The sequence below is a fragment of the Vicugna pacos genome, chromosome 19 (assembly GCF_048564905.1).
Source record: "Vicugna pacos chromosome 19, VicPac4, whole genome shotgun sequence".
NCBI lineage: Eukaryota > Metazoa > Chordata > Mammalia > Artiodactyla > Camelidae > Vicugna > Vicugna pacos.
This window is the reverse complement of record NC_133005.1, coordinates 35,788,455-35,910,350: the sequence shown is the minus strand read 5'-3', so window position 1 is coordinate 35,910,350 and position 121,896 is coordinate 35,788,455. Positions and strand designations below refer to the sequence as shown.

The 121,896-nt window shown below is 50.7% G+C and overlaps 2 long non-coding RNA genes across 7 annotated transcripts; both read left to right on the top strand.

The window, feature by feature from the left end:
• The first annotated feature begins 603 nt into the window (after positions 1-603).
• LOC116284327 (uncharacterized) lies at positions 604-11,431 on the top strand. 3 transcript variants are annotated; one of them, XR_012061790.1, is made up of 4 exons: positions 604-673; positions 1,109-1,231; positions 2,697-2,931; positions 11,156-11,431. It is a non-coding gene; the product is annotated as an uncharacterized lncRNA (long non-coding RNA). The 3 variants fall into 3 exon arrangements; XR_012061791.1 differs by having other exon boundaries at positions 2,697-2,941; XR_012061792.1 differs by lacking the exon at positions 11,156-11,431 and adding an exon at positions 4,481-4,974.
• Positions 11,432-25,828: 14,397 nt separating this feature from the next.
• LOC140687451 (uncharacterized) lies at positions 25,829-70,312 on the top strand. 4 transcript variants are annotated; one of them, XR_012061787.1, is made up of 7 exons: positions 25,829-26,001; positions 29,341-29,435; positions 30,754-30,819; positions 37,007-37,544; positions 66,832-66,994; positions 67,456-67,933; positions 68,088-70,312. It is a non-coding gene; the product is annotated as an uncharacterized lncRNA (long non-coding RNA). The 4 variants fall into 4 exon arrangements; XR_012061788.1 differs by lacking the exon at positions 68,088-70,312 and adding an exon at positions 30,461-30,610 and having other exon boundaries at positions 67,456-67,629; XR_012061786.1 differs by lacking the exon at positions 68,088-70,312 and having other exon boundaries at positions 25,829-25,931; positions 67,456-67,629.
• The last annotated feature ends 51,584 nt before the right edge of the window (positions 70,313-121,896 follow it).

The following is a 121,896-nucleotide window of genomic DNA, read 5'->3' as shown; positions in this document are numbered from 1 at the left end:
GAGCCCTGGGGCTACGACTGTGTGACGCCAGTAGGCTGGGGAAGAGGCGGACCTCATCCCTAATGGTAACGGGAATAATAAGTGACACTGTTCTACACACTTGATGGGTGTTGTCTACGTCTTCCCAGTAACTCCCTGGGCCGTTACCCCGTGATAGGGACCGTCAGAGCCAGGGGTACTAACTCATGTACCTGGACCTCATGCTGCTGAGACCGCAGCCCACACGGGGGTCACCTCCCCACTGCCCTCCCTCGTGCATTCTGTCTGGGGGACCCCAGTTCAGCCCAGGTGGTGAATTGTGGGATCAGAGCTGTCTTCACGGGTGTGTGACCCATGTGATTTCACAGGGATCTGTGCTCAGAAGATTCCGTGATTGGCTTAAGCTCTGCTGCCCCGGACTACAAGTTCTTAATTTTTGAACAAGGGGCTCGGCATTATTATTGTGCACTGGGAACCACGAATTAAGAAGGTGGTCTCGCAGGAGGATACAAGCCAATCGTAGGGTCCCGCCCCTTTGCCTGGGATTGGTGGACGTTTACCCACGTCTGACCAATGAGACGCAAGCGTTGTGCGGTGGGGCTGCTGGGAAAGCCTTTTCTCCCGGAAAGAGGCGGCTCTGAGGAACTGTTCCCCCTGTGCCTGTGCCTTCCTGCTTTGGGTTCTGGCTACTTGGGTACTTCTTTCCACGTCTGCTGCTAACTCCCTAATCTAGATAATCATCTTTTGCCTAGAATATTCCGGTCTCTTCACTGGTCTCCCTGCCCCACACTCACCACCCCCCCCCCCCCCCGCCTCACCTGCAGCCAGAAGGAGCCTATTAAATCTAAGTCAGGCCATGCCCCTCCTCACTCAGACCCTCCAGGAACTTCCCACCTTACTCTGAGTAGAAGCCCAGGACCCCTTCCCCTATAAGGCCCTGCTTGATCCCTGCCCCACCCCCTCTCCGACCTCCTGCCCTTGTTCTCTGCTCCTCACTCACTCTGTTCCAGCCACCTTGGCCTCACTGTTCCTCAGACTCACCAGACAACTGTCTCAGGGCCTATGCACGAGCTGTTCCCTGTGCTGGGATTGTTCTTCCCCAAGGAATCCTCATGGTTCCCTCCCCTAGTCCTTCAGGTCTCTGTTTGTGAGTCAGGGAGAGCCGGAGTGGGAGCCTGGGCTGGGACCCTGATGACTCAGCGGAGCCCCTTCCAGCCATGGTCCTCCTGCTCCAGGATTCTCATTGAGAGAGGTAAGGAAGTGCCAGGTGTTGGCACCTTCACCAGTGTCATCTCCCATTACTGCGGCTGAAATCCTCTCACGGGGACAGTGGCTGGAATTTGCACCCAGGGTTCCAGCTGGGGTATGAGGGGGTGGGGGTAGTTGGAGGCAGGACCTCGGCTCCTGTCCCCGAATTACTGCAGTGGCATTCAGCTCTTCCACCTTCCTGCCCAGAAGTCCTGAGGGGTCCAATCCATGATTCAGTCCCCTCCTGGGCGAGCCTTACCCAGCCTTTGCCAGCATGTGGGGAGGGCACTGCCCTGTACTGCTGTTTCCCTTCCAGCACTTTTCAGGCCCAGGTTCCTGGTGCAGAACTGTCGCAGCATCCCCACCATGTGACCCCTCCATGTGACCCCTCCCTGCTGCCCTGGGTTTGGCCTCCAGATCTTTCCAGATCCTTGCTGTTACATCGCTCTCTGTCTAATCAAAGGCAATCCATCCTCCCTCTGGCCCAGCTGAGGGACGTGTGCATCACAGTGCACAAGGGCCAGCGGGTAACCGGGAGCTGCCCGCAGTTACCTATCTGTGCTTCGTCAGCGCCCTCCTTGAGCTGTGGGGGTAACAAATGGGGGTGTTTCAGACACCATAACAGGAGGGGATGTTCCAGGAACAGGAACACTACAGGCCGCAGGCTGAAGGAGGGCCAGCCCTGTGGGGGCCACACAGATGTGCCACACTCCTTCCTGGCTTTTGGCCCAAACAGCTCTTAAGAAAGGAACATGGGGATGACCCTGGCAGGTGGGACTTGTTTCCATGGTGTGTGGCTGACATCGGAGGGTGATAGAGCTACAGGCTGCTGGGGACCAGCCCGTCAGGAGAGGGGAGGAAGCTCGGGTGCAGGTGACAGGGCTGCCTCTCCATCCATCGTGCCACCTGCTGTCAGGGAGCTGGCGGGAGTCCTGACTGCTGTCGCCTACTGGGGCATGGGAAGGGCTGCCAAGCCTGTGTCCTAGCAGTGGCCAAGCCAGACCAGGGTCCTGTTTGCAGAGCCTCAGCTGTAAAAAAGGGGCCGGAACCACCTGCCTCCCTCACCCATGAACCTCTCCTCTGTTCCAGTTGAGTCCAACTCAGTATCTGACCCTGTCTAATGGTGGAGGCCCAGAATGTCTGACCCTGCCTGATGGGCACTAAAGGAAATTAAGACTCCCTCCTCCCGATTAATAGAGGAACAGCATCCCTGTATCCGTCTGGGACTGAGAGTCAATGTGCTGTGCAGTGTTAATTGAACACCTACTATGTGCTGGATACTGTTCATGTGTGCACGTCAATTCCCTGATTCCTCCCAGCAGCCCTGCGAGGAGCACTGTGATGACCACCCTCCCGTTGTTGTGGAGATGGCGGAGGGGATGGAGGGGTTCACTCAGGGTTACAAGGTCAGGAGCATTAGAGCAGGGAGTTTGGGCACATGGCGTCTGATACCAGGTTCTCGCTCCCAGTCTCCAGGCTGGCCCACCGTTCCTGGAGTGAGAGACGCTGTTGCTGAGCCCAGGGCCTGTCAGAGATCGGAGCCCCAGGATGATTCCCTCTGGGGAAGGGGCGCTCCTGGTATAGAAAAAATGAAGACATGGCAGAACAGGGTTGTGAAGACCACGGGCTGAAGAAATGAAGCTTCCGTGATGCTGTTCACAGAATGAGAACTACATTGATTAAAAGCAACCACACTAATTCCAGGTGTGCTCAGGTAGGAGGGCGGGGTGGAGGGACAGGTGGAGACGTGGGCTGGGGTTGCTCATGCATTGATTTAGTGCATGAGCTTTGTGGCTGGACTTCCTGGGTTCAAATTCCTGGGTGAGTGACTTGACTTTTGGTGCCTCAGTCTCCCCATCTGTAGCACGGGCTCACAGCAGCGTGTTCCTCACGGGACGGGTGTGGGGCTTAGTCGTGTGAGCACAGGTAAGGCCTGTGATCAGCACCAGGTCACAGGAACTGCCCAGGAAGCTGTCATGGTTATTTCACTGCACGGCCTGCACTTTCTCTTCAACTCAAGACACAGCCTCATTTGGAGGCAACTCCAAAAGTCTAAGATTCAGGCCTTTTGTGAAGGTGAAGTCCAGGCCTGGGATAAGCTCAGGCCATGGGGGCAGATTGCATCCATTTATTTTACAAAGAGATGTGTTTATCTGCACTTTCCACCTGAATACTCCAGGGAAACGTTTGTGCGACGCTGCTCCCAAAATAACCGGTGAATTCATTTGAAGAGCTAATTAGGCAGAATCAATGAGATTTACTCAAAAGAGAGGTCCGGTCCAGACGAAGAGGCATGGAGGGGAGAGGATGAACACCACTGGGCTGAATGCAAAGTGGGTGAAGGGTTGTGCTGACCACACAGCCCTCTGCCCATGGGTGTCCCCTCCCTCCAACCACCAGGACCTGTAGGATTCAAGCCTGTGCCACCTCTGACACTAGCATTCCTGGCGGGCACCCTCAGGGTTGGATCTGGTAGAGGGCATAGAACACACAGCACCTGGGCACCTGCACCCCACGTCCTGCCCCAGCCCTCACATCACCTCCAGTGCCCCACAGTGACTTCAGCAAGAACCAGAAATGAGGAGTTGGATGGGCCTTGGTTCAGATCCCGGCTCTGCCACTTACTGGCTGTGTGGTCCTCGGTATATGCATGAGCACTTGCGGCCTTAGTTTCCTCATCTGCGAAATGGGAATAAATCAAAGCACTTCCCCCCCAGGGCTATTGTGAGGCTGGAAGAAGTCACGTTAAAGTGCATAGCTAATCCCTGCCACACCATCACTACTCAGTGCATGCGGGCTGTTACTGTTATTTCCTCCTTTGTAAAATGGAGAAGAAGAATTACTAGGACCATATTTATCCTGTATATTATATACCTTATATGACCGAGCACAGTGCCTGCACCATTTGGAGGGCTTAGTGAATAGGGGTGGTTCTTCTCCTGGGGGATGGATCAGTCTGAACACCCTGGTACATAAGTGGGTGGAGTTATGCTGCATAACAAACAGCCTCCCAAGCTAAGAGGCCTGAACCATAGAGGCTGATTTCTTGCTCAAACTGCAGGTCCCCAGAGGGCTGTGGGGCTGGGAGCTGTGCTCAGAGTCTCCTCCTTGTGACCCAGAGTGAAGAGGCAGCTGCCCTCTCTGATGTCACCACAGCCTTAGCAGGAAGAAGACGAGCTTGGGGAAGGCGGGGTGTCTCGCCCTGGAGGTTAAGTGTCCCAGCCTGTGGGCGACATGTTCACTGTGCCCACAGCTCATTGGCCAGAACGAATCGCATGGCCCATGGCCGCAGGGGACCAGGAGATGCAGCCCTGCGGGTGCCCGAGGGTGGACACCATCAGTGACTTCCGGAGGTTCCCCGGAAGATAGACCTCAGCAACTGCCTGCCAGTACATGGTGAGCGGTAGCCATTGGGGTGGGGATCCGAGTGGAGGTGAAGGGAGGGGTGGCCCCACCTCCTCCTTCATGACTCAGGTTCAGTAACGGATGCCTCAGTGGAGAACAATGTGGCCTGTAGCTAATTCTCCTCCCTCAGATCTCCACTCCTGGGTAATCCCTGTAATAGCAGAAAACTAACCTTGTGAGGAGGTAAAAACAGGATTTGTTTGATTCTGCAGGAATCGTGCTTCTGTCTACATTTCAATTCCCAAAGAGAAAGTTTGTTGCAGAAAGGACTTCTGTCTTAATGACAGCCATAAATAAATAGTAGTCTCACTCACAGATGTTGAGTGTGTGACTCTCACAAGCCTTCCAGGCTCACACAAACCTCCCCATCAGCGCCCCTGGCCCTCAGAGACCCAATTAAACAAACACAGGGTCCGCCCGAGAGCAAACGTGGGACAGGAGCCCCGTGTAGAAGGTGGTTCTTACGACTCCTCACTTAGGAGAGTGAACTCTCGTCTCCACTCTGCACGCTGGGGACGCCAGCTTAGGTGCTAGAATTAGTGCAGAGACAGTTCAGCCTGACTGATTGCCCGGGTGCTCCTGCCTGGGCCGGGCAGGGCTCCCACATTTCAGGCCCCCCCATAGAGGTGGAGATGAGGGGGGTTCATCCTGGCCTCTTGCGTCATCCTCTGTATTTGGCTTCCCCTCCACCTGTCGTCACCCATTCCTCATGCCAGGCTCTCTGGGCACAAGGGGCCATTCTCAGGGGCCCACCTTGATGTGGGAGAGGGGCCTGTTCCATTAGGTAGGTCTTAGCGCCTCCACCTGGGGCCTCCGTGACCACTTTGTCGGAGGAAGCCCCTGCCTCCTGTGGAGTCTCTTCCTGTTCTGTCACCCTGTAGTCTTTTCTTCATGGGCTTTATCAAATCTGTGATCCTACTCATGTGATTATTGATCATCTCCCCCATGAAAGCCAGCTCCATGGGGTCAGGACTACGGCTAGTCCAAGGCTGGGGCTCCAGGACGTCGCACAGTATAGAACATAGAGTATACTTAATACGTTTTCACTAAGTGAGGGAGTGTAGGAATCAATGGATGGATGGATGGATGAAAACTTCCCCTGGGACTGTAAGTAGGTGCAGCTCAAAACTCACCTGTGTCATGTCCTGTCTCTGTCCAAGCTTGCCACGTCTGAGAACTAACGAAGAACTCATTGGTGCTAATAAATATGTATTAGTTCTTTTAATATGAGATGTGCATATTTTAATGAGGAATGTCTAAAGACTCAGGTTTTTCATCTGGGGAAGTGACCCCAATAATGAGAATGCAAAGTGATGGTGATGAGGAGATGTGGGTATTTAGGGCACGGAGGGCTGGAAGGATGTGTCACATCACAGAATTGAGAAGGCCTCCTGGGTGCGGTGTAGGGTGGCGGGGGTGGGGTGCTCCGTAGTGGAACCCAGCACAGGACCAGAGTGAGATCCCAGCTCAGCCTCTGCCCAAATATCTGACTTCCTTGGCCTCAGCGTTCCTATCTGTAAATGGGGATCGTAACCCACCCCTGACAGGGGTATCAGGAAAGGAATTCTGTCCTTTGTGAATCAGTCTCTGCTCACCAGATAGAAGAGGTTATGGTAATGAGCAGGAGTGGCTCTACCTGTCACAGATGGAATATTTTTGGTTTCAAGAAACAGAAAACTCTCTGCTCTTTTTGATGATGGCCTTGTTGACAGGTGTGAGATGATGTCTCATTGTGATTTTGATTTGCATTTCCCTGATATTAGTGATGTTGAGCAGCTTTTTATGTTCCTGTTGGCTATCTGCATTTCCTGTTGTGGAAAAATGTCTGTTCCATTCTTCTGCCCGTATTTTAAATGGACTAGTTGGTTGGTTGGTTGCTTTTTAACTGAAGTACAGTTGATTTAAAATGTTGCCTTAGTTTCTGGTGTACAGCACGGATAGACTTGGAGGGCATTGTGCTAAGTGAAATAAGTCAGAGAGAGACAAATACTGTAAGATATTCACTTACATGTGGAGTCTAAAAAAATACAACAAACTGGTGCATATAACAGAAAAGCAACAGACTCACAGATGTAGAGAAGGAACTAGCGGTGACCAGTGGGGAAAGGGAAGGGGGAGGGGGAGGGGCAAGATGGAGGTAGAGGATGAGGAGATACAAACTTCAGGTATAAGATAAGCTACAAGGACATATTTTACAACATGGGGAACATGGCCAATACTTTACAATAACTATAAATGGACTATAACCTTTAAAAATTGTGAATCACTTTTTGTATAGCTGTAACATATAATATTGTACATCAACTACACTTCAATTTTTATAGTATGATACTGTAAAATAAATACATTAATAAATTTTAAAAGTAAAAAATTAATAATTCCTTAACATTATTAAATATTGGGTCAGTACTCAAAAGAAAAAAAAGAAACAGAAAACTCTCAAACAAGTAGCTAAATGATAACGGCTATTTATCTATTACTTTATAAGCCAAGGAGTCCAGGGGGTACTCAGGGCAGCTCTGGATTTGGCTAGTTCAGGGGCGGTGTCTCAAGGACCCAGGTTATTTCCAGCTTCCGGCTGTGCTGTCTTCCTTTCTTTGGCTAGATTCTCAGGCTTCCCCACCCCCGCCGCTCACCTAACCCCGATCGTTGTAGGAAGGTCCCACGTCTCCAGGTGTCACAGCCTCATGCAACAGCGCCCAGAAGCAGAAAGAGAAGACAAAGGTGCTTCTTCTTATTGCTTCTTTATAAGACTCAAAACGTTTCCCAGGAGCCTCCCCCCTACTCCCTGGCAGATCTTTTCTCGTGTTACTTCAGTGAAAATTGCACCCTGGGCTTATTTCTAGACCAGCTGTTGGCAGAAGAAATGGACTGATCATGACTGGCTGGTGGTTTTCCACCAGGGGCACACCCCCCCACGACATGTTGGAAATGGGGCTGTTCTGGCTTGTCTGAGTGACCGGTGACATTGCTGGCATTCTGGAGGGCAGGCTCAGAATGCTGGGTGTCCTACAGTGTGGGGGACAGTCTACACAGAACAGACTGGCGGTTCACATGTGTCAAGAGCCATCTTTATCATCTTGGCCTAGAACCCCTGTCAACTTTATAGCCAAACAAAATACTTCTACGAGATTTTAATGCATGCTGAATATGCTGTTTATATTCAAGTATCTTTTTCATTTTCCACCCCTGTTGTGGGGTGACTCCTGATCTTAGTTCTCTCACATCCAGATGTTGGCCAGGATCTAACTATTCATTATGTCTTTTCGTGTGTCTGCGCCTGCTCATTTGCATACTGAAATATGATTTGTTTTATTACAAATTATTTTCCTTTTATTTCTCCTTTATAACCCACTTAGAGCATTATAATGGGTTTTTAAGTACCTGCGATGCGGCAGGTTAATTATTTATGACTTTCATTTCGGGGCAGTAGAAAAGTCATCAAGTACATTTCTTCTTTGGAAAGGTCACTGGGTCTGATGAGATTGAGAACCACTGGCTTGACTCCATCAAGATTCACATCCTGGAGCTGGGAGGGGAGTCTGTGTTCTGAAATACGCGGCTTCCTGCCACATCAGAGTGGAGCTGAGGTTGTAGCCAGGAGTGGCTGTTTGCTTGGCACCCATGATGGCAAACATATGGCCCAGGCACAGCTCTGTGGCTGCCACTGAGTCACAGACGATGTCTAGGAGGGAGCTCCATGGAGGGGCCTCAGGGTGCTCAGGAGGCCACAGAGGCAGGGCTGGGTTTGCTTTTGGCCCTGAGACCTGGCAATAGAAACCTTGCCCCACCCCCGCCCCGGTTGGCCTGCAGCTCTTGGTCATAGAACTGCGTCAGTTTACACCTGGGAGAGAACTTGCTGGTGGAAATGAAAGATTGGTTTGTCTCTGAGCACAACCCTGAGGGCAGGAAAGGTGACACCAATACCCAGCAGAGATGAATGATTCTGGAAAAGGCCTCTGGAGGCTGTCCTCTCGCATGCATTTGCTCAGCCCACCAGCTTACGTTCACTGAGGCTCTGTTAGGTACCAGGAACTGTGTTCTCGGATATGAAGGTTTGGGAGGCATCGACCCAAGCCTGCCCTTAGGAGCTTCCCATCAGCAAGAGGGAGGACTTCTGAGAAGATGGATAGTTGGGGGTTCTGTTTAAATGAGATTTAACTTAGAGGAAAAGGCTAAGTTTTGATGGTTGCTTTATGACAGATTAAAAATAAAATAGAATATCAAATGCTTGACTCCCTTAAAATGTTACTGACATCCAAAAAGTATTTCTTGTGCACCTACTGAGTGCCTGCCCTTGTAGTGAGCACAAACATTGAGAAAAAGGAACAGGGCCCAGGTAGAAGCAGGTAGAAGTAAGCAGAAGCAGCCTTCTTCCCAGGTCTTCCTACCAGGTTGTTACAAGTTGTCCTTGCAAGGACCTGCCTGCTCCCCTTGGGCCCCACCCTAACCACACTTGCTGCTGCTAAACTAGGGTCAGATGTCAGCATGTTCCAGGTGCTCAAGCACAAAACCTTGCCTGCGAGGAAACAGCTTAGGCGCCAAAGTGATTGTAAGATCTGGCTGTTTACATTGGCAGACACCTGGGGAGTATGTCTAGGAATTGATTATGAGACTGTTAGACTGAAGGGGACAGCATATCACATTGGATCAAGGGAAAATTTTGATACGGGTACACTTAGCAGGCGTTCTGAATTTAGTGGTTAGCTCACGAAGCTGGAAGTGGCTCTGCTTATTTTATTGGTGACAAACCTTGGTCTCAATGGTGGCCCTCACTTAATGAGGTTGGGATGACAGAATGTGCCTTGTGTCATATAAAGGAAGGAATGCAAAGACTTAGGGATACAGGGATGCTGGAGTGGTTTTATCATGAATGGCATGCACAGCCACTCCCACTGCCCACTGCATGCCCCCACCGTGTCTGGCGGACTCATCGTTCGCTAAGGCATTAAGGAATCCAACAGTGATGGGGCACCTTGAAAGTCTCCGTGTGGCTGTTCTCAGTAGGCTGGTGTAATGGAGATGCCAGAGGGAGGAAGCAAAGGGGAGAGGTCGGTAGGGATGAGGACAAATGACGGCATTTATCCCCCAAACACGAGATGGGCACACTTGCCATATTCTCCAGAAGTGCTGATCAGAATGTCCCAGGAAATCTATTCTTGGCTTATTCATCACGGTGTCCTTAGAAATGAAATAGATGGGGAGTGAACCAAAATATTATTTGGACTATGTAAGAGAAAAAGATATGGTGGCCAGAGACCACTACAATGGAGTCATGAACTCCTGTCTAATATTTTTTTTGAGAGATCAGGTAATAAATTGAATTTTGACCCAAATTCAAATCACAGTGGACCCAGTAGTCCTGCAGAGCCTCCCTATGCCATTTCCCAAGCTTCTTGGCCACTAGAAAGACTCATGGAGTAAAGTCCACTATGGTAATAATACCCAAGCGAAACCCTTTGGTAATTTCCTTCCTAACCAGCGTAGCATTTTGGGGTGAGTTGCAGAGATTAGTGCCAGCCTCAAAGACTTGGAAGGTGCAGGGCTGGGGAACCCAATCACGCCTCCATGTCATCTGCCTGCTTGGCCTGTGCAGAGGCAGGTGGTCCTTGGAGAGGGACTGTGGATCACTGTAACCCCGACCAGGTGGTGACCCGGTTGCCGCTGCCGTCTTATCTTCATTTGAGTGGATCAGCAGACCCCCTGACCTATGCAGCTGTTGACCTGGCAGATGCTTTAATTTTTCTAGATCAATTTTCAAGGACTGTAAGAAGCAGTTGGCGTTTATCACTCAGAGCCAACAGTGCACATTCAGTCTCGCCTCCAATTTATCGCCAGCTTTCCTGCTTTTTGTCACAATATCATCTTCAGAGATTCTTGATCATCTTTTCATTGTGCCAAACATCATGCTGCTGCACTACGTTGTTGGCATTCTGCTGTTTGGACCCAGTGAGCAACAGAACCCGGCACCCCCATGGCTGGCAGCTGCTGGAGACCGGATCTGCATGGATTTATGGCTCTGATTGGCTCTGATGACCTTGGCCAGCGTGTGTGAGGGCTGTTCTTACCCACGCTCACTGTCAGTCTTGGGTCTGATGTGTTGTCTGGCTAATGTTGCAGTCCCTGTCTGTTGCAGGCCCAGAGCACTCACTTCCCCGACCTTATCACTGTCTGAGCTTCCCCTGCCAGCAAGCCTCTTCCCTGCAGTGTCTTCTCCAAGCATCCTGAGGTCAGGGGCCTTGTCCCTCTTGGTCTCTGCTGCTTCCCCAGAACATAGACCAGCGCCTGGCACAGAGAAGGTGCCCAACAAAGATTCCATTCAGAGCTGCATTTAACCCTCAACCACCTCTTTTGGTGTGTTGCGTTATCCCCAATGCCAGGTGAGGAAACTGGGGCTAAGTAACCTGCCTGATGTCACAAAGCAATTGGGCCCAGTGAAGCACAGCTGGGCTTCAAAGCCAGCTCTCATACTGTGCTCTTGCTGCAACCCTGAGCATCCCCCTTTTCCTGTCTTATCTTCCAGAGGCCTTTCTGAGGCCAGATTGCCTCCAGTTCACGGAGGTCCAGTCCTGCCCCAGACAACACAGGAGTTTGCCCAAGACAGAAGTCCACTGTCCTTTTCATTTTGATAATTGAATGAAGGCCGTACATCCAGCAATATGTGTGTGGTCAGCTGTCCTGTTTTTTCCCCTAAGAAGCAGATTTATAGGCATCCACACTCAGGGATGATTATTCCCCAATAGCTTATAGTATCAGGGCTCCTTTATTTCCCCCCAATAAATCTAATTTATATGGACTGGCAGATTAAGCAGTGCATTTCCTGGCGTAGGAAGGCCAGTGAATCATTCACAGTGCTTTCAGAAACTTGAGATAAAGGTTTTGCATAATGCAAATCAGGAAGAGAAGATATTTGCTCTGCCCCACTGTGGATGCAATTAGAGCAATGAACACCTGGAGAAATTCATTTTCCGGGGACAGAGAAAGGTCTGCTTGGTATGCAAAAGAGCAGAGTTATTTGCAACACAGGAGCCTGGAAGTCGGTTAGCAAAGCACCCAGTGACTGTTTGATTTGCAGCTTTAAGTAATTTAAGGATGAATAAAACATTGAATAAATTTTCAAAGAACTGTTGTCAGACAGCATAAGATCTGAGCATTTGAGAGAGGACAAAAAGAAAGTCTGCACCTGCTATATCCTAGCTCCAGGCCCTGGAGAAACTGCATTTGGTTTTGAATCCTTTCTGCCACCTGGAATTTTCTCCTACCAACTTTATGCCTCTCCTAATCCCATCAGTCCCAACTCAAGTCCCCTCTTCCAGGAAGTCCTCTCTGCTTACCCCAGCTCCTTTGCCTGACCTCCAGTTCACTCATTCATTTGGCAGGTTTTTAATGACCATCTACCATGGGCCAGGCACTCACTGTTCTAAGAGCATGGGATAGATGAGCCAATAAAATAGGCAAAAATCCCTGCCCTCTTAGAGCTGATATTCTCACGGGGAGTGAGAGACAATAAACAAAATAGAGAAGTTACAGTTATATTAGAAGATGCTAAGTGCTATGGAGAAAGGAAAGCCGAAGTGAGGGTGGGAGGACGGGAAATGCCGGGAGTCGGGGATGCTTTGCAGTTTTAGACAAGGTGGTGGGAGAGGGCCTGAGATGGTGACAGTTACGCAGACACCTGCAGGAGGTGAGACGTGAGGCTGTCTGGGGAAGAGTGTTCCTGGGCAGTCCTGAGGCAGGAGTGAGTGATGGGGAGGGAGAACAGTGGGTGATGAGTTCGGACAAAGAGCAAGGCCGAGGTCATATAAAGCCCTTCATCCATTCATTCATTTACTTAATCTATTCATTCATCCAGCACATACTTTTGTAGCCTTTGTGCCAGGACTTGCTGTTCCAGATCCAGGAAATCCACTGGTAGACATGACAGGCAAGGTCCCTGCTCTCCAGGGGCTCATTCTCATGGGAAAATAGAGAATAAGCAAAGAAACAAGGTAATTTCAGAGAGTGTGAAGGAGAGGGACAAGCTAGAGAAGGCAGACGGGGAAAGCCCATCTCCATCGGTTTCCGGGAGAGCTCGGACCCGAGAGGACACACCAGTGACCGCGACCTCTGGGCCAGGCTGTGCCAGGAGCTCCCGACGCCATCACATTAATCCTCCCAGTTCCTTTGAGTGGGACTGTCGTCATCCTCACCTGCAGATTCGGGGGCCCCCATAGCACTTGTTGGATGAATGAATGATGGAATGAGTGAATGCATGCACAGTGGAGTGACCGCCCTTCTCGGCTGTCCCGGGTCTTGTGAGGGCACAGAGGAGAGGCTTGTGATGTGCTGGGGTGGGAGTCCCTCCCTGAGGGGCTGTTTCTGGTCCAGCAGCAGTGCCTGCTCTGCTCGTCACTATGTGGGGGGCCTGGGGGTCCCTTTAAAGTGGGAGGCCCGGCTCACACTCACAGGCCCTGGCCGTCCAGCCCACTGGCTGTTCCCATCCTGTGGCCTCAGGAGGTGGGGCTGGGGTGGGGGTGAGGGAGAGGCAGAAGACAGATGCGATGTTTCTGGCTGGAGGATGGACAGGGCTCGGGGGACCGAGGCCACAGGAGGGAGAAGCATGGAGCAGAGGCCGTTTGTCCAGGGGCCACTCCAGGCACCTGGCATGGACGTGGCCTAGGGTCCTCACTGCCCGGCCAGGCCGGCTTGGTGGACATCTGCCTGGCTGTCTCCCCCATTTTCATGTGAAAGGCAGGCGGGACATGACACGGGGACTGAGACCACCATCTGCTCCTGGGAGTACACTGTACTGAGAGCCCCCTGTCCCCCCACAAGAGCAGGGGTCAGGATGGCAGGGAGGGGGTGGGAAGGGGATGGGGAGGGGGTGGGAAGCCAACAGAAGGTGCTTTCAGGGCCGCTCACGCCCAGGGTGGCTCTGAGGGGCAGGGTCTCTCAGGGCCACTGTCACCAGCTGTGCCCACTGGTTCTGGGCTCAGCCCAGCTCAGATGTCCCCTCCCTGCTCAGGCCAGGCTGTGTCCATGCAATGGGCACTCAGCCCTTCTCAGTGGGCACCACGGAGCCAGGATCTGAGCCAGCTCCCTCTGGGTCCAGGGTCTGCCCACCAGGCCATTCTGCCTCAATCACCTGGCGGCCAGAGTTGGGGACAGTCCCCAGGACGCACCTGCTGAGTGACCAGGAAGCTGCCCCCCTTCAAGGTTCTCCCCAGCACTGACCTGGCCCGGACACCAGGACACTCCAGCCAGGGGCGGCCCAGGTCAAGGGCACAGGGTGGAGCTCTCCCAGGAAGTGAGCAGGAGGGGACAGTCCTGTCCTCTGCCAGTGCTGCTGCAAACCTGCATCTCCAGGAAGGAAGGGTCTGCGGTCCCTCCTTCTGCAGGGACTCAGAGCTGGGGCGGGCTCTCCGCTGGCTTCAGAAGCCCCTGGGTCAGGAAGCCCTGACCCTCTGCCTCACTGCGGACGCCTCTCTGAGCCTGAGCTGGTCTGACAGCACTGACCTCAGAGTGATCACTTTTCCCTGTTTCAGCTGCACCGTGGCCTGTGGTCCCAGCTGGAGGGGCTGGAGGTCGGGGGAGGAGGCAGGCTGCGGGGAGCATGTGTTGCCCACATGGTGCAGAACCCGCGGGAAGAGCTACAGGGATTTGACTGGGGACTGGGCAGGAGGGTCACCTGGACACACGCTCTCGGCCTTCAGACGTGGCAGAGGAGGGGACTGATCTCGCTGGGCCCCAGCAGGGCAGCCCATGTGGTCCCGACATGCGGGGAGGTGAACGGAAAGGCCAGCCCGGCCCCTCCTGCACAGCTGTCTTCATCTTCCTCCCTCCGCACCGGCCCGAGCTCACTCAGAGGGAGTGCACAGGTCTTCTGTTTGTAATTAAAAAGTGATTTAATTATCTGCTGAAAATGAGGCTCCAGCATTAATACTGAAATGAGTACTAGTGTGCTCCACGACGCCTTTCCTCCCTGCTTGTTAGAAAACGGGAGCAAGGAGGGAGAGGAGGCCCCAAGGGGAAGCATGAGGGTCCTCAGTTCCTTCCTTGGCAGCTGCCACAGCCTCCCCAGAGCTGGAGAGGGGGGTGACCCAGCCCAGGACACCCCCGGAGGGAGGGCGCAGGCAGAGGGAGGGGACCCCCGGGGGCTGCGGTCTCAGCAGCATGAGACCCAGGACCTGCGAGTTACTGTGTCTGGGCCTCCAGGCATTTGTCAGTCACAGCGAGGAAACCGCCGCTCCTATTAATTACTTATAATAAAGATTAAAAGGTAAGAAGGCCAGCTTTGGGGGCCAAGATGGTGGCGGAGCAGAACCTCGGGTCTTGACTCCCCTGGGGTCCTCTTCCCGTGCCACTGCCAGCCCACCTGCCTCCTACAGGAGCCCCCCAGGGATGCTCCCCTGGCCCTAGTGACCAGTGCTCCCCTGGAGCAGAGGGTCACAGAGGTCTTGCAGGAAGCCCGGGCAGTTCAAGGCTCCCATCGACCTGTACTCTGATCAATACTCTGTCAGCTGAGGCTTCCCGGCAGGAGACTGGTTCCCAGAACTGGGCACTTAGACAAGGGCTGTGATGGGCAGGGACACTGGGGACCTGGCTTCCTGGATGCCCTGGCAGGTGGGTGGACACAGGCCTCTGAAGGTGGCCCTGACAAGGGCCTCATCAGTCACAACCGGAGGGTCCCGGGATCTGCAGGCCAATGAGGGCAGGACCACAGGGCCCGCGGCCGAGCAGGTCCTTCCCCGGTGGGTCCCCGCTGGGCAGGGCCGCTTAGTTAAGATGCTGTCCATCCTGATTTACCTGTCGTCAGAGTGTTGAACACCCTCCACCCCTCGCACAGCCCTGGACTGGGTTTGCCCCGGGCTGCCCAGCTGTGACCCCCGCAGTGGGCGCTCGGTTAACATGATTGAGTTGGCGGTGAGGCCTGTCAGGTGCATCATGGGCCCTAACAGCTGCCGGGGCGCCTTTTCCAGGGCCTCCGAGGAATTTCCGTCTCCTTGTCCTCTCCTCCTCACTCTGCCCCTCCCCCTCCCTCCCTGATCAGGCACAACTGACACTTGAGCCCCCAGAGGTCAGGGATTAAGGAGTCTGGGCAGACACAGGCCTGGGCTGAGGAATTACCTCGCAGCTGTTGGGCCCCGGGCTAGGGGTGGGGAGGGTGGGGTCGTCCCAGCCCCCAGTCTTGGGGCGGCAGCGGTGGCGGGAGTTGGGGAGGGAGTGTGGCCTGCAGACCCCTCGCTGGGACCTGCTACCCAGAGGCCGTGTGTGTTCACCACTGGGCTGGTGGGGATGCAGGGAAGAAACAGAGCCTGTCGCCACCCCCAGTGACATTCCAGTCCCACAGGTATGAGCACAAGTCAGGCTGTGGGTTGCATGCAGGTCCCTATAGCTGGGTGACCACCCTGCCCCTGCCCCGGCCTCCACCCACCCGGGGCCCTGCTCGGGGCTGGTGCAATTCCAGGGGCTGTCAGGTGACAACGTGTAAAGGGGGCAGGTATCTATCTGGCTCCAGTCCTTTGCTCCTTGGCTCTCACAGCCCACCACTGACTCCCCTTTTCTCGCACATTCCACATTCTGTCCAACAGTAAGTCATGCGGCCCCCTTTCTGAATATGCCCTGACTTCATTCTCTTCACGCCTCCCTCACTGCTGCCGCCTGCGTCCGCGCCACTTTATCTCCCTCTAAATATTACTGTCATTGAGCCCTTAATATGGACCAGGGGCTGCGTCTCGCTCTCACCTCGTAACAGACCAAGGGCAGAGGCAGCCTCTGCTGCTCCCTCTGCACCGGGGCTCCCGGCAGGAGAGAAGGACCAGGACGCCCGGTTGTTTCTAAGCGCCCGCTGGGTACCGGGCAGTTAATACCCAGCGACTCCCTCCCCACTGCAGGGTCGATGTGTCCATTACCCCCATTTCACAGACCAGCACCCTGAGGCCCGGAGGGGGAGGCGGCCTGCCCCAGGTCACACGGCTAGTGAGAGACAGAGGGAGGCCACACCCTCCGGTGTGTGCTAAATCCTGGCTCTGCCCACATTTCCACCCAGCGTTTCCTCCAGGTTTGAGTGGGACAAAGATCCTGCAAGGCCAGGCTTGTCCCCAAGGGGCTGTTGGCTCAGAGAAGGTTGTGGTGAGACTGTGAGGGCCCTCCACCCTCATAACTCCAGACAGTGATGAGAATGAAGGGCCCTCCCCGCACTGCCCCCACCCTAGCCCCATTCCTCGAGTCGCTGTTGGAGTTTCAGTACCTCAACGGATATTGGTGGGGAAGGGCCAGGGACCTTCATCTCTTATCATTTGCCTCTCCTCACCTCCACAGTTCCCCTCTAGGCCTCTGAATGTTGAAATTAGTGCTACACATTCTTGCAATAGGCCAGGTGTTTCTTTTTCTTGGTCTTTGGGTTGCAAGTGGCAGAACCCAAATCAGGCTGGAATAAATAAATAAGAACAAAGAAACAAAAAAATGCCTGGCTCACTTTAATTTTTATTGACATGATGGCTTCAGGCATGGCTCAATCCAGGAGCTTCAGCAATGTCATTAAGACGCCATCTCTCTCCATCTGTCAGCCCTGCTTTCCTCTGTGTTGTTGGCATTCTCAGACAGGCTCTTCCAGGTGAGGAGGACTGAGGGAGGGGAGGGAGGGGAAGGTTTGGGCAAGAGAAACAGGGGCTTCCCTTCAGCCACATGGACCCAGGGTCAGAACAGACGTCAGGGGAGATGTTGAGTTGGCATCTGGAGCTTAGCACCTAGAGCCATAAGACATGTCTGAGCTGGAGGCAGATGTCTAGGCGTGCATGGGCTGATCTGTTTCCTTCAATGTCACCTCCTCAGGGACACCTGCCATAACCCTCTTGTCCTCACTGGGTGCCCCTGTTTTCCCCATTGATCCCTAGAGGATCACACTGTTTATCGTCTTCATCACAGCAGTGTCGTTATAATATTATCTTACTTGGTTATTCGTGCACTTGGGTGTTGTCCATCTCTTCCATAAGACTATAATTTCATGAGGACAGCCACCTTGACTGCCGTGTTAATCTGCTGACTCACAAGTGTGCTGCACAGCCCCAGGCACATAGTAGGTGCTCGGTAGATACTACGTGAATACATAAGGGAATAGTGAATACACAGCTCTGTGTCAACGTACACACTCATGCTTCACCCCATCTGTTTGCACACACATACACATCTCTAACACATTCGTGGCCCATAGCCATTCACTCATTCAGCAGTGTATGTGGAGTGGGTGCTTCAAAACTGATGCACAAACTGATGACGTAACTGTTAACACAGGCATCCACACAATACACATAGGGGCCTAAACACTCAGGCACAGCATGGAAGAGACTGTTCCTCCAACCTAGTTGTCCCTTCCTTCCTTAGAGAAGAAGGAATTTAGCTGGCACATAGCTGCCCAAAATCATGACTGCATTTCTCAGCTTCCCTTACAGTTGGTTGTGACTATGTAATTATGTCATTGCTAGTGGAATGAGAGCAGAAGTACCAAGTCTAATTTCCAGAAAGTGTCTTAACGGAAGAGGAACACATATTTTTGTACCTTCTTTGTCACTGCTGACTTAGAATGTGGATGTGATGGCTGGAACTCAAGCAGCCGTCTTGGATCATAAGATGGAAGCCATGTGTTGTGGTTGACAGCGTAATAATACAGAAGGAGCCTGAATCCTTGACCAGAGGGAACCCCTCCCATCAGCCCTGGCTGCTTCTGGGCTTTTGTTACCAGAGAGGGAAACAATCTTGTGTTCCACCTAAGGCACTTTTAAAATGGGCTTATTGTTACTTGCAGTTGAATGTACTGCTGATTTACACACACACACACGCACGCACGCACGCACGTGCGCGTGCACACCCCCCCCCCAGTCTCTTTTCCTCTCTGGGCAAATCACTGGGAGGACCCATTCTGTCCAATGACATTACCCGGATCCCTGGAGGAGGCTGCATCCTGACCCTACTCTCTACCAGTGCCCACTCCCAAGTCCCACTGACAACCATGCACCTGGAACAAGATACTCATCTAGACTCTCCCTCCTCTGGGCAAAAAGCGTCATCATCTCCCAGTGGATTTATGCTCTGGCCTTTCATTTCTCTACTCTGAGAGCATCTGGGGAAGATTTATGGAAGAAATAACAGAGTGAAACCTGAATTCCTTAGAGCTCGGGGCTGTCAACCACAGAATCTACAGAGGGAAGGAAATTTTCCCATGATGACAGCTGTCACATGGATGTCATAGATTCCCTTGGGAAGCTCTGCCCCCAGATCCTCTGTCTCCTGAGGTCCCACTTGCCCTTTAAGGCCCAGCCCAATTAGGCCTCTTGCCTGAAGTCTGATCTGTGGTTCCTAGTTCATGGGAATGGGTCTACTCTGAGCCTGGAGACAGCCCTGCTGGCCCACTCACTGGGGGTTTATTTCCACTTCAGTGTCCTCCCTCTTTCCCAGGCCCTGACCTTGGATTCTGCCTCCTCCTGGGGTCATCAGAATGCTACTCACACCCCGCAAGGGCCCAACATTCTTCTTGGGGGTTGTTTTCCTAACCAAGGGCTTAGCATCAAACAAGGCTTGGACAGGACCAGGTTATGTTACAACAGACCAGAAAAGCAAAGCTATAACTTTGAACCTCCGTAAATATTTAGAAGTAATGAAATTATACTCCTGGTTTTATAAAGATGGTCGTAAATCAGGAGTCCATGTTGATTATATGTGGGTCCTCCAGTGTAATATAAGTGTGTACATCATACATTATAAATGTACCTCTCCAGGCCCATAAATTTGATGTAAAACTAACATATGAGCTATAACAGGCATTAAACATTTCATTAACACTAGCTTTGCATATATTCCTAGAATTTAAGATGTCTATTTTGGAATAATTTGGGTGGCCCAAGACCATGATAAATGGCTGATGTGGGAAGGTGTGTGAGTTTAGCAAGTGGGAGGGGGGTCCTGTTGTTGACCTTGGAATGTTGATTTGGAAAAATAGCTTGCAGCTCCCCTCCTTTCCTTCTTACTGGCAAGCTCATGTGTGACTCCGCCTGGGAGATGGGAGGTGAGTAACAAATATGGAGGACCTACTGTGTGCTGTGTTCTCAACTTTAGTTATAACATTTGCTTATGAAGCCATTTGTCCATGAAGAAACATGGAGGTCCCCACTCACTTTAGAGTGTTGTAATCTTTGCACTTAACAGAAGATTTTTTTGATTGAAAGGATATAAACCCAATTTCAAACTGACATAATCCAAAATGGGAAGTGACTGGCCCAGTGATGGGAAAGTCCAGGGGTTTCAGGAGGGGCTGGATCCAGGAGCTTGAATGTGACTATAAAGTATTTGTCTCCATCTCACATCCTTCATTCCCTGGAAGGCTCTTCTCTCACAGTGATAGAGATTGTCGCCACTGACTCTAGCATGCTATCCCACCAGCTTTGCAACCCCTGTGGAAAGTTACTTTCCCCGTTTTGAGAGTTCTAGCAATATCCCAGGCTGACTTTTACTGGACTATAGTGAAAACCACTCACTGCCTAAAGAATTGGCTGCTTTGATTGGCCAGGCTTAGGTCACATGCCCATCTTTGAGGAGGAGTGGGAGTCATCTCCTCCCAAAACACATGGACCAAGTGTGGGGGATGAGCTATCCATTTGGTTTCCAGCAATAGAAACTGAATTTGATTAACTCAGGCAAAATGGGAATTTACTGGCTACAAAAAGGGTATTAGATGATCAGTGTTGGCTGAGAAATATACTTAGAACAGGTGGAAATCAGGAGTGTTTCAGAATAACCCTGCAGCAGGAATTTCCTAAGTGGGTGACCTTGAACTCAATACACAGTGAAATGAACCCAGTAAATATTTCTTGTTTGAATGAATGAAGAATTAATGAAAAGAAGGGGGCTTAAGAACTGCTTAGACAAAACCACAGATAGCTGCTTTATCTTTGCTTCCCCAGTGCTTTCCCCATCACTTGTTTTGGACTGTTTTGCAGGATGCAACCCTGGTAATGACCTCCAACTTCCTCATGCCCGCTACTCTCTTGGCTTCCAAGATCCCAATGTCAGGATTTTCCTCCTTTCTCTCTCGCTGTCTCCCTCCTCCTAGCCCCCAACGTCAGCATGTCCCAGGATTCTGCCTCCTCCTCCCCCTCCCCACTGGCTTCCATGGGCAGCTCTCTTTGTTCACAGCTTCAAGTGTCACCTCATTTCTGGTCCTACCATCTCTCTCAAATTCTAATCTTAGGTTTCTCCAAACTCAGATTCAGATCCTGTTTAGTAGGCACCTACTATTTGCTGAATCCTCTTCTAAGCACATACAATGTCTCATTTAATTTCCACGGCAACCCAGAGATGATGTCAGTTCTTGAGCGCGTTTTACAGATGGGCGACAGGAGACTCAGAGAGGTAAAGGGCCTTGTCTAAGGCTGCTCTGCCAGGTGGTCACAGATCCAGGATTCAAACCCCAAGCCTACAATTTTCGCCCTGCTTTAGTACTTCCAACTAAGTCATCTGAGACTTAACTCTTCATCTAACTGCCTTAAGATGACCAAACCAGTTGATGAGGTGTCAGGATCAAGATTTGGGCACCTTCTTCATTGCCTCCCTTTGTCTCCCATGTCTAAGCAAACACCTGGTCCTTCTGTGTCAGTTCTCATGGGCCCCTTCTTCCTTCAATCAATCAATCAATCAATCAATCAATCAAGTTTTATGACTGTGTTGGTATGAAGATGAATATATTCCAGGATGGATTATATTCACTTTTTCTTCATGATTTTCAAAGAAATTAAAATGTTTTTATGGAGTCCTGAGAGTATCATGAACTATAGGCACTGCTCCCACTGTGCCTTGTTCATCTCCGCACTGGCCCAGGACAAGAGCTGACCTTCCACCTGCAGCCCATCCCGAACACGCTGGCAGAGCAATCCTGCAGGGCTCACCTGATGTAGGTGCCTGTCAAGCATCTATCCCTCCTCTGTCTTCTGGTGGTAGAGACCCAGGTTTCCTTTGGAGAATCTGCTCTCCCCACTCTCAGGCTGATTCTACTCTGACTCCAGGCGAGGGCACATAACTGAGGTCTAGCCAATCAAAATAGTGCATTCTCCCTGCCTCGGTGACTGGCTTGGGAGGTGGGGCTCCTGGAAGCAGCTGGAAAGAGGCAGTCCCTTTCCTTGAGGGTGTGAGGGAGGCCGGGAGCTTCCTGTAGCACTGCCTAGGGTGGGCTTGTGGGGAATAAAGTCAAGAGAATGGAAGGTAGAGCCAAAAGGAGTGGGGGAGAGAGAGAGAGAAAGAAGAAGGAAGAGGAGGAGGGGGAGGAGGAAGGAGAAAGAGAGAAGAGGACGAAGAGCAGATTTGTTGGTGTCATTGGGACACCTGGATCCAGCCATGCCTGAAACAGTGATATTCTTGGCCTCTTCAATGCCATAAGCCAACATTTTACCCCTTTTGCTTAGGGTTTCTGTGACCTGTAACTCAATGGCAACATACTTCCTAACACATAGCTCCCCACACCCCAGATGCCCCTTCATTTAGACCCTGCTCTGACCTCACAGGATCAGCAGGATCAGCAGGATCAAGCCCCAGCTTTCCATCTTGGTACTTGGGCTCCTCACAGCCAGACCCATCCTCCTTTATCTCTGACCGAGCTTGAAAAAAACAGTGGAAAAGAAACAACACAGATGTCCTTCATGGATGAACAGTTAACCAAACTCTAGCATATATACCATGGAGTATGACTCAGCCATTAAGACAGAATGAATTACTGATATGTGCAACAGCCCTGCTGGATCTCAGGACCATTATGGTGAATGAAAAAGACAATTGCAAAATGTTACAAATTGTGTGATTCCATTACATAACATTCTTGAAATGACAAAACGATAGAGATGGAGAATACATTAGTGGTTGCCAGACGATACAAACATGACAGGGTTAGGAATGGAGTGGGTGTGACTATAAAGGAACAGCACAAGGGACTTCCTTTATCATGAAGGGACCATCCTGCAGCTTGATGGCTGTGGTGCATACATGAGCCTTTACTTGCGATAAAATTGCACAGGACTATATGCACATGTGCTTGCTTGCATGCACACACACACACATACACACACTAGTGCATGTAAACAATGATTAAACTGAATAAGGTCTGTGGTCCTGTTAACAGTACTGTACCAAGATCAGTTCCCCAGCTCTGATATGGAATTACAGCAATATAAGATGTCACCATGGGGGAATTATGGGAAGGGGACACAAGACTCTATGTAACATTATTTGCAGCTTCCCATGAGTCTATAATTACTTTAGAATTAAACATTGAAAAATTCCAATGAAATATGACTACTTCCCATCCTTCAGCCATTCCCGCCCCTTTCCAAGATCGTGGTCCCTATTCTTGAGTTTATGCCTCCTGGGAAACCCTTACCACCCCCTTGTATGCATTCCCCCCAAAAGATGTTTAACTTTGTGTTTTAAAGTATGGGCATTGGTTTGGGTGACAACAATCCTGATTTTTCTGAGACTCAAAGGGTTTCTGGAATGTGGGACTTTGTGTTTTCAAGCTGGGACAGTCCTGGGCAAGCTGGGATGAATTAATCACTCTAGCTTTGTGTAAGTCAGTTGGACCAGGGTTTAAGTCCCAATTCTGCTGCTTACGAGCTGTGTGACCTTGTGAAAAATACTAGATGCTGCTGTTCTTCAGTTCCCTCATCTATAAACTGGAAATAATAAGACTCTGCTGAATAGGATTGTCCTTAGGAGTCAATGAGGTCATACACGTGAATGCTGACACAGGACCTGGCATGTAATATGTGCTCATTAAATCAGAAGCCTTCATTACTTCTTGGCTACTCAGCAGACAGAGCCCTCCTCTGCCCCTCAGGGAGCGCCCCCAGTGCCCTGGGCTCTGCTCAATCTCCCGGGGCAGACACCCTATGCTGCATCAATAGTTAAAACACATGAACATACACACTGGGACTTAATAAAACACATTGTTACACAAATTTATTTTATGTAATAAAACATATACAGCACTTGAAAATACAATTCTCTGGCCCATAAATTTGACCTACAACTTGCATATGAGCTGGAACAGACATCAAACATTTCATTAACATTTGTTTGTTTGCCCTCTTAGAACTTAGAACAAGGTCTGGTGACACCTGTCACTTTCGGCCGAGTGATCTAGTTCCCTATAGACATGTCTGTCACTCCCCTCCACCAACCCCAGCTTTGATCTGCATTCCTGGAATCTGGCATTTATCCCAGTTTCCTCTCCAGTCAACTCTGACCCTGACAAGGTGCTTTCCATCTGCTCAGGACTCAGGGGAGTCACCTATTTGATAAATATTTTTGGAGCATTTGCTGTTTTTCATACCCACCCCATTCCCCAGACCAGAATGTACCTCCACAAGGCAGGGTTTTTGTCTGTCTGGTTTACTGCTGTATCCCCAGGGCCTAGACTGTGGCTGGTGCCCAAGAGATGTTCAACAGATGTTTGTGGATTGAATTGTGAAGGAGATAAACAGCAGTGATATTGGCCTGCAGGGGGATAAAGGGGAAGTCACATCTGAGCTTGCAACATGCAAAATAAGAAAGAGCCAACAGGAAAAGATGTGGGAAACAGCAAGTGCAAAGGGCCTGGGGCAGGATTGAACTTGATGAGTTGGAGGAACAACAAGGAGGTTGGTGTGGCTGCATCAGAGTGAGCCAGAGGGAGACAGGAGGAAGATGAATCTGACAGGTGGCCAGATCATGCAGGGCTTTGGAGGCCATGCTGAGGAGTTTAGATTTTATTCTAAGAGCAATGGGGAGCCATTGACGTTTTCAGAGCAGAGGGTGACATGATTCAATTTATATTTCTAAAGCTCACTCTTGACTGCAGTGTGTTGAATGAATAGGGGCTGAGTGGAAGCCAGAACACCAGGGAGGAGGCTGTTATAATTACCCAGGAAGGCCAGGATGGGTGATGGGCTCAGCCCAGGGATGCAGTGGTGGTGGAGAAACGTGGGTGGACTGAGGACACGCTCTGGAGATAGACTGGGGATTCCAGCTTGGTTGAGAAGGGATTTGGCAACAGCGAGGTGTGACTTTGCCTGGAAATTCTCTTGGTTCCTGAACATATTTCCCTTGGGAACTTGCGGGGGAATGAGATACAATTTTAATAGTACCTTCAAATCCCCACTTCCTCCAAGAGGCTCCAGGGGTCTTAACTCTTGGGCTTTCCTGCTGGGCTTCATGCTTCTAAGGTTGTTCTTTATTCTGAGTTCCCATAAAGCTCATGTTTAGTTTTGCTAATTGATATAAATGACTTGCCTTTGCTGTTGTACGTCAGTGCTGTGCACTTTCATATTAATTGATTTGAAAGAGGAAAATTAAGTGCTTCAATTTACCATCTTTCCAGATGACAAAATGGGAAAGAAGAAATTTACTCAGCTGAAAGAGAGGAGCTATGAGACCTGAAATTTCCTTTGGAGGGGGAGACAGAGGCTGCCCTGGGGAAGGGTCTGAACTCCTTAAAGAAGTAACCCCAGGGGAGAGGAGGGATGGTGGGGATGAGGACAGAGCCCACCAGCACCTCCAGCAGCCCTTCTTATACATGAAGAGTTTAAAAAAGTTAAAGTGCTTTTCAAGGACTGGATTTCCTTTAACTACACAGCTGCTCTGCCTGTGGGTCAGACAGACAGGTGTGCAGCCATTGTCAGTGACAGGAAGCCCAATGCCCACATATGTGAGTGAAAAAGGAATGTATGGATGGACTCATAGAACTGAAAAGGCCCGAGGATGGTGCTAGCCTCAGGTAGGGCTGGATCCAGGAGCTCTAGTCAGTTTCGTCCCCGCTCTTCCTGCTGGAGGAAGATGCCACTTTCAGTGCAGCAACTCTGGAAGGAAGATGTTCTCTTCCTGGTGGTGTCACTGACTGTCCTGAGTCCATTCCCAATGAGGGTCCTTCTGCCTGGTGTCGTTGAGCCAACAAGACCGAGGTTGGTTCAGAAGCAAAGGAAAGCTTTATTCTTTGATCAAAGAATCCAGAGGTGTGAGCTCCGCCTCTAGAGCACATGCTCTCCCCCACCCGCCACAGGCTGTGGGCGGGGCTGCTCTGGGGGATCTCTAGGCGGGACGGGGAGGGGGGTGGAGTTCTCGCGGGGCTGGCGCAGCCGTGCTGCCCGAGGCTCCTGGTCGCAGTGCCGGGCGCAGCGCCTCTGCACACGGCCCGCCGCCGCCATCTTGGATTGAGTGTCGCTCCCGGCTTCTGCACACGGACCCTCCCCACCCCCACAGCTGAGGTGCCATCGCTGACACTTCCCACCAGGACTCCAGCCTTCCAGGTGAGAGCCCTGTGCACGCGGCAGCCTGTGAGCAAGTGCAACCAGACTAAGAACAAAGGAAAGGAAGAAGGTTAGACCTTGTTTTATTACCAGAGTCTGTTTTTATTTCTTGGGAATTGTTAACGGGCTTTGCTGGTAACAGTGGCACCTGCGGAGTTCTCAGGAGCCACCTGATTGGACCAACCTGGTCACATGCCCATCTCTGACCAAACGCTGGGGTCAAGCTGGTGGTGTTTGCTCCTGGCAGGGCTAGCCCCAAGGACCTTGGTGTCAGTTAGAAAAGGTGCCCCTTTCTCTTGGGAGAAGCAGCTGTGGTCCAGGACACAGGCTGGGGGGGGGGGGGCAGGAATTTCAGCCCCTTCTGCAGGTACAGCCTGCCCAGGTGTAGCCGGGGTCCTGGATGTGCCGACTGCCAGGCCTGGATCACAGACCCCACATGCAGTGGGTGTGGGGCTCCCCAACTCATAGCTCATGAGCCCAGAGTGCAGGACAGAGATTCCCCAAAGGACAGTTGGGGTGCTGTGCCCAGAAGGGACAGTTCATTCCTTTGTTAATATATTTCTATAAAGCACCCACTGCGTGCCGGGGCTGTGCAGTGAAGACAGTGGACTGAGATCCCTGCCCTCATGGAACTTCCAGCCTCGTTTGGGGGATGAGACAAAACAGAAATCCACGAATGTATTAGTTACACATAATCACGACCACAGCGCTGTGGAGACAAGAAAGCAGGACAGGGGGACGGGTGTGCAGTGTCAGAGGCAGCCGTGAACGGCCTCACTGACAAGGTGATGCTTGAGTGAAAACTACAGGAGGTGATTCACATGGATGCTCAGGAAAGAGAGCTCCCGGAAGAAGAAAAAGGCAGTGCAAAGGCCCTGAGGTGGCAGGTTGCAGGGCAGCGGGGTGGGGCCAGTAGACTAGGCCTTATGGGTCCTTTTGAAGACATTGGGTTTTTACTATGAGTGAGGTGGAGCCACTGCAGAGTTTGAGCCGAGGAGGGGCGGGACCTGACTTAGATTCTGGGAGGTGACTGCCCTGCAGGTGGTAAAGGGACCGTACACCCTCCCTGATCTCCTGGAGCCCCTGATCCAGGCCAGGGTGGGCACGGGGACTGACCTGGATAAATGAGCACAGAATCTATTTTTCAAGGGGTCACGTGCCCTGTGTACCTCTCCTCCCCCTCCCAGTCACATTCTGCTCTCCAGGAAGCTGCCTCTGACTCTCCTTGTCTAGAGCCACTGACTGGGCCTGGCAGAGCAGCTGGGCAGGACCCGTGTGGTCCATGGAAGGAGGGCTGTGAGCTGGGTGCTCAGCTCCCCATGGTCCTCTGAGCCCGGGCCATCCTGGGGGTGGGGGAGGGACTCAGCACTGCCCTGTCTTCCTGGAAAAGCCCCTCAGCCTGCCTGGTCCCCAGCCCTCCTGAAGCAGCACCCCCTTCCATGGGTCTGCCTGGTCCCACCACTTAGATGTCCCCAGGGCAAACTCTGGGCTCTAATAGTTGGGATTCTTCTGGTTGCAAGTGACAAATTCAATTCCAACAGGCTTAAGTGAAAAAAGAAAATTTACCGTCTCAGGTAATTAAAAGTCAGGGGTGTTGGGCTTCTGACCCAGCCGGATCCAGGGACTCCCACAACTTAATTGTGACCCGGTCTGTCTCCATGTCTGGGCTCTGCTTTCCCCGGGGTTGGCTTCACTCCCAAGCTGTCTCTGTGGGGTGACGAAGATGACCACCAGCAGCTCCGGCAGCCGCGTAGCACAGAGAGAGTCTCTTCCCGCCAAATCCAGCAAGGGCCCCAGGGCAGGCCCTTGTTGCCTGTTTGGGGTCACACGTCCATCCCACAGCCGGTCAGAGCATCCAGGAGGGTGGATGAGGCGGCTTGGTCACGCCTGGGTCACATATGCCCACGCTGGTGCTGGGAACTGGGGTCGCCGTGCCCAGTCCACACAGCGGCTCAGTGTGAGGGAGGCCTGGTCCACAGTGGGAAATCAAAGGTGGTCAGGGATGGACACACAGACACAGAAATCATGGAAGTCACTGTGGTTCCTTACCTCAGAGCAGGAGAGGGAGTCTGGGAGGTAGGAGTGTGGGGAGGGAGGAGGGGAGGGAGTGAGGGGCTAGGAGGGCACTGGCTTCCCTCAGAGCTCCTCCTGCGATCCCGCCAACACGCCTGGGTGCAGATCCGCACCTCTTCCCCAAATGACATTCCTGCCCGAGCACATGCCCATAGGGATGCTGTGGATACACACGTGTGAACCTGTACTCACATTTGTACACAGCCATGCAGCCATGCGTGTGTGCGCACACATGCAGAGCATTTTCCTACCAGCTCACACACACTTGTGGACACCCTGTCTGTAACAGCTGTGTGCACAACGCCCTACTGTGTACATCCACTCTCACATATGGGGCACTGAATCACTGATTCTGAGCCCAGACCATTTGGATCCAGATCCCAGCACCAAACTGTGTGATTTGGGTCATCTGACTTAAAGCCTCTTCCTCGTTTTCCTTAACCCTAAGAACCTATCTCAAAGCTGTTGTATTACGTGAGTTAATATGTGGAAAGTGCTTAGAAGAATGTCTCACAAACAGTAGGCACTTTACAAACACTAGTCATAATCACAGTCCCACGCACATGTCCACACACTCACTTCCACACACGTGCCCCCTGTGAGCACCTGCCTGCACGCATCTGCACTTCCCACACCTGCACCGACACCAGCCCAGGCAGTACACACACGGAGATGCATGTTCACATGTGTACAAAATGGCAAGCCCAGACTGCACACTTGCACCTGTGCACATTACTCATGCAGATCAGAACCCACACGTGCACACGTGCACCCATGTGGACATGCACTCCCATGCACACCCAATGCCATGTGCACAAACATGCATGTCCCCATGCACATGTATGCCACATGCATTATACACGTGTCCACATGCATACATATACCCATGCATACATGCATACCATAATCTGTGTCCCTCATGCACACATGTATTCATGAGCACTATACCCCCACAAGCACACACACATCCCTCCTCTCTGCACAAGGTCAACGCCTTCCTCCCCTCCCTCTCAGATTCAACACAATGTGCTGTATGTCTGCGTCTCACTAGGAGCCTCACCAGAGGGAGGTCACCATACTGAAAATATCAAGTGTATGTATCCCATGACCTAGCTAGTCCAACCTCTGCCACAGTTTATCCTGGGGAAAATTTTACCCACGTGGACATGGAAATATGAGAATGCTCATTGCAGCCATGCTCATAATAGCAAAAAATTGCAATTGACCTAAATATCCCTCAACAGAAGAACGACTAAACAAATACGGTTTTCTCCAAACGAAGAATACTGTACTGTGATTTAACAGAATTTTTAGATCTTTTTTTTTACTATCATAGAAACATCTTCAAGATATGACGTTGAGTGAAAGTGAGTTGAAGAATGAAAACAAGTTGAAGAATAACACAGTTTGATACCGTTTGCATGAAATAAGGTAAAGTATGTCCTTTTTATGTGCTCATATTTATATGGGAAAGTATATGAAAAAGTATCTAGAAAGATGCATTCAACAATCACAGTGGTTACTTCCAAGGAGGGGGACCACAGTTGGATAAGAGACATTTGTCCTAAAGAATCAACAAAATAACTGACAAGAAGTGATAAGTGAATTTAGAAAGATCACAGGATAGAAGATCAATAGAAAAAAAATCAATTTAGATTCTATATACCAGCAGTGAACAATTGGGAAATGAAAATTTAAAATGCCGTTTGCAATAGCATCAGAAAACATTAAAAAAAAAAAGCCTAGGGGATATATTTAACCAAATAGACACAAGACCTGTGTTCTAAAAACTACAAACCATTACCAGTAGAAATTAAACATTGAAATAAATGGGAGGATATACTGGTTTCTTGGATCAGAAGACTCAATATTATCATTAAGACAGCAGTTCTCCCCAAGCCGATCTACAGATTCAGTGAAATCCCAACCAAATTCGAGGAGGCATTTTTAGAAACGGATGCGCTGATTATACAATTTAAATGAAAACAAAGGGCCTGGATTAGTCTAAACTTTTTTAAAATAACAAAGTTTGAGGACTTACCGTATCTGATTCCAAGACTTATTATAAAGTGACAGTAATCAAGGTAGGGTGGTATTGGTACAAGGAAAGAGACACAGATCAGTGGGATGGGGGACAGACTCCACAAATACACCACTCGTATATACTCAGTGGATGTTCAACAGAGGTGCCCAGGTAATTCGATGGGGAAGAGAAAATCTTTTTGACGAATGAATATTTATATGGAAAAAACGAACTTCACCCCCTTACTCATCCCATATAAAAATTAACTTCAAATGGATTGAAACTCTGGGAGAAAACGTAGGTGGAACTCTGTGAGATACTGAGGGAAGCAAATAATCCACAGCCAGGACATGTTCAGCACTAGCAATTACAAAAGAAAAAAGATAAATTGTGCTTCGTAAACATTGAAAACGCCTGCCTTCTCCTCCCCCAGATATTTTTGAGAAAGGACCTGCGGTGCACAGGTTGCAAAGGCTGTTTCTCTCCCTATGCCCTTGCTCATGTCCGGCCACCCTCTCCTGCAACCACAGCCCTCCCTGGGCTCCTTGTCAGCTTCCTCCCTCGAGTCTTCAGGCCTGGGGAGGTAATGGCTTCCCTCTGCTGCTAATCTTCGGGGCCCTCACCATCCATTCGTGGTTTCCTTAACCTGCTGTCACCTTGTAAACACTCTCTCTATTCCACCCTCCTCAACTTCCGTCTTGAGATTTGCCGTCTGTTTCCTGCTAGGACCCAGCCTGGGGCCGAGGCAGTGGCAGCTGCTGGTAGGAGGCTTGTCTGGAGACACAGCCACAGGTAAGCCAGCGGAGGGAAGTTGAACTTCATACACGGTGGAGACAGAGCAAGGGTCAAAGGAAAGGTTGCCCCTGGGAGTGTTGCCCCCCACTAACCCATCTGGGGTTAATCACGTGGAATAATGATACTAAGGAAACTCAGATAACTGGAATGGACAGAAATGGGGGCTTCTCCATCATATGGGCTTCTGCAGGTCACCTCTTTGTGCTCTGCATCGTTGTTAGAACGAGAATTTTCTAAGTTTGTTTTCGGCCCTCTGTTTCAAGGGGAGGTTGTCTAGTCCTTGGACTACCACAGATGGACTTCTCCCTATCAAGGGCTTACTACTCCATGTCTAGGTTGACAATTTGCTCTGTAGGACAGTTCTTCTCTTTGTCTAGCCTGTGGCTCACATGCTGCAGTGTGATGACTTCCCACTTATTCAGGCTTCGAGAGAATCAAAATGAGCTTTTTCAAAGGGAATCAGAAATTTCCTTCCTTATGACAGTTTTTGACATGTCAGGACAACAGGATTTTTCTTATTGTATATCTTTTTTTCCTTTCTTTGTATTCATTCTTTTAACATCCATGGTGAATTCAGAACCAAAGTCACACATTTTGGAAATGTTAGGTTAACCATAGATGTGCCTTGGCTGCAGGGCTTTTCACAACTTAACATGCTAATGTTCTAAAGAGGAAATTAGAGGGTGCAGCTTTTCCTGGACCCACAGACCAGGGAAACTTTCTCTAGCAGAGCTTTACATGGAGCTAACACCACATGGAACATCCTTGGAAACAAACTGATAGACCCCAGCTCAGTTACTGCATAAACGGAGAAATTGAGATTTGGGACCACGTGACTTGCTACAGTAGGGTTTGCAAAGCAGCTTAATCCCTTTAAATAAAGCAATAGGACAATGACCTGCAAGTAGCATATAGTAACTATTAGTTCCTTCCCTTTTCGTGTCTTTTTCTTGGAGCCTCAGTTTTATCACCTGTCAAATGGGAGCACTAATACTTTTTCTACAGTATCTGTCATGAGACTTTTGGTTATAAATGATGGAAAAACCAACTTAAAATGCTTGCATGAAGGAAACTTACTGGATCATATAAAGCTCAGCTTAATCTCAATACTGCCAGTGTCATCTGGACTCTTTATCTCCATACTGATTTTATGCTAAGGCAGACCTTGCCCTGGGAGCAGCAGGGATGACCCCCAGCAGCCCTGGGCTGATACCCTCCTAGCTTAGCCACCCTAGCAGATGGAAGGCACCTCATTCCCAACATCACTGAAAAGTCCTGGGTCTAACTGCATCTGGGTCACATCCTGAGCTAGTCGCCACAGTCTGGAGAATGGGGTGCTCTGGTTGCTCAGATCTTGATCACATGATTAACATTGACCCAGCTCCCAGGAGTTGCTCATTGACAACAAATAGGTTGCTTAGCAACCAGTTCCTGTCTCTTTTCTGCCATTCAGGACTGGCAAAACCCCGCCAGGGTCCTGATTATTGAATGTTAGCGCTTAGCATCCTTTTTTTTTTTAACTTTATTTTTCATTGAATTTAATGAATGTTAGGACAATGTTAGGTCCAGGTGTGCAGCAAAGCGATTTGTTTCTTAGCCATGGCATTTCCTTGGAGAAAAGGCAAGATGGCAGAGTGATTAAAATAGACAGTGAAGTTCAACGAGCTATGGTTGAAATGCCGACGGTGGCATTTACTCACTGGATTAAATTACTTAATCTCCATGTGACTCAGTTTCCTTGCCTATAAAATGTGGCTGGTAATGCTGTGCGCCTCTTGGGTTGTGAGGGTTAAATGAAGTGATTCATGTAGATGGCTTAGAACAACGCTCACCTGCTGTGGGGGTCAGGGCTCGCTAAAAGTGGGCTAAATGTTAGCAAGTCTGTTGGAGGAGGTGGCATTCATGGCAACCACCAGACCCACTTCATCATGTCCAGTCTACCCCTGGTCTCCCAGGGACCACCCTGCAGCCAGGGGTGTTTCGGTCTGTGTTATCTCTCCAGCCCTTAGTGATCTGGTCAGGTACAGTGCTTGGCACATAGTAGGTGCTCAGTAAATATTTGTTACCTGCAGAATCCAGGGCATCTCGGGTAGAGTCAACCTTTTGCCTGCTCTTCACAAACCAGGAGTCAGTGCGGAGAACTCGTCCTCCCTGAATCTCCAGAGATTGCCTTAGAAACAAAAAGAGCAAAAGCTGGCCGCCGTTGACCTGTCAGACCCTCTTCCATGAGCGCAGGGGAAGCCACCACCTGGTGGATGATCCCTTGCTACAGTCAGCAGCTCCAAATGCTATGTTGGCAAAAGGCAAGCTGCCTGCAAAACCGTTTCTAATTTTTGTCGGACATAAAACCAGGTCTTGAGCACTTACGTTTCCATCCTACTCATTTCAGAGACAATTAGCTGTCGGGTGCCTTTGCCTGGAAGCTCCCTTGCACATCTACTTGTTGGATGCACTCATCCCTGTCCAAATAAGCCAGCAGAAGATTTATGTCAACTCACTATTAAAGTACAATTTTAACAATCCTTTTAAATGACAGTAGCATCTACGCGTAACTAACACTGTATGTTAAGCCTCCCCCAGGGACAGCAACCTGCTTCATTAAAACAGCCGTTAATGAAGAGGCTCTATAAATCAGCAGCTTTTACACAAAAACGCACGATCTAAACTCTTTCTGCAGCTCCACCCTGCTGCTGACAGACAGCTCAGAGGGGAGGTGAGCACCTGGAAGACGTTGCCATGAAGGGCAAAAGAAGCCAGTTTTAAGTATTTTGAGTGAAGCCAGGCCAGCCAACCGAAACTTATTTTCTCCAGCAGTAGCCTCAGGACACATAGAGGAAAACAGACCTAATGTCTTTTCCGTGATCAAACCTTCCTACCGCACTGGGCAGGGCGTGAGGTCACCCTGACACCTCTCTGTGACTTTCAGAGTCACAGAGGTGGGGCCTCCGCAGGCCAGTGGAACTTGGACTCCAGTGCCCAAACACCAGCCTGCCAGCAGCTCAGCGTTTACCGAGATGGACCTTTGCGACGTCTTGGTCCACACTCCTAACCATAGCGTCAGAGAGGCTGAGGTCCAAGAGGGAAAATGTCTTGGCCAACGCTGTAAAATTGCCCAGGGCAAAGTCCAGGTGAGAACTGAGCAGTCCTTATGCTGCTCTCCTGAGGGACTCCTGCTTCCCTTAGTTCACGGGCTGCCCCCCCCGCAAGGAAAGGGGGCACAGTGCACTGCCCATCAGCAAGTGTTCTTTTGTTCTCAGATGTCACTGGGATGCTGCAAAATCAAGAGACCGTAGATGGATGGCTGTGTTGCGAGGACCCTGAGTGGGGTAATTCTCTCCTCAAGGTGAAGGCCATACTCATCTGAGTGTCCCCTTGGGCCTGGGAGAGCCCTGCACCCAGAGAGGCTCACCACAGCCTTGTCTGGATTGAATGAAACCAGTGACAGGAAAGCCACGCCTCCCTGACCAAAGGTCTCATTGTCCACGCTTTCTTCCCTTTCTTAACCTCCTAGTGGCAAAAGCTTAAGGTCTCCAAGTGTCACCCCAAAATAAGGATTTTCATAATCAATTTTAAAATCTGGTGACAATCCGGCCACTTGTTGACCAATAAGCTTATAGACAGTTTCCTCTGAGGTTTCCATACTTCTAAGTGACAGCTCAGGGAGACACGACCACTTCGTGGAGGGAAAGGCAAAGGCATTCAAGGTTTACAATCCACAGAAAGCCACCTTCCAAACAGGAAGCAGGACAAGTTCCTCTCTTTGCTGTGTCTTGGCACCAGTCCTCCCAACCAGACCCTAATTAGGATGGACGGCTGTTCTCCACCCTGGGACTGGAAGGAAGCCTGGGATTATCTCAGCCAAGAAATCTCCAACGCTGAGAAATGTCAGAGCCACCACACGGATGAGCAGAAAAGAAATGATAGGTTTTTCAGGAGCCCCTTGTGCCTTGGCTGTGGCCACTATGAGATAAGGTGCTGGGCTTTGGGAATGCGCAGCGTTGATCTGGTTCCATTTGGAGGTTCAGAAGACTCATCCCCCCGCCTTCTCACCCCTCACCTTCTGCAAGGTACTCAGCTACCTTCCTAACCCTAACCCCTGGGGAGAAGTCCCGACCCCTTTGTAGAAGGAAAGACTTTCAGGCATGGATCTAAGTGTGGTGAGTTACCAGGCTGGGGCTGATGGATGCCGCAGACTGTGAGGGATCCTAAGACCCCATCTACTCTCTGGAACTTATCTTCAGAAACGCTTGCTTAAGGGTGCAAAGAAACATGTATACAGATATTTCCAGCATTATTATTATTATTATTTGTAACAGTGAAAAATAACCTTTCAAATTGGAACAACTCAATAGCCTTTACCAGGAGACTGGTTAAATAGTTCAGTGGTTAAAAACATGGGCTGTCGGTTCAAATCTTGGCTTTATTACGTACTGGCTGTGTGACCTGGAATAAGTTTCTGAAATTCTCTGTGCCTCAGTTTCTCCATCTTTATAATGGGGAGGAGAAAAATCAGTATATTTTAAAGCTTTCCTGGTTTTCTTTGCTCAGCTCTGCATTCCCCGTTAGATTTTCTTAAGCCAGGACATTCTGTTGATTTTCAAGAGCCACTGACGCAAAATTACAATCAGAGCCTAATTTTAAGCTTATTGGAACCACAGATCCTACAGCAAATGTTTATTGCTTCCGAGAGAGAAGAGGCAGTGCTCAGCCATCAACCTGGTGGTTCAGGTTAAAAGATCAGTGTTGCCCTTGCTCTTCTCTTTGCCTCAGTCCCCACCTCCTGCCCTCCAGATACAGATGGAGTCTGTACGATGGTGCTTCTCACTCCTGCCCTGCACGCCCCAGTCCACGCTTCGTTAGCTCCCCTGATAATGACACTGGCTTCCTGTGTGGGCTCCCTGCTTCCACCCTTGTCCCTGTAGTCTGTTCTTCACATGTGGCTGCAGATGCTGTTGGAACCTATGTCAGCACACGTCCCTCCGCCTTGGAGCCCCCTCTCCCACTGTCATCCATTTTAGAATAAAATCTAAATGAATGAAAATAAATAAAAAAATAAATCTCTGACTAGAATAAAATCCTCACCATGGCCTTGTTCAGTCTTTCCAGATTGTCCATCTACAGCAGCCTCCCTGCCACTATCACCATCTGACATCCTTCCCTCCCTTTATTTCCTATTTAGCACTTTTTCTCTTTGAAATTATCACATGTATTCATTTTGTACTGTGATTAACTGTCTTCTCCACTCTTGTAAGATTGTGTCTGTCTTATTCACTTCTGTAGCCCCAGGCCCTGGAATATTGCCTGGCAAAGGAAGTACTCAAAGGATATTTGTTGGAAACATGATTTGGTCTTAACGTCTCTTCTGCTTAAAGCTTTGGGGACAACTAAGTACAATTTTACATGAGGAAAAGGATGAGATGCTATCCTTGTGAATCCAACTGCAATTCCCATGTCTGGGTCTAAATCCACTTACCGGCCTGCTGTGCGTGTCGATACAAGTCTTCTTGCCCCAGGAGCCCGAGGCCCAGCATCGCAGCTCTAGGGAGATGCAGCCTGAGACGTGTGCACAGTCTCCCCGAGAGTCTTCTGCCTCTGTTTCCTCATTTGTCAAAAACAGACATAGAAATGGCCCTGTGTCCTTGAAGAGACTTTCCAGCTCTAGGGGTGTGCGACTGATGCTCAGGTCAAGAGGGCTGGGAGCTGCCACTCGCATCGTCTGCCCTGGGCCAGGTGGGATGGAGCCAGGGAGATGGTCACCGTGAGTCCTGTCCCTGATGCCTTGGTGCCGGTGTGGCACCTCTCGGAGCACCCACAGGCGTTAATGATCTGTCAGCTGGGTTTCTCTGGATCAGCCTCGTTTCCTGCTCTGTGAGCAGTGGCTAGAGAGAAACTGGAGAATTATTCCATCAAATGGAGCCATCACTGGGCTGGTTTTGAAGGAAATCCCTCAGCTCCTTCTTCTGGCCTGGGGCCAGTGTTCTCTCCAGATGCTGAGGAAATCGTTGAAAGGATATGAGACAAATAGATATATTATAAAGCAATTATAGTAAAATGTTAATGGTGGAATGGAGGTGGTGGGTATAAGGTGTTCAGTGTAAAATTTGTTTAAAAATTTTCAAAATAAAATGTCAAGGAAAAGTGACATAACAGTTTCTGGTCCCTTAAATTCTGTTTTTCTTTTTAGTAAGACTTAAAGTGGCTGAACCAGAAGCATGTCCAGGGCACAGCTGATCTGACATCTCATCCACAGCACAGACAGACACCTCTCCTGGTCCCTATTCCCCGTTCATGGTCACACCACTCCTTCTGTCTGTCTTCTCACGGACCTTGGCAGCTGTCTCTGAAAACACCTCATTAGTATGGAGTTCTCAGAAACATCACTCTTGCTTCTGGATTCTTCTGCTGAACCTGCAAATAGGAGCTGGTCTCTGGGTGGTGGAGGAGCCCCAGCCCTACATGGAGAAACCCTCAGGACCTCACTCTTGTCTAGCCAGAAAGACCTCGATTCCCTCTGAGGATCCCCAGGTCGAACAAGAGGAGTGAAGAGGAATTTGACAAGAGGAAAAGTGTCCAGAGACAGAGCAAGGGAGCTAGTTGGATGTGAAAACTTCCATGAGAGACATGAAGAAAGGAAACTGTGGTATTGGGAAGGGGTGTGTGGAGACCCCACCGTGTGCTGCAGCCAGAGACCGTGTAACAGAGGCGAGGACCCTTCCAGGGAGGTGAGTGAGCCCCACCACTGTGTCTTCACCTTGCAATTATTTATCGATGGCCAGTTATGTGCCAGGCAGAGCACTGGGCACTGGGAAGAGCAGGTTCCTGCCCAGGTGACCACTGCCACTTTTCTTCCTTGAAATTCATTTCTCCACCCAACAGCCAGGGTGAGCCAGTTAAAATCCCACCTGACCTCAGGGCCTTTGCACTTGCTGTTCTCTGTGCCTGGACTGCTCTTCCTCAAGTTGTCTGCATGGCTCTCCCCCCTTCCCTCCTTCAGGTCTCAGACGTCACCTTCTCAGTAAGACCCTCCTTGGCTGCTCTATTTAAAATTGCAGCCTCCCTCCCATCCTTGCCTACTCCCTGTCCTCCTTGCCAGCACTTACCACTGCCCCACAAGATACACATTTTATGTGGTTATGGATCTGACCTCATGAGAATTTCTGTCTCAGAGGCATCGTGTGGGCTTTGTTCATGGCTACATCCCCAGCATTAAAATACTGCCTGGCATACAGGAGGTGCTCATGTATGTTTATTGAATAAGAAAAAAAAGTACCTTCCCTCTGTTTTAAAGTATAGTGTATTAATAGAACGTTTGAGGCCAACAGATCAGCAAATCGGTGTCAGTGCAGAGGGAGTTTGTTACAGTTCCCAAGAGAAGCCCGCCACACACAGGGGGCCATGCGAGGAAATGCCTGGTGGGGCAGGGGCAGAGGCAGAGGGAGGGGGGAACTGTGGCCAAGGGCCTCATTGTGGTTTCTGTGGGCAGGAGTGGAGAAAGCGGGGCAAGCAGGCTTAGGACTGTCTAGTTTGAATGGTTTCAGTGGGCTCTGGGCACAGGGCTGTCTCTGGTCATCTGATACCTGGCCCTGGGGTGACTAGGGCAGCTGGATAGTGGTCTGGAGTGTGAGCGCCTGAAAAAGGAGGTGGCTGGGGTATGGGCTCTAGATTGGTTGGTTTGTAGTTGAAAAGTACACTCACAGGCAAGCTGTTGACTATCTCTAGGAACTGGTATCCCCGGGAGGGGCAGTCTCCCCAGAGTCAGCAAGGCCCCAGAAAACAGAAAATAAAAGACAGTCAGTTCACCCTTCTGCTGATAGCACTCCAGTGGTGCTCTGGGCACACGGCTTCTCTCTTATTCTCAGTGTATTACATTTCTGAAGGATGGACGAAGGGCCCAAGCTAAGCCAATCAGCAATATTCCATTGCTATAGCTCAGCACTAACTCAGAGACAGACATGTGGCCCAGATCCAGCCAATGAGACGGAAGTACTCAGGCCGAGAAGAGGATGGGGGATGAGGCAGCTGGGCTGCTGGAGGCTAAACCAAGCGTGATCATCCTATTTCCCTTTGTCAGTGATGGTTAACGGCTGGGTGTGTAATTCAGGCCAAATAAAATGCAGGGTGTCTAGTTATATTTGAATTGCAGATAAACAATGAATAGTTTTTTTAGTATAAGTATTCCCAACTTAAATTCAGGACAGACTGTATGTTTCTTTGCTTAATTTGGCAACGCCATATATAACCCACTCTGGGCCAAAAAGACATAAGGGGATGTCTAAGAGGGTGTGGGAGGGTCAGCTGGCAGCTGGGTTCCATGGAGGACTTTGACCTTGCTTAAGAGAGAGACGTCGAAGAGTCTGCCATTTATTTCTTCCCCGTGTGAGGATGTGACGTCTGGAACTGTGCAGTCATCTTGAAACCATTATGCATTGAGTTTGAGGACACGACAAGGATGTTTGAGCCGAAGGACAGGAGGGTCCCTTAATTTCAACATTGTACTTCCAAACTCAGACCCAGAAATGCCCCTGCTCTTATTTTTATGCGAGATAATTAAATGTTTCTCTTACTTAAGCCAGCAGTTCTCAATCTTGGTCGCACATTAGAAGAACTTGGGGGAGCTTCAAAATAATGCTGATGCCAATGCCATACTCCACAGCAGTTGAGTCAGAATTTCTGAGTATAGGATTCGGGCGTTGGGGGCGGGGTTTAAAAGCTCCTCAGGTGGTTGTAATGTCCAGCCCCTGGCTACTGAGAAAGTGTGGTCCCTGGACTAGAAGCGTGGGCTTCACGTGGGAGGCTGTCATAGCCATGAACCTAGACCTGATGCATTAGAAGCTGCTGTTTAACAAGGAACCCTGGTGATTTGTATGCACATTTAAAGTTTGGAAAGCACTGGCTTAAACCACTGTTAGTTATTTTCTCCTTGCCGCTGAACAAATCCTGATTTCCAATCAAACAGTCAGGACTCCAAGGCACTAAGAATGCCAGCCCATCAAGGCAGGGTTCCCAGGGAGTGTGGTACCTCCAGCTTTGTTGTTTTCTCCTCAGGGTTGCTTTGGCTAATCAGCGTCCTTTGTGGTTCCAGGTTCACTTTAGAATTTTTTGTCCAATTTCTGTGAAATTTGTCCTTGGGAGTTTGATAGGAATTTTACTGAATCTGCAGATTGCTTTAGGTAATAGGTACACATTAACAATGTTATTTCTTCTGACCCATGAGCACGGAATATCTTTCCACTTATTTGTGGAAAAAATCTTTCAAAAATGTCTTAGAGTTTCCAGGTCTTTCACCTCCTTGGTTAAACTTATTCCTAGGTATTTTGTTCTTTCTGTTGTGATTGTAAATGGGATTGTTTTCTTAATTTATCTTTCTGATGGTTAGTAGTATGCTGAAAGGCAACAGATTTCAGTATATTAATCTTATGTCCAGCAACTTTATTGTATTAATTTATTATTTTTAATAGTTTTTTTGGTGGAGTCTTTGGGGTTTTCTATATATAAAGTCATGTCATCTATAAATTGTGACAGTGTCCCTTCTTCCTTTCCCATCATAAGTGAGTGTTGAATCTCGCCAGATGTTTTTTCTGCATCTATTGAGATGATCATATGGTTTTTATCCTTCATTTTGTTAATATGATATGTCACATTGATTGGTTAGCAGATGTCAAACCATCCTTGAATCTCTGGAATAATTCCCACTTGATCATGGTGTATGATCCTTTTAATGTATTGTTGTATTTGGTTTGCTGATCTTTTGTTAAGGATTTTTACATCTATGTTTATCTGAAATTTTCTTTTTGTGTGTGTTGTTTTTGTCTGGTTTTGTTAGTGGGGTGATGTTGGCCTCATAAAATGATTTAGAAAGCATTCCCTTCCCTTCATTTTTTGGGAACAACATGAGAAGGACAGGTGTTAAATCTTCCTTGAATGTTTGGTAGAATTCACGTGTGAAACCATCTGGCCCAGGACTTTTGTTTTTTGGGAGACTTGATTACCGTTTCGATCTCTGTATTAGTGATTGATCTAGTCAGATTTTCTGTTACTTCATGATTCAGTATTGGAAGGTTGCATGGTTCTAAGACTGTCCATTTTTTCTGGGTTGTCCAATTTGTTGGCATATAGCTGTTCATGGTAGTCTCTTACAATCCTTGGTATTTCTGCAGTGTCTGTTGTTTTTTCTCCTCTTTTGTTTCTGGTTTTATTTATCAGAGTCTCTCTCTTTTTTTTCTTAGTGAGTCTAGCTAAAGGTTCATCAATTTTGTTTATGTTTTCTAAGAAACGACTCTTAGTTTCATTGATCCTTTCAGTCCCTTTAGTCTCTATTTCATTTATTTCCACTCTGATATTTATTATTTCCTTCCTTCTGCTGACTTTGGGATTCATTCCTTCTTCTTTTTCTGTTTCCTTTAGGTGTAAGTTTAGATTGTTTGTTTGAGATTTTTCTTGTTTCCCGAGGTCCTCCTGTGTTGCTTGAAACTTGCCCCTCAGCACCACTCTTGCTGCATCCTATACTTTTGGTATGTCATGTTTTCATTTCCACTTGTCTTTGTGTAATTTTCACTTTCTCCTTTGAGTCCTGAGCTGACCCAGTAGCTGTTCAGCAGCACATTGTTCTGTGTCCACACGTCTGTGATTTTTCCAGCTTTCCTCTTGAAGCTGACTTCTAGCTTCATTTCATTGTGATTGGAAAAGATGCTCAATATGACTTCAGCCTTCTGAAATGTACTGAGACTTGTTTTGTGTTCCGACATATGGCCTATCCTTGGGAAAGTTCTGTGTGCGCTTAGGAAGAATGTGTTTTTTTGCTGCATTTGGATGGAATGTCCTGTACAAATCTATCAGCTCCATCTGGTCTAATGTTCCATTGAAGGCCACTCTTCCCTTGTTTCCTTTCTGTCTGGATGATCTATCCATCGATGTGAGTGAGCTATTAGAGTCCCCTGCTGTTACTGGGTTGCTATCAGTTTCTCCCTTCAGGTCTGTTAATAACTGTTGTATGGATGTTGGTGGTCCTCTATTGGGTACATATGTATTAACTGTTATGTCTTCTTGATGAACTGTCCCCTTTATCATTATATACTGTCTATTTTGATTTCTTGTTACCTTTTTTTGGCTTGAAGTATATTTTGTCTGATGAGAGTAAGGCTATACCTACTTTCTTTTGGCTGCTATTTGCATGACGTATCATTTTCCATCCCTTCACTTTGAACCTGTGTTTGTCTCTAGGGCTGAGGGGGGTCTGCTGGAGGCAGCACATAGTTGGGTCTTGTTTTTAAATCCAGCCAGCCACTCTGTGTCTTTTGATTGGTGAATTCAACCCATTTACATTTACAGTGATTATTGATAAATAAAGCCTTGGTATGCCACTTTATCTTTTGTCTTCTGGTTGCTTTATCTCTCCATTGTTTCTTTTCTCCTACGTTTCTGTCTGCATTTTGGTTGGGTGGCTTTCTATGATGTTTTTTTCTCATCTTCCTTTTTTTTTATGTTTTGTGTCTCTAAATTTATGTTCTATGGTTACTGTGAGGTTTGTGTAAAATGTCTTGTAGATGAAACAGTCCTTTCTCTGCTGACAGCTTCTTATCTTCACGTACCTATTCAAGTTCCATCCTTTTCCTCTTCCTCTTTTTTTTTTTTTTGTTGTTGTCTCAAATTGTTCCTTTTTAATAGTGTGAGTTTGTGGCCAAATTAAAGTAGCTATGGTTATTTTGTTCTGCCTCCCCCCCCCCATAACCTTTATGCTATAATAAAGTGTTCAAAACCCTATTCCGATACAGAGTTGCAATTTCCTGATTCTGTCTATTTATCACTTTACTCAAAGTTTTGTGTACTTTTGCCTTTTTGTTTCAGGTAGAAGAGCTTCCTTCAATATTTCTTGTAAGGCAGGTCAAGTGTTAATGAACTTCAGCTTTTGTTTGTCTGGGAAAGTCTTTATTTCTTCTTCATATCTGAGTGATAACTTTGCCGGATGGAGTATTTTTGGGTGACAGTTTTTAATCTTTCAGTGTTTTGAGAATGTCATTCCACTCCGTGCTGGCCTGTAGAGTTCCTGCTGAGAAATCTGCTGATGGCCTAACGGTGTCTTTTGTCTTTTTTGTAGGTTACCATTCTTTTTTCCCTGGCTGCCTTTAAAATTCTTTGTCATTGACTTTTGACAATCTTAATATAATGTGTCTTGGAGAAGATCTTTTTGCATTGAGGTAATTAGGTGTTCTTTTTGCTTCATGGACTTGTGTCTCCAGTTCCTTCCCCAGGCTCAGGAAGTTCTCAGCTCTTATCTCTTTACATAAACTCTCTGCTCTCTTCCCTCTCTCTTCTCCTTCTGGGATACCCATCACCCTAATGTTCTTCCTAAAAGAGTTAGATAATTCTCAGAGAATTTCCTCTTAAAATTTTTTTTCTTTCCTCTTCTGCTCGTATCATTTCTAGATTTCTATCCTTAAGCTCCTAAGTCTCTTCCATATGGCCTGCTCTGTTTCCAATGCTGTGTAATGCTTTCTTTATCTCAGTTACTGAATTCTTCAGCTTCACAGTTTCTGTTTGGTTCTTTTTTAGGGTTTCAAGCTCTTTGGCAAATACTTTGGTAAAGTCTTCCTTCTGTTCATTAATTTTATTCCTGAGCTTTTTGAACTGCCTTTTGAGTTTTCTTGCAGCTCGGTGAATTTCTCCACAACAGCTATTTTGAATTCTCTGTTAGTTAGAGCGCAGTATTCTGTGCCTTTAAGTTTGGTTTCTAGAGAATCATCATCTTCTTTTTGTGGTGCGTTGTTACTGTGGCTTCTCATGGTGCTGGATGAGGTGCTCCTCTGCTGGCGCATTTGAAGTGGTGGGCACCTTTCTGCTTGTGTCTAAGCTGCTTCTGGTTATATTCGCGAGTCAGCACTTCCCTCCTCCACCATCTCTGCCAGAGGCGTCATTCCGTACCCTTGTGCCCTTGTTACTGCTTCTTGCAACTCTGGGGTTGTTGGTGCCTTGCTGCTGCCAGTGTTGCTGGTGTGGCCGTCCAGGGCACTGGGATGGCGGGCTTTTTCCTCCTGTCCCAAGTCGCGGGGGACTTGGCCGCTGCGGGAGGAGGGGAGGGTGGGGGAAAGCCGGGGTCACACAGGAGACTCTCCATGTCCGGTGTTGTGAGGTTTGCGGGGTTGGAGGCTGGAGTCACGGGCACCTCAGCGGGTGGAGGGATGGGTCCCCTGTGGTCGTGGGGGCTTCTGTGGCTGGGAGGCTGGCGTTGTATATGCTGCCCACCCTGCTGCTCCCAGGCTCTCTGGGGCAGCAGGCTCCGCTGCTGTGGCCAGAGGGCTGGAATCGCAGGCACCACCTCCACTGTTACCCTGGTTCGTTGGGCAGAGGCACCTTTGTTGTGGTGTGGATGTTTTACTGGTTGGAGAATGAAGGGGAGAGACAAAAGTAACCACCATGTTTCTGATGTCACTCCTGAAACTTAACGTTCTGGGAAAACTGCCTTATCTGGCAGCCCTACTCCTCCCTCCTTCCTCCTCCTTCTGTCATTAATGTTCCAGGAAAACTCACAGATCCAAAAAAAGAAAACCAAAACAAAGCAGCAAATATACCCAAAGCTTAAACCTCACACCCACCGCTCAGCTGTGGCATGTCTATAAACTCAGCCTGAAGAAGGAAGACCTGTCACGTGCAAAAGCCCAGCATGCCGTCGTCAGCCAGGCCCTCCTGCCAGCGTGGCCCTTCGAGCTGCTTGGCACTAAACTTCACGCCCAGACAGGCTGCTGTGATGGCTTTTCTCTCCTTTATGACAAGCCACAGGGTCGGGGATCTGCCAGTATATCCTCCTCACCACCCTTCCTGTGTGTAGTGAATGGCTTTAACTTAATTAAACCCTCCCGTAGTTCTATAGTGTTGGGTGGAATTATAGTAAGAAATCCCCTTCACCATCAATTACAAGGTAGACAAATCTGGAAAGAGACACTGGCTGTCCTCCAGGGAGAGCCCACCCTCCCTGCGTCTCTGTCCCCCAGAGAACCCGCTCATGAGCAGCCTCCCTTCTCTGCCCCAAAGGGAGGGCGGGGGGTGGCACTGTGTGAAAGACGACAGGGGACAGATGGAGGGGTGCATGGGCGGGTGTCCCGACATGCACAGATGTGCAAATACCCAGCTTCAGGCGTAAGCTGAATCTTATGAGCAAGCTGACACTCAGAGAGGTAAAAGGTCTTGTCTGAGGTCCCCAGGGTGGCAAGAAGGGTTTGGACCCAGATGAAGCTGTGCCTGGCTTTGGGACACAAAGCCTTCCCACTGTGCTTGGGATTTTTCTAACCGGGCCCTCAGAGGCCATGGAGGTACCTCAAGGGCATGGAGGTTGGCCAGGGAGACCCAGGGGTAGGATATGACCTCTAACTGCTTTTTATGCCGGGTCATAGATAAGATTTCATTGGGAGAAAAGTGTGTGAGTGTATATGTGGAAGGGGTGGGGGGAGTAGGGTTGTTAGATAAAATATAAGAATCCCAGTTAAATTCAAATTTCAGATAAACAACAGATAATGGTTTAGTATAACTGTGTCTCATGTAATACTTGGTACATTCTTATACCAAAAATTGTTGTTTATTTGAAATACAGTTTTCCCCCCTAAGTCTGGCAGCCTTTGTATGTGTATGTATAGGGGCAAAAAAGCTTTGAAAACCACTGTGTCACCACCACACACTGCCTTCCTTCAGGCCTCAAGTTCCTGAGGGCCTCACATCCCCAGGCTGGGCTCTGCCCACGGTTTGCTGTTCCATCCCTTTCTCCTCATCCAGGAAACACAATAAAAGAGGCAGGACTAGTAGACTCACCACGGAAGTGGGGCCGGGCACGGGGCTGAGTTGGTGTCCTTTGATCCCACCATGCTTGCCCCACTGTTGCAGTTCAGAGACCGAACAGGGTGATGCCTGAGCTTTGCTCCTTTTCTTTTGTTAGGGAGAAGGTGGCGGATCTCTTTTGTGAGTGCCACTGTGTGTTCCTGTGTGTGCGTGCATGCGTGTGTATGTGAGTATAGGTGTGTCTGTGCGCCTGTGCAAGCACGGGTGTGTTCACTGCAGGCAGGTGCTGTGGATCAGGCTTCAGGTCAGGATTTAACTCAGCGGCTCAGACACTCACTGGGTCAGAGGGTCTGCAAAGTGCCCTCTGGCCATGTTTCTTTCCCATAATTCACAGCAAACCCTGTGGTTCTCTGGGTCCCAGGCCTCCGCCTAAGTTTTCCATGTTTCCTCCAAGCAGGTGGGGACTCCTGACCCCACTCGGGAGCTCAGTGTCCGCCTGGGAAACAAGAGGGGCCTCAGGGACTCAGATGCCCCCAGCCTGGAAAGTCTTCGCTCAGCCACGACTGGGCGGGGCCCTGGGCGGGGCCTCAGTGTAATTCTCAGAACCCTCCCCCTCTCGCTTCAGCAGCCCCTGCCCGTCTCCAACCACCACGTCGGGTACCACCTGTTCCCTCTGTGTCCCTCCGCACCCTGATGGCATCTCTCGTTGTGATCCTTCTGCTGGATAATCGGGCTTTTCAGGCTCCCCTCGCCACACCCGACTCCCCGCCCCCTTGTTGGCTTAACCTGGAGTGGACCTTTCCCTCGATGTGTATAAGCCTGGGTTCTTCCTTCTGCATCCTTCTTGGAGGCATTTTGTGAAGAATACCTGACTTACACCCAATGATAAAAGTACTTGCTGTTGCTGTGTGTGTGTATCTTTCCATCAAGGGGCTGAAATACAATCTGAGCCGTTTTCGTCCAAGCACTTTCTGGCTGAGTGTGGGCTGGAGCTTGGAGCAGATGGGATTTTATGAGGGTTGTAAAAGTTGAGCTTTTAATGTGTCTCAAAGAAATCGATGGGTAAAGGAGAAACGTTAAAAGTACGAAAAACGTGGCCTGGGATGCATTTGCAGGGTCTGGAGCACAAGGACATAGAACTCAAGCAGAGGGCTTTAATGGTTCACAAAATCGGGCCAAAACTTGTTTCCAGGAAAGAAGAGGCTGCAGAGTCTCCCTCTGCGAGTTGTGATCAGCTTCTCAGCCCCTGTGATCATGCAGGGCAGTCCTGCATGGACTTTGTAACAAAATTCCAGCATCATCCATACACTATGTGCTTGTGGTTAATTCTGCCTGTGTTTTCAGTTAAACCCAAGCAGTCTTGTTGGTAGGAATGCAATTACATTAGAGAAAAACTGTTTATATGTCTCGAGATATTACGATTATGAAAAACAGCAACATAAACTTCCATTAAGTCAAAAGAAAGTTAATCATGTTTCATGCTGCCTCCCTGGGCTGGTGCTGGCACAAACATGATTAACTTCAGCCAAACAGGGCTCATCTTTGCAGCACGGTATACATTTTCTCCCTTAATTACAAATAATTGTATAGTGTAATTTATCCTAATGCCTGATGCCTAAAAGTGCGTGTTCAGGAATAAAGGGTTAGTTTGGGAGGTTCAAAAATTATAAACAGGAGTAATTGTAGCCTCCTGAGGGCTAGAGACCAATGAGGTTTAATCAGACCGCTTATCAGTGAAAGACAGTGGGGCAGCGTCCAGTTAAGACATTGTGTTAAGAACACAGATAATACTAAGGATTTGTCTTGTTGCTTAGCTATGCGCAAATAGTTCACTTTTGTGAGAGGACCAGAAGAATTTAACACGTGAATTCTAGTATGTGATGAAACAGACACACAGACAGTGTTAGCCCCCGTGTAACTGAATATTAACATGAGCACTGCAGCCCCCCGCAGCCCAGTGGCAGGCCTCCATGGACAAGGCAGAGCTTGTGGGTCTCCGCTGGATGAGACGATAAATGCAATTCAGTTTAGTCTCTCTTGATAGCACATCTCTTTCAGAAAATGCACCCATGAGTTGATTAACATTGGTGGCATTTAATAAAACCTGAGCAGTCCCAGGGCTGGGGTTGTAACTGACCTGGATTCCGCCCCCACTGGCTGGCAACTCTTAGCTGACCTTCCTGGGCCTCGGTTTCCTCATCTTGAAAATGGGGATAACATGGAGGACGTTGCAGGTTGTCACGTGGATTAGGTGAGATGAAGAGGATGAAATGCACACATGGTGCCTGGGTCACGGAAGGTGCACAAGGAGTGGTCACTGAATCAGAATCAGAAACGGACTGTTATGGACCCTAAGACACTCCTCTAGAGTCTGCAGAACTGGGCTGAAAATCCAGGGCAGTTTGTCCTCACTTGGGCTTGTAAGGAATCATAAGCTGGGCCATAGGAGCTCTCAGTGTTGTCTGTGTAGACAGTCAGTGGGTTGAGGACTGTGTCTTGTCTTTGAACAGGGACCATACCCTCCGGGGGCCCCTCATAGACGCTATTTGGGACTGGAGGCCGCAGGCTGTCTGCTTCAGCCTGGAAAGCCCCCCAGACAGGGGTTGATCTTGGGTTGCCCACTGGCTGAGTTCTGACCCCACTGTCACTTCAGAGCAGGAAGCCAGGCCTCCCCTGGGAGGAGATGGTTAGCAGGAAGCCACGTGAGCTGCTCCTACATTCTGAGCCCTGTGTAGGAGGGGCCAGCCCTGCGCCTCGGAGCTGCCGATCGGGGTTCTCAGAGCTCGTAGTGGCCTTGCACATCCTTAGTGAGATGCTCATTCATTTGACAAATGTTTATTAAGTCGCCCAGTACTGGGCCTTAGCAAACATCGAGGTATAGGGTATGATCCTCTTCTAGAGTTGCCAGATACAACAGGACACCCAGTTAAATTTAAACTTCAGAGAAACAATGAATAATTTTTTTAGTATAAACACAAGTATGTCCTGTGCTAAATCTGGCAACACTATGCTCCTCCCAAGCGATTATGTTAGCGTCTCTCAGCCTTGGTGCGTGAGTAACCACACCCCCCCCACCCAGTGTGATAACCAAATAAGGCTCCAAAGATTGCCAGTGTTTCCTAGGGGATACAGTTGTCTGTGGCTGAGAACCACTGGGTTAAAGTCTGGTAAGTAAGATGGACATAACAAGTGAGCATGACAAAGAGTTTATTGCAGCAACTACTAGTCACCTCCCCAATATCCAGTCCCCCTCTTCCTGCAAGTAGAAATCTGCTTTTTTGAGGGTGCATGTTGAACTTCCAAAACCTCTTTGAGACTCAGACTGCCATGAGACAGATGTTGCGACCGCCCCCAAAGGGAGAGCCCCTCCAAACATGGGGATGAGAAGGCTCACAGGGGAAGGAAACAGGATTGGCAGTGTCAGTGGCATCTTGGTGGGCTCTGATCAGACAGCTGTTGTAATCTTATAGAAAGGAACTTTCTTGTGAAGTGGCCGGTCTCTATCCACAGTGTCTTGGTCTCAGAATCATTGACTCAAAGAAGGAACTTAGAGGGTGGAGGTTAGTCTCTAGAGCCCTGAGATTATGGAAGTAAGCTCAGAGCAGAATATTTTATCATTTCCTTCCTCAGACAACAATTGCTCTTGCTTAAGGAAACAGATCATCACTGCTCTAAGCTAATCACTGCAATCCCAGAATGAGCATGTGAGCAATTCTAGCCAAGGAGATGGGAAAGGAAGTCTCCTGGGGCTTTGCAGAAATATCTTTTTCTCTATCAGATCAAGACGTCCTCGAAATGTGAAGACCCTGGCCTCTTGTCCCCTTCGTTGCTTTAGGTGCCGCCTTCTGAGGTCATAATGCTTGGGGTTATGACAGTCCTACTTTGATTCTCGGCAGAGACTTTACTAACGAGAAGGCTGAGAATCAGAGAAATAGTCTGAGCTGTGGAATCAGCCTCAGAAACTCTTAAGTAAACAGTAAATGTCCTCAGAGCATTGTTACTTATGGCCAGAGGAATCCCCAATAGAGCCAGACTCATGGAAGTACAACTGTATTAGTTTCCTGAAGCAGCTGTAGCTAATTACCACAAGTGAAGTGGCTTGAAACAACACAAATTTACTCTCCTACAGTTCTGGAGGTCAGAAGTGGAAATGAGTCTTATGGGGCTGAAGTCAAGGTCTCAAGGCTGGGTCCTTCTGCAGGCTCCAGGGGAGAATCTGTTCCTTGCCTCTTGCAGCTTCTGGAGGCTGCTTGCATTCCTTGGCTGCGTCAGTCCAACCTCAGCCTCCCTCATCACAGTGCCTTCTCCCTCTTACAAGGACCCAGAGATTACATTGGTCCCACTCGGATAATCGGGATAATCTCCCCAGCTCAAGATCCTTAATTTGATCACACCTGCAAAGTCCATTCCTACCCTGTAAGGAAACGTTGACAAGTTCTGGGGATTAGGATGTGAGCATCTTTTGGCGGCTGGGGAAGTGGGGGTGGTGTCATTATTCAGCCTACCAAAACAAAGATACCGAGTCATCAGGATGTTCCAGATGCAGCTCAAACTCAGTCTATGACTCAACCCCTGATCTCCTGCCCTCTGTCGCATTCATGCTCCCCTCCTATGTTTGTTATCTTAGAGAATGGCACCTTCCCCATCTATTTGCCTAAGCCAGAAATACCCTCTTCCTCATTTCCATAATGTAATCCATCACACGTGCCTGCTGATTTCACTTCTTACATGTGATGTGTTTAGAAGACGCCAGCCACCAATTCTCCAGGTGTCCAACAATTCAGTTCAGCTCTGATGCTAACTGCCCAGAGTTGGCACAGACTCTGTGGGTTAATTGCTCTGACAAGATTGCCAGTTACAAGTCCTGAGCCTCCCTATCTCTGACCCACTGGCTGTAAATTGGGGGGGGTCCCACAACCCCCTCCTCGGGTCTGATAATTTGCTAGCACAGCTTCACAGAACTCAGGAGAACACTTGACTTGCATTTACTGGTTTATGACAAAGGACACAACTCAGGAACAGCCGGAGGGAGAGCCGCATAAGGCAAGGCGTGGGGTGAGGGATGCACTGCCCCCTCCCTCCAGCACTGATGTGGCCATTGACTGGAAGCTCTCTGAACGTCTTTGTCCAAGAGTGTCTATAACCCAATCTTCAGCTGCCCCCTCCTCCTCCGCAGAGGTCAGACAGTGGGGCTGAGAGTTTCTACCTTCTAATTGACTTTCTGGGGACCAGCCCCCATCCTGAGGCCGTCTAGGGGCCCCGCCCTGATTCACCTCATTAGCATAAAATCAGGTGTGCTCAAAGGGGGATTCCTACAATACTCCTCAGGAGTTTTAGGGTCTCTGGGCCAAGAACCGGGACAAAGACCAAATACATTTTTTATGTCCCACTATGTGTCACTCACACTAGCCCCTCCATCTTCACCACCACCTCCCTTGTCCAAGCTCGCTCCACCTCTCACCTGGACCCTTGCAGCGACCTCCCACCGGCATTGCTCAGGTCCACCCCTGACAGCAGCAGCTGGAGTGGTCTCCTTAGACTGCAGATCTGACCCAAACCGTTCCCATGTATTTTCTCAGTAATCGATGCCACATGACAGTATTTCATGGACAGCCATCAGCCCCGTCCAGCAGAAATCTCCTAGCAGGCTGTTTCTGACTTCTGGTTTTTTCTGCCTTCAGGGATTTTCTGGACTAAATCTCACAGGACTGGAGTCTGACATTGGGGGCAGGGGATGGGGAAAGCCAGGGAAGAGCCCTCAGCTCGTGTGGCGAGAAAGGTGTCCTTGGTGGGAATGGTAGGAGGATGGGGAATTTCCTGATCCCACTGTACCTAAAAGATGTCCTCTTCTCGAAATCTTAGAAAGCGGAAATGGAAAGTTCTGATCTCAGAGCAAAGCAGTGGGCCAGGCTGAGAACCTCCCTGGAGGAGAAAATCCAAAAATCCTGCTGGGTTCTCGGTTAGTTATTTGCACACCAGCTCCTAAGGGTCATTTTGTGTGTGTGTGTGTACACGTACATGCATACACAGAATGGCCTTCATTTGTTCTGGAAAAGCCCTCCAGTGAAGAGGCACAGACACAGGCAGTGGTACGTGGGCCTGGGCCCAGTGAGGGGTTGATGGATGTGAGTTTGGGACAAGTTTGCTACTGTTAAATCGATGCTGAGTTCCTTATGTGATAGCACAGATGTTCACTGTGTAGCACTGAGACGCATCCTGAGAAGGTTAGTCTTTTTAAATTCTCCTTTCCCTTAAGAAGACAAGTCTCAATTTCATGCCAATATGTCTTTAATCATCTCCTTTTTAACAGAGACTCCTTTTTAACAAAGAGAGAGCAGGCCTCTGGCTCTGAGCCTCCGGTAGAAATGAACACCTAGGAGGAATTTATAACATTTTCTTTTTAGGTTTACTTTCCAATTTTATCAAGAATATAAAGTTTGCTGTTAAAATACAATTACATAATGAAGACATCTGATTTGAAAGAATGTTACATACATCCCAGGTTGTGCTGCCTCAGACAGGTGGCAGGTGGTGGCTGGAGCAGGCGGACGCTGGCTCAAGGGATCAAGTCTCCAGTCCCCGTGGGCATCTCAAGCCCCTACCTTCTGGTGTCCAGCTACCTTTATGGGTCTGACTCGTGTTTCTCACCAGCCTTCTGCCCTTGGAACCCCCTTCTCCCTCCTACCAAGTCCGTTCTTGTCTCTGTCAACGTCCATGCTATTCCCGCCACTGCAGCCCCTTCCTCCTTCCTCTTCTCTACATCCTGCTCATGCTTGAGGCCCAGTGTGAATGATTGTGAGTGTGAGCACGTGTGTGTGTGTGTATATGACAGTGTCTGGAGGAGAGCGGGGGTGGGGAGATGGGGGCAGAGAGTGCAGAGGTGGCCTCAGAGGAGGGACAGTCCAGGTGGACAGAAGAGCCTGGATGCCTGGGCCTTGGGGCTGTGATGTGAACAGGAGGGGAGAGGAAGGTCTAGGTGGCTCCCGGGTCTGGTCTTACTTTGTCAATAAAAATCAGAGCAGCTAAACTTCACTGCATGCACAGGCATCAGGCACCAGTCTGAGCACTTTTCATGCACTTTGTGAATGTATTTATTTAACTAATATGTTGTGCTTGCTCTGTGGAGGCCCTGCTTTGGTTGTTTTACAAAACAGTAACAACTTGATAAACATTTTAAGCCACGTAATCATTAAACCATTCAGTCCTGATGAGAACCCTGTGCGGAGGCGCTCCGCTGTCTCCATCTGCAGATGGCAGTGGGTGAGGTGCCCGTGGTCTAGAGGGAGCGCGTGGAGGGGCTGGTGCATTGAGCGGCCGTCTGGTTCCAGGGTCAGGCTCCTCCCCATGGTGATGCCTGGGTTACCTCACACTCATAAAAAGCCACGGGTCAGTTATGCTCATCACCCATTTTACAGATGGAAAAACCGAGGCACACAGAGGTGAGTAATGTCTCAGCTTGAAAGTGGTGGAGTCGGGACCCAGCCTAGGCTGCTGGCTCAGGCCCACACTGTAACCACCTGTCATCACCCCATGGTAATGAGCCCTTTGAAGAAAGGTGAGTCACTTACCTTGGCCATGCCTCAGTTTCCTCATTTGCCAAATTGGACTCTAGTCATTCTGTCCTACTGACTCACCAGGAGTGGTGAAAGGATCAGGGCCAAGGCTCCCAGAAATGTCTATTAGGACGGCTCCCTGGCTGGTGAGGAAGCAGGACTTTCAACTTTTGGGAAAGCCATAGGCAAACCTGGACATGATACAGAAATTCAGATTGTATTCTGATGTTGTAGGACCTGACTGAAGGGTTTTGGAGAGGGGATCTGATGACAGCTCCCTCTGGCTGTGGGTGGAGGATTAACTGTACGGAGAGCGAGAGTGGAAGCTAGGACGCACCTGTAATAATTCAGCAAGAGATGCCAGATGTTTGGACCGTGATGTTTGGGGCAGATGTGGCTGAACACTGGGATGGCGGGATTGCCATTTACAGTGATGGGGAAGACTATGTGGGGGCCGGCTCTGGGGAGAGATGGAGATTTCAGAACCTGGCATTTCATGGTCCTGATGCTGAGTGCTGTCCCCGCCCTTGGTTCCCACGGCCTCTTTCCATCTGTACAGCAGGTCCCGGCATGTCCACTGGTCATGGCCCTTCCTGAATCCCCAGCTCCAAGGTAGCCCAGGGAGCTCAGCATGGGCTGTACCCGGATAAGGATGAGCAGCCCACACAATCAGTGAGCAGATCTGTCGTTGAGACTCATTGGTGGCCCCGAGTCCCCTGGGTCCAAATGGAGCTTTATCTCTAGCCATCTGTCCAGGTCTATTTGTCAGAATGGGCTACGTCTATTAAAGGCTGTGTGAACTTTAGATGTTTGCTGGCAGGAAATTCTTGCATCTTCAAATGCTATCACCTGGGGAAAAGGAGGGAGGGGCTTTTATGGACGTGCAGTTTATTACAATAAAACATCTTAATATCCACTGCTGTTGGCATCAAAATATTGCCATAAATTCTGAAAGAGCCATTTATAACACTGATGTGTTTCTTTAAAAACAAAATCGAGAAAACTCATCTATCTAGATTTAAAAGTAAAGTAGAGATGCCCAGCTTCTAATGATTCATTCATTTGTACAGTAAAGTCCACAAAGCACCTATACGTAGTAGGGCCCTGGTTAAGGAGAAGAGAGATGAGTCAGATTTTGTTCTCAAGGAACCCCTGGCTGATGCGGGACTTGAACATGGGTATAAATAGCGCATAGATGCGGTGGGTTAGTGCAGTGAGAGGTCCTGAGGTTCAGAGAAGGGAGGGGTTGCTGGATGCTGGGGGTTAGAGAAGGCTTTCTGAAGGGATGCTGTGTTCATTAGCTTGCTTTTGGCTCCAAGTGCAAGCAAGGAACCTGACTCACATGGTGACGGAATTCATTATCGCCCACGACGAAGACCAGTCATGAGGTGGGCTTCAGGATGGGTTGATTTAGCAACTGTACAGTTCCCCAGGGATCCAGGATGAGCTGGCCTCCCTCCAAGCTGCAGGGAACCCAGGCCAGGCTCTTGGGAGGCCTCCCTCTACTCAGTTTTGTGCAGCCCTGAGAATGTTCACTGTGAGAGAGAGGGGTGCACACTCTCCGTGTAGCTCCCCAGCCTCTCTGGGGACTCTCACAGCTCCCCTCGCCTCACTTGTTCTGGGCCTAAGAGCGTCTCCTGCTGTGAATTCCCGCCCCGAATCTCCTTCCGCACGTCCCTCCTCTCTCACGTCGGGGTGGGGGTTGCTGGCAGGCATGGGTGTTTCCAGCACTGTCTTTAGAATGAGTGGGTTATGCCTCCAGCCTTGGGACTTCAGCCAAAATTCCAAGTCCTCCAGAAAAGTCTTCTTCAATGTCCAATTGCAATGGATTCCCTGTCTCTGGAGAGAAGGACTATTTTCTGGAAAGAGGTGTCAGGAGCAATGTGTGTGTCTGGGGCTGTCACCAAGGCCCCTCTTCCACCCACGAGGGCACAGCCAGCAGTCAGTGCTGTGGGCTGGGATTCTGGCGCGGTGTCACCGGCCCCCGGGGGCGGGGTGTCGGCCCTGCCTGACTCTGCCCTGAGACCTGCGGCTCCTGGTGGGTCCGTGTGGCCACGTCCAGATGAGGATTCAGCGAGTCGGTGCACAGGAGCGCTCGGGACCCCGCACGCCCACCCGGTCAGTGCCCGTGAGCTCAGCCCGCTGTCGTCCGCGGGCCGCCCATCAGCGGCACAGGCGAATCTGGTCAAGAGGCCGCCCTGGAATCGGGGCTTTGGGTTTAGGAGGAGAGATTTCTGTAGGGCCGCTTTGAGATTTAGCCTGTGATCGGCAGCTTTGCTTCCAGTAGCTCTCGAGAGACAAGGTTGCTTGCCCCTGCCCCGCCCCCGCAGGGTGCGCCCGCTCTGGTGGCTGCTGTCGGGAGGCCCACGACGCAGACGTGCCTTCCCAAGCCCTGGGCTCAGGGCCTGCTGCTCTTTCCTCCTGCTGCTGCTTAATTAAAAACAAATTGTATCCCAAAGCCTCCATTACTGCAGACTCCCCGACACTCTGCTGTGGGCCCATCTCCAGAAGACGGCACTGGCTTCTCAAGGCTTTCTCCTCTGAGTACCCTCTTTGATCTTGAGGCCAGGAAGAAACACATGCTTTCGCTCAATGCTGGAAAGTTCCCTCGTTCTGAAATCTCCTCTCCCCTTCCTTTTCTGGCTGAATGCCTAGGTTTCTCTTTCAGGGATGGCAGATGCTGAAGTACCTGCAGGTTGTAAACACAAGGTGATGTTGTTGTTATGACTGTGCGTTAGAATGATGACACACTGCTCCCCTCGCCCCCAGCCTGGGCCACTGAGATTCATCATTTGTCCATAAATGTTCCTGAGCCTCTCCTGGGTGCTGGGGATGCAGTGGTGACCAGTGTCCCTGTCCTCCTGAAACTTACATTTGAATGGGGGAGAGAGAGAAAAATGTGTAAATGAAGTAAGTGCAGGACACTGGCGGACCATGAGGAGTCCTCTGAAGGAAAGGAGTGATGTGACCCACAGGAGGGGTGGCCGACTTTGGGAAGTTGGGAGGCCTTTTGACGAAGGGCCGCTTGATCCGTCTTGTCAGATGAGAAGGAGGCAGCTGAGGGCAGGTGTATTTAGGGAAGGTTACTCCTGGTGTTGGGACCTGAAGTGGGACAAGCTCAAGGAATGTAAGACACAGCAGTGATAGGCAGGGCAGCTGGTGGGAGGGGAGTGTGGGCAGATATGGGAACTGAGAGGAGGCTTGGCCTGACCTGTCAGCCCCCGGGAGGGGGGGCACTGGAGGGTTTTACATAGAGAGGTGCTGTGATCTGATTCAGGCATTGAAAGGGTCCCTCTTACTGCACCTGTATTGGGAGGAGGGGTTGTTCATGAGCAGGAGGGGAGGCAGGAAGACCAGGGTGAGGCAAGGGCAGAGTTCAAGATCAGCTAATGCTGGGAAGATGGATGAGAAATCATGTGCTCTGCACACTGTATAGTGTCTCCATCTGAGGGATGATGGGCTAGCACCTGCCATGGCCCAGTAACTTCTGAGGCTGCTGATGGTGATGATGATGAAGGAGATGACTTTAGAGCATCCTTCTCAGCCTACGTTTCTGCAGGTAAAAGTCTGAACCACAGGAAGCAGCAAAAAACCACAAGGGGCTGATAAGGCCAGGAATGAAAGTCGCAGAGTGTCATCACCAAATGCAATCGTGATGATGGTGGTGGTGGTGGTGGTGATGGTGGTGATGATGATGATGGTGTTAGTAACCGACACTTTAACTCTGCGTCCTGTGGGCAGACCCCACTGAGCACTTTACTGCTACTTCCTGCTCTAATCTGTCCCGTGGTCTTATGTAATAGGGACTGTCATTGTCCTCATTTTTCAGACAAGGAAATTGAGGCACAGAGAGGTTACATGACTTGCCCAAGGTCACACAGCTAGTAAGTGGTGGACTGGGATTTGGACTCAGAGAATCCTCCTCCAGAGGCTGTGCTCTCAGAAAGCTAACAGTTGTGATGTGCTGTCTTCCTGCACAGAAAACACTCATGAATGGTTTCACTCTGTAACCTTCTTAGGTCACATTTCTTGGCATTCCAACATCTGGCTTCCAAAAAAGGCAAAATGGAAATACTTCACCCAGGTGCTTCCTCTTTTCCAGACGCTATCCACCCCTCCTGTGACCTCCCACTCTCGGCTCCAGACTCATCCACCGCCCCCACTAAGAACAGGCAAGCCCTGATTTCCCAAGTGCCTGCAGAGCGGGGCTGCAGAGTCGGCAGGTGGGGTCTGGGCCTCCCGCCTCCAGGAGAGTATGAGCAGGATCTGTGTAGCTTTACGACCCAAGACAGACCGTGTTCAAGTTCATGCTACTCGCTGGGATCCACCTGCAGCAGAGAAAATGAGGGGCTTTGAGCCGTAATTCCTGGATTGAGAGTCTTCTGGTCTCTTAGGTGGGACCGTAAAACCAGAGATTGCAGCAATGATGGCCCTTCCCAGGGGGCCAGAGAGTAGCTGAACATGAGCCCACCCTGTGCTATGGGGACAGACCTGCCCCCTGCTGGGCTGGAGCAGCTTCCCAAGGCTCGTCCCTGGTGACCCGCGCACCTGCCAGTGACAGGAGGAGCTTGGCAGGGAGCCAATCCGAGAGCAGTGAGGATGGAAGCACAATTTCCAGGGACCAGGTGATGAAATATTCATGCCAGGTGAACTCTGCATCTGAGCCGAGCAGAGTCTTGCCGTCTGGACTTTGCAGGCTGCTGGTGCGGTGTCTACACGGCACGTCTGCATAGCCCGGCAAAACCTTCTGATGGTTCTGAGCCCAGCAGCGGCAACCTGAGACTGAGCTTGTGGGAAAGCTAGGTCCCTCTGGAAATTCTGAGGAATTTATAACTGTGGGGCCCCCCAATCCTGCTCCATTCACAATGTCATACATCCTGGGTCAGTCCCGCAGAAGCCCGAGTCCTGTGCTGAGACTCTTCTGGCTTTGGGGCTTAGTAACACGTGATGGTGTGGAGAGGTTGCTGCACACAGGGGAGGAGCGGGCCAGTGGGGGAGTTTTCTTGGTCTGGGGTATCCCCTCGGGTGCTGGGAGGGGCTCATCTCGGGGGAATGGGGGCCTTGGAACCCTGGGTCTCTCTCTCAGGCTGCAGCCAACACTGGGTGTCCTCAGGGCTCTGAAGAAGAGAAGGAGGTTTCTCGTAAAGACTGCACCTGTCCCTCCATCTCCCACCCCCTTTCTTAGCACTGGTGGGCTCTAGCCTCCCAGGAAGGGGTGCTTCCTTTACTAAAATCACTGGTTCATGACATCGTTTGTTCATTTGCTTTTGGGGAAGAGGGTATTGGACCACCCTTTAGAATTTTAGCTCCAGGAGGGAAGGGATTTTGTTCACTGTTGTATCAGGGCATTGTCTGGCTCAGTATGTGTTTGTTGGAATATCAAATTAATAATTAAATGAGGGATCTTGTCTGTCCCTTAACCTAGCAGAGAGCCTAGCATGCAGTCGGACTCAATATCTATCAGACGAATGAGTGAATGAATGAATGAAACTTCTCAATCTCCCCCTGCCCTCACCTGTCTCTTCTATTGTCTTCAGGTCCCTCCTCCCTATCTCATTCCAGCATCCCTCTTTTCAGGCCTTCTTGGGGGATTTGGGGCCCCTCATGCACTCCCAGGGACCTGCTTTAACTGCCTCCCTCCTGCTTTCATGACAAATTTTTCTCAGCCTTGGGAGCTGAGGCTTTGTGCTCTGGGAAGCCAAGCACTGATGCTCCCAGCTCTGCAAGTCATCTCCGAGTTTGAGGCTGATCCAGGAACACTGTCCTCCTACCATCACTCACTCCTTGCTGAGCTGTGAGGTGGTCAGAACTGCTTCTGATCGGCTGGCCGCCATGGGTCACACTCCTGGAAACAAGTTCCTGCACAGATAGCCTGGTTTCCAGAATCTAGGAGTCAGTCATCTCCTACTTTTGCTAGCGCTAAAAATGGCATTATTTCCCCAAACTCAGCTGTACCTGTGGAGACAAAAACATAAGCCAGCCTAATTTTAGCAGGTGACAGACTGCACACTTGGGGCTGTAATTAGCATCTCGTTCAAAGGGTGGAGTTTCCAACCCATGCAGGGAGTGTCTGCCCTAGGGGGCCTCTCAGCTCAGCCCCTGTCTCTGGTGTCTGCTGGGGGATGGAGCCTGCTGCACAAAGGGAAGACCTGGGGCTCCCTGGAGTCCCAGGAGGTGGGGGAAGTCCTTTGTGGGTGGTGTTCCCCATCCTCACTCCTCACCTTTCCCCTCCTGGCCTGTTGTTTGCAGAAGGCTTGATCCTGCCCAGATCTGAGTGCTGTCCTCCCGCAGGGATGACCTAGCCAGGCTCGTGTGACCAAGATGCCCTGTCACAGTGGTGCTGGGCTTGAGGGTCATCTGTCCCACAGTTGCCCTCGTAGGAGGCAGGGCAGAGTTGCTGAGCTGCAACAGAGGCCTTGGGGTGCCCCCCACCCCCAGTCTCCCTCTCTCATGTGTCTCATAGAGGTGGGGAACCTGGCCGCCTGGAAGAAAGACCACATTTCCCAGATCCTCTTGTGGCCAGCAGGATATCAGCATCATCTCTCTCTTTCCGTTGACTGGAAGAGAGCGAGGATGCTGGGTTAGAAGTAGAAGGACACCCACTTTCTTTCTTTGCATAGCTAATAGGTAATTGTAACAACCTGCTCTGGTTTCTATAAATTAGAAAGTTCTTCATTGGCCAAAGGATGGAAAACCCAGCCTCATGGGTCAGGGCAAAAAGGAAATCTGGGGGCTCGGGCAAGTGGACCTTTCCAGAAAGGGCTGTCTCAGGCATGTCGCGGGAAGAAGTGGGGACCAAAAGGAGGCATTCTTTAACAAGATAAACATTTACTCCATCTCAGGGTTCCAGAGTTGCCTCTCACTGTTGTGGCACACGGGGGAAATGATGGTCATACTGACAGAGACAGGCTCGACCTCGGCAAAGATCAAGGCTCACACCTGATTGGAGGGGAGATCGGCAGCATGGTCTGAGCGCCCAAAGCTCGGAAAACTCACCCGTTGCAGGAAACTCTCTCTGTTTCTTAGTGCCAGGTCTGGGGACCCAGCTTGTCTTACCCGCGCCTGTTATTTTCACAGCAAATTTGTTAAGGTCGTAAACAATTCTGCCTTGAAAGGACCACAGAAGCTCATTGTAACCCAGGTGTTGGCTGGTAGATGTGCTCAAATCCTGCGTCTGTGGGAAGTCCAAAATGGATGTGTTTTACTGGTGACTCTGGAACAACACAGAGGGAAGTGATTTTGGTGATTTTTACCGATGAATGCTCCAGTCCCTTGGCCGTTTCTGCCACCTCCAGCGTCAGGATGTGTTACCTAGCAACCGAATGTGCTTCTGCGTCCTTCCTCCCGATTTCACCTCCATCTCCCCACTGATGTTGAGTAATTGTTTCTTTGTTATTTTCCTAATTTTGGACCCACATTTTCGAAGCCCAAGTGGCTTCTTGATATAATTTCCCCACACTATGGACGTTCCTCTACTCCGAGCAACTCTCATCCCAGCTGGTAAGAGATGGGTTTTGTGATAATTATCACGGCCACTTCCTGTCTGTCTGCTCTGCGCCTGCGCCTTTTCCTGATGGCCTCATTATTCTGCAGGAGAGCTCCATGAGGTAGGGCCTGTTTTCCCATTTTACAGACAAGGAAGCTGAGGATGGGTCAGGAGAAGGGACTTGATGGAAAGTCATGGTGCTCTCTCACCCTGCAGCCCAAGCTCCTAACCGTTGCTCACTGGTCACCCAGTTTAAATCATTTCCAGGCCATCATCTCCACTTGGCCATATCCACATGTCACCAGGATGATTTCTTACTCCAGGGGTGGGCGCATGTGTTCTGTGAAGGGTCAGAGAGTAACTCTTTAAGGCTTTGGGGGCCACGTGGTTTCTGTTGCAGCTTCTCTGCTGGTGTATCATGAAAGCAGCTCAGCCAGGGACAACATGTAAATGAATCAGTGTGGCAGTGTTCCAGCAAAACTCAGTTTACGACAACAGGTAGTTGGCCTGAAGTTTGCTGAATATTCACTCAGTATTTTTCTTTACATAAACCCGTGTTTGTTTTTACTAGAAGACTTTTATTTGTGAAGGGAAACCATATCGCCAGTGTAAATAGGAAACCAGCATGTCTTGCTGCAGGAGGATGGTAACCATAGAAATAAAAACAATACATCTTAACAGAGGGGCTGCGTTCTGCACGAAGCCTGGGACCTGTTCTTTCTTTGTTCCAAAGGATGATAGGCAAGGCTTGGGGAGGTGCTAAAGGCATATTAGCACCAAAACAAGATGTTGTCTTCGATATAATTGGAAGAGGTGGAGAAGAATCAGTACAGGATGCGATGGTAGTTAATGCCATGTCTGTGTGTCTTGTGAAATGATCTCATGCACCGTCATTTGTGAAGCTGTGAAGCCAGAGAAGGGGGCTGGGAGGGGTGGAAAGTGTTGCTTTCACTTTGGAGCGGTGAGTCGGGGAACCCTATGCAGGCGGTGTGCGTGTGGGGTGCAGAACTCGCAGCACGAAAGACAGTGGATGTAGCTTTAGCGCTGGCTCCTCGAGAGCACTGTGGGGCTGCTGTGGTCCTCTCCAGAGCCAGCACCCGCAGGTGACTATCAGCTCCGGCTCCAAGGACAGGCCGAAGGTGGCTTTTCAAGTTTAATTGTGTCAGAGGAAGTCCCACTGCGTCAATCAAGAAACGAATAACCTCTATCAAGACATGAATAAGCTCAATGTCCCTTCATTAGGGTTCTTTCCCCGCCTTTTTTCCCACTTCTTTATCTTCCTTGCTTTGGCTTACTCTCTCAAGTATTTACGTGTATATACACACGTACACGCACATATTTTGCCTCTTTACAAAATCACATGTTTTGATTATCTTTTATTTCTGGCAACCACTTCCTCATCCTCTTTCACGATCAGCCAAGCAGAGAATTAATTTAAATTTTCTGCAGTGTCAGGCCTCTCATGAAATTACTCCCACTCTCTCATGGAAGCCCTGGTAACTTAGTGGAAAGATCTCCTGCTCCTTACATCCTTGAAAAATGCCTCGTGAGTTTCCCGACATGGGGCAGTCTTAATTCTCTCGGTAGCTTTGGGTGTCCTTACCATTGCCCTGAACCGAAAACCTCATCCCCGCCCCATCCCCATCCTTGGCTCTGCTGGGAACGGCCCCTCCCTCATCTCTGGGTTCTGTCTGAACTTCTTGGCTCCCTGACAGCCCCGTATTTTCTTCCCAAGGCATCTTAGATTTGATGAAATTCTCTAATATTTCAGGTAACAATAACCGCAGTGCAGAGGGGAAAAACAGCGGGTGTATTTCCCAGGCCGCTATGGACAGTGGAGGTGAGGTGGGGGCTGTCCTCGGCAACTAACGCTGGGACTCTGATGCCTGTCCCGAGGGTTCCATCATTAGGATGGCGGAAAGTTCTCAAGTATGTCTTAGATTCTGGCAGCCTTAAAATGTACTACCACCCCAGATCCCTGGGAGAGTGTGATTGAGACCTTCCCAATGAAGTGATGAAAACTGAACTGTTCTGTGTCTGTAACACAGGAGTGTGACCAGGACTGAAGAAGCACAGGCTGCCTGGCTGCCTTTCCTCGGAGCTGAGGGTGAATTAGCAAGTTGTGGGGTCAGGGACCACCTGGCCCCCGTGGGTGGCGGGTCAGGGTGTTGGTGACCCCCCCCATCCTCAGGGAAGACCTCGGGGGCCGGGGCATCTGCCGGGCACAGTCCCCAGGGGCCTGGGGATCAGCTGGGTAGCGGGAGCAGGGACATCCCAGAGCACGAGTCACTCCGAGGAGGAGGCAGGACTTTCCTCACTGCCCTTTTCCAACTTGCCACAGCGGATTCCTCTTTTCAGTTGGGGGAAGATGGATGATTTCATGACTTGGGGCGCTCGGCAATCCATCTGGAACTTTGGGCTAAAGTGAGCACTTCCCCGCGTTGTGCCTTCCGCTCCCTGTTACTCATCACGTGTGACCATTCCTTCACCTCCTGCTGCGATGGAGCAGCTGTCGCTGACCTGACAGGTTTTACTCCTCAGGGGCTGCGGGGAGGGGACCGGGCACAGGAAGGGACAGGGCTGGGAGGGAGGGTCCCGCTCCAGGTGGGCTGGGGCAACGGAAGCTTCGACCAAGGCAGGAGAACGGGGATGAAGGGAGGTGATGGAGAGACCCTCGTGGGGCCTCAAAGCCTGGGCCCACTGCCAAGAAAATCCCCCACGGGAGGGAGGAGACGCGGAACGCAGGAAAGAAGAAATAGCCGGAGTTCTCTGCCAAGGGAGCGTCGCAGGTTTTAATTCGAGATGAAATGTGTTCCTGTTTGTGTACAATTAATTTTCCTCCTAAATGAGGGGTTTTGTCTGTCACTGGAGTGTTTCAATAGCAACCGTGTAATTAAGGTAGCATGTGCCTCTTTAGTTTGTGAAGCAGACTGTTTGTGTTAACATGTTGGGGAAGCAAGCGTGGCTTGGATGGGTTCCTGGGTCCAAGAAAGAAAAAGCAAAAGGTCAGAGAAAACACCCCCAAACAGGGAGTTGGCTCTCATTGGGATGACGTCATCTGGAAAGTGTGAGCAGGTTCCCCGGAATGAAGGGGCCCCAGGAACCCTGCTCTGGTTAGAGGAGCTGAGAGAGGAGAAGGGAGGTTGTACCCAGAGATTGTACGAAGGGGAGGAAAACTCACATGCCTACAGAGGGCTCCTCCTAGAGAGGAGGTGTATGTGAGGGAGGCCGGCTGAGTGCGTTTTTTCAACACAGTTGCATTTTGTTTGCATGGTAAATTCATAGGGAATTCATTCCCACGAGGAAACCCAGGGCGCTCAACTTTTCTTCAAACACATGGCTCTCTTGATTCATCTTTTGTTCTGTTGTTTTTAGTAAAGAGGTGGATATAGAGGTTTGTCTTTACCAAAAAAAAAAAAAGAAAAGAAAAGAAAAGAAAAGAAAAAAAGCCCAGTGGTCTGAGAGATAATAAATAGTGACTGTCAGGGGCAATGGAGAGTGCCAAGGACTGTGGCAGGTTCAGCCCAGAGAGGGCAGCTGGGACCTGCCCAGGTCGTGAGTCACCTGATGGAAGGTACAGCCAGCTTACAGTGTCTTTGATTTTTCAGAGGAAGCTGGAAATCTAGATTTTTAAGTGAAATCTTCTCTTTTTTTTCCCCCAGCTTTATTGAGATACAATCAACAACTAAAATTGTGAGATATCTGAAGTGTACAGTGTGATGATCTAATGTACACATATTGTAGCATCTTTTTATTTTTAATGTTAAAAACCCACTGCATAGACAGAGAGTTGAGGGCTGGTCACAACACATCTCCTGGTTGCATGTGGCCTTAGGTCTCTCATTTGCTGTCTGGGGTAGACTGTTAACCTGCACATGTTAGTAGCAAAATTTACTTCTCATTTTGGTGAATGATTCATTTCATCTGTTTTGGACTTAGTTTTTCCACTCACAAAACCAGCTCCTGCTGCTTCTGCCATGGGTTTTGTTTAAAAGCTCTAAAAACTGGGCTCCTTTACCCTCAAGTTTTTGGTTTGTGTGGGAAATGTCCTGACAGCCCGAATCAGAATGTCTGTAAGATCTTTATCCAGTGTCTGTGGGCTCTGAATTAGGACTTAGCTTTGGCTGCTGTGAAAGAGACAGTGGCTTTTACAAGATAAGGGTTTATTTCTAACTCACGTGAACAGCTGAGCTGGAGTGGCAGTTCTGGCCCAGAAAGCTGTCAGGAGCCCAGGCTCCCTCTGTCTTCACTCCACTATGCCAAGGCCATCGGCTTCATCCAGTGGGTCCAGATGCCCCACACTTGTCTGCGTCCCAACACTGAGAAGAGAGAAAAGGTGAGGGTCGGGCACACGCTTCCCTTCATGGGCACAGCCTGGCAGGGGCACTCCTCATCCGTATTCACAGTCCACTGGCAGCGCTCACTCACCTGGCCTCAAATCACTGCAAGGGATGCTTGGAAGCATAGTCCTAATCCTGGGCTGTTGTGTGCCTGCTAAACAGCTGGGGTTTTGTTCCTAAGGGAGGAAGGGGTGTCCAGACAAGGAGGGGCAGTTAGTCACTACAAGCAGATAGGGTAGCCAACTCAGCGTAAAACAAGCAAGCAGAATCCTAGTGTCTTAACTGAGATTCTCAACTAGCGTCCAGTTTTCCTCCTGACAGATGGAGATTACTTGGTTTTTAAAACCTCTTAAACAAATTTTGAAGCAAAAAAAGTTTTTCTTCCAAATTAATGCTACAGTAATGTGTCCCAAACCTCAGTAACTCGTGTTTTTCCTTCATCATTTTGGACACATTTGTGTACCAAATGAATTATTATTTGCTTTGTTTTTAAATTCTAAATAGACTCAGTATTTTTTCCAAATAAATTTATTTTAAAAGGAAATTTTGCTGAATGATAATAAAAATACAACATCAGAATTTTAGGGAATGCAGGCAAAGCAGTGCAAAGAGGAAAACGTATGGCTTTAAGTGTGTATATTGAAGAAGAAGGAAGATCAAAAAATCAGTGACCTAAGATTCCACCTTAAGACACTAGAAGAAAAGGTCAAAGTAAACACTAGAAAAGTAGAATTAAGAAAAGATAAGGAACTAAAGCCAATGAAATAGAAAACATTTGCTGTGAAGCTTTGGTACCCAGTTGAATTGGATTTGTCTCAGCCGCCTTTTTATCTGTCCAGATTGTCCTCAGATAATAAAGGCCTTGTGTGGTCCTTGCTGGGAAGGAAGGGCACCATGGTGTCACGAAAGCACGAGCCAAGGGGTCAGAATGGAAGAACTGGGCTGTGGGAGTGTTGGCTGGTGGGGAAGTTCCCATCCCGCCAGGGCTGCAGGTCTGTGTGGGGACCCGGGAGCCACAGGTGCACCTCCGAGCAAACAGCTTCAGTGCCCGCGGTTTACATCCCTGCAAAATGTTAAAACTACTAAAATTCCTGGAGGGGATAAACCCAAGCCTCTCTGTTTCATCTGAGCTTATTGTGGGCTGGCTAAACTATTTAATAAAGTAACACAAATAACATTTGGAGTAAAAAAACAAAATAGAGAATTAACTAAAAATAGCTGAAGCAGTGGAATTCCATCACAGGGACATTTATAAATAATTAAGGGGCCGACAACACAGGGCTGTTTGTCAACGAGGCCCTCCCCCTCAGCCTGCTGCTGTTCCTTTCCTGACACCGGCAAGACTTTGTTTTCTAGCTTGAAGTCTCTTAATTAAATCGTATTTGTCAAGAAGGAGAAATGTATTTGTTTTTCCTCCGGCTCTCATTGTTAAAAACTTCGCAATGTTTTCTCTGAAAAATGCTCCTTTTCTGCTCGAAAGAGCTGCATTGTCGCTTTTTCTCTCTTCTTTTGTGGGGAGGAAATGCTACAGGTTCTTTGTCAGGCAATCAATTATCCTCCGTAAAGGATCCCTGCAGTCGTCATCTGAAAATGATGGCTTCTAAAAAATAATAAAATGCCATTTTAACATACTGTCACCTGTCAGAGTGATTTTGCTCCCCCTCAGAGTCATCAAGCCTGTCAATTGTCCGTGTTAATGACCTCTGGCTCTAAATATGGTCACTTCTGCCTGTCACTTCTGGGTTTCAGTGTTGATACCGTATTTCTTTTAACTTCTCAGAACCCCTGTAATGATGCCCCAATTAGTAATGCATCCTTCCCTTCCTTCCATCTCACTCTGATTGCTCTAATTTGTGTCCCTCGACAGAACTCCCATCATGCATGTCATCTGTGCCTCTGTGTGGAGTAGGAAGTTCTCAAGTTCAAGGTCTCTGGCAGGTAAACAACAATTGAAGCGATTTCAAGTTCGTGGACATCCTCTGCACTCAACATCAACCACTCCATCAAGAAAGCAGGACTTGGTATTGTTGGTGAGTAGCAGATAATTTATGAGCTTGTCAGCATAATCCATGGTCCCTGATCTGTATCAGTACGAAATAAGAAACCATTTAAGAGGTGTCAGGAAAACATGGCACGCCCCCCCCCCAACCATTTGACATTGACTCATTCATGTATGAAATTGAGTCTTTGTGATGGTGAAACATTAAAGATCCTGTGTAGTCAAATTAATATCATGAAACCAGAGAGTGGAAACAGGTTATTAAATGTCCCCTAGTTTGCCTTCCTTCATTAGGCAGAAGAAAACAAACAGAAGGCTTAGATGCAAAAGTGAATCCATGCCCACGGATTCCTGAAACCAGCACAGACTGAGAAAGGAAAGAGGGGTAGATGCCCCAGATAACGCAGGTTAAAAGGCTTTTACTGGAAAGATCACAGTCATCCAGGTAGCTTGTAGACTCTGCCATAGCTTATCCATCCTTTCTTCTTGCAGAAGGACCTCAGGGTTCACACCAACGTTTAGTGGAAATGGCGAAGCATCATTGGAATTCCTGGAGCCAAAGACAGATGTTCAGGGCCCAGCCCTGCAGCTGCCTGTGAACTGGGCAGAACATCTTCCCTCCCTTGGCCTCAGTTTCCTCATCAATAAACTTCACAAGCCTTTTGACATTCCCTGGTGTTGCCCACTGCAAGATAAGGGAGACTGAGAGCTGGTAGAGAACCCACTTCTGCTGGAATTTCAGGAGGAGAAATCTACGGGGCATCCTGAGATTTGTCCTGGGGAGAATGAGGCCTTGAAGTTACACATGAGTTGTGTAGGAATCATAGCCTCTAATGGGACATCAGACTTTCAGACTTACCAAAAAAATAGCTGTTTAGGGTGGGAGAATCCCTCCCTCACCAACCGGGTAAATGGGAGATGAGCAGATCCCGTGCACCGACGCTGAGTCAGTTCCTGCCGTGGGAGACAGGTGAGGCTGACGGAATCTGACGTGGGATAAACCATGTGTCTGAGGCCCGTCCCTTACATTTTACATCTTTCTTTATTTCCCAACTTCCCTCCACTAAAAAATGAGTTCCCAAGGGAAGGGATTGGGGCCTGAGTTTTCTCTCTTTCATCTCAAGCCCTTGCAGGATTTCCAGCACCTAGTAGACCTTCAATAAATATCTTTGGCATGAACAAATGAACAACCCAGTGCAGTCATAGAACAGCCTTAGCCGGGAAAGAAGGAAGATGTGGTTCTTGCAGCAGGAGTAGTCAGTCTCTCACTCCTGTTTTGTGATCCTGGAGAAGGCGATGGGGAGGCAGAACCCTCAGGTCTTCACTGGACTGCGGCCTCTCACCTCCGTGTCTTGGCTCCCAGTGCAGAGGTGGCGTGGACGGGGGACGGGTGAACTCTCTCCTCCTTTCTCCCCTCCCTGTCGCCCCCACTCCCGGCCTCCTCACTTGGCCTGGGGAGAGGCCCTCACAGCTGCTGCCTTCGCTCCTACACTTCACTTCCCAGTGCTTCCATGGAGCCCAGGCCACTGCTTTAAAGCAGGAAGGAGCCCGCACAGCCTTGAACTGGTGTTTATGCCGCGCACTTGTCTGCTCTTCAGTGCACTTAGGGAGTCGTGTTAAAGTGGGGGGCTGTCTGCTGACCACACTCCCACACTGGGCGGCACGTCCGTCCTTGAAGGGAGACTGGGGCAGCGCATCTCCCCGCCCCCACAGCCTGGTGATGGTCACCGGGGGCTGAGGTGACACTCAGGCTTGTCCTCTGGCCAGCAGTGTGTGTGGGAAAGGACCAGACCTTGGAATCAGTTTCTGAATCTATGAAACGGGAGGAGCACTGAAGTGCACTGAGTCTAAGGTGCGCCGTTTTCACATGTTAGTGTCTCTTGGATCTGGTTGTGTCATATAATCGATGGAGTCTCACCGTTGCCTCATAATTTAATTGTCACTGTTTTCTTAGTGACACGTGAAACAATGACGCATCATCTGGTCAGTTTTGTCTTCGATGTGTGAAGTGCAGTGTCATCCGCGTTGAGCAACTATCATGAAGGTCAGATGTGACAACACGGGGCTGAGAGGCCTTTGCAAATTGTAAAACACTGCACGGTCCCCAGCTCTGCCTGGAGAGCATCCTTGGCAGACGTGCCTCCTCTCCAGGCCTCAAGGTCCTCATCCTTTCACTGAGGACGGTGGACTGGACCCGGGATGCTGAGAACTGCTCTGCTGGGTGATGTCTCAACCAGCCCAAGGGCAGGGGGCCCAGCACGGCCACTGTAAGCAGAGTTGTCCCGAATGGAATGGAGACGAAAGCCCCGGATGAGATGACTCTGAGGGACCTTCTGGACCTGACGCTCTGGGAGGGGTGAGGGCCTCCCTGAGGACCTGAGGGGAGGGCGGCTGGTAGAGGCTGGCCCCGCACACTCCGGGGCACCACCCATGCCCACTCTGGTGGGAACGGGCCCCCTGGAGGTGTGCAGGGATCGAGCCACATGATCACATCTGCTGGCCTCCATACTGCTCTTCAGGGAATGGGGTGAGAGGCCCCGAAAACGTGCTGCTCAGCACACAGCACGGGGGGCCTTACAGAGAGAGGCCACTGCGGAGAAAATGGAAACCTGACAATGACGCTGTTTCCCAAGACAGGTCGGCCGCGAGACGTGTGTATATCAGCTGTGTCTACACGGGAAATGCAGCAAGTGATTTGTTCCTGATCTAATCTCGTTATGGGCAGTTAAGGGCTGTTCTGTCCAGCTGGGCACCTGGAGGCAGGTGTGTCCATGGGACTCACTGTTCCAACCCCCTCCCCCGGGCGCCGACCACAGCCCTGGAGCCGCTGTGGGGACTGGAGGTGTGCGGGTGGCGTGATCGGAGGCATTTGTGCCCATTAGCCTCAACTTCTGGCTTGCTGCTCGCAGAAGCTGTAGCTTTTTGTTTTCTAAATGAAAAATCATTTTTATTATGAAAGTGATAAATATTCATTGTAAAAGAAAATGATCGTGCCAGGACAGCCTTGTCACATTTCAGCCGGAGTCCAGAGCCCTGAGAGCTGCCTTTTCCGTAAAGATGCGTCCTGTGTCCCCTGCCCCGCCTGCCTCCACGGGGAAGCTGAGAGTCATTAATCTGGCCCCCAAGGCTCACTGTGGTCCTGTCCCAAGTGACACGTAGGGGACAGGGTCATTTCCAGCCACCCAGGATCCCCTCCCCCTCCCTGAAGCTGCCCAATGTCCTTTGGGAATTGCCTCCCCCTGAGGGAGGGGTGCGGGGTAACTCCTGGTGACACCTCCCTCCATCAAAGCTGCGGGGCGAGGGCCTCGCTCTCCACCCAGCTTTCCTGAGGGGTGGACACAGGTGTAAGCCTGACCCGTCACACGCTCTTTCCTGGACTTTGTTTTGAGCAAGTGAAGGAAAGAAGAGGGAGCAGGGGGAGGGCACTTCTCCCAGGGCAGCGCCCTGACAGCCCGTCCCAGCGTGAGATGCTCTGTTTTGGCCCCACGGATTCCTGTGGTTCCTGCCTGGCCCTCCCCGCCTCTTGCAGCCTGTGGGGTTGAGATCCTGCAGAGAAAGCCCACTGTGCTCACATCACCCGTGTGGGTCTCTATTGCTCAACACGAGGATTCCTAACTGCCCCATGGCCCACCTGGCCACCCAGGTGAGGGCACCCCTCCCCCTGCTCTCCTGACGCCAGAAGAAATGATAGCCCTCGGGTGCCAGCTCTCACCAGGATCCCTCCTTGGGAACTTCAATCCTGAGTCAGGAAAGAAAAATCCAACACCCTTTTAATAAATGGGATCTTCTGGGCGTGCTTAGGGGACAGAGAAGCTAGTGCTTCCACTGTGAGAGTCTCCTTTCGTGATAAGAATTGATTCATACTATTTGTCAGAGGCCATTAATTTTACTTTTGCAGGAAGAACAGCACCCAGACCAACCTCCAGCAGGATTCTTCTTTCACAAACCAATTGAATTATATGCAGTTTGAGCAGACGCTTTCATATGCAGCGTGCCTAGCCGATTTTCAATAACATAGGAATTAAAAATAATTTTATTCTCTCTCCTACCTCCCCTGCACATCCAGGGACTTGTAGAGCTTGAGAAAAGCATTTGGGGTTGACTTCCATGATTAAGACCACACATCTGTATAGAGATGGCATGAATGGGCCTGGCTACTCCAAACCAGACTGATCCATGATTTCTTGGTCTTGGTTTTAGGCAAGAGTCTGGGTGTTAAATGAAGACTCTCAATTCAAACTGACTTAAACATACAAACAAGCAAAAACAAAGAAGAATACAAGGGCTCATGTAACTGAAAAGTTGAGAGGCAAATTGACTTCAGGAATGGCTGTATCCAGGTGCTCACCTCTATGGCCATGGCTCATGCCTCCTGACCATTTTTGGAAACAATACGTTAAGATCTTTGAGACTCATCTAAGGGTGTGGCTGGAATGAAGACCAACTTGGAGGCTAGGTCACCCTGCACAAGTGTAGCTATTGAACTGGCTTCCATGGAGCCCAGAGGTGAGATACTTGAGCTCTGAAGTCAGACTTCATGGGTGGGGGCTAGCTCTGCCAGTTACAACTCTGTGGTCTTGGCTAAGTCACCTAACTTCTGCCTTAGTTTCTTTATCTGTAAAATAAATCTGATGAATATTGACCTCAAATGTGATTGTGGGGATTAAATGAGCTCTTGTGTGCTTACCACAGCACAGTCAGTGCTCAGTGAAATTACCAGCCACTAAGACGACCTGATCACATGTTTCCCCCAGAGAGTTAAGCTTTACATTCACTTCCAAGACTGGGAACCTTTGACACAGAGCATTCAGCACCTCTCACAAATACCTCCCTTTGTGCTGTCTCTGAATCACCAACGTTAGGAATAAAAAAGGAGAGAAAATAGATTATTGAATGTGACTTGCTTTTATTGCCCCCATCAGGGGCTTCTGACAGCATCACCCAGATTAATGACCATCTAATGCACAGTGAAAGCGTGTTTGGTGGCCTCCCCAGCTGAGCATAGAGGAAGAGAACTAATGCCCTGGGTGTGGCAGGAGGCTTCCACCTGTGCTGTTTCCTTTACTGTTACATGGTAAGTATCATGCCCATTTTATGGATGAGGAAATGAAAGTCTGGATGAGTTCAATAATTTGCCCAAAGTCACACAGCAAATATCAGAGGTGAGATTTGAACCCTTGGCTGTCTAATTCCAAAACCCATGTAGTTTTAACCCTACCTCATTCTTTAGAGGAACAAGAGAGATGCCAAGGCACGGTCCATCTCTTTCGTGGATAATGGGCCATTGGATGATCAAGTAGTGTGCATATTTTTATTCAGAAGCTCATTTAAAAAGGACATTTCTAAGGCATTCATTGCTTTAAATCCATACGTTGCAATAACTAGAAACCATTTTTGATGAATAGGGGACAGGAATCGACTCTTGATGGCTCAAGGAGGGCGAGGGCTGGGGTCAGAGCTGAAACCTGCAGACGTGAGCGCGCGCAGGTAGCCTTGGCCGACCCTGCGGAGGAGCTGCCGCTGGACACGGAGCCGCTCAGGAAGGGGCGTGTCTGTCACCTGAGCGCAGAGCCCCTTGGCCTTGTTTCTCAGATCCTGTGTTGGGAGGTGGCGTTTCCCAGTCAGGAGCCCCCACTGGTGGGCGTTCTGTGCTCACGTGACCCTGGCCTCCAGGCACAGAGAGTGCACATCCGAGTTGCTCTTTTGATTTGCAGGGAGTTCGCTGCCGAGACCAGCTCGTCCTGGGTTCCACCTTCTCAGGGCCGGAGAGGAGCCCGCCTTCAGCCAGCGAGGAAGCCGAGTCCCCGCTGACCGAGAGGCACCTGTGCCCCCGCAGCCCCGTGTGACGAGGGTGTCCAGCGCTTCACTTGGAGAGGAACTGCGTCAGGGACCCCGGGTGTCGACGGGCGCTGCTCTGTACCGGAATCCAGACCTGCTCCCTGATGGGAGGCCGAGGGAGTCAGCGCTGGTGGGTCTGTGCAGGTAACCCTGGCTCGCCCCCTTCCCCTCCTGAGGTCGGGGTGCCCGCGGACGCAGGCGCATCTGCGGCGCATTGTGACCGGGCCCCGCGCACCGTGTCCTGCTGGCGCCCCGCCTCCTGACACCTCGTCAGTCCCGCTGGGCGCCGGGCCCCGCCGACCGACCGCTTCGCCCTGGAGGCCGGTCCCAGAGCCTATTTCACGGCTCAGTCACAAGGAAAACGAGCAGGACTTTTCCCATTTCGTCTGTTAAATGATTTAGTTCACGAGGGACTCAGTCCCCACGGCATCCCGGCGCGGCCTGGTTCCCGGGTCACTGTCAAATCCCCATCCTGTTGCAGCCACCCAAACCCCGTCAGGCTCTGCGCTGGGCCCCAGCAGAAGTCGCACCGCTGGGCCCCAGCAGAAGTTGCACCGCTGGGCCCTGGGGGACACCTGGTCGAGGTGACTGAGGCTGGAAGGGGAGGGGAGCAGAGTGTGTCCGATCATTTCATGCAGCTGATGTGTGGAGCGACACTGCGAGGGACGGGATCCAATCCCCACTGAGGACAGGGTCCCAGGGACACACAGCTGATAAATGTCTAATTAAATGTTAAGAAGAACTGTTATTCCTGGAGCAGTTTTAGCCCCCGAGGACTTCAAGCTCCTGACCTTGTTCACACCCATGTTTACATGCAAATCATCGCCCCCTCCCCTTCCCACATCCTCCTGCTTTTTGGGGGGCAGTGAGAAAAAAGCCTGGCCAGCCCTCGAGTCAAAACAGGTGACACAGGGCGTGAGCGTGAGAGCCCGGGCTGGTCTGCTGGTGGGAGATTCTAGAGGGGGACACAAGCCAAGGGCCTGAGTCAACCGCCAAGGCCTGAACAGTGGCCCCGCCCAGCCTGTCCCACGGTCTCCACGGTGGTCTCCCATGGGGGCGCCCCCTGGAGCTCTTGATGCTTCTGAAGGCGTCAAGGTCCCAAGGTTCCTTGGAGATGCTCTGTCACCCATGATGTGCCAGGAAGACCCTCCTGAGACTGAAGATTCAGGAATCCGTCCTGGTAAAGGTGGTGATTGCATCATTCAGGTTCTGAGGTTGCAGGAGACAGAATCCAGGGTGGATTCTGAGGCCAAGGCAAGAGGAATGACCAGAAGGAAATGGGGGAGCAGAGCACTGGTCCTTGGAGGGGTGGGAGCCAGGGTGTCCTTGGGTCTGACAGCAGACAGACGGGCAGACAGTGGGAATCGGTGAATTAGATCCTCCAGGGAAAACTGACTTACCCATGGGAGGGAAAGGGCCAGAGCACCAGCGTCCGCTCTGGGAGCCAGTCCTAGCCTGATCCCCTCCCTTGACCCTGGCAGGGACTCTTTGAGTAAAACAGGGCAAAGCTGATGCGATCACTTGGTCACACTCCTCAGCCGTCAGCTAGTAGCAGCACCAAGGCCCAGGCGTGTTGTGACCTGGGCAGGTAGCAGATGCTGAAAGGGCACTTGGTCCCTGGACTCCAGACTCCAGGATGCCCAAAACCCCTTGAATGCTGCGCCACGGTCCTCCCAAGACAGAGGAGGGGGTTCAGATACTAAACCAAGTGAAAAAAAAAATCATGTTGTGTGCTAAAAAGGGGAGAAAGAAAAAGCGAATAATTGCTGTATTCCATCTTTACTGAGTGCTTCAGTGAACACAGATTCAAAAGAAGGAAATGTAAAGAACATTTTTATTGAAGTACAGAAGAGCCTGGGGAGGGGGGTGGGGAAGCTAATTGGGCCACCCTCCTGTCTTCACGTCGGGGTGCATTTGACCCACCTGAGATGACAGCAAATGTACTTGTAAATACTTTAAGAAATGAGAATTTCCAGTATTACTCTGTACGTCCCCAAAGTGTATAGATAATCTGTTTCCTAGAACCATTCATTTCACACGTGTTTATTGAGCACCTGCTGCGTGTTGGACCCTGACGAGGGGGTTCAGCGGTGAACAGGATGGGCACTGTCCCCCTTCTCATGGAGCTGATGTCCTCATGGAGGTTGAGAGAGAATAAGCAAGACCAGAAACGAGTGAACCTGAGAAGGTCAGAGAGTGATGAGCACGCAGGGATGAGAAACCGCGAGGCGTGGTTGGGGGAGGGGGTGGTGGTAGATCCTGGGGTGAGGAGCGGGCTCTCTGAGGAGGGGGTGTGTGAGCTGAGACCCAGAGGATGAGGAGGAGCTGCCTGGGAAGGTCTGGGGGAGAGGACTCCAGGCGGAGCGGAAACGGAAAGCAGGATGTCCCACAACCTCTAAGTCACCAGCACGTGGTTCTGGGTGAGCAGCGACCTCGGAGACGTCCCTGCCTTTCCCGCTCATGTCTCTGTCCCTGTGCGTGGAGGGTGTCACTATGACGGCCATTTTGCTGCCCGCTCAGGCCCTGGGCACAAGACTGTCCCACTTGGTAACTGTATTTCTTAATCTCTCCCTTCAGCGAATGGAGGGACACGGATTCTAGAAATCTGCCCCTTTAGAAGACAAGTTCCTCCAAGTCCCAGGGGCTTGTCCTCCAACTGTGGTTTTATTCATTCATTCATTCATGCATTCATGCATTCATTCACTCCCTCATTCATTCCACAGATGCTCGTGGAGTGATGGAGTGTACGCTGCGTGTCTGGCCTGTTCTGTGCACTGGGAACAAAGCAGTGAGCCAAACAGGCAGACCCCTCCCTAGTGGAGCAGACGTCCGATGCTGCCGTCAGTCAGTATAAGGATGGTCTGACAGGTCTGACGTGGCTGCTGCCACATGCCCTCCAGGCCCCTGTGTGGCCGGGTGGCCCAGGGGCCTGCTCTGCCCGGGCTTCTCACTGGTGGCATTTCTCACGTTCATGCCTTCCTGAGTCTGACCCATTATGAGCCTCATTACACGTGGCACAGAGAATGAGGCTCGCCACATGGCTCATAAAGCATCTTTTTAAAGGTTAATGGTCACTGGCAAGGGAAGAAAGGGCCACTGAGCATCTATGCTCTCTTTTATGCACCTGCTCCGGCCACGGCAGGGGTGCAGGTGTTGGGGGCCCTGCTCAGTGGCTCAGGGTCAAGGAGGGAAATTGGCCGAGTGCTCTCCTGGTCACCCCGCCCCAGAATCAGTGTTTCCTGCTAAATTATTTCATTCATTCAGTTATTCAGTGATGATTCATTGAGTTACCCATTGCTGAGTAACAAACTATGACAAACAATGGCTTAAACAATACTCATTATTTCATAGCTTCTGTGGGTCAGGAGTCTGGGCGCTGCTTTTCTGGATCCTCTGCTCAGGGGTCTTGCAGGCTATAATCAAGTGTCAGCCAGGACTGGGTCTCATCTGAAGGTCTGACTGGGGAACGACCCACCACTAAGTTCACTCATGTGGTGGTTGACAGGATTTGGTTCTTTTTGAATGGTTTTGCTGAAGACCTCAGTTCCTTGATGGCTGTTAGCTGAAGGCTGCCCTCAGTTTCTTGCCACAGGGGTTCCCCATATCATGGTTATTTGCCCCATCAAATTTAGCAAAGGAGAAAGTCTTCTAGTAAGAGGGAAGCTGCCATCTTATGTACCCTAATCGAGAAGCAGCACGCCATCAGTGGTGAGGTATTCTACTGGTGAAAAGCAAGTGACTAAAGGGGAAGGGAGTATACAATGTGGTGAGTAGCATGGGAGAAGGATCTTCGGGGTCATCTCAGAAGATGCCTCCTGCACTGTGTGGTGGTGGATAAACTCCAAGATGACCCCCAGTGATCCCCGTCTCCTACAATCCATGTCTTGTGTGATGACACCCCCCTCCCCAAATGTGGGTCAGACCTATGATTTGATTCTAAGCAATAAAATATGGCAAATGTAATGGGATGGCACTTCCCTGGCTTTGTTACATATTGCCTGTGACCTTTGTCTCCCTAGCAGACCCTTTTTCTTGCTTTGAGGAAGTAAGTTGTCATGTTGGGGAGACTCCAGTGTCAGCTGAAGGTGGCCTCTGGCTAAAAACCAGCTGGGAACTAAGACCCTACATCTAAAATCTATTGATTTCCAACAATAACCATGTGAACTTGAAAGCAGAGCCTTCCCCAGCAGAGCCTTCACATGAGACCGCCGCCCCAGCTAGCACCTTGAATATAACCTACAAGAGACTCTGGAAAAGGACCCAGCTAAGCCAAGCCCATAATCCTGACTCACAAAAACTGTAAGATGATAAATATGTGTTGTTTTAAGCTGCTAAGTATGGGGTAATTGGTTACACGGCAAGAGAAAATGGATACACCCACTTAATGCCAGCCCCTGAGCTGGGCCTTCTAGAAAGCTTTCTCTAGAGAGAGAAGCTTCCGAAATATTCTGACATTTGTTTCACACAGGCAATTTCAAGTGAACACCCTTGGTCACCCCATTTCGTGTTTGGGCGGAAAACAGTGGTTAAGAAAGCCTGGGAAAGCATGAGGCATTTACATGCAGCTGCAATTTCAAAGCCTTTCAGAGCTCAGCTGAGAGCTGCTATGCTGATGAAAGGGCTGGTGACAACTCACGAATGATCTGCAAAATGATCTTCATTTCCTCTTGCCGTGTAACCAATTAGCACATACTTTGCAGCTTAAAACAACACATGTTTATTATCTCACAGTTTCTGTGAGTCAGGATTATGGGCATGGCTTAGCCGGGTCCTTTTCCAGCCTCTTGTAGGTTGTATTCAAGGTGCTAGCTGGGGAGGTGGTCTCATCTGAAGGCTCTGCTGGGGAAGGTCTGCTTTCAACAATTTGATCTCCAGAAGAGATGGTGAAGAGGAAGGGGCTTCATAAAGATCTTCAGGCTGCTGGTGGGTTGTCCAAAAGGGCGTTAGGTGCAGAACAAGAGAAGGAATGAGATGCGACCAAAAGGATGCAAATTGGACACTAGGAAGCCCCGAAGATCGGCCTTCTCTGTCTCCCATCCCCACTGGTCACCTGGTCCAGGTCATCTGCCTGGTTGACTGCAGTGGTCTCCTCATTGGTCGTCGAGCATCCTCTCTTGCCCTGCGTGGTGAATCTCCAGCACTGTATTCAGAGGGATGTTTCAGATTTCCCAAGCTAAAATTCCTCCCATTACACTTTGGACAAACCTCAAATTCCTGGCTGTGGGTGACGTGGCCCCTCATGGTGGGTCCTGCTGGTTTCTCTCTGCTTTGCAGACATGTCACCCTCAAGCCTTCCTCAGCCAGAATCGCTCTCCCCCTTGCTGTCACATCTCAGTGCTAAGTTCCCTCCTCAAGAGCCTTCTCCTGCTGCTCAGACAAACTCATGCAACCCAGTAACACTTTGGTCACATTAATCTGCTTTGATCTACTACTTCAGAGATGATTTTGTTACTTTACGTACTTACTCATCTAGAGACAGTCTTTCCCAGCAGAATGCAAAGCCCCAGGGGACCAGGGGCCTTATTTAGTTCCCTGCAGCCCAGTGACACGGGCACTTCTTGGCACAGAGTCGCCACCAATCGACATTGGCCAGCTGGATGCATCTTCTGCCTTCAGAATGCGTGGCAGAGATGGTCGTGCGGTCCCGCAAGAGGACGCTCACAGCTAATCAGGACAGATCCCCGGCATCTGGGCTGGTTTCACTGCGGGGTCTCTGGAAGGCAATGCAAAGCACCCGCCGGACTGCTTAAGACCCTGCGTGAGGCTGCTCCTTGGGTTAGGAGTTACCACTGCTGCTTAAACTCCCTGACAAATCGCCATTCCTGGGGCTTTTGCTTGCCCCTTGCCAGAGGATTTCCTTCAAAGCTCCATCTGGCTGTGACGCTGAGAACCTGGACAGAGCACACTGGCTCCATTCTCCCAGGTGAGTGTTCAGAAGGCACTGCCTGAGCGCCTGCCGCAGGCCAGGCACCGTGCTCAGCGCTGGGGTTCGTCAGGGTGTGAGACAGGCGTATCCTCGTCCTCATCTACGTGCTAGTGGAGGGTGAGAGACAGTGAGGGTGAAAACTCACAAACCAACAAGACGCTTGCCGGCGGGGTAGATGCACGAAGGAAATACGTGGGGCATGGGGTTGATAGTGGTGAGTGGGAGCTGCTGAAACCACGCGATGAAGGGGGCCTCTCTGAGGAGGTGCATTTGAGGTCTGAGGATGAGAAGGAAGGAGCCACGTGAAAATCCAGGAGGAGTGCTCCCGGCAGAGGAACTGGCCAGTGCAAACGCCCTGAGGTGGAAAAGTGTTTGGCAAGTTCAGAGATCAGAGAGAAGGTCCCTGTGGACGGAGCACAGAGCTGGGACAGGTCGGAGATGGCAGCAGGGAGCAGCCTTGTTTGCCACATGAGGAGGGTGGGCTTTTTTCTAAGTGTGACATGTGTCACGAATGTTTCAGCAGGTCAGGGACACAATCTTCACACTTTACAGAAACCCCCTGGTGCTGTGTTGATGACAGACTGAAGGAAGCAGGGATGGACCTGGGAGACAGGATGAGGTGTGTGTGGTAGCAATTACACACATCAGGATTGTCGGGGGTAAAACAGAAGCAGTGCCAACCTGCACGCTTTCTCTTTTAGCTCTCTTTTGTGTCTGCTTTTGGCTTTTGCAGTAAAAAGTAGCAATGAGTGTTTATGCAGCATTTACTGCCAGGTGCTGGGGAGGAAAGGACAAAAACCTTATGATTTTGACCCTCGAGGACCTTAAATGTTGAATTGAAAATATACTTCAAAATGGCGTTTCCCCAAAAAGTGGTGGGTGCCTGCTAAAGACAGGTGAGATGGCTTGGGGGTGGGTGGGTCCCCGAACCAGCATTAACTCTATAGAAGCTCACGGTGCAAAATGTGTTTCCTTACCAAGTCCCCCTCAGTCTCTTGGATGTTCACTGAGAAAGTTTTGGTTTGGTGTGATTTTAAGGCGTCTCCAGTTCTCTCCACTCTGTCATCAGAGGGAGGGAGCACGGGCTCAGCAGCCTCCAGCTAGAACGTGCTATCACTGCCTTGTTTTCACAGTATTTGTTTTTATGGATTCTCTCCTATTTACGGCAAGTGACCTTAATTTTTCATTTGCAATAGTGGAATATCAAATTTCCTTTAAAAATGTATTTGAGTAGAGAAACTGATTTAATGCTGAATTGTGACCCGGTGAGAATATAGATGGAATGCAGCTATTTCGAGGAGGCATGGGAGTGTCCTTTGTAAATGTCAGATTGTCACCCTCCTGCTCTGAATCTTCCAGTGGCTTCTTCTCTCACTCAAGAGAAAATCCACACTCGACACCATGCTGATCTGGGCTCTGAGTGGCTCTCAGACCTCCTTTCCTCCCTTGCTCTATGTCACTGTGATCCGGCCAACACTGATAATTCCCACCACAGGGCCTTTGCACATGCTGTTCCTCTGCCTGGACTCTCTTCCTCCAGAAATGTGTGTGGTCCTTCACTGCCTGTGGGACTCAGGCTGGGTGGGGTCTGCGGCACATGGGAGAGCAGTTGTCCATCCACACAGGGGCAGCTGTGACTCAGTCCAGCTAACTGTGGTACTGGAGAAGGCAAGCTCATCGTGGATGGGCATTTCTTTATGGGAAAAGCCTAAAAAACCCTAATCATCATAGGAAACGTCCCAATTTTTATATCTTGGCATCCAATTGAAAATGGTAAAATTATTGTTTCAAAAGAACAATCTGTGAATGAAACCTGACTTGCAGGCTGTGACTGTGCCACCTCCATTAGGGGATACCAAGACAGTGGCCTTGAAGTGTCCTGCATTCCAGGGTGAGGGAGCAGCATCTAACCGTGACAGGCACAGACACCACCAGGCCACGTGCAGGGGCAGGTGGAGTGGGGGCCGTGCGGCAGGGGAGCCAGTTACCCTGACTGCGGAACAGAAGAGACTTTAAGGAGGAGGCAGGATTTGAGGGGACCAGAGAGAAACACTGAGGGAACTCTTGGGGTGTCCTAGGCTCCTGTAACACATGATCACACACTGAGTGGCCAGAAGCAACAGAAACTTATTCTCTCTCAGTTCAGGAGATCAGAAGTCCAAAATCAAGATGTTGGCAGGGTTGGTTTGTTCTGCAGACTCTGAGCAGAAACTGCCCCAGGCCACTTTCTTAGCGTCTGGAAGATGTCGGCAACCCTTGGCTTGTAATTGCATCACTCCCATCTCTGCCTTCCTCTCCCTGGGGTGTTGTCCTCCGTGTCTCTGTGTCCAGATTTCCCTCTTATAAGGACACCAGTCATATTGATGTCTAATACTTCATCTTAACTGGATTACATCCACAAAGATCCTATTTTCAAATAAGGTCCCATTTATAGGAGCTGGGGGTTAGGACTGGTCCACGCCCCCAACCCCAGTCCCCCTGCCTTGTAGGCTGCTGCGCAAACACTGAAAGTGGTGACCTCTCGGGGTCTAGTGGGCACAGCCTTCCTCCTCCCCTCTCCCCCACCACTGCAGAAGGAGAAAGTGGGTGAACCTGGCACCCACCCCTCACTGTAGGACAAATGGCATCCGGTCCAGCACGTCCACAACCAGATGTTCCCTGGTGCAAAGTTTATCATATTGCAGGTTGTGATGCATTAGTGGGTCCTGAAATCAGATTAAAGGTGGAGCCTGCCGCTTAAAAGGTGCAATAGGCCAAAATAGACTGGATAAGGAAATACAGAGTGCAGGGCTGCAGGGAAGGGAGGTGGTGGTAGAGAAACTCCTTTGCTTTTGCATAAATAGGTGTGTGTGTGGTGGTGGGTCACCGTGTGAAATGTGTTTCTTAACTGCGGTTGCTTTAAAAATGTTTTAAAAATGTCTCATGGCCTTTGTGTCACATGATTGGGAAGTCACCTGGGGGCCCAGCAGGTCTGGGCTCTGTGGATTTCGGGGAGGAGACTGTAAAGCCTGGAAAATAGAAGCAGGAAGACTGGGTCCTGGGAGAGGCACCAGGGCTCCCTCTCCCCAGCCCATTGTCCCCGCTCTGTAGCCACGTTCCCGCTTTCCCCTCCTCACAGCTCCCCTCAGGTCAGATGTTACAGTCATCATTTTGGCTCTTGTTTCTTGTCTGTCTGTCCCTCTGGAGTGTCGTCTCCCCCAGGACAGGAGCCCGTTCCCTGATGGTCCCCAGCATAAGCCCAGTGCCTGTGCAGGGGTGGGGCACCCAGGTCCCCTGTCTTGAGGGTGCAGGAGCCTGGGGCGGGGGGATGTCTGCAGCTCAGAGGTGAGCCCACCAGAACAGCCAGGAGCGGTGGGCTCCTCTTTCCGACCATCCCCGATTCTCCTGCCCCCCCCACTGCATGCCCCCTGCCTGGCTCCCCGCTGCGTCGCCCATGAGGGTCCCAGCTGCCAGGCTGGGCTCTGAGGGAGCTCCAGAGACCAGAGGTGCTGGGAGATGAATGCCCCAGACCTGGGCCCACACCCAGCTCTCTTGGCCCTTGGATCCGATGACCCTGCGGTGCCTGCTTGTGCTGTGGGCTCCCTGGTGGAGGTGACTTGCTGGAGGTGGGCACGTGCCCCTTTCCAGGAACCTCAGGCCCATCCTCCAACCGCTGCTTGGGACCAGGCTCCACGGGCGTGCAGACAACCCCTAGTCTGGTTCCCAGAGAAGCAGGCAGAAGGCTCATCCCTCCCAGTCTCCCTGCCCCGCACCCCAACTGGCAATGTTTGTGATCACCTCCTAAACAGATTCCTTGGACTTGAAACCTTGCCTCAGGGTCGGATTCTGGGGAAACCTAAACTGAGACACAGGTGGAGGGCTTGCTTCTGGTCTGTGTTCACATTCTGTGCCTATGATGCACGTGTGTGTGTGTTCACGTGTGCGTGTGTGTGTATCTGCTCATGTATTTCCCCTGAGTTGGGGCGGATTCAAAAGACAAGACAATGGGTCCAAACCAGTGTCTAGGGTTCTACGTGGCAGGCGGCGGGGATGTGGTTCTCATCCCAGAGCCCATAGTGGGTGGGGGGAGGGGACTGCAGGACAAAGATGCTGCAGTGAGAAAATGAGATGGGGGCGGGGAGGCAAGGAGGGTGGTGGAGGGGGAAGAGGAAGGGGAACCGGGGGGTGGGGGGCGGTGGGTGCACGTGAGAGAGAGGGAGCGAGCCGGGTGTTCCCGGGGCTGGAGGAGCAGCTTCCTCAGCGCTGAGTCAGTAGCCGCCCAGCCAGTGACCGCCGGGGGTTTTTGGCCCCTGTTAGGACATGAAAGGTGTTCAGCAGATCTTTGGGGCCATTCAGTTTTCATCGCATACATGTGGGGCCTGGACACACGTGCGTGCAGACTCACAGACACGCACACTTACAGATACCTGCCCTCTCTCAGCCCCAGAGACTCAGGCTCAGCAAGTCAGGCATTGTTGAAACACCAGGCCAGGCCTCTGCCTCCTCGCGGAGCCCGCATGACCCCGCTGATCAGAGGAGGCCCCGAGTCTGCAGGGTGAGCCCGGGCATCGGTCCACCGCTCTCCATGGCAACCCAGCTGATACCTGTTTGCAAGTTTAAAAGCTCCAGGACTCACAGGATCTTCACATTAATTCATGCAAATCAGCTGTTCGCTATTCAGGACTCCCACTGTTAGGTGAGGCAGCGGGAAAATCCCGACACGTCCCTCACAGGGTCTGCGGTGCCGGCGGGGCCAGGACCCCGGGTAGCCCAGGACTCCACGTGGCAGGACTCCGGGCTCTGTGTCCCTTGTCCTCCGGGTGTGGGACATGGTGGGAGGCGAGGCTTTGGAGAAAGAGAGAGAGATGGAGAAAGCTGGGGAGAAATGGCCAAATCTGGTTCCTCCACCTACAACAGGCTCTCAAATCCCAACGTCCAAACAGGCCTGGTAAGTAACAGGAGTGAATAGGGCTAGTCCTAACCAGCCACCAGGCAGCACATTCTGGGGGATTACGACCTGCAGACACGTTCTAAGCAGGTTCTGGATACTGACACAGCCAATTCCCCCAACCCAGTGGGGTGGGTTTTGTAACAGCTTCCGTTGTAGAAGAGGAAACACTCAGGGAGGGAGAGGAGGTTGCCCAGGACATATGGCCAGCAAGTGGCCTATGGACAACACAGCACAGGAGTTTAAGTGGCAGGTCCTGGGCCTTTGTGTTGGGAGATGATGGGGAGGGGTGGAGACTGTGGCAAACCGCAGAGCACGAGCCTGTCCAGAGGGGCAGCTGGCCTTTGCTGCATCAGTTGCTACCAGGAGAGGATTCGGGCCCAGGGTGGCCCCGTCTCCTGAGACCTTAAGTAAAATCTCAGGTCTTTCTCGTGTTGACATTAGATTCACATTTTTCAACAAACACCGCTGGCTGGTTTCAGTCCACAGTGTGACCTCTGACCCCTGGGGAGAAACGATCATTCTGGAATGTTGTGAGCATCCCCCAAGAGCCTAGACCCCCTCAGCAAGTCAGTCATATTTGAGGTGACTGCCCACCCACCTAATGCTGTTCAGAGGGGGTGCGCCTGCTCCATCCACCTGAGGGCCCAGGGAGGGCTCTCGGCAGTGGGGGAGGACTCAGGGTCACAGGCATGGGACGGGACACGCCCCTGTCCTGACATAGCTCGCAGTCCTGGAGTGGACCATGACCTCTGTTTTCCTGGGGTTGCCGGCTGCCAGAAGGTTGGGCAGTGTTGGGCCTGCATTTCCATGGGGTCTCCCTCCACTGGAGTCAAGGCTCACCCTGTGGGCCAAGGCCCCTCCCCCAGCCCCTGCAGGGGCCCCCTGACCCCCAGCCTGTGGGCATTTGCATCTGCAGCCCCACCCCCAGGTAGCCTCCCCTCAGCCGGGCCAGGGCAGGGTCAGGTTCAGGACACTGTCCTCCTGTCCCCACGTGGGCAGAGCGACCCCTCCAGAGGGCGAGTGGCAGCCCCACAATAACCATCTTTGTCACAATGGCCGTCTCTCCTTAAAAGGTCACTTTAACAATGCCAGGTGGCAGGCACCAGAGTTTGGCATCTGACGCGTTCCCGTAAGCTCCCTGGGACCAAAGCAATCCTCTTTGTCAGCTCTGATGGGGAATAACTGGCCGCTGTCCTTTAATTAGGAGGGAACATGCTCAGCTATGGCCTCCCGCGGGGCCGCACAAACGTCCGTGAGCGCGGCGGTGCCCTCCGTCGCTCCCCGCAGACCGCCAGGGCCCGCCGAGGCCCCGGAGGAGCCCCCAGCCCCAGTCTGGCTCCTGAGTGGAGGACAGTCGCCAAGAGAAAACGCCAGTGAGCCTGGATTCCTGGCAGGCGCTCAACTGGGCAAATTGTTTCTTGCAAATTACTTCTTAAGGCTGAAATCCGGGCAGGACTCCGCAAGTTCAGGGGCAGCTATTATCTGCTGGTTCCAGGCGCCCGGGCACATCCGAGGCAGGGTGCTCGTCTGCGGCGGGGAGATGTTTCGGAAACTGTGGCCCCCGGATCGGCCGGGCCCCTTCTCTGCGGCTTCTCCTCCCTGACGGGAGATGGTTCGGGCACCAAGCCCTCCTCCTCCTGCATCTCCAGGAGCCCCGGCATCAGGCATGATGGGCGTGGTTCAAGCACCATTTCCTACTGTCAGAAGGGGCCACAGGCAGTGTCCCAGGTCCTCCCCATCCCAAGTGGTGCCTGTCTGAGGCTGCACGTGGACACCAAGTGGGGTCAGGTGTGCAGGACACACTCAGGGAGGTCAGATAACAGGGGGCAGGTCATGGGCACCGGGGGCCAGAAGGGTGGGTGGAGATGTTGGAGCTTATCCAAGTCCCAAAAGACAGAGCGAGGGAGCAGAGGGAGTCCCCGTGTCAGAGGCTGAGACGTGGGGTCCCAGGGCGGCCAAGGCTGCAGATGGCAGAGACCAGCAAGCCCAAAGTGGCCAGACGGAGGCGTCCCAGGTGTGTTCTGTTTCCGCAGACCCACCGTCCGTGGAGACCTCCTGGGAGGGGACCCACCACCCAGGAACCTGCTGGTCTCTGTCACTTTGTCTCCCTTTGGTCACTGCAAAGATGGATGCTCACAGGTCCATCTGGGCCTGTCGGCATTGCCTGCTCAGCCCTCTCCCCGCTCCCCGCCCCTGTGCTTGTTCTCTCTCTGCTTCTGGCCCTTGGCGTCTGTCCAGCCCAGGCTTGTCCCAGGCCTGGTGTCCGCCTGCCGCAGAAAGCGCACCCTGCAACCTGGCACTGCCCAGGGTCTGGGCAGAGCAGGGGTGGTGGCGGAGGCACTGATGAATTTTCATTTCTGCCTTTCCCCCGTATTCCAATCATCTTTCTTCTTGGAGCCTCTGCCCCAAATTCCAATGACTCTGGAAGCCCCTGGTGACATCCTACCCCTTGTACACATGTCACTTCAGTCTAGGCCTGCAGAGGCCAGTACACCCGGCTTTGCTCTGCATCTGCTGAAACCCCAATGTTCGCCCCTTCTCCCTCCCTCCCTCGTCCTATGGGAATACACGTCTAGTCCCGAGGAAGCCACGTGGTGGACCACACATTGCACCAACCCTTGTCCAACTTTTGCAGACCCGCACCCTGTCTATTTCTTCCTCTGTTCCTTCTCCAGTAAACACCCCCCGTGCATTGGCTCTTTCTTCCCAGAGCTGAATCTGTGCAGAGGGAGCCAGAAAACAAACTCACTCAGAGCCCGGGAAGGAGCTGGGTCTGAGCCGCCTGAGCAGCAGGGGCTGTCTGAATGCTCCAGCCCTTCCTGTGTAATCGGCGACCCCAAGGCCCCTCTGGGGGTTGGGGGGGCGGGAGATTACAGGTTAACCAGAGAGCACAGGGGAGGGGCAAGCAGCAGGGGTAATTAATGTTTCTTGAAGGTTTATCACGCTGTCATTAATTTCCTTGTCACACGTAAAAATGTAGGCGCAGGCTCAATTAAGAGTGATGTTCTGGTGCCAGCCATGCTTGTCTTTAATCACGCTTTTTGCATATTGATTTTGACATCTCGGTTTCATCACGGGCTATTTCCAAGCCGTTGCGGAATCCTTATGCCACTTGTGGAGCTTGTCCACATCTCCCGGAGTTTGTGCACGGGACCCACGAAAGTCCTCAGCCGGCAGCCTTCCTCCACTGCCCGCTTTCTGTGCAGCGAGAGTGAGGACCCCGCCGGAGAGCGGTTACTTCCTGTGGGAACACGTTTCCAGGTTTGCAGGGGACCTTGTGCTGGGAGGCTCGGAATGAGGACTCCTGCAGGTCAAGAGCACATTTTTCTCAAGGGAAAAATTGACGAGGCAGGAAGCCTGGCTGGTGGCAGTCCCTGGAGTCTTTGGGGCGGAGAGGCTCTGGCCACAGCAGCAAGAGTGCTGAGCCCCAGGCAAATGCTGTGTAACTAGGACGTGGAAATGGGCGTCCATCCCAGCGGTGGGCACTGGACGGGGGTGCGGGGGTCCAGTGGCTTCCCTGTGGGCTCTTGGGATCCGAGTGCTTAGCGCGGGTCTCCTTCTACTACCTCTGAGGTCCTGTCTGCAAACCGCAGCAGCACCAAGGATTTCAGACTGTCCTGGCCCCGGGTGATGACAGTACGATGAGTGATGACCACTCGCATTCCTGTGATGCTATGTTATACGGTAAGGATGGATGTGTGGATTTAGGAAATTCGTGCCTTACAACCACTCTATGATTATTATCTCCATTCTACAGATGAGGAAACTGAGGCTTGTACAGGGTAAGGAACTTGCTCGAGGTCACACAACTGGCAAGTGGTGGGGTTGGGCTGAACCCAAGTCTGGCCTCAGAGCCCTGACCTGTAACCACTACCATCGTCCCAAAGGTCCTGCCTGTCTTTAGAGTCTGTGGCTCACTGACCCCTTCCCGTATCCCCAGTGAAGACAATTATACTATCCCACCCATATCCCCAGTGAAGACAAGCCTGGCCTTCGCTGTCCTGGCCCGAGGGCAAGCCCTGGTTTTCCGGAAGATCGCTTGGTGTCAGGACAGAATACAGACATTGGGGAGTCTGAGCACTAACTTCCCGGCTCATTCTGTAAAGGAGCAGTTTTCTCATTCAAGATGCCCCAGAGGTCTGATCTGAATGTGGGCTGGTTTAAAAGCCCCCGCTCTGACCTCCGAGGGCATCTGCTGATTCGGTGTCCAGCCGCTGAGACCCCACCGTGTGCTGGCCCTGGGCTAAAGGCGGCATGAGGATTGATTCATTTGATCCTCACAACAGTTCTGTTATTACCACCCCTATTTCTAAATTGGAAAACAGACACAGAGCAGTAATTAAGGTAATTAGTGAGTGATAGGGCTGAGACTTGAACCCAGACTGCCTGGTGCCGGGGTCCAGGCTTTTAATTGCTCTTCCGTGTAGCCCCTGAAAAGAGCCCTAGGCTGCAGTGTCAGGGACCTTTGTGTGCGGGGGGCAAGTAGAGGCCGTTTCTCCATGGGTCCTGCAGGGCCTGTTGGGAAGGCCGGGTTGGCCTTGACTGTGTGCCAGGAGCCCTGTCCCCAACCCCCCCAGTCCTCTCCCCAACCATGATCTGCTCCTCCTCCTTCAGAACTCAGGTCAAATGTTCCCTCCTCATTCCCTGAGTCCCCAAGCAAGTCCGCCCACGCCCACCACTCTGTCATTTCACCCTGGTTAAGGTTCCTCCCCGTACGCATCTCACCCTCTGAAATGGTCTGCAGTGTTGCTTGGATTTCTTGATCATTGTCTGGCTCCCATCACCAGGGCAGGGTCTGTGGGGGCAGGACTAGGGTCACGGCTGCATCCCCGGGGCCTGGAACTGTGCCTGGCACAGAGTGTGGATGGATTCCACGCGCCGGGAGAAATCTCCAAGATTGCCCACCCCAGCTGCTCACTTGACAGAGGACATGGTAGGAGGTGGGGGCTCTCAAAGCTGGGCCCTGACCCCCGGCTGCATTGCCATGTGGGCACTCGTCACGGGCACATGTGACACAGGTTGATCCTCCAGCAAGAACGAAGCCGTCTGTGCCCGAAATTCAGCTCATCCTCCAGAACCCACTCCACGTGGACACCCCAAACCAAAAACTACAGCCTGGTGCCCCTCAGAGGAGCACTGAGAGGGGAGGTGGCATGTGACAGGACCCCTCCACACACACACATCTGTACGAGGGGGAAGGGCACATACACGGGGGGAGTCATGGCTCAGCACCCATGTGGTCAGGCTGCTCAGGATGGCTTTTCTCCTGCTCTCTGTACATTCCTGCTAGACCAGGCCCTGCTTCACCTACACCTGCTCACGGGACTGACCTTGCCCCCCTAAGCTAGTGATAGCTCAAACAAGGGGTGGTGAGCGGCGTGCCCCTCTGCTGATTTCCCTGGTAACCAATAAGCCAACCTGACATCAATCTGTCAATTCCCCTGTAACTGCTAACCTCCTCCTACCCCCGCCCCATCCCCATGGTGAAGACCTCCGCCCAGTCCTTCCTGTGCACGGTGGGGTGTCGCTCCAGGACCTTGCTTCAGACAGGAAAGATCCCTCTGTCCATAAACCATGGATATCTCTGTCACTGACTCTGGGGGGCCCTTCTGTCTTGAAGCTGAGCGAGGACAGGCCTTGCAGGCTTGCCTGGTGCAGCCCAACACATCTCCAGCCAGGACAGTGTTCAGTCCACCCCGTTTCATGTGGCTTTTCTCCCCTGGAAAAAGTCCTGATATTTCTTTTTCTTTCTTTCTTTCTTTCTTTTTTGGCTCTTTCAGTCAGAGGAGTAATGATGGGCTACAGGCTGTGGTGGAATAAAAACCTGGAAGGTTTGCTTCGCTGTCACGTTCTGAGCTCTAAGCAGGTGGCATCCTTAGGAGCTGACTGACGGTCGATGGCGTTAAAGAAAAGTATCACGGTGACAAGTAGGAAGCTCTTCTCCCCGGAGGGGACTGTGGGGAGTTTGTGTCCATGAAGTCTTGGCAGGGGAGTCTCTTTCCTAGAACCTAGGAAAGTTCTGAGTCCTCTCTACCTGCACCTGGAGACGGTGAGTGGTGAGGGGTGTGTCTCAGGCAGCGGAGACACTGGGTGATGTGGGTGAGGCTTTGTTCCAGGGTGGCAGCTGGTGCGGCAGGACCCTCCTGGGTCAGAGTCTGGGGCGGCGGGTCCCAGGCCTGGGGCTCTGGCCTCTCAGCCTGGCTGACCCTAGAGAGTCTCTCAGCCTTGCTTAGTCTCCATTTTCCTCATCTTTGCCGCACGCAGAACGACCCTGTGCTGCCACCCCTCGGGCTCGCTGGGGAGTCATCCACACCGACGTAGCGGGTGTAGTTGCTCTACTCCTGCAAACTCTGATGCTGAGTTTCCAGTTCGTGACACGTTTTATACCTGTTTTAAGATCAGTCATTGCAAAGGTAGCCCCTTACGTTGTCGCTTCTTACTCAGTGTTTCTAATTTTGTTTTTGTTCATGATCCCCAGGATGAAATAGTTTGCATCACAAGCCATCACTGCTCAAATGTATATACCAGAGACAAAATATGAACCCTAATTTTACCATCTCGTAATATTCTATTCTATTCTAAATTCCGTTCTTTTCCAACCTCAAATTACTGTCTGAGATACGCTAGATAGGTGTAAGGACCCACAGTAGCCCCCTGCCTGCCCATTACAAACACCACCCCATCACAGGGCTCTCTCTCACGGCTGTCGCTGCAGTAGGTGACTTTTCTCTGCTGACCAGACCATGAGCTCCCTGAGTCCGGGCAGCGGCTTTGACTCTTTGCGTTGCCCTCTCTGGGCGCTGTGCCTGGCACAAGCTTGCTGGCTGGAAACCACAGATCTGTCTCTCCTTTTCTCACGTTTTGTTGTAACTGTCTAATTTTGGAGCACTGAATGCTCAGTAAATAGCACCCCCTTCTCTTCGCAGAAAGGGGAGGGTTTAGTGGGATTCCCTGACAGGCATCAGCATTAAGAACGAAATGGCCTGGCCCCCTGTAAAGAGCTACCCCCTCAGGCAGTGATGCTGCTGGGACTGTGTTCCCCATCCCCGTCCCTGCCTCCACCCCCACACTGAATTCCAAAGGCACTTTGAGTATCACGTTTGCATATAAACCTGAGTGAGTGAAAAAGAGCAAGGGTGTCTGTCTGAGTTGTCATGATGGCTAGGGAAACGGGTGATCTACTGACATCTGTTGGGCGTGGGTCAGGGACGCTAAATGTCCTGCAATATCTCTGACAATTCCGCACAACAAAAATTGCCCTGCACAAAATGCCAGTAGCACCCACTATTGAGATAGTCTGAATGAGGCTTGAAGTTTCAGAGTTTTGAAATGGAAAAGGTCGTAAGAGAATTTGCTTCATCTCCCCAACTCCCAACCCCCATTTTCTTTCTATAAAAATGTCAGAGTCTGTAAGGTTTACACCCAGAAAAGCTGGCCCTGGGACAACTCGGGGCACCTTTTAAAGAACGTCCTTGCTCTAACCTGCCAGCCAAGTTCGAAGCAGCGAGTCCAGACACAGCCAAGCTTCCAGGCCTTGCTGGATGGAATGCATGCTCTGGGGGCTGTAATTACGGTGGAGGGGGGGAGCCATGCTCCTTTTGGGTGAATCTGCTGCGATCATACCCTGGCACGCCTTCCTAATCACTGCCCAGCCACAAGAGCCATGCCCCATCCTGCCGTCACACGCAGGCTCTGGACTTCTGGACTTTCTGGGAACGCCCCCTGGGAGCAGGGGAATGGAAAGAATTGAGTCTACCTCCTGTCTTGGGCTGGGCTCTGAGGGCAGGTGGGCTGGCTCCTCCTCGGTGTCATCAGCGCAGTCAGCCCTCACTCACCCATGCTTCAGGTTAAAGCCTTGTCAATCCCTTGAATCCTTGCTTTCTCTCTATTCAATTTATCAGCAAATCTTCCCATGACCAGCGGTCCTGGCTGGCATAGGTTCTCGGGGTGTGGGACTCTCAGTGCTAAAGCCAGGGAGTCCCGGGCAAACCAGGATGCACTGGTCATCCTTTTCTGCACAAAAGGCATTGTGTGGTTGGACTGGGTGACCCAGGTGGAGATCAATAGCCAGAGTAAAGTATTTCATTCTAGACGTGATGGGGAGACATTGGGAGATTTGAAAAGGAATCAAATCTGAGGGGATGTGATATATTTTCTTAAATTACCCCTGGCACCAGTGGGGTGAACAAATCATAGTGAGGACCAGAGTGGAAACCCGGAGACCAGGGAGGGAGCCAGTGTGTTCGTAGTGCGCTTGGACCAGGGCGGTGGCAGTGGACACAGTGGTGTGCCGCCCCGCCTCCTCTTCATGACCCTGGCACTCGTTTCCCTGGGGGCCGGGGGTGCTGGCTGCTGACAGCTCACAGCTGGGTCCTTCCCTGACTGTTCCTTTCTTGTGAAGGAAGCTGCCATGCCCTAGGTTACACGTTCTCTCCAGAGGTAGCCCACCCCACGGCTGCTTGACTCAGGCGTGCAAAGATCCAGCTCCCCGTCCTCAGGTGGGCACGGCTCTGCGGGCTGTCCCCACGCCAGGGCTGCAGTGGGATTGCTGAAGCCTCACAGTCCAGCCTCTCCCTCCTTCCTTCCCTGCTTCCTTTGCTTCCTCACAGCAGCTCTTCTGGAGACTTCTGCAGCAAACCGTGTACTGGCTACCCCCATCTCAGCCTCTGGGTCCTGGTAAATGTGACCGAGGACAGGGGCACAGGGAAAGTGGGGAGAAGGGGTCGTGTGTGTGTGTGTGTGTGTGTGTGCGTGCGCGCCTATGTATGTCAACATACACATTTTAGAAAATAAAATTTGTATACAGTAAATGCACAACTCTTAAATATAGAGCATGCTGAATTTAAAAAAAAATACTCATCTTTGTAACCCCCACTCAGGTCCAGATAGACGTTTCCTTCATGATTGAAACTCCCCTGTGGCCTTTTCCAGTCAGTAACAGACCCAAGATAACTCCCATTCTGACTTCTCTGATAATCCATGGTCATAGATCATTGTTTGTCTGCCCTTGAACTTCATACAAGTGGAATACTTTTGCCCAGCATCGTGCTTCTGAGATTCTTTAATGTTGTTGAATTTCTCAGTTGTTCTTTTAAAATTCTGAGTAAAATGTTTCTTATAAACTGTAGTTGAGTCTAGTTTTTCTGTTGGTTTATTTATTTTAGTCTTACTTGATCTCTGTCATTTAAGTGAGGCGCTTAGTCTGTCTGATTTATTTGTTCCTTTGATGCCTTCTTCTGATTTGTCAAGTCTTTTCTATGACTCCATTGTGTTCCCTCGATTGTCACTGTATCTGTTTCTTTCAATTAATATTTTTGTGGTTGGTCTAGAGACTGCAATATGAGACTTAAAGTATTTCTAATTTTTTGCAGTTAATCTTAAGCTAGTCTCACGGTCATGTGCCACGTGAGCACTTCGCAGCGGGGTAATTCCACTCAGCACTTTCGTCTGTTTTGTTACAAGGTCATATATTTTCTTCTACGTGTGAGGTAAACCTTACAATACATTGTCAGTGTTGTTACTTTAAGTCAATACTTAATTTAAGTTGTATTTTGTATTTACCTTCGTATTTGTCCTCCTGTTGCTCTTCATTCCTCTGGGTAGATCTGTGCTTCCGTCTGGGATTTTGCCTCAGGCTGAAGAACTTTCTTTACAACTCTGTGGGGTAAGTTTGCGTTGGGGACAAATTCTCTCAAATTTTGTTTGTTTGAAAATAGCTTTATTTCATATTCATTTTTGAAGATTATTTTTTGCTGGGTTTAGAAATCTAAGTTGGCCGTTTGTTGTTTTTTTTTTTTTAACTCCCTAACACTTAAATATTCTTCACTTCCCACCACTACTGAAGCCCAGCCTCCTTAGCCAGCTGCTGCCTTTGACATAACTCTTTGTTTAACAGAGGCTAAGAGCAGACACATCAAAGTTTATCAGCCAAGCCCCAAATCAGTTTGAAGATTTAGACAGAACATTAGATAAAATGGAGCCAGTGATCCTCATTACACAAAAAAAATACATTCTTTCTCTTGGCTAAGGAATTAAGGCCCCAGACTGCCAGTTTAATATTTAAAAACAGGTAAATAAAACTTAGTCTCTCTACAGCAACTGGGGATCCTGAGGGAAATAAAGATTTACTGGCTCTAGTCTTCAGCAGTAATTTCCACGTTGCTTTTTGTTTGCGTAACATGTCATACTTCACACACATGCCTCCGCACATTTTCCTTCGTCTGTAAGTATTTCGTGTGTTGCACATCATTACAATTCTCCTCTCAACCCAACAGCAACAATGACAAAATGCCCACAAATACCCAGTCCTGCTGACTTTCTCATAAAAGCATTCTCTCCCTGTCTCCAGTTGCACCCTCTTATTTCCCACAACGTGCTCACCACTCGCCATGGGTTTCTTCCTGCCTCGTTCACTCACAAACATGTTGTGGAGGCAGCTCCTGCTTCTGTCTGCCTAGCCTCTGTTCCTTGTTCTCCTAGAAATCAGACACAGCCTGATCTTCTTTCTGGTGACCTATTTCTCCCCCCTCCCCTTCTTGCTCCAGTTGAAAGGATTGACCGCAGTAGCTTCCAGTTCAACATTTAGATTCATGTTCTAGGCCTGGCCAATCAATGTGTTCTTTCTCCTCTCCCTGGCCAAAGTCATTCACTGATGGTCACACAACCCAAACCAGGCCAAAGAGAGCTATCTGGAAAGAGAGACCAGAATCCATCACTGTCAGGGTGTAAAACTGGGCCCCCAAGCTGAGAAGGGCTTACCTGTGTGTCGGGCCAACACGGAGGAGAACAGGGTCAAGAAATGGAGCCCTCACATGACCACTGGATCCAGCCGTGCCGAAAGCTGATGCTCCCGGGCTTCCCACCCAGAGGAGAGCTACACCTTTGGAATGGGTTGGGGCTATCAAAACTAAGTCTTTGAACTGGCTGTGATGAGGAGCAGTGCCTGCATTTTAAGGACATCATTCGGGGAGAAAAGCACCAGATGGGTTCTGGATAAAGGACAAATGAGACATTCAAGTTGCAGGTACCATAGGCAGTCAGGCGAGGAGATCCAGACGGGCCCTCATGCTTCGGAGGTGAGATGTGAGCTGCTCTTAAAGGATTCATAGGAGCAGCAGGGAGAGGGAGGTGTGCCAGGCGGGGGAGACCCTGAGCATGATCTGAATAATGTTTGTCTCATCTGGACTGAGTCACTGATGGAAAAGCACAACCAAGTTGGCCGACAACAGGAATAATCAGACCTTGATCCCAAATACAAACCTGCTTGGGGTTTATAAGTCTGGCCACCAAGAGTCTTCTGAATTCCCCTCTCTGGAATGATGCCTTCCTGTCCATCAGTATCATTATTTCAGACAACTCAGATTCACCCCAATCTCTGTCTCAAAGGGCCTTCTTGATATCTTGCAACTCATTCTAGAGGAGAAGAGTATTTCTCAGATCTGCAGAAACTCAGAGAAAACTCATTTTATGATCTGAAGGGAGATGAAAGGCATGTCTTAACAGCGCATTTCAAATGCATTCGTGTTCATCACAGAAGAAGCCGCGGTCCCTACATTATTTAGAAAGCTGCAGGAGAGGGAATAATGAATGCAGAATATGTGAGCAACTCATTTTGATTTTTTTAAAAAATGCAACTGAGCCAGAGAAAGTTTTGCAGAATAAAGACAAAACAAAATCTCTGAGATTTGGAAAGGCACGGAATTAAAGAGATGATTAAGCAAAAGCAAACCAGATACTTAACCTTACAGGAACCAAGGATTTTGATTTTTAAAAGGTGGCAAAAAAAAAAAAAAAAGCCATCGAAGGGTGACTGAGGGGTAAGGAAACTGTTAGGAAAATGGGAATTCTGTGCTCTGGGCTGTTCACAGCTCTGTCCCTGGAGTGTGAAATTAGCGACTGAAGGCAGATTTCACAGGCACTTCCGCGGAGCGTGCTGGGGCGGCGGTGGATTTGCGACGGGGCCTCTCCGCCAAGTCCTGCCCACTTGCAAGCTGCTGTCCTTATTCATGCAAAGCACAGATAATCCTGGGTGTCTGGAGTGTTTTGCATTTATATTGATCGCAGCCTCGCTCCTTCCTATCCCAGTGAGTCCAGTGCTGAGTGCTCAGCAGGTGGCGGGGGGTGGGTACGGGGTCCGGGCGTCTATAAGACCAATATTCTCACCAAACCTCTCTTTTCCCTTAACAAAAAAAAAAATCCAAGTGGATTACACTGGGAATTATCTTGGCAAATCTATAGGAAATAGGAATATAGTTACATTGGTAGGCATTTAAATCTTCCCAAGTCATCAGGATTCTCCTCATCTGGGTCTCGGGACAAATGATGGCTTTCTTTGTGTCCCCTTCACTGACACCACCCCACACCCCACCCCACGCTGGGAGCGGAGCTCCACAGGAAGTTCCACAGATTAAGAATAATGGGAGCTGATGAATTTGGAGAAGCAAGCTGCACTTTTCTCGTTCTGTCTCTCCGAGTGCCCCTTGCACACTTACGTTGTGCACACACAAACAACAATCAAATAGAAAGTGTGATCACAGCTTTGACCTTTCCACACTTTCATTACTGATCATGGTCAGCTGAGCCAACTTGAAAAGGTCCTGGGAAAAAGAGACCATTTTAAGTAAGTATAGTTAACCCTTGAACAACACTAGTCCACTTATATGCAGATTCTTTTCAACAGTAAATACTTCAGTGCTACAAGGTCTGCGGCTGGTTGAATCTGTGGACGTGGAACCGCAGATACAGAAGACAGCGTATAGGGAGAGCCAGCTGTCAGTTATACTCGGATTTTCCCCTGCGCGGAGGGTTGGCGCCTGTAACTTTTGCCTTGTTCAAGGGTCAACTGTAGCTGCTCATGAAGCCAGAGAAAGCTTTGATCTTAGGTGAAAGTCATCTTAGTTGATTTATCATCTGAGGAAGACCTTTTGATCATTTTTATTCATTATTTTTTAGCACTATTATATTTTCCAAGTTTCACTCATTCTTGATCAATGAAGAGCCACCTCTTTTTGGTGCTGTCCCCTCCTGATACCAGCAGGGGTATCGGGAAACTCTCCAACGTGGTTCTGGGCATTCTTGTTAAAAGTAGGCAAGCAAAACAAACACATGACGATGATCACAACAACAGCAGCTAACCCCCCCGCGCATGGTCCTCCAGCACACGCCGTGAGTGCAATATGAAGTAAGATGAATTTGCCCAGATTTCTTCAAGACTCACCTGTAACACCCTGTGTTGGCTCGTATCACTGGAGCGCGGAGGCAGGTGGGCTGCAGGAGTGGTTGGTTCCGCAACCTGGAGATGTCATCAAGGACCCAGGTTCTTTCTGGATCCGATCAGCTTGCCACCACCTAGGCTTTGCCTCCTTCCTGTCTGACCTCTTTGTTCCTGTCCAGCAGGGGAAGCAGAGCCGCTCATGGACTCTCTCCCAGAAGAGTAAGGAGGGCATTGCTCATCAACCCCCAGCAAATACCTCCTAGAATGTCCTTGGCCTTGGTTGGGGCACATGCCCACACTTTACCAATCACAGGCAAGGAGGATGGGGTTACCCTTGGAGAGGCTCTGTAGGAGGGGTGAGGTCGGCCTCCCTGAGGCTCCCAGGATGCACAGGGGAGCAGGATATTCCTGAACACGCCGAGGACCACTCAGTGAGGATAGAGGTGGGCATGCTGGATAAGCTGTCAGTGATACCCACCCCTGCATAGTCACAAAGGGGTCTTGATCACCTTGGGTACCACTCTAAGCCTGCTGAATGTGTACGCTGCGCTGAACTGGTTAGAGTTCCAAATGAATTTAACACAGTGTTGAATAAGTCTTCCCCCCTCCAAAACAGAGTTCCCCCAAAGATGTGCAAGGAATGAAAACCACGGGCTTCCATGAGCTGGAGGTGTTGTGTTCTTAAGATGGATCTTTCTCTTTCTCTCTGTCTACAGTAGCTCGACACTGTTTAGGTGAGGCTGCCCTGCTTCTGCCCGCTTTCCTCAGGCTCTGTTCCCAGTTCACTCCACCTGCCGGGGATCTGGGCCAGTGGTGGCACCAGGGCGGCACCCTGTCTCCCTGGGTTTTATGCTGCAGGACATCAGTCCCTGGTACTTTTCACCAGTCCATCCATTTCTTTCCACATATGGCTTTATAGCCTGAGTCCAGTCTTCTCCCCATGTTGTTTTTGCCACATCAAGGATCATGATGTTTAAAAAGATAATCAAAAAGGAAGAAATAAATGAGACAAACTGGGACAAACTGGGATGATTGCGCTGGCTCCCCTCTCAGTTCCATATGTTGAAAAGAGAACAACAAAGCCCTTGGGGGCTCCAGAAGCAGACTGTTTTCTTACTTCATTCTGTGGCCTCCATGTAACTGGCACCTCTTATGATTTACAGGAGACGTTAAAATTAAAGTATCAGTAGGATTACATTCTGCTGTGAGTGACCCAGGCCCCAGATAAAAGAAGCTTAAGCACAATATAAATTTGTTTTTGTCTCATGTGACAGGCCGAGGGTGGGAGCTGTGCTCTACCAAGCCCTCAACATGTCTGCATTTTTGTTTCTCTGCCACGAGAGGCCTCCATTCCCCAGGTTACCTCATGATCCAAGATGGTGGCTCCAGCTCCAGCCATTACTCCCACTGGCCCGCCAGCAGGAAAGAGGAAGAGATGGAGTCGAATGGAGGCAAAGGACACACTCCAGCTTTCTTCTAAGGAAGTTTCCATTTTCACTCCTTCAGTTACAAACCATACCTGGCTATACCTCTTTTTTTCTGATGGGTTCAAAATTTTAAAAATTGATTTATGAATACTATGTAATAATCATTACATTAATAGTTAATACTTAACTAGTGATTACTATATACCAGGTACACTTGTAAGTGCTCAATATATTTAATTCTCATAACAACCCCATTGTGGTCCTAAATAATGTCCCCCTGAAGATGCCCGTGTCCTAATCCCCAGAACCCATGAATATGTTATTTCCCCAGTGAAACTTTGCAGGTGTGATTAAGTTAAGGCTCTTGCAATAGGGTGATGCCTGGATTTTCCAGGTGGGCCCAATGTCATCACAAGCGTCCTTATAAGAGGAAGGCAGGCGATCAAGGGAAAGTGAAGATTCTGTGCTGTTTGCTTTGAAGACAGAGGAAGGGCTCTTGAGCCAAGAAATGCTGTCAGTCTGCAGAAGCTGGAAAAGGTAAGGAAATAGAGGCTCCCTGAGAGGCTCAGGAGCACGGTACTGTGGACTAATTTAGATGTCTAACTTTCAGAACTGTAAGATAATAACGTGTGCTTTTAAGGCACGTTTGTGGAAATCTGTTGCAACAGCCATTGGAAATGAGTACCCCCATCACTGTCCCCGTTCACAAGGGAGGAAACTGAAGCACAGAGAGGATAAGTCACTTGCTCAAGGTCACACAGCTTACTAGTGGGGGAAAGTGTGGCTCCGAACCCAGGCAGTCCCACCCTGGAGTCTGCCCTGACAACCACTGTTTACCACAGGGAGCACGTATGCTGTCTGGCTGGTCTTTGCTTTGATTTTGTTTACAGTTTTTTAAGTAGTAGTTTTTCCAGCCTTTCAAAAATTATTTCATATTTTGGAAAATTTAAAACATACAGGAAATAAAAAGGATGACACGGTAAACTTCCGTGTGCCCACTGCTCACCCTCAACACCTGTGGCCAAACTTGGTTCATCTGCAACCGCCTCTCCTTGGTTTTTCCTCATTATTTTGAAGTAAATCCTAAATATTATATCGCTTCATTTGCACGTATTTCTAAAGGAAAGTCTCTTTGTAATGTAATCATCTTCCCTAAAAATTCTAATTTTTAATATTTTTAGTATTATCAAATACCTAATTTTCAGATTTCCCCAATTGTCTCATTTTTTTCAGTTGGTTTCTTTGAATTAGAATCCAAAAAAGGTCTATATTTTTGCTTTGATTCATATGTCTGTCGAATTTGTTTTAGTCTGTATGATTGCCATTCAATAAAAATACAAGAGCCATATATGTAATTTTGAATTTCCTAGACAGCAAGTTAAAAAAGAAAAGAAATAGGTGAAATTAATTTTGATGGTTTTATTTTGATCTATTTTATTTAACCCAGTATATCAAAACTGTTGCTTTAACATATGATCAATGTAAAAATTATGAAGAAGATACTTGACAACATTTTTTTCATACTGAGTCCTCAGAATCAGGTATGTATTTTCCACTTAGAACACATCTCAGTTTAGACTAGTCACATTTCAGGTGCTCAGTGGCCACGTGTGGCTAGAGGCTGCTTATTGAATAGCATCAGTTTATAACATCCTCCCTTTTTTCCCCCTTGATATTTATTTTTTGAAGAAACCAGGGCATCCCTTGCATTGTGGAGTTTGCTGATTACATCTCTGGGGACATAGGAGCTTTTCATTGAAAAATTCTGTTATTCCGTGAAGCTCTGATGCCAGGGGCCCAGAGAAAAGGTGCTCAGCTTGCCTCCTGGGGTCGCTTCCAGGGAAGCATCTGGAGGGGCTCGTCTTCCCAAAACCAGAGAAAGAACCGTGCCGTCATAGAGCAAAGTTTTCAGCCTGCGCTCGCCAGCTGTTACTGGGTCGTGAAGCCCATTTAGTTGGTCATAATCAGCATTTTTAAAAATACAAAACAGGATGGACTATAACATAACTGAATAGGATAGAAAGCAATAATGGAAGAGAAAATACCACATGCCCGTATGCGGGGAGGTAACTATTGTTTCATGGGTGTGTGTATGCGTGCATGTGTGTGCACACGTGTGCTCACACCATGTCTGGGAAGATAGGCGTCTCTGTGTCACTGCCTGTCTTATCTCAGCTGCCAAAACAAAATGCCACGGGCTGGGGCTGCTTAAACGACAGGCGTTTATTTTCTCAGAGGTCAGGGGCGTGCAAGTGCCAGATCAAGGTGCCGGCAGGGTTGGTGGCTGGTGAGGGCTCCCCTCTCGGGGTGCAGACGGCTGCCTTTTCTCTGTGTGCTCACACAGCCTCGGTGCATGTGTGTGGAGAGAAAAAGAGAGTGAGCTTTCTGGTGCCTCTTTTTATCAGGCCACCATACTGTCGGATCAGGGCCCCACCCTTATGACCTCCTTGCACTGTAATGACATCCTTAGGGGCCCCATCCCCAAATCTCGCCACCCTGGGAGTTAGGGCTTCAAGATGAGAATCTGGGGAAGATACAAACATTCAGTCCATAAACACAGTCAAAAAAGTGTGAAAAAGCCTGCTCTGGAGAGTCCACACACCCATCTTCTCCAAAGTCAATAGGACCACTGCTTGCAAACTCCTCTGTCTGACAGTTGTCATGGAAATCCTGGCCAAGGCATCCTAAAGAGCCCAGGACACTTCCCCTCTCTGCAGGGGACAATGAGGGGCTTGTGCGTTTTCAGGGAGCAGATGCTTGCATGGAAAATATGGCAGGCCTTATCCCTCCCACCAAGTACTACATATGATGGCACCAGAGACCACTCCCCCCACCACTACCCCGATTGTAGAGGCAGCAATGCTTACATAAAGGGGCCTCGATCCTTTTGCATTTTTGTAGCCAGAGTCATGTCTGGGAAAAGCCCAGGGTCTGCAAAACCCACCTGAAGTAAACACAGGAGGGAGAAGAGACATGCGTGTGTGGAGTTGGAAAGTTGGGAATGTCAGAGCAAAGTTAGCAATTACGGTACAGCTGAGGTCACTAAATTGGGTGATTATGCAAATCCAGGTGGAATGCAGAATGCTAATTAGGTCAGCATCCTGGGCCAAGAGGGAGGACCGACAGGATGAGAGCACAGAACTAAGGAAGCAGGAGGGACAGGTCAGGCGGGAAGGGGCAGGAGCCCCGGGCGCTGGGTATGGTCCCAGGTGGGCTTGGCCTCAGGCAGCCGGGTTGGGGGCTGGGGCTCCTGAGGTGGAAGTCGGGCTCCGCTAACACGGACAGGCCCACCAAGGTGAGCGGTAGGAGGGATCTCGGGCTGGGGTGCTGCTTCCAGAATTGTGGTCCGCTTGTTGCTGGTGCTTCGTGGAATGAATGAGGTGGCACATGGAAGTTTTACTATCTAGCAGTTACATTTATGGCTGTGTTTGTTTGGTGACATGATCTGGGAGCAAGTGACTCGATTCCGTCACTCATTTCCTCACCGATGTCCAGTGAGTTTCTATGTGTGGCAGCACCACCCAAGGCACCAGGGACTCAGATGAGCACCCCAGGCGCAGTCCTGCCCCCCTGCAGCCTTCATTCTAGCGCAGGGAGACAGACACCTACTCACACTCATTCTACTCAGATGGAGCCAAGTCTGCATCTTTATTTAAACAAACCTCACTTTTTTTTTTTTTTGGCCCCTGGCACCAGGAAAGTCACACCCCCCAGGGGCGACACACCTCGACATTTACGTGAAAGGGAATTACATCCTGTGTAATTCCAATCTTCTCAGCCACGGTTGTTTCTTTGGTGTCGTGGCGTATTTTTAAGCATCAAAAGGAAAAAGGAGAAAATCCAAAGAGGCCACCCCCGAAGTCTGAAATCCTGTGAAACCTCAAACAAAACCAAACCCACCAGGGCTTGACAGAATAAGCCCATAAACAGAAAAGAGATAGAGGTGGGATTCTGTGGGTTCCTTTGTAACCCCAAGTCCTTCCATCTGGACAGCAGGGGACAGGAAGAGTTTCTTATTTTCTAGAAACTCTGGTCGGGCTGCTTGGAACAGAAGGGAACCCTTCTTTGATCTTTGTTCTTATTTTAAGATTACTTACATAATGAAATGTATGGTTATTATTTTTGAATAGCTCTAGTCCCTTTAAAAGGAAGGGGCAGGAATTATTATCTAAGGAATGTAGTAGAGCTGGAAATAGGTCTTGGAAATATTTTATTCTCTACTGTTTACAGTGAACATCCTGCACATTAGGGGTTTGCCACCAGGAGGTGGAAGAGGGAAGGAGATACCCTCCATAAAACCCTAGGATCTTAATCAACGCAGGACAGTTATTTTATACAGAACAGAGTTTCTGTCCAAAGCACTTTCCTTCAGGCCTTGCCATATCCAGAGTACAACTGCTGTGAAATTGTCAAAAATAACCCAAAGATACAAAAATCCAAAGGCCCCAAATAGCCCAAATGTCCTCCAACGGGTAGATGGAGAAACAAACCATACCTCGGAGCTGTACGCAGCTGTGAAAAGGAAACAGTGCCACACACTCCAGTTTGGATGAGTCCAGCAGCGCTGTGCTGCTAGCACAGCCAGTCCCCGGAGTTACCTGCTTTCCGATGATCCCATTTGTCTGATATTCCCCGAAAGACACAGTGATGGTGATCGAAAACAGATCAGTGCTTGTCAGGGGTTTATTAGAGGTACAGTGTGAGGGGATTTGGGGAGATAACGGAACTGTTTTGGGTCCCAATTGAGTATGAATCTCGACACGTGTTAAAATTCTTAGAAACATACACATAGGAAAGAAAAAATCAGCAATTGTCTGGATGATCATTTTTAAAAATTATTTTTAAGAAGTCTCCAGGAGTGGAATTGGAGCACACAGCGGTGTGTGACTCACGCGTTAGTCCCCGTGTGTGAGGAGGTGTGAGGTGTGTGGTGCACACGGACCTCGCTGTGCTCTCCCGGGGCGCCCTGTGGACTTCATCTGCTTCCCCTCCCCGAAATCCTCATCCCCCGCAGCCACCCTGAGCCTTGCTCTTCCCCCAACGCGCCAAACTCCCACCTCCGATCCTTTCTGCTCCCCATTCCTTCCTCTGGAACAGGGTCCTGGTTTGTCTGGGACCTTGAGTGCTGAACAAGTCCCTGGAAAACCGTGATGAGCTGGTCACTCTCAGCCAGCTTTACACCCCAGCTTCTTTCAGATCTCTGCTCAGACGTCTCCTTTTCAAATCGAGTTTTCCCCAACCACTATGTAAAAATCACACCCCTCATATCCCCCGTGGCCCTCGAACCCCACTTTATTTCCCTCCTTTCCACCTCTCATGTCCCGTTCTGCTGCTGGATGTCTATTTTGTTTGCTTATGATGCGTGGATCCAGTGGGATCATTGATGGGAGTCGAGTGTAAACAGAATAGGAAGCTGCAGAAAGCCACACGGCATCCACGCGCTGCTTAAAGACACAAACCGTGCGGTGCAGTGCTTGCAGACACACGGACAGATGAGGCAGAAAGCTCTACGCGGGCATGATGAGCGCCAAGTGGAGCCTGTGGGCAGAGGGGGAAGGGGCCGGGGTGCGGAGAGGGCACAGGGGGCTTTAATCAAGCTGCACGTTTTATTTTAAAAGAAAAAACATCTGAAGCAAATACAGTATAAGATTTCACAGAGCTGGCCGATGGGACCATAGCTGTTCATTACCTCCTTCCTTCTAGTTTTTGACTGGCTTGAAATATTCCTGATGGAAAAATGCAAGAGCAAAACAAAGAGCTGTTGCTGAAGAAAGTGATCGCTCTGTGGGGGTTACTCCAGGAGTGACCAAATTTTCTAGACGATGACACTAAGCTCTTCATGTCCCTCACAAATCACATCACATCTGAGATGTCTGTTGAGCTCCTGCCTTAGGAAAGGGAGACACAAAGACACCCAAAACCCAGCCCTTGCCTTCAGGGGGCTCTCTATCTAGCAGCGGCACGGAAAGAGAAACTAGAACAAACGACTAACGTTCACTCATGGCATCACTGTGTGACTGCTGAGCACACGTGCTTGGGATCTGGTGCTTGATGACTCATGTGGTAAAGAAAAGTAGAAAACACCACGAGGGCCTTTCTGGGCACTGGAAACAGTACTGGGAAATGTTTCCATTTCCTCAGATTTGTGGAGATGAGCTTTCAGTCATAGTGTAACAAGGGCTAGAGTGGCATGGAGGGAGAAGGGACAGCTTGATTTTGTCACCTAAGATTGAAGCTGCCCAACGCCAAGACATCCAGGCAAAGAGAGGTGGGCACATTTCCATGAATCTTCCTGTCACCTGGACACCTGACTTCACGCTGGCAGGGCACAAGCAGTGCCCACCATGCTGTGGGGGCTCTGTGGGTGCCAGTCAGGTCCGATGACCAGTGAAGTGGGGGTCCACACAGGCTGAGAGGAAAAACAGCAATTCTAGGGCAAAATGATTCAGCCACAAAGGTTCACTGAGAAGCTAGTGACCAAGTCATATATACATTTGTTTGCTCATGCATTCATTCACTCATTTACCAAACAAAGACTGATTCATTGAGCACCTGCACCGTGTGCCTGGCACGTTGCAGGTGTTCAGGGGAGAGAGGCCAACAGGTGAGGTGAGATCCCTTCTCTCCTGGAGCTCACACTGAAGATACACTCAGAATACTTACAATGGTGACAGCGCTATGAAGAAACACAACAGTGATGGACTAGCGGCAGGGTGGGGGCCCCTTAGACACAGCGTCTGGTGGGAAAGCTGGCCTGGCTGTGAGAGCCAAGGCCAAGTGTGGAGGCAGAGATCGGCAGGTGAAGATGGCGTGGAGGGAGCAGTGAGCACAAGTCTGGGGAGGGGACGTCACCTGGGTACATCTTGGGGACAGCAGGGCCATGTGGCCACACAGCAGGGTGCACAGAGTCAGGGGGGAGGTGAGCGGGGCTGGAGTCGGGCTCAAAGCCCCAGTGGAGAGAAGCTCTGTCCTCACCAGGAAAGCAAGGGGCCCAATCCTTCGTTTTCAACTCACTGCTTGGGGGTACCTACTTATTCCCCCTCTACTGGAAACTTCTGACAAGAAGAAAATGTTCGGGGTGCGGAATTTAGTGTGGATAGTTGGAGCCCATTGAGGTATTCTGTTCCCATCCCCGCGGGCCCTTCTCCTTCCTGCCCTTGGCTCTCCCCGTCCACCTGGTCTGTCCACGCGGTGACAGCTCGCCCTCTGACGCCGCGTCCCTAAGCCACCCAATTTCCTGTGCGTTATTAAAATCGTTCAGACACAAGAACCAGGTGCAGCTGTTATCTTATTGTGGGTCCAGACAGGAAAGGATCAGGCAGAGGAAAGGAAAGAGTAAAATCCCGTGAGGTCAGGTCACGTCAGCCCAGCCAGTGAGACAGAGGTCTCTGGTTGTGGATTTCTTTCTCTTGCTGCACAGTGGGGTCCTGTCATCTGCCTCAGGGACCACCCTAGGGCCACTCCGGGGATCGCTCTCCCCTGCCCACATGCCTTGCTTGTCCTTCAAAACCCCCTCAGATGCCTTTTCCACCAAGAATCCTGTCCTATCTTGCCCCCAGCAGAATTCATCACTCCAACACCTCTGACTTGAACGCATGCATATTCTCCAACCCACAGATCCTATTTTTAGGACTGTATCCCATAGAAACAAAAGCTCCCCCGTACAAGGACGTATCTTCGGAGATACTTATTACCATGCTGATCATAGCCGATTACAGTTGATCACAGACTCTGAAAACAACCTAATTAAAGTGTAGCGTATTCCCACTATGGGATGTTGGACAGATATTTCAAAATGTGAAGCTGGATCCAGAGAAAGCCCATACTATATTGAGGATTAAGAAAGCACAGTGCAGAGTAATTTATGTAGTAAAATTGTATTTTACTCAAATTCTTACAAAGAGAGGTCGAAAAAATCCCTTTCAGTGTGTGTCTGTGTGTGAGTCTGGGAGCATGTCGGAAGGCACTTTGGCTGTTCACTTTGAGGGTCCCACCCTCAAAGTGAGAAGGGGAAGGAGACTGGGAGTGGGGGTGAACACTGGAGCAGACTTGGAAAGGAGCAGGGCGTGGAGGAGTACTGGCAGAAAATGTGGACAATCAGAGTCTACCTGTGTGTGAAAACTGACCATGTTCACAGAAATGCACTGCATTGGTGCGATGTGGCTGGGTTGGCCATTCTTATCTTGACTCGTGCAGGTATCATGATAAAGTGTTGGTAATTAAGATAATAAACAAGTAAACAAATAAAGTGATAAATAAATAGGAAAAAAAACCCTTGCAGTCAAGACCCACAAGGCAGAACTGGTGGTGAGGGATTTCCCAAATCCCTCAGTGTAGGAGGGAGGGTTTGGGGCCCCTGGGGAGCTGGAAACAGAGGCGCCGTTGGCTTCTCAGAATAAATGGGTTCAAGCAACCTTGGCTGGAACCTGTGGATGTGGAGAGTGGTCTGTAAAGAACCCGAGCATCCCTGGATTCTGGCATCTGCAGGGGGGTCCTGCAGCCAATCTGCTGCAGATACTGCGAGATGCCTATACCTGGACCCGCGAACACCAGGAGGCCAGCTCCCTCTGTAGGGACAGGGTTTCGGGACTCTGCTCTTCTTTGCCTGGGGTGGCGGCAGGAGTGGGGAGGCCTGAGGTAGCTGAAGTGTCCTTGGGTGGCCGTCCTTCTGGATAGGATGGACAGCCAGCCAACCAGGGAAAGGCCACACGCAAGAGGAACTTCAGATGGAGATGCCGGTGGGTTTCAGCCTCTGTGATATGTGTGCTGACCCACGGGGCAGGGGTTACTGAACGTGGGTGTTGCCCCTAAGAGGTGATTTCTGTGGCACAGTGATGGACGGTGTGCAGCGGGGGGTGGGGGTTGGGGGCAGCGGGTTACCACAGGCCACAGGCCAGGCCCGCCCCCTGCAGAGCTGTCTTGATCTCTCACTGGTTTTGACTATCTCTAATGTATTAATGTAAGTAAACCCTGTTTACAGTAAATGCTCTGAGCCCCACAAGGAAAATCCGTTTTATGTGGAAGCAATAATAATGTGTCTTGCACTGTTTCAGTATTCACCGAGCTTCCTGGGACAGCAACCAGGGTGTAAATCAAGGGAAGCTTGTATTTGTTTTGTTCAGGAAAGTTTGCCAGTGGTGATTCATGCCTTTGAGCCATCGTGTCCCTCCCAGTGAGCGATGCGTCTCTCGGTATTTGAGATGCTGACTCAACACGCTTGATACCGTCTGCGTTGACAGCTTCGTCGGTTCTCGCGTGGTCATGCCAGAGCATCTGCAGGTTGAAATATGCATTATTTGATTGCAAATTGCTGTACATAAATTACTTTTCTTATATTTCTCTTTATGTTATAGTTAGGGCATTACATCAAATTCTTTAAAAACATGTAGGCAAAGTTATATTATCTATGAATTTCATTTCAAGATACTAACATGGAAATAACAAAATATTTGTTTAAAAAAGGTGACATTGGGTCTGCTAGAATTGAGATTCACATTTTAAAGAATCAGTAATGGCTTCTCTCTCCCTCCAGGGAAGCTACAGCCTCATTTAGAGACACTTGTGAGCTTTTTGTTAAATTGAGCTGGATTTTGTTTTTAAACCACAAAAGAGGATTTTTTTTCTTTCTTTCTTATCCATCAAGCCTTCCTATGCCAAGATCCCCCTTCATGAGTCTGCTGGAGACCAGTGTAATTCTGTCATTACACCCCTGTAAATTCTCTTCCCGGAATAGCCTCTCCTGGGACAAGTAGGGCCGTCAGGCTTCAGTTTGCTGCAGACACAGCTGAGGCTTCTGCCAAATTTAGACCACTGCCCGGTGGGCAAATAATTTGTCCCTCCGTAGGAGACAGATCAATAATCAAAAAACAAACACATTAAAAAGAAAAGCAGAAAGCTTAGTCATGCAAATCAGGACGGGAGAGAGGGTAAAGAAAAGGACCTCATTCTTATTCTGCAACTTCAGCGGGGCCCTGGCCCAGCGGCCGGTTTCTGTGAAAACACTCGGCCCGGAACAGCCAGCCCGCCTGCGCGCTAACACACGTTCATAAAGGTTTGTCCCAACCGGAGTAAACACCACTGGTTCCCAGGACACCGAGAGGCAGAAAATTAACCAGAGGTTAACTGGGTCGTTGGCTGCTGCACAATGTGGGTCACCCTGGATGTAATTTAGTTCCCTTCAACTGGAGGCTCCAATGCTGCCACCGGGTCTCACAGCGGGGACGGTGACCTAGCAGCCGGCTGAGGTCTCCTGGATACCAGGCCCGGAGCCGCTGCCGTGATTCACGGCGCCTCTGACATCACTGGGCGTTTTTGTGATGCAAAGTTACGTGTTGTGTAAATGCGCACAGGGCGACCAGTGACTCTGTGTGGTGTTGTTACGGGCAAGCCCACCACGGGGACACGCAGATACACACAGAACTAAACTTCGTAATTTGGTGAAGTGCCTTCCATTCCTGTGAGCCATCATCCTTTTACTGTCCCCAAAGAGTGTCTTATTATACAAAGGTGCTCTTTAACTGCATGAATATTTGGGTGATTGCAGGGATAAAGTTAAAAAGATCCAAGGGTTGTAATTCTGCATTATGCATATATTCTGTCTTTGTATCTTGCTTGGAAAGTATAAAAGCCAAACAGACAGAGAAAAGAAGTCTGAGTCAAACACCCTGCTTTCACGTGGGCAGAACCAGAAGAGAATTGAAAAGGGAGGGAACCCCCTTGTCAGTGTCACCACCACTGGCACAGGGAAGCCCGTCACAGGCTGCCACCTGAGTCAGGAAATCTGGAAGCAGGTGTCGCTGTGACAGTCACACTTCCTGCTCCTCATGCTGAGATGCCCCAACCAGACAGCGGAGCCCTGGTGAGGAAGGACCCAGCCTGGGCCAAGGCGGGCAGCTCGGACAGCTCTGGGCTTCCAACAGGGGCATCAGAGACGTGCCCCCTCGTCACCCCACCCCCACAGTGAGCCCTTCCTGCCCCATGTGGGGTGTTCTCGGCCCCGAAAAGATGCTTGAAGACTCAGAGATGCTTCCAGAAGCACAGGTCGTGGGATCAAGTGGGGGCCTGTCCACCCCACTCCCCTCCTTCCCCTGGACTCACTGACCTTCCTTCTGTGCCACGAACGTGCCAGGTTCATCTCTGCCCAGGGCCTTTGTCCCAGCCGTTCGTCCTGCAGGGATGCTGTCCCCCAGCCCTTTGTAGGGCTGCTTTTTCTCACCTTCCAGGCTCTGCCAGCTGTCACCTTGTCACCTCCTCACCGAGGCCCTCCTGCTCACCCTGCCCACAGCAACCCCCTCCTCACTGAGTGAGCTCCAAGGAAGCAGGGACCTGCGTGTCCCACTAACCCCATGTGCCCAGCACCCCCAGTGGCACCTGGCACGGGATGCTACCCGGCACGTGACTGGGGAAGGACTCTGTGGGCGAGCCGGACATCCGAAGTCCTGGGCTCACCACCCGGCTTGGTCGTTTACTGGCCCCCTGACAGTGGGACAGCAACGCCTCCTCTCTGGGTCAAGGTTTCCTCCCCTGTGAGACGGGGCTGATACTGGAACACTCACCTCTCAGACTGTTGGGAGGCTCAGAGACAGAGAGACGTACATCAGAGTGCTTTTCTGCTCAGAGAGGGAGGGGAATGAAGCGACGGTGTCCCAGCTGCTGCTCACACCTGGCAGGAGTCAGGCCCCGGGGGGAGCTCCGTGGATGGGTGCTTCCTCAGTCCACGCAGGCTCTGTTCTAAATCTTTCACATGAACTAACTCAATGCTTATAGCGATACCCACCTGCGATCACTATCACCCCCATTCTACAGATAAGGAAAGTGGGGCACAGGGAGGCCACTTACCTTCCTGTGGTCACACAGCCAGCCAGTGGTGGAGCTGGATGTGCTCAAGCCGGATAGAGACCTGGCTTCCATGCAGGTGCGGCCCCAGCTGGGCGCAGATGTGGAAGGGGCTTGGCCTCTGGACAACATTTGCTTGAATTCCCCTTGAGCCTGGCAAGGCCTGGGCAGTCTTGTGGTGAGATAATCTATCTTGGCTGAATGTTTCTAAGCAGGAATGTCTCGCTGCCCCTCCATGTCCCTTGTCCCTTCTTTTATAGGGACAGAACCTGGATGCAGGGCTGCCCAGAATAGTCCCTCGGCTTGAAGTAGCGAGTGACTGAGTTGGGGCCAGAGGGATGGAAAGAGAAGCAGTGGGTCTGAGCAGAGGGCACTTCCAGGCTGTGCCCTCACAGTGACAGTCTCCCCTCCTCTCTTCCCCTCCTCGCTGGCTGGAAGGTGGACATGGTGGTGAGCCATCTTGGGGCCACCAGGATGAGAACACCAGCCCAGGAAGATGGAACAGCAAGGGGGGCAGAGCCTGGCCCCCCACCCCACGAGCTGCCAGCTTGCAGGTAGTGGTGAAGAGGGTTGACATGGAGGGTGAGGCAGGACTCTGTTCAGGGCTGTAAATTTGGTCTCTGGACCTTCTTCCCCGGTCAGGAAAGAGGCTCTTCTCCTCCTCCTCCCATGCATCCTCCCCTGCTGGCCACACCCCAGGGGTAAAGCACTGCTCCCCGATCTGTCCTGTGAACCACCCAATCGGAGTGTCCAGCCCAGGACCCACCAGCTAACAGCTGCCCAGGGCACAGGGCCCCTGAAGCAGGCAGGTGGCTACGCTCAAGGTTTGGATACGAGCTGGAGGGTCATCTGTCCTTGTGAGAGGCTGACTGGTGCTCAGGGTGTTCTGCCCCAGCCAGGGGGTCGCAGTTCTCAGAGCCTAGATGATGGTCAGATGTTGTGGGCAGGGCAACTCCAGGGTTTCTCTAGGACTGGGGCTTGGGGTGGGGCAGTCCCCTTGGAGGGGGCTCCTAGGGGCCTTTGGAAACTGCCTTCACAGCAAGCCCCCATTTGACAAGGATTCTAGGCTCACCTGGGTGGCTGGGGAGGGGAATGGAGATCCTGGCTGGGACTAAATCCACCTGCTGCATCTTGGCCCCTGCCTGGGTGTAGGAACCTGGGTTCCTTTTTAACATGTGGAAGAACTTTCCAACCAAGCTCTCTAACGATGGGTGGAGAGTTACCTGTGGAGGAAGTGGGCTCTCTGTCAAGGGGAGCAATCAAGAGGTGGGTGGCACTTGGCTTGGATGTTAAGACAGAATTCCTGCATCAGCAGAGTGCTGGAAGGGAAGACCTGGAAGTCCCTGCAGCCTGGGCGATTGGAATCCTTTCACAGTGAGGTGGCCGCTCAGGTGGCAAAGCCCCTGAAAGAAAGATCCTCTCCCACCCATTTTGCCCACCACACAGGTCTTAGTGCAATGCACACAGCAGTCACTCCATAAATGCTTGTAGAGGACAGAACAGTGTCCCCTGTGACCCCATGTATCCCATCAGATGCCCTGCTGTTCATGGTGGTCTCGGGGAGGTGGGTGATGACGGAGAGGGGATTGACTCACCAGAGATGGGAATCACCCGCTTCATATGCTTCCGGACCACCCCCTGCATTTACATAGAACATGTACCACTTTTAGGTTTTTTTTGGAGTAACATGCAAATAAATGACCCTAAAAAAAACGCCCAATGGGGTGTGGTAGTAAAGGAAAAGTGAGATTCTTTGTCTCCCGAAGGCTGTTTATTCCCTTGTAATTCCTGCCATTTCGGGGCTGTCTGTGGGTATCACCACTATTCTAGGTGACGCGTACCCCGATCTCCAGGTTGGCCATTTCTAGAAACTATGTATAGGCTCTCCTGCTATGAGAAATGACATTTTTTCCTTCTTTTGTGACAGCTCACCTTTCTTTCACCATCCTGAGACGTATTAAGTGCATTTTTATTCTGAATTCTTCTGTTGGCCAGCTGTACAACCTTGATGAGAGGAAGCCCCTCTTACCCTGTCCGTTAAGCTGGGACCTGAGGACTGTCCGCCCTAAGCCCCTGATGGGGAAGTTGGCTCCTCCATGCTGTTCTCTGTCTTTCCTCATAACCCTCCCTCCGTGCCCGCCCCCACCGTTGTCCGCTACACTTTACTTGTAAATCACCAAGGTTTGTAAAAAGCACACTGCAGGCCTACAGCCAGAGGGTGTCTGTGCTCTGCCTGCCGGGCTCTACAAAGGGGACCAGAAGGTGCGCGGATGGCGCCTGGGTGCCCTGGGTGTGGGTCTCCCGCGCACCTCCCTCCCCGACGTGAGCCTTGTGAGGGCCGAGCCCCGTCCGTCCGTCCGTCCGGCAGGTCACTCCCCGCCTCCGGGGCCAGCACCGGCCTGGCACTCGGCAGCGGCTCAGTAAACACCTGCGGAAGGAGCCGGAGGCCGTGGGAGCGGTTTAGAGAAGTGAGGGGGTCGTGTCAGGGGAACCGTGGAAAGTCGCCCACGCTCGACCGCTCTGACCGCCAGAACCAGCTCGCTGCAAGCGAAGCCCGGGGCACAGGACGCGGCCCCCGGGCGGCCCCGGGAGCGCCGTCGCTCCTGCTGCTCGCGCTCACCTGGACTGAGCGGCAGACAAGCGGCCTCCAACGGGCTTTGATGCAAACGCGCTGCCTCCTGGGCGCTGTGAGGGGGCGACTGTCTTTCCCCCAGTGGGTGGCGAGAACCACCTGTAAAAGGTTAGCACGAGTGACTTTGGGTGCAAACATCCTCATGGCTTCACCCACCTTGTGTCCTCTGTGGTGAGGACATTGGCTCCAGTTGTGCGGCGGGAGGGCCGGGGAGGGGTGGGGGAGGGCCGGGGAGCAGGTGGGGAGGACCGGGGAGCAAGGAGGGTAGGGCTGGAAGAGGCGGAACGATTACCATCAGGAGGTGGGTCTGTGAGCCCAGTTTATCTGATCTGAGTCGGTCCTGGGACTTCTGCTGGAATATTGGGAAAGAGGCTTCTCTTTCTACCATGCTTGCTGGGCCAGTGGGAGTGGTGGGGCATCTTTGCCACCTCATGAGAAACATGTGACCAGGAATAGAGCTGACCCAGGAGGAAGGGACCTGAAGAATGATGTCATTTCACCCCAGGATCCAGCTGTGCCTGCAGCCCTGTAGGCCTGGACCATGACCTTTCTGTAGTGAGTGGCTTTTTATTTCGGCTCACGTCAGTTCGCACAGTGTTCTGTCCCTTGTGATCAGGAGTCCTGGCTGACACGCCCCACACCCCTTTTAGTCTCAGAGGTTTCTAGAGCTTTTGGGGTCTTCTGTGGGGAAGTCCAGGCTGCCAGAAGGAGGTTCGTATGTGTCCTGTGTTCTTGGGAAACCTCTGACCCAAGTCCAGACTGAGGTGGCCTCAGAGGCTCCAATCAGCATGAGACCTGGTGCCAATCCCCGTGGGCTCCTGAACCAGCCCTGAACCAAAGGTGAATGAGGTGCCCACCTGGCCGGAGGTTGGCGACCCCCAGGCCGAGGACAGGGAGGTGAGAGCTGGGGTTCTGGACAGGATAGGCAGGCAGACAGGAGGGCGAGACCCAGAGAACGTGGCAGGGAATGACCCTGAGGATGGAGTCCTGTGCTGTCCTCCGCGATAGCCACTGGCCACCTGCAGCTATTGAAGTTCATGTGAATAAAATTAAATAAATTTAAAATTCAGCTCCTCACCCACACTGGCCACATTTCAAGTGCCTGTAGTCACATGTGGCTAATGGGTACCATATTGGATAGCACAGGTAAGCCATGTTTTCACCATCACAGAAAGTTCTCTTGGACAACACTGGCCAGACAGACTAGGTTTTGAGTCCAGTAAGTCATCAGGTTGGAAGAGGTGTCGGGCAGGAAAGAATTAAATACTAGGGCTTTGACCAAAGGCCCACGCTCACTCACTCCTCCACTCGTCCATGTCATCTTCCATTTACTGAGCTCCTTCCGGTACCGACTGCTGTTCTGGGCTCCAGGGAAGTGACAGAGAACCAGACAGATGCAGCCCGACCTCAGGGAGCTCATTTCCTAGTCAGGAGGTAAATAAATCAACACACAAGACATTTCAGAAGACAGCAAATGCCACAAGCAAACAGAGTGGGTAACTGTAACGTCAGGTGCTGGGGGAGGGCCTCAGTGAGGGAAACACATCCTCTCTGGGCGACCATAAATTACAGGGCCTGGAAGGAGGTCAGGTCACTGAAAGGGGAGGCGTGTGATGCTCTGGGGACCACTTGCTGCCAGGCGGGGAGCGGCTGGGTGCCAGTGAAGCACCACGTTCCAGGAGTTAGCACATGGACCCAGGCCCGAGGCCTGCAGCGGACGGGGCCCGTCAGTGGAGGCCATTCGTGGACAGAACAGAGGAGCTGTTAGGAGGACCCCGCCCAGCCTCACCCGGGACCTGACACTTGTAGTCTGTGAGGGTGGCTCCTCCAGGCCGGTTTCGGAGGCGCTGGCGTCCGGCCTGTTAGCGCCTCCATGAGGGGACTTTCTCTGGGCTCTTGGCACATTTCGCCCCTTCAAGAAGGAGCTGCTTCAGTTTAGCAAAGAGATGCCTGAGATCCCTGCTCCTTGGAGCTCTGCAGACAGAGCTGCCCCTGCCTTTTTGATCCCCAGAAACAGATCCTTTGGTGGGAGCTCAGCTGCCTTGGCAAGGGGATGGGGCGCAGCCCCGCCCGGGGTACCTGGACACGGGGATGCAGGGACGACCCCCGGAGCAGCTGCAACAACAGTGTGACCTCCCGGCAAGGGGCTCCGAGGCAGGCTTGCTTTTTACAAAACCTCAGAAATCAAGGTGCCTACAATTCTCTCTGCAAATAAGAACCTTCTGTTTCTGCGCACGCAGGGAATAATTGTATCACTGAGGTTTTAAAATAGACCCACATGTGCTCTCCTGGCAGGCAGTGAGCGGAGCCAGCCGTGGTACGGGTTCCCTGACAGGTCACTGAACTCATCCGATAAAGATGACCCCATGTGGCAGTGGGAAAGGCTCGCAAAAGGAAAAAACTCAGCGGGTGTAAATGTTCTCCTGGTTTCTGGGCAGGTTAGAGGTTTCCCAAGGGGCCAGCGGAGTTTTCGCCCCAAACGGAATTTTCTGCAGGATTTGCTCGGTGACAAGTTACAGACACCTGACTTGGGAGGCTCAGGCCGAGGCATCAGGAGGCTCATGGGTGGTGCTTGGTCTTCAGGCAGAGCTGGGTAGGTGTCGGATGCTGTCCCCTGGACTCTAAATGTCCACTGTCCCCATCGAGGCGCTGGCTCCACCCAGACTCCACTCGGGCCTGGTGGCTGCAGGCGCCCTGCACACGGCTCCAACACAGCTCCAGCCCCACACTGGCTCAGGTTCAAGTCCAGGTACAAGAGCAGATGCCATGAGAGCCCCAAGTCCCTGACTGGCCAGCTTAGGTCCCATCACTGAACCCATCGCTGGCAGGCCGGGCTCATGTGCCTCCTGGGCCTGGGGTTCTTTGTCCGCCCACCCCAAACACCTGGGCTGAGGCAGGAAGGTGAATTCTCAAATGACAGCCAGGTTCTCTTCATTCAAGAGGGGAAGTGGATGCTGGAGGATGCCTGGGAGACGTCCTCTCCACAACAGGGACATGCAGGGGAACACGTCACACTTCCGAGAATTGAGAAGCTGCAGATGGTGGCAGCAGAGGAAGTTTCCCTAACTCTGGATTTATTTTTGAGTGCTCCAACCAACCTGGGAATTTATGTCTGTGAAGGTGCTCACTGGGTGTCGGGTGATGGCTGCATTCAGTCTCCATCCTAGAACAAGTGAGTTTGGAGACCCCCCCCCAATGCTATGAACCCAGCTCATAAGTGAGCGGACCTCAGGGCCTCGGTTCACGAGGGCCAGCTGTGGTCGCAGTTCTAGCCAGGACTGTGCTCAGCATTGATCCACAGACAGCAGGTCCAGGGCCTTACTTAGCCCCGGGTGGCTGGCCTTGCACGGGGTTAATCGGTCCAGGGCTGGCGCAGGGCCGCACGGTGCACCAGGGGCTGGCTCCTTCTGCTGTTCTGTCTCCATCCTTGGCTGCTGCCTTTACTGGCGGGGTCCTCATGGTTGCAGATGCTGCTGCTCCTCAATCTCTTGTCTGCCCCAAGCTGGGGCGGGGGGAGGGGAGGAGGAGGCAAGGGGAGGAAGATCCTGAAACAGGACAACAGGGCTTTCCTGGGGTCCCCAGCAGCTGCTGGCTTCCCCCTCCCGATGTCACACGGGCACAGCGGTGGGGGGCTGGACAAGGTTTAGGGAGTGTGTGACCTCCAGGGTCCTGTTAGTGAGAAAGAAGCCCTGGTGGACCTGGCGGGTCTGTCACAGTCCAATGAACTGGCGAAAAAGGCTTGCCTTTGTGTGCAGCTGTTTTCAATCAAAGGTACATAATTCACATCTCTGCACACAGATTCCTGCTTTAGAGTAATAAAGGCAGCCTCACCACGTGATTCTTCCTGCAAACATTCCACCTGGGCTCTGAGTCGCCCCAGTTAACCATCTTGTGGTTCAGACTCCACAGAAATATCCCAAATCTCCACCCTCTGTACGGGGCACAGACACGCTCCCTCGGCGGCCTGCGTGAGCTGCGTTTTCCTGTGCCCGACGGGGGTCACGGCACCTCCCGTCACCGCACAGGCGGAGCCTCCCGGTCCTCCCTGCAGACACGCCACCGAGGTAGCGGCAACCTCCTCGCTGGCCGGGAGCCTGGGGTTGCCCTCCTACAGCTCCAGCCTGGATGCCGTCCCAGAGAGAAAGCATATCTGTTTAAAATCTGCACTGGTCCATTATTTCTGCCTGAAAATACCCCTGGACCTTCTCTTGAGAGCTGGGGTGACAGGCTCCGGCTGTTGTGCCCAGCTCTGCATAAAATTGTCAGCCAGGAGATTTCTGTAATGAGCAAGCTGCTAGCTTCAGATGGAGGGTAAATAAAATCCCTCCCTGGCATGCGGGGCTTGGCTGTAGGTTCCAGGGCTGAGTCTGCAGAAGGAGCGGGAACTCATAGAGCTGTGGCTCAGGCTCGCGGGAAATGCCCCGTTCTTGCCTGTTATCGTGCAGAGGAGCCAAAAGGACAGAAGGGAGATTCCTGATCTGTGTTTTGCAATGTCCTACAATTCTTCCACAAGTAAACAGCAATCAGATAATAAACTGAGTACAACTAAGCAATTATCACCTATATTTCAACCAGAAAGTTATAATGCACCGCCATATACACATCACCCGGATTAAACAGTGACCAGATGTGCCCTGCATCCTCCAGCTCTCTCCCCTCTTTCCGCCAAATCCCAGACCTTCTGTGGGTGTTTTCTATCGGAGCTGCCACATCCTTATCTAAAGGTCAAGTTTCTCCTGTTGTCTCACAAACGCCGTTTTCTCGTTGCTTTTCTAGAATCAGGATTCAAACAAGGGCTGCCGGGCATCTGGTGGTTGAGGCTCTGGAGTCTCCTGGTTGCTGTGACCCACTCCCTTCCGCTTACTTTTCATGCCACTGCCTCCCCGCCCCGCGGGTGCCCCACGTTCTGCATGTGTCTGTCCGTTGCCTCCCGGGTCACTTCTGAATCCCCTGCCCCCGAAGGAGAGGTGGCTGCCCCTGAGCAGTCTCCAGTTGAGGGGAGGGGAGGGAAGGAGTCAGGTTTCAAATAAACCCAGCCTGGGGTGTGGAACCAGTGGAGCCAGCTTCATGCTTTATGGTTTAAGAACATTTCATGGATTATTGTTGAACTAGCAAAGCAGGTGTTTGCTCCCAAGCATCCCCACCTCCTTCGGTATCTGTTCTGGGTTGAGTCACTTGGATTAGCTGCCCGCCCTTCCCAGTGAATTATCACTCTCTGTCCAGCGTGGCCTCTATTCCCTTCTTGAACACCCAGTTTCTGTCCTGCAGAGCAGCGTCACCCTCTTTATCAATCTTGTTATTTTATTTAAGTGTTTATTGTGTCTCATTTTTTAGAAAGTTCGCCCTGTGAGGTTAAGGACCAGGTCAGGGCTGTATTCCAGGGCCTAGAACAGTGGCTGGCATGATATTTGCTCAGAAAATCCTGAATAAATGAATGAAACAGAGGCTGGTCTTAGATGAAGCCTCCTGTACTGAGCCCTCGAGGGGCATCTGGCCCCTTGGCTGTTTGTCTCTCCTCTGTGGTTAAATCCCAAAGGGCCCTGGAAGGATCCTTACCTTCCCTGTATCTCAGTGGCCTTTCTCACCTCCTGCCTGCCCAAGGGGGTGTTTCAGGACTAATTAAATCACCGAGGGCCCAGTAGCAAAGGCCATTCCCCACTGGCAGGGAGCCGAGGCCCGTGTGTTTGCCTCCTGCCTCCCCTGTGTCTCAGCCCAAGTAAAGGCAGCTTTTCCTTTTGATTGGATCAGCTTCCCAGGGCTGCTGTAACAAATTACCACCAAGGTGGTGCCTTAAGGCAACAGTTCATCCTCTCACTGAGCTGGAGGTTGGAAGTCCGAAATCCTCAGGGCCGCGTTCCCTCTGGAAGTTCTAGGGGAGAATCCATGCCTGTTTCCTGCAACTTCTAGTGGCTTCCTGGGGGGACTCCTGGGCTTGTGGCTGCCTCACCCCAATTGTTACCGAGTCAAAGCTCATACGGCTCACTGCACAACAGGCCGGTAAATCCAGAGATGAGTTGCTGGGGCAAGGAATAGCAACTTGATTCTGAAAGCCAGCAGACCTAGAAGATGGTGAACTAGTGTCCCAAAGAACCATCTTCCCCAAGTTAGAATTCAGGCGTCTTTTATCCTAAAAGGGGGAGAGAGTGTGCTTGGTTTGTTGCAAACTTCTTGGTGTCGGATTCCTTTGTTCCTGCAGCTGTTCACAGAGGTCACGATGATCCTGTAAACCTCCAACAAGACAAATGTTATTCTCTGTTCTGCAACTTTTAATCCTCTTTATGAATGGAAAAGTGTTCTACCCTTAAAGGTCAGAGCCTTGAGAATGGGCTATCCTGTGTATTTCAGATTCTAGGCAACATTCTTAACTGGAAGCAAAAGCAATAGATCCAGAGGTTCAAGTGAAAGAAACAGATCTAGCCTGGAGTCAGATCTGTCCTTCCCTCCCATGCGGTCTCTGCCTCCCCTGCACCGTCCCCCTTTGCCTCCATCTCATGAGAACACTCTGATGGCGTTTAGGGCTCACCTGGATGACCTAGGCAATCATCGCATCTCAGAATCCTTAATTCCACGTGTAAAGACTCTCCAGTACGGTCCCATTTACAAGTTCCAGGGATTAGGACTGGATGTCTCCGCCCGGCTGGTATTGAACCTGCGGCCCCGCTGCCCCGCTGCCCTGCAGGTTCCCCTTCTTCCACGCTGGACCAGTTGTCTGCTTATTGTCATGACATCATATTCCTGACGTTTTAATCCCAAACTGCCTCATTGCCTGAAAGAAAGAGTAACCAGTTAGAAAAAGGAAATGCTTCTCTTAATTACCCTGGCATCGTGCTTTGGAGGGGTTGGGGTGGGTGGATCTGAGGAACCCGCCATGTTTATGCAAGCAGGGGCCATACATCATGCTTAAAGTATGTTTTAAGTCACAGCCTATGTCCTATATTTCCAGGCACTGGTGGTGGTTGTGAAACTGAGCGGAATTTTGTAGCCCTCCCCCCACCGCCCCCAAGTACAAAGGCCCCTCCATGACCCCTGACTCTTGTTTGTAGAAAAGCCGAAGTCTCCCAGGCCTCCCTGAGTCACAAAAGAGCAGGTTCAGGCAGTTAAGGATTAGAACAACGGAGCCACACGCTCAGTGTCTGATGCGCCTTCCTGAGCTGTTGCGCAGACAGTGTAAGCGCCCCCCTGAGGGAACAAGCTAACTGCATGAGGACCAGACTGCAGCCATGGCGCACGATGTTCCATCTAGGGCAGCACTGAATCGATGGCCAGCAGGATTTTGAGAACTGGCTTTAAGAGAATGGGTTAACACTATTGCTCATAATAGTCTGTGTCTTTGTGGGCATCAGAATAATTGTAGCTTGTTCTGCCCGTATATGTAAGGGGGCAACTTTAAAACTGTCAGCAAAGAGATGCTTCAAACCCTCATCGACATTTTTCACACTAAGACCTTGACACCCTTTCACAGCATGAAGCACTTACAGAAGATAGACCTTTGTCCCTAATCCCCTAGAAATGGAATGATATCTGATGGGGGCGGTTGGGTAGATCTGTAAGCAGCTCTTTGCAGGAAACTGCCCTCAGCAGGAAACCCCTTTTCTTGTCACTGTAGCAAAACTGTGTTGTAACTCACCTTAAACCAGGCATCCCCAGGCTCTACTCATCTCTGGCCCAAGGGCACTTTTCAGATCTTTTGATCACACAATACCTTGCCTAACCTGTTGGTTCTTTCTGGAGATCAAAGAGGTAGAAGTGGAGAGTCAGTAATTAACAGAGGACCAGATCTCTTCCCAGCTTCCCCTTCAGTGATCTCACAAACGAACTATGTGAACAAGACAGCGTCTAAAGAAACATCACAAGGCGTGGACAAGCCTGCACGCAGTGGGGGATGGATCTGAGTCCCACCCCCTATCTCAGTGATTTACTGAGATTACTTCCCCCTTTTCCTTGAAAACTTTGAAGATGGCTTTGGGGGGACATGAGTCTGCCTTCTCCCCACATTGCCAGCCTTCTGATTAAAAGCGACTTTTCCTTTCCACCAGCACTTGCCCCTTGGGTATTGATTTTCGAGTGGCGAGCAGCTGGACCTAAGTTAGTAACAGTGGGGTCAGGGCTGAGTTCCCTGTGCCCACTCCTGCCCTCAGCCGGGACCTGGGCCTCTTTGAGGATCCCAAATGCTGTTTGCACAGAACCCAGGTGCCCCTGCCTACAGGACACTGAGAGAACTCAGGGCCTTTCTGGGCTGACACCCTCCTGTCTCCTCAGAGACTGAAGGTCCTCAGATGTGTGTCAGGAGCTATGATCCATCACTGGGTAGAGAAAGATCTAGAACCTGCTGTTCCCTCTGCCTGCAACACCTGCTCCCCCAAACCCCAGGCAGTGCCCTCCCTTCCTTCCAGCTTCAGCTCAAATGTCACCTCATTAGCCAGGCCTTCCCTGGCGGCCTGGTCAACCTGGAGCCCACCCCAGCACCCCCTCTTCCATTATTCTGCTTTATTGTCTCCACGGCATCACCCTGCATCGGATGGGCTGCATCTTCACCCTGTGATCTGTCCCTGTCCTTCCTCCCACTACATCAGCTCCATGAGGACCGGGGCCACCTACTCTGCTCAGGCCATGTCCCCAGGGCCCAGAGTAGGCACCAGGCTGTGTGTTTGGGTGAATGAATGAATGGAGATCATACACTCCCGGCAAGATCATACTGCTCCCAGGGGAGCGAAGCTTGGTTCTTGGAGGTGAAAGATCTTACTCCTTTTATGCAAAAACACAGATGTACCTACAGTACATAAACCATTGTCTGGTGTTTCTGTGTTACTAAAATTTCATGAGGGGCGATTAAGAAAAAAAATGTCTGAAATGGCTCCTCAGGGGGCGAAAATGAAATAGAGTTTGAGAAACACTGAATTAGAGGAAAATCGGCTGAAACTACAGCCTTTTCCTCCACATTTTGCCAAGGCACTGGTAGGGACGCGGAAGGCAAAGCAAGAGGAGTGAACGTACGTACCGCAGTCACGCGCATCTTCCCGGGGAAGAGGCGAGGAGGGGGGGCCTCGCTGCTTTGGGAAACGTTTTTTTTTTTTTTCCTGCCACAGGACAGACTTACAAAGGATGATATTTACATTTTCCCAAAGCCTCTAA